Source organism: Nyctereutes procyonoides, unplaced genomic scaffold (assembly GCF_905146905.1).
Source record: "Nyctereutes procyonoides isolate TBG_1078 unplaced genomic scaffold, NYPRO_anot_genome, whole genome shotgun sequence".
In the NCBI taxonomy this organism is placed as follows: domain Eukaryota; kingdom Metazoa; phylum Chordata; class Mammalia; order Carnivora; family Canidae; genus Nyctereutes; species Nyctereutes procyonoides.
Window position 1 is genome coordinate 46,772,189 of NW_026575051.1, and position 144,179 is coordinate 46,916,367.

The window sequence follows — 144,179 nt, forward strand, 5'->3', positions numbered from 1 at the left end:
TCTGTGTCCCTCATGAATAAATAAATAAATCTTAAAAAAAGAGAGAGAGAGAGAAAGAAATGGCAGGCAGAGGTAAAGCTCTGAAAACTGAGTAGAAGTTACTCTGTTGTAAGAGACATTTATATATATGAGGGAAATCTCTGTTTCTAATGGTGTATCCCTCTCTGTGCCAGGAAGGGGGGAATGACTCAATCTCTAAAAACTTTTATCAGTGGAGAATACAAGGACTTAAATCTGAATTACAACCATACCTTGGTTTGCTGTGCTTTTCTTGGTCACCTCCCACAACTGACTCCCCCACAACATTTTCTTTTGTCTTTAGCTAAAGATGATATTTAAGGTGATGGCTTTGGCCAGTTACTCAGTTTTTCAGGGTCTCTTCCACGTATACAGGAAGTATATATCAGGAAGCAAGAATTCTTTTTTATTTTTTAGATTTATTTATTCATTTGAGAGAGAGAGAGTGCACGCTTGCATGTGCACATGCTCATGAGGCAGTGGAAGGGGAGAGGGAGAGAGAGAGGGAGAGGGAGAGACAAGCAGACTCCACGCTGAGTGGGGACCTCACGTGGGGCTCAATACCATGACTCTGAGACCATGACCGGATCAGAAACCAAGAGTCCAAGGATGCTCAACCACTCAACAAACTGAGCCACACAGGCACCCCAGGAAGGAAGAATTCTTGTCTGTAGAGGGCACTTTTAAGCAACATGCTTGAGCAAAGAAAACCTGAGCAAGGTAAAAGGGCCCACAGTGACCATGGGGCTGAATGGAAACAGGCTCATTAGCAACCCACTTTGAAACAGTCATAGGCCCTAGCTGACCAAAGGGCTACTTACAACTGGGAACAGGTACCAAAAAAGGAAAATTTTATATGTTCCCATACCTCCTCACCTTCCCCTTTAACTATAGCCCCTCGCCACTGCCTACTGGCAGACAGTCTCTCCCTTTGCTATCCTGCCTGCTGCTCCTTTGCAGTATATTCAATAAACTGCTGTCTCCTTTGTTCCTCCTTGGGTGCATTCTTTCACCACCGGTGCCACTGGGTTCCATTCAATCAGGTCACCCTACATTGTCCCCTCAAAGGTCCTTCTAATTGGACTAAGATTCAAATTGACATAAGACAGATTAATGGGAGAAAATCAAATTTAATAGGCGTACACACAGGGAATTCACATAGACAAGAAAATTCCAAAGACAGGCAAAATGAGTCAAATATGTCATTCTGAACTAAGTAGAAGGAAGTAGGGGTCTGGGATTTCAGAAGAGAGGAATGCACTTCACAGAGTGATAAGAAGAGCAGATGCTTGGTAATTAGATGTTTGCCCTACCATACAGATGGGATACTCAGATAAAATTTACATCTGCTATTAATTCTTAGTCTAAAAGACCCCCAATTATGATTCTTCTTCTGTGTGGTGAAGGGAGGAACAAAAGTTTCTCTTGAGCCCACAAGGTCTCAAGTGCTTTCAGCTCAAAATAATCCACATGCCAAAGTGGCACATTTGGGAAAGGGCCTGTTCTGAACCACTTCACAAACATGTTATTAAAGTTCACTTTTCTCCTGTTAATTCTGTTTTTTTTTAAAGATTTTATTTATCTATTCATAAGAGACTGAGAGAGAGAGACAGAGAGAGAGAGAGAGAGAGAGAGAGGCAGAGATACAGGCAGAGGGAGAAGCAGGCTCCATGCAGGGAGCCTGACTTGGGACTGGATCCCAGGACTCCAGGATCACGCCCCGGGCCTAAGGCAGGTGCTAAACCGCTGAGCCACCCAGGGATCCCCTCTTTTCTAAATTTATATTAGCAGAGAAAATATTTGTGGAACTAGTTCCTTGGGTGTAGTGACTTTGGTAAAGGTTTGTTTTGAGTACTCTTGGTTTTTATTGATCCTTTTCCTCACAGAGATTGTCAATGTTTTTCTTAGTTTCTGTCTGTTGTGTTGTTTGTCATATAAAGAAAAACCATAAGGTAGAATGTAGGAATAGGCATGCCTCTATACCTGTTGTTGGAGCCCGCCTCAGAACTGGCAGTTCACAGTTCTTACTAGACCAGCATCTGTCTAGACAAACTTGGCTGTAGGTTAATGTGCACATGAGGTAAAGGTTGTTGCTATGGGACATATTGGAAGCCAAAGCCACTATATTGGTGGGCACATAGAGAGCACTTAAGAGCAGTAAGAGTGCTTGGCACCTAGTCCAAAGACCCCCATGTTAGGATAAGTCAGTGACAGAACAGGTTAGATTGATACAAGGTCACCCACCAATGCCAAGACAGTTTCTGTGCAATGAGACACTTTGTAAAACACCACACAGTCCCTCTAAGGTATTATTTTGATTCCAGGAGACCCAAGGCTTAAAGTTGGGTGCATATAAGAAATGTGCAAATAAGAAAAACTGGATGAGGCTTTCCTTTAGTCTTCTATGTCTTGGGAGCATGACTTTGTCACCAGAGAGAATATGGCTTTGTCACTGCCAACTGTAGGACACATGTACCAGTGTACATCTGGCAGACAGCCGAATAGGCTGTGGATCCAAAAAGAGAGGAAGTCATGGGAACCTCTGATTTATAGCCAGTCAGAAGGACTGGTAACAACTTGGACTTGCAACTGGCATCAGCATTCTCTTCATCCAACTGTGCCAGTTCAGGAGAGTTTGTTATAAGGGGTCTCGGTTCATAAGGGACCTTTGTTTTCTCAACCTCTGTTGTTTTGTTAGTGCTGGAAAAGTCCCATTCCAGTAGCGCCTGCCCAGTGTCACAGATTAGTGGGTCTGTAACTGGAGGCATCTCACATTCTTGTGGGAAACTGGATACACTGCACTACACCATTCTTACCACTGTGCCAATGAAGTCTGACTTCTGAGGCTACCTCTGGGAATGAGCTTTCTAAGTCTTGTGATAGCTGCATCTTTTGCACTCTTCCTTGGGGATGTGTCCTATGTCCATGGTTAAACCATAATAAGGCTTGTTGGTCTGAGTCACTGTTGAGATTAAAATAAGTTCTTACTCATCAATGGTCAGATGATGGACCCTTTGAACTAGACAAATTTCTATATCTAATTTTTCCCCAAAGAGCTTTTATCCTAAACAATTGTCTTATTGGTACCTATGGAAAGGCCAAATTGAAAAGTAGATACAAAGGATGATGGCTAGCCTTAGGGACTCTCTTAATAAGATGAAATAACAGAAATCAAGCATAGCACAAAAATTAGAGTCCACATTATAATGTAAATTCCTCTTCTCTACTCTCTCATACAGCCTCTTATGCCCACCTACCTGTACCTGACCCTCCAGGAGATCTTTTATATCTGGGCCCCTCGTTTAACCTCCATTTCAAAATCCAGGCCAGGTAGCCCGGGTGGCCCAGCAGTTTAGTGCTGCCTTCAGCCCAGGGCGTGATCCTGGAGACCCCGGATTGAGTCCCACGTCAGGCTCCCTGCATGGAGCCTGCTTCTCCCTCTGCCTGTGTCTCTGCCTCTCTCTCTCTCTCTCTGTCTCTCATGAATAAATAATAAATAAAATCTTTAAAAAAAATCCAGCCCCATTGCTCCAGCAAATTCCCTTAGATACCAAAACTCCTCCAACTTCATATCTTAAATACCCAGTTGCCTGTTTTGAAACACCTTTCTTTACAAGATTTATAGAGAGCACCCTAGTCTGATTCCTAGCCCCAGGGTATACAGGTTACACAAGTAAATATTAAAAGTAAAGAAGTGAATTTAGCAGAAGTACCAGAGAGTGGTTGTAGAGCTCACTGTGCTATGTTTCTTACAATTCCTCCTACTTTCCAGGGCTCTGTAATCACAGAGTGACAACTTAAAGCCTCCCTATACAAGGTTCTTTGTGAATGTATCCTGGACCTCCACTGCAAAAAAAATCCATATCCCGTGGACAGCAACAGATCTTCTAAACTATAAATCCCTCTTAGAAGACCCTACCAAATTTAGAGAGGAGTTGGAAATTTTAGTGGTCATTCACAAGCCTACTCACAGGGGCTGTTGAGGGGTGTTCTTCCCAACCAAGATTATATTATAACCATCAGACAAGCCAGATGGCTCCCAGGGAGACTCTCCCCCACCCCAAGGGAACAGATGACCAGAAACTCTTTCAGGCCCTCTCTCCTACAAATAACCAGGAAATAGTTCAGCTGTAGATTGATAGGGACTTGATAAGAGAAATATTAGAACTTTTCACCCTAAAATGAAATGGTCTAAGATTGAGTTATGCATTCAGAAAGAAGAGCATCCAAAGGCCTTTTGTTAAATGCTTTATACAGACTTCTTAAAGACATTAAATACATTAAGCCCTGAAGTTCTAGAACAAAGACATTTTCTGAATTCCCATTTTATTTGTAATGGAAGTCTTCCTGATATAAAGAAACAAATTGAAGATAATTTAATTGAATGGGTAGCTCAGCCCCTCGATATTCAGGCTGCAATCCAGTTCTTTAAAGAATTGGAAACAACTGTGTTTGTCTTGCAAATCTCTACAAAGCCAGAAATGTGGTTCTAGAAGCAATTCAAAGCCTACTATTCTCACTAATCTTCAAGCCCCTATTCATCTCAAAATTCTTATAGGTATTGCAAAAGATCAGGAAGTTGGAGACACAAATGTCTTACACTTAAGGAAAGGAAAAATTTAATTAGTAACTAATGTAGGGGTGCCGGCCTGGCTCAGTTGGTAAAGCATGCGACCCTTGACCTTGGAGTCATTAGTTCAACCTCCACATTGGGCAGAGAGCCTACTTAAACAAAACAAAACAACATAGTAATTAACTTAAACCTCTGATAATAGGCAAATATGCCCTCAAAACTCCTACTGTGAGGGCAGGCCAGGTCCAAGGATCTGGGGAGCAGGAGGGGGGAGGTCCCAAAGGACCAGCCAGAAAGGTCCTTGGCTATATGAAGGATAGAAATCAAACCTGAGCCAGCAGGAAGTGAGAATAGTTTTATTATATGAATAGAGAGCAGATACTGATGGAGAGTCTGGGAGACTCAAAAAGGAAAAGGAGAATGACTTTTGTTTTTGCTTGGGGTCTGGAGTTTTTATTGAGGACAGTCATCTGCTCTATGTGTCTTCTTGGGCACAGAGGAACTGGTTGAACAAGGATGAGTGTGCAGATGTCCTCCGTAAGTCACTTACGCCCTAAATCCAGGGGTCTTTGTGTTAAGGGTGTCAGTGGTCTCAGAAAATGTATGTGATAACCTTACCTGGTCACTCCTTAGATGTTATCTATTGTGCTGGAAGTCTCAAAAAAAAAAATTATTACCTCCTTGACCTTTATAAGGAGGACATACATTAAGGCAGGGTTGCAGGTTCTAGCAAGAATAGAAACAGGAAAAGGAGCAAAGAAAAAAAAAACAGCTTTTTTTCTTTGGGTCTCTTCAGTTTCTCTCTCTCATTATCTTGGAGAAAACTTGGATAATTTCTGTGCCTTTGTCATGTAGATTTTCTACTTCCACTTTCTCTTGGAACTAAGAGCCAGTTTTTGAAATGCAAACTTTAGGGAGAGGTTTCTCATTAGAAGAAACACAAAGGGGGCAGGTATTTAGAAAGTGGGCTAATAAAAAATCTTGAATGTATTCTTCACAAATATTAGTAGAAAAAGTTTTAGCCATCTAAGGAGGTAACCTTAATTTATCTCATCTGCCAGAAACAAAGCTTGGATCCAACTTCTCTTTTATAAACCAGTGAGTTTTGGGATGCCTGGGTGGCTCAGTGGTTGAGCAGCTGCCTTTGGCTTAGGGTGTGATCCTAGAGTTCTGGGATCGAGTCCAGCTTCAGGTTTCCTGCAGGGAGCCTGCTTCTCCCTCTAACAATGTCTCTACTTCTCTTTCTGTGTCTCTCATGAATAAATAAAGAAAAATCTTTATATATATATATATATATATATATATATATATATATATACCGATAAGTTTTGCATTATTATGCCCATCTCATAGCTAAAGTTTTATTTTATTTTTTAAAAGATTGTATTTACTTATTTGAGAGAGAGAGAGAGAGAGAGAGAGAGAGAGAATATGGGCAGGGGGAAGGGCAAAGAGACAAAGAGGATCTCAAGAAGACTCCTTGCTGTCTATAAGGTTATGTGTGTCTATGCATGTATACACATGTTATAGATGTGTGTTATTTTTGTTGCTAAAATTAGTTTGTAGGAGAGCTCTATTTAATCAGATTAAAAACAAATTCTTCTAAGCAATTGTTGGGAACAAATTATGTACATAGATATAAGTTGAATAAGAATTATAGATAAATTTTTTAGCAACAATTATATTTTAGGGTATTGTGTACTTACAATGTTCCAAATCTCTTTGGTAGTTTGAAACTTTAGTTTTGCTAAATTAAAATAAATGATGAGATATTTGTTGAATATCTAGATCATTTCCAAATAATATAAAATAGTAATTATAGAAAGAAAAATTATACCTCTATAGAAATTATAACGTGTGGATATCAAATTTTAGTCCTGTTAACTCCGGTCATGCTGATTGTCTTTGAGGTTTTGGTATTTATGCTAAATTCTTCTGGTTTCCTCATAGGGCTACAATCTCTAAATTAACATTTCCAATTTTCTCCCATCTTTTAGTTTGGAATCACTAAGTACTAAAATTGTCCTTCACCCTAAGGTCCTGCAAACCGAAGCTTGACACTTGATATAATTTTCAGAGAAATTGGGGCTCTTTGGTGGCTCAGTCGGTTAAGCATCCAACTCTTGGTTTCAGCTCAGGTCATGATCTCAGGTTTGTGATACCGAGTCCCAAGTCAGGCTCTATGCTCATCTCCGAGTTGGCTTGACTTTCTCTCTCCCTCTCCCTCTGTTCCTCCCATCCCCCATGCTTTCTCTCTCAAATAAATCATTTAGAGAATCTTCTTCACACTTGTTGCTGTATGGTCCTCTCAGAACGTTTACTGGTACACTGATGATATAATCAGAGGCATTCAAACTGCAAACCATGAAAATCTCTCAGATTGTTACTGCCTCCCCTCACTCCATCTGAAAGTGCTTCAACCCTGACATCTAGAAATCTTGACTGGCTGTCCTCTGGGCACAGAAACTGATTTATCATTTTCTCTAATCATTAACCTTTGCTTTTCTTTTATTTCTGCAGAAACAGTTCCTGTTAATTATCTGATTCCTTGCACAACATAGGCCTAACTTTGGGAGCCCACCCTAGACTGCCTTCTGAAATGAGACACAAGTGTTTAACTGAACTGGCCAATTTTCAGAACTAAGAGACAGTTTCAGTAAGATGGAGCAATTCAAGCTTTTTTTTTTTTTTTTTCCAATTCAAGCTTCTTGATCGTGAAACGTATTTAAAGTTTCATAGGTGAGACTGAAGAGCAGCAGAATATGTTACCCCAAAATGTGTCTCTTAGCCTGTGGATTATCCTAAATTGGTTATTTTTTTTTATTTATTTTTATTTTTATTTTATTTATTTTTTTTAAATTGGTTATTATTTTTAAGAAAAAGTTGACACAGGTAAGCTCTGAGAACTCAGTAGAAGTTACTTTTTTGTAAAGGACACTTATATTTATATGGGAAATCTGAGAGTGTGTCTCCTTCGTCCACTGTATCTAGAAGAAGGGGATGATTCAACCTCTAGAAACACTTTATCAGTAGACTAGACCAGGACTTAAATCATCACAAGAGCCATATCCTGGCTTACAGCTTTCCTGGGTCTATTCCATGTATATACAGGAGGTATACATATTACTAAACTTTGTTTTCTCCTGTTAATCTTATAGCAATTTAATCACTGGAACCTAGAAGGGCAAAAGGGAAAGCTTTTTTTGATCCTTCATGCTACAAAAGGATCTACTCTCTGATGGATTTCCAATGAGGCAAATGAGATACAGTGATTAAAACTTGGAAATAGAAAGGCACTTTCTACATCTATCTCTCTTTGCTCCTTTGGAGAGATACTATGAACTGACTCAAGGACTCTCCACATTCATGCTTGCAAGATTTTATTTTGCTTTATTGAGTGATTATTTTCACCTTGGTGAATGTGTAAGCTTGAATACCCGAGGCTGTTTTAAAAGCGTTTCCTTCAAGTGTTGTTTCTGTTCCTGTTCTCATTCACATGTGGCTTTTCCTCCCGTGGAAAGAGAGAGAGAGAGAAAAAAAGATCCAAATAGGCAATAAAAATATCCTTCCTCATTTAATCACCTGTCCATCTTCTTTCTGGGACAACTCAAGGACTAAAATCAACCCTCCTAAACGTGGGCCCTGTGTTCCGGAGCCCCTGGAATCGTTTCAGCACGTGGAGCAGCACCTGCCTGGGGTTCCCAACGTCTTATTTGAGTCCCTCCACCGCTCCTCTCAAGAAAAATGTCTTCCTTGTCAAAACGTGGCATGTCTGTAACCGACGCCAACAGAGCGTCAAAGCCGCGCTCCTTCTTTGTGCCTGTGGGCTCGGCAGGGGTTCGCAGACTGGGGCTCCTTTCGCCTGGACCGGACCCCACGCAGACGGCAGCCCTCACCTCGGAGTTCCGGGAGGCGGCCTGCCTGGGGCCGGCGGCCCAGCTCTTCGGGGAGCGCAGGTTGAGCCGCCGCAGACCAAGCAGCAGTGCCCGCGCCGCGGCCTCGCCAGGACAGCCTGGAGCATCCCCTCCCGGTCGGTGCCGGGGGGCCCGGCGCCCCGCCGCACCCAGCGGAGGCTCCAGCACTTCTGGGCCCGGAGGCCCCCGGCGGCCGCTGCTCCCGGGCCAGGAGACCCAGCGGCTCTGCGGGCTCGATCGGCAGCGCGAGGTGGAAAAGCCGCCTTGGCCACCGCTGGGTCGGCGGCGCGCGGGCGGCGGCAGCGGCCCGGGACGGAGGACGCAAGCACCGCACGGCTGCCGGGCTAGCGAGCCATGGGCCACGGCCGGGGGAGCCCGGGCTGGCCTCCGCCGACGGGGCTAGCGGAGCGGAGCGAGCGAGCCTTAGTCCGGCTCTAGTCCTGCGGACCTGGTCGGCCGCGGGGGGCCGGGGAGACAGCCCGGGAAGCGGGAACAGAGGCTCGAGAGCTGCAAGCTCTCGCCGCCACCTCCTGGCCTGGCGCGCTCTCCTTGCATGTTGGGGTGGGGGTGGGGGTGGGGGCCCGGCTGCCGTGGGTCTCTGCGCCCGGGTCGGAAGGACCTGCCCGGCCTCACCCCCCAGCGATCGGTTCAAGCAAGCGCCGCGCTCGCTGCATCCCTCGCCCGGCCCTCTGGCCAGGTTAGCAGGCATAACCCAGCTCCCTTCCTGCCCCTGGGCCCTGCTATTTCAAGAATTCTAGCGAAACAATGTGCACCGGAGAGATGCAGGCTGGGGCAAGCAGGGCACCTCGCGAGCAGACAGGCACAGGTGGCCTGGATGCAAACACATCTGTCCCCTAAAGGTTTCCCCAGCTTTATTGATCGCGGGAGTGGGTAGGGGTCTATTCCTATCTCTCGGATTTACTCTGAAACCGAGCCTCTTGGGAGTGAAGTCCATATGATTATATCATGTTCATAGTCGCGCTGTGTCCAAAATGGGCACGGGCACTCGCTGCTCAGACACTGAGTTCCCCAGAGAGGAGCATGCTCTTGGCCCTAGGGCTTATTCTTGTTGCTCAGTGGAACAGGCCTCCGAAATCCCCCAGGAACTTCTCAGTAAGTAGGTGTGTGTTTATGTATGTATATATGTATGTATGTGTGTATGTGTGTAATGAGTCCCATGAACTGACAGTTTGGTATTTAGGAAAAATCGGGCTTAGGTACAAATAAGTCATGTACTTGTTGATACACGTCTTCTATGGATAAGAATGAGATTTCTGAGATCTCCAAGACAATGTCGACCTCATAAGGGAGAGTATTTCCAATCCTTCTCATTTAATTAAAAATCTGTACGTTGTTAAGATTCTGTAGACGTTCTAGGTAGCACTTCAGACTTTTGTGTTCTGAGTTGAATCTATACGCATTTTCATAAGAGAACACTCGTCATGTATATAATGCCTTTGCAGGTAACTCATCACACCTGTAAGCTTCTTCAAGCTAAAAATGTTTTTTTTTGTTTTTTTAAAGATTTTATTTATTTATTCATGAGAGACAGAGAGAGAGAGAGGCAGAGACACAGGCAGAGGGAGAAGCAGGCTCCATGCAGGGACCCTGACGTGGGACTCCATCCCGGGGTTCCAGGATCAGGCCCTGGGCTGAAGGCGGCGCTAAACCGCTGAGCCACCCGGGCTGCCCAAAGAATAGCTTTTATGCACCTGTGATTTTCCCAAACCAAGCAGTGCCTGTGCATAGTCAGTAAATGATGATTAATTACACCACTCGTTCCTAGTCCTTCCATTTCCTGTAGGCTCTGAAATACAGAATAGGGAGGTAGAGCTCAAAGATAACAGATAAAAGTGAAGCACTTAGTTGTTCATGGTGGGGGACATTTGCAAGACCTTAATAGTGTTCAGAATCAATTTGCTAATCAAGTCTCCTTGGTTTTAGGGCTATCCTGGGCAGGAGGTGGGAAAGGTGTACATTCTCAGGGTATTTTTTAAATCAGTATTTGGATATATTTCTCTTTTCCTGTATTTTCCTTTTCTCCCTTTTTCTTTCTTTCTGTAGATTAGGTGTGATAGAAGTCCTTATAACTGAAGTGAAAATATACTTTATTAACCTTTTGATATCTTTGGATTTACTGGTACATCTGGCTCTTTTCATATTTCTCACTTTTTAGATTTGCACTGTCATCCTAAAATAACATAAATTGGAGAAACATGGTTTTGGATATCTAAAATACTTCACTTGGGAAAGTGAGCTGCAAATATTAAAATCTATTAGCTGCCTTAATTGTTGCTTTTTTAAAAAAAAAAGATTTTATTTATTTATTCATGAGAGACAGAGAGAGGCAGAGACATAGGCGGCGGGAGAAGCAGGCTCTGTGCAGGGAACCCAATGTGGGACTCCATCCCAGAACTCCGGGATCACGCCCTGAGCGGAAGGCAAACGCTCAGCTGCTGAGCCACCCAGGCGTCCCTAATTGTTGCTTTTTCAGCTATCAGGGATACTTTACTTTTTAAAATATCTTATTTATTTGACACAGAGAGTGAGAGAGAGAGTACAAGCAGGGAGGGTGGCAGTTAGGAGGAGAGGGAGAGGGAGAAGCAGGCTCCCTGTTGAGCAGAGTGGGATCCCAGGAACCCAGGATCATGACCTGAGCCAAAGGCAGCTTCTTAACCAACTGAACCACCCAGGCACCCCATCCGTGATACTTTAAAAAATATCCCCACTCCTTTGAATGTACTCCCCCAGACTCTTCCATAAGTACATATTTGTAGAACTTGTCTTAATATGTAATATCAATACATACATGTTGTACTAATATTTTAGCTGATACTGTTTTTCTTCTATCTTTAAAAAAAAAAAGATTTTACTTCTTCATTTGGCAGATAGTGAGAATACAAGCAGGAGGAACTCCAGGCAGAGAGAGGAAGAAAGCGGACTCCCTGTTGAGCAGGGAGCCGGATGTGGGGCTCGATCCCAGGACCCTGGGATCATGAACTGAGCTGAAGGCAGACAGTTGACCGGCGGAGCCACCCAGGTGGCCCCGGTACTGTTTTTCATGAGGGGTTCAGTTGTGCCCACTCACCTTATAGAATGGCACTCAATAAACATTGCTATCACTGATGCATTTCAAAACATTCATTCTGGACAACATACTATCGAGAACATTTCCTGTAGCGCCTAGAAATCTCTAGCAGCACACAACAGGGATTCTTATTTTAAATTCTTGTACTAGAAGGATACACATCACTTGGAATGACAGTGAAAAGACTAGGTGCCTGATCAGTATCATTGCTTCCGAATTTGTGTAGACCGTTCAGTTTTAAGAAAGATAAGCATCTTGTCTTAATTTTCAGTTACCAACAACATATTCGTTTTATTAATCTGAACATTAGGAGTTGGCTTTTTGTAGTACCCCTTCTACTGTTTTGTTCAAGTGTCACCTATTCCTTCCTTCCAGGTTGTAAATAAACTATGGTTGAGAATACCATCTCTATTTTCAATACCGGGGGGGGGGGCGGGAAATGCTGTCGGATTTATAACAATTCTTGATAACCTTGTTCTTTTATTTTAGCGCCCATTTCCCCTCCTCCGTTGTGATTTTTTAATGGAGTTCTTATTGCTGTTTTTTTTTTTCCTTGACCTACTTTCAAGAGCTTTCATATAGAGTGTGTTTTCAGTGATGGTGATTTCTGTAGCGTGTAGGAGAAAGTCTTAAATCACAGAACCAGATTAGTTGTCTATCGCTTATTCTAGAAATGTCTTCGTGGTTTAAAAAAAAAATCATCTGGTTACGACACCCACAATTTCATAGAGTGAAATCTCTTAAGCTTGCTTTTTCGTGAGTTCGCTCCGTTTTCCCGACTGAGGATTTGAACCTCATTCCGCTCCGATCTAATCGTTATTTTTCTTTGTTGCCTCCGCCCCCTAGAGATTGGGTTTCCAGCGGGGGGGGGGGGGGGGGAGGCGTTCTCGGCCGGGGCTGAGGAGGAGGGAGAGTCTAGTGGGATGAGATCTGGTACCTCGAGCACTAGATCCCTCCCCCCCTCCCCCGCCTGGTGAGAAGCCCGACGATTTTGACAGTTCCTAGACCCGCTTTGGCTCTCACGCTTACGGTCCATGGGTAGGTTTCACCTTCTCCCTTTCCCCGCGTCTCTGCCCTGCCTACAGGCCAACCGCAGATGCAGCCATTGCCCCAGCCCACCCAGGGCTTTCTCTCACCCGTCTTCTTGGGGAACTGGGGCATACGTCCGTAGAAGACTTCGGGGGCTGGGGAAAGCCACGCCGGAATCGGGACGCTGGAGAGGGCTGCCCCTCCCCAGGCTTTCCCCCCACCCCCTCGTCGCGGCGCCCACGTGACCGAGCGCAGGCCTCCAGGGGCCCGCCCCTTTCGGCCGCTGCAGCCCACTTCCCGCTCGGGGTAAGTAAACCGCGGTTTTCCGCGCCGCCCCAACCCCGCCCTCTTCCTTTCCCCTTCCCTTCACCTCCCTGGGGCTCCCTCGCGCCACTCTCCCGGCTCCCCCATCCTCCCCACCGGGCCCTTTGTACGTGCTCGGCGGCGTGCGAGCGCGCCCGGCACGTGACCCCGCCGAACGTGGCATTGTGTTATCACGTGACCCAGGTGCGTACGCGACGGAGCGGGGTGTGAAGATGGCGGACGAAGAGGCCGAGCAGGAGAGGTTGAGTGGCGGCGGAGGCGGCTGCGTCGCGGAGCTGCAGCGCCTGGGCGAGCGGCTCCAGGAGCTGGAGCGACAGCTGCGGGAGAGCCGCGTGCCGGCCGTGGAAGCGGCCACTGAGTACTGTCAGCAGCTGTGCCAGGTGAGGGCGCCCGGGGTCCCCTCCCCCTTTTCCCCAGCTAGAGGGAGAAGAGGGCGAGCGAGCGCCTGGGGGCCGAGCGGTGGTCGTGCCTTCTCTGGCATCGTCGGCGCCGCCGCCCAGGCGGGAGCGGGACTACGAGGAGGGCGCCTTTGTGTGCTGCCTGCCGTTGTGGCGGTTGTTGTCGGCAGCTCCCAACTGGGGGAAGGGAGTTAGTTGTGGTCAGGGCGGAAAATCCCCCTCCCCTTTCCTCCCCTGAACTCGGGACTGCGCGGTCCCCGAGGCCGAGGCGGTGGAGACCGCCGAGCACCGGAGCCCTCTCCGTCGCGGCGAGAGGGTAAGGGAGGAATGGAGGCCGGGTCCTCCTTTTCCTCCTCCTCTTATTGTGCACTGGGGATTACCGCGCCCCCCGCCTCTGCGCCTCTGGTTTCCCACTCCGACGGGCCTCCGCCCCCACTGGTTTGATTCCTTTGCTTCCCCCCGCTTTCATCCGTCCCGCCCCCGGCCCCGTCCTCGCTGTCTCCCGGCCTTTGTTGTTCGAGTTTCGCCCTGGGACTGAAGGGGCCTTTGTTGACGTTCCGGGGAACGGTCCCCGCCGACCCCTTCTGGCTGCCCGAGATGTTCGGGGGTGGGGGGCGCAGAGGTCGTCCCTTCTTGCCTTTGCTGGCTCGGTGCACCGCCTCCCCGGTAAAGGTTGCTCTCCTCGGCAGAGGAGAGGAGCTCTCCCCGTAGCCTGCGGTCGAGTGTTCTTGTGGAGCGGCTTTCCGGAGTCCGCTTCTCTCTCGCTTTCACCCGTCAAGGAGTGCGGTTCCCGGTGTCCTTCCTCCCCATCTCCCCAGCGCCCCTCTCACTTGGAGCCTCCCCTGTTTGGCCTCCTGGTGGAACAGGGAATTGAGGTTCTTGTGGAACCTGTGCACAGGTCAATTTTCAGACCTTTCCTTCCTTTTCCTGCACGAGGACACTCACTGCTTTCCAGTAACTGCGTTCTGACCAGGATTTGGAACGTTACAAACGCTGCTTGATAGAAATCGGAGAGTTTGGGTCTGCATTTAATGGACGTGATCACAAAATCCCCAGCTAACGTTTGAAATTTTAAGGAGTTGCTACTGGATGTGGTGAAGATTTTGGTTGGATTGTGGCCCCGAGGAGGAAAAAGACAATTTATAACAGGTCACATTTAGAGGTAACTTGTGGATGTATCATTCTAGAGAAGTTGTTTGGGAAAGATGCTGAGCTTAAGGCCGAACAATGGGTTCTAACTATTTTAGAATCTCCGAATAGATTACATTTTCCCTTAAGTTTTAGTCTTAAGAAATCTTTCCTATGGAAGATCAGGGGATACTAGAACATATACAGAAATTCTCCGTTAATGTATACAGGTTGTTGTCACTGATTATTTGGTAGTATTTCATTATTTTTTTTTTTAAAAACAAATACACAAAAACTTTGTGAGGTCAAGTGGTGACTTGTCTAGGAGTATATGCAATGTGAAAGCTCCACACTTAAGATAATAAAGGTCTGATGAATACCTGTGGCAAAATTAGAGAACCCTTATTCCAAAGAATAACGAAATTTGCCGTTGAAATTTGCCGTTTTGACCTACCTTGGCAGGGCCAACTCGTTAATTGGTGTTATAAAGATTTTAATTAGAATACTTAAGATACCCATAAAAGGAAGTCTTTCTTTTATAAGTTAAGTCTGCTTTTTAGTCATTGAAAAGCATTAAAGTCTAGTTTTGCTGAAGGATACTTTTCAGATAGCAGTGTCCACTGATGGGTTTAAGGCTAATTATTGTAAATATTCTTGGCCAGCAATGTTTAGAAGTGGGATTAACAATTCTGAGAAAATGGACTCTCCTGCAGGTTGGACTTTTTTGAGCATACGCAAGGTCATCAAGTTATCACTTTAAAAAGTATTTTTAATGGATGAAACAGCATTGTATTTTTATCAATATGAACGGAATTCCCAGTGTTCCTTTTAAGTGATTAGTCTTATAACACGGAAATAGTTTTTATTGACCAGTGCTACAGGAAACAGTAATAAAACAAATACTGCGTTTTTGGATTTCAAGATAAATGAAATATTTCATGCACTAAAATCCCACAATAATTTAAATGCATTTAAAAGTAGTCTCCATCAATTGAACAGTTACAGAGTGTATCTGATATTTGATCCCCTCTAGAAGGTATTCTGTTTTTCTTTTTTACATGTGCTTGTTTTAGTGATCTTGTCAAGTGGACAGTAACTTGAAACATAATTGTCTTTTTAAAATTGTATCCTAGCTATTATTACTTAACATTCTGATCTGAGTTGAGCGAAGCAGTGGTTAACAATTAAAGAATTTATTGGAGCAATTTAAAAACTGCTTGAAATGCTAGGAGCCAGAACTTACGTCTTGTTTCTAACCTTGAGATTAGTTTTTTTTTTTGTTTTTTTTTTTTTTTTTTTGGTAAGCTTTCTCTGGGAAAAACTGGGATATTTATATGCTTCAAAAAGGCAAAGATGAACATACTTGTCAGAGTTGTTGAGCTTCAGACTTAATATTCTGTATGTCTTAACACTTAGTGCTTGTAGTAATTCTTATTGTTGCATTTATTTTAAAAAAATCGGTTTAAGAAATGAACTAGTTTGTATTTTGAATTTTTACCTTAGTAGAAGAGGAATTTCTGGAGAACATAGTGAAACCTACAAAAGTATAAGTTGCTTATGCATCCTAGTTTATAAATTTTCTTTCTTTTTGAATGAAATACAATGTAACAGATTTTTTGAGTTCTAGAAATAAAATAGAAATAAAAGACATTTTTTCTTACTGTTAAGAGTATTGTTTTGTTCTTTATATTGATTGGAAGTATGCCCCACTTTTACTTGTTTACATGAACATTTGCTTAAAGCTTGAGTAGGAGGAGGATGAGTATAAGGGAGTGCCCTGTCAAGAATCTCAAATTTCCTTAAATCTTCACAAGCTAGCTTTAATCTGGGTAATGTAGTTCACTTAATTGATTTTCTTAAAATCGACCTAGAATAGGAATACAAACCAGATAACCAGAAATAATTTCTTGCATTTATTTGTGTCAGGACCATTACTATATATAAAAACTGATTATAGTTGGAATTTCTTGGACTATTTATTGTATTAGACGATGTCCATATTCACTTGCTCAACATTGATATTGAATACGTACACTCTGGGCCAGGCAATCATGATCATGGTCTCTGGCTTCAAGGAGCCTACAGTCTCTGAAGGAAGGTAGACAACTAATTGTAGTAATCTGTGATTTGTATCCTTTGTTTAGGAGATCGGTGCGGTACAGTGGAAGGTTATTTTTTGGGGAGCTTAAACAGAAGCATTTCAATAGAAGAATTGTTCTAAAAGGATTTTAAAATATTTACTCATTTAAAAAGTTAAGCCATTGTACTATTTCAAGGATGGTTTGTCAGGGCGTCATATTTGTTGACAGCATTACATACATGGCTGGATGACTGATTAATACACGAGTTGTGACTGGTTTTGCTCATTTATCTTCTGGTGGCCGATAATTGTTTAAAAATGTTGAATTGCAGTTGGGAAAATATGTTGTATTTTGCCAGTGCGCGTACACACACACACACTTCATACTTTGATTCATATAAGCAGTGTTTCTCAACTGGCTAGTACTTTTTCCCTGGAAATTCTTTCTTCAAGGACATTTGAAAATATGTGGGGTGAGTTTGGTCGTTGCAGCCTCTGAGGATGTGATACTGACATTTAGTGTACATGGGCCACGGATACTAAATTTTCTGAGGTGATTAGGATAGTCCCACCCCATTGAAATGTATCTCTCTGTCTGAATATCATATCCACAGTGTTCTTTTGAGAAACACTAAACAGAAAGAAAAATAACATATTAAGATTTTTTTTATTATGATCTTTTCATGTTAAGATAATACAGTTTTCACGTTAAGAAATGTAGTTAATCTGGAACAGGTCCAGGTAAATGCTGTTCAACCATATTTAAATTCACACTGAGCTTGAGAGGTCAAGAAAATTTCTACTTCCTTAGTAGAAATTACAAGCAATTACTTTAACAATTCACTTTTAGTGGGGTAAGAGGGTAGCAATTTCAGCATACTTAATTTTCCTGATTAAAGCACATATTTGACCTTTTGATATAATTAAAATTCTGTACTTTTAAGAAAGCATTTAATGCAAAGACTAGATTTAGATGTTAGAGGATATAAGATACAGAAGATTCTAGTAGTATATAAAATAGTAAGATTTATTTATATATTTTTAAGATTTTTATTTATTTGACAGCAAGAGAGAGAGAGAGAGTTCACAATCAGGGAAAGCAGCAGGCAGAGGGAGAGGAAGAAGCAGGTTCCCTGTGGAGCAGGGAGCTCCTACAGGGCTCAATTCCAGGACCTTGGGATCATGACCTCAGCCAAAGGCAGACACTTAACCAACTGAGCCACCCAGACACCCCTAAAATAATAAGATATAAATAAAACTTAAGGATGACAGTTGAGGTGTCAGAAGGCAGTGTATTTAAATTAAATACACATTAAATTTATTTTTTATTCTATTTTGTAAATTGAAAATGTAGTGCATCTTTTATTCAGCAAAAAATGTATCTTCCAGATCATTCCATAGCTCCTCATGTAAATCTGTGGCTTTCTGTTTTAAACTGTGTAATAATTCCATGGTATGGCTCTGTTTAATCTGTTAATTATTGATAGCTGTATAGAGAAATAAGTTAATTTTATGTATAGTAATTTCAATCAATTTTTCAAAGTAGGAGGTAAACATTTCTGGCTGGTCAGAGAAAGCTTTACTGAGATAGGATTTGAGCTGGACCTTAGTACTTTTATTAACTGGTGCTTTATTGATAAGAAACAAAAATCAAAGTAAAACTGTTAAGAGCTACTGAGTATTTAAATTATGTAGTTAAAATATTTCAGAGCATATTTTTGTTTCATCTGTTTGATACAAGTTGATTCTTTTGTTTATCTACATATTCTGCTTAGCTTTGTTATAGTGGCAGTTGTTTTGAAAATGATTACTTTCCTCAAAAAACTAGACTTTTTTCCTTTTGATTATTAGGGGATATCTTAAGTTAATTTTTAGGACACTTCAAATCAGAAGAAAGGATGGCTTGCTTATTAATTAGTGATAATTACTTTAGGTATTGAGGGAGTAACAAGTCATTTAAACTTTAAAAGTGTAGGTAATGCTCAAGGGAAATAATTTTTTAAATGTTCATGATTAGTATGATTCCATATTGGAGATAATAAATTCCACTTTCCAGAATATGCTTATACCTGTTTTAGCAAAGGAAAACTTTACCAAATTTTGTTTGCCTCCTTCTTGATACTTCCTGGTCCAAAATTGAAATGGAGGAAGATAAGATGTATTCTGCAATTGCCCTTCATGATATTTTGTATGACTAACCTGCAAAATCAAGGATTTTTTAAAAATATATGTTCTTAACTCTATGAAGCTGCTGCTGTATTTATTTTCCTTGAAATTCTATCAAAGTTGATAAATTATTTTTTTCCAACTCCCACACATAAATCCAGTTCATAAAATTTACCAGTCACTATGGGAGGAACCTAATTTATAAAATTGAAAGTTTGTTTTTTACTATTGTGTTTGTTACATACTCCCTGTAACTTTTTAAGTATGTATTGTTTTCCAGCAGAACCTCTTGATTCATTATTTCTTTTTTTAGCATTGAGAGTTACACAGTGCACCTCAGAAGAAAAATGTTACCTTCCCCCCCTCCCCCTTAACTTTACATTAGGAAAACTTTATGGTCTGTGAGTACATATCTTTAGCCAAGAAGATGTGTTAAAATTCATTAAAGTACATATATATTTTTCTTAACTTATTTTAATTAGGTAATTAAATTCCTAATGTGGGAACACTAAGGGATGTATGGAGAATTATGAAGATCTCTGCCTTCAAAGCCCTTACAAATTTGATGCATATATTAACAGTTAAGCATTAGTATTACAAATTTGATGCATATATTAACAGTTAAGCATTAGTATTAGATAGTAGAGTATCTTGTGATAAATAACATTGTAAGTAGAGTGTGAATTATGAGCATTTTGAAATTAATTTAGTAAAAATTGATCAGGAAAGGAAAAACACTACATTGCATCTTGAATGAAGTTGGATGACTAAATGGAAGTGGGAAGGATGGAAATAAACACTCAGATAAATAGAGCAACTTCAAACTGGCATCTTGGAGGAAAATGTCAGGTGTTGGATTGACAAATAGGATAGAAAAGATAGATTAGAACCAGAGGAAGGGTTTAGGATCCAAAACGAAGGCATTTTAATCTTTTAAGTATAGATAATATACATTGCTTAAAGACTCACCCTTCTAAATTTGGGACATTGAAACAGACAAAAACAAGTTCAGAATGTTACAACATTAGGTATTTGTATTTAAAGTAAGCTCCATGCCCCATGGGATCTTTGAATTCTCTATCCTGAGATTGAGAGTCACATGCTCTGTAGACTGAGCCCACCAGGCACCCCCAACTTTGGTTTTTCTTGAAGTATCCTGTATAAGTTTTATTGCAGTGTAACAAACTACCCAAAAACTTAGTGGCTTTAGAAGAACAGCTGCTTTTTTTGTTTTAAGTAAACTCTACCCCTGATGTGGGTCTGGAACTCAAGACCCTAAGATTAAGAGTCACATGCTCTACCAATGGAGCCAGTAAGGCACCCCAGAAGAATAGCTTTTTTATTACTGTTCTCAAGTCTATGGGTCTGTTGGATGGTCTCTAGTCAGCTCATAAGTTGCCTGGAGCAGAACGGTCCCAGATGGTCTCACTCATTTGTCTTGTCCCATGAGTTGGTCAAGGTTCCTCAGTTGGTTCAGTAGTTTTATTTCAGTTGGCTCATCTCCACGTTTATCATCTAGTAAGGTAATCTGGCATTTCTTTACATGGCCTGAAGAGAACAAGTTCTATTGCACAACTACTGTGTAAGTCTCTGCCTGTGTCTTGTTGGTCAAGGTTATTTTGGGTACAAGTGGTCAAACCTAGCTTCTTTTGGGTGCACGGAGATATGGTTCTTCTTATAACAGTCTACCACATATCCCAGTTCCCTTTATTCCCTGCTGCAGTGTCAGGCACTTTCATGGGTTAAGTTTTTCCTCTCTGTAGCCCTCTGCTTTTTTTCTTGTCATCCATATTCTGTAATCAAAGCACATCTTTTTGCTCCTTTTCTCTTAGTTTGGCTAAAGGCATTTCCAGTCCTCTTTTCTAATCTCAGTCTCTTAAGTAGAAGAAGGGTGTCCCTACTACATCACTCACACTTTGGAAAATTTGTAGAATGTCTTTATTTACAACAATTCTTTGTCTTAATATTAAATCTGGTCTCGTTTGGTGTTTTGAGCTGTCTGTACATTGTGCAGTCCAATAATAGCATCCTAGGTCTTGTCCAAATCTTTGGTCTTCTTTTTTTGTAACTGAACTTGTTTTTGTTTTTGTTTTTAACAGGCACTGTATTTCCTGAGCTTGTTTTTTAACTTTACTTTCAATTTGTGAAAGTCCCCAGTATTCTACTCTTCTTATCTTTCTACCTAATTGGGAGTCCAATTCTTGTAACAGTGTTTCTCAAATTTGAGTTTGCAGAAACCCAAGAGAGTCTTTAGAGCTTAAAGTTTTGACCTTAGCTCATAGTAAGATCTAACTTTTTAAAATTTCACCATTTAGTCACACTGAAACAAAAGTATCACAAAACAGTACTTCTACCTTACTAGGTGTGATGCATTCTATTTTGTTATTTGTTACTTATTATTTTGCAGAGCTGCTCTTGATTTTATAGTCCACTGATAGTCATAACCAACAGTGTGAAAAATACTACTTATGGGAGAATCACTGTACTCAGTTTAGTAGTAAGCACAAAAGTAGGCAGTCCTAAGTTATAAGGTGGCTTTCTAGTTTAGCTGATTCAGAGCATCCTTACATTTTATTTCGGAGAGACATTAAAATACAGTTTTAAATGTCTTACAGTGAATGCTAGAAACTCAGCATTATGGCCGTGGAACCCGATTTGAGAAATACTGGCGCATAGGATAACGTACAGATTTAAGCCTCAGCCCAGGGCTGTGCTTGCTCTGTTAATTTTTTCCATCCTTTCACAAGAACTCTCTGCTCCATCTAAGTTGGTCTCTTAATTCCTCACAAGTACACCTGTTTGTTTTACTTCCTTTGTGATTTTGCTTATGTACTGGAAAGCCAAATGGATTTGATTTCAGATATGAGCTCCTCTCTAATCTGGACAAAATCTTTAGGTTATTTTTTTTTTTTGAAAAAATAAGGCGGATTGAGATGAAGCTTGGAGTTAGAGGCTGGACTAAGCAGATTGAAGAGGAAGAGAATTAATGTTCAGAAAGGCACTGTTAGATGCTTTACTAACAGTGAATTGTTTAATCTGAAGACCTGAGATCATAGGATTAAGCATCATTTAGTTTGTTTAAATGTCTCATTTAATGCAAATTGCTTCCCGAGATCTCATCATTACTATATAATAATTATTGGTACTGAATCATCAGAAAATGTTAAATTTTATGCTTTGAAGATTTTATTTATTTATTCATGAGAGATACAGAGAGAGAGAGAGAGAGGCAGAGACACAGGCAGAGGGAGAAGCAGGGAGCCTGATGTGGGACTCGATCCTGGGTCCCAGGATCATACCCTGGGCCAAAGGCAGGAGCTAAGCCACTGAGCCACCCAGGCATCCCAGAAAATGTTAAATTTTATTAGACATTTGTTTAGGAAGACTGAGATTTGGTTAAATGGCTAAAATGAAGCAGTTAAAATATCTGAACAATGTATCCATGTGTAACATTTGGCATCCTTATTGATGCTTCACATAGATAATGTTACATATTAACCTCAGAACTCTTAGATACAGGTTTTATATTTAAAAAGGTAATCTAGGGATCCCTGGGTGGCGCAGCGGTTTGGCGCCTGCCTTTGGCCCAGGGCGTGATCCTGGAGACCCGGGATCGAATCCCACATCGGGCTCCCGGTGCATGGAGCCTGCTTCTCCCTCTGCCTGTGTCTCTGCCTCTCTCTCTCACTGTGTGCCTATCATAAAAAAAAAAAAAAAAAGTAATCTAAATTTGGGCAGCCCGGGTGGCTCAGGGGTTTAGCACCGCCTCCAGCCCAGGGCATGATCCTAGAGACCCGGGATCCAGTCCCCCTTCAGGCTCCCTGCATGGAGCCTGCTTCTCCCTCTGATGGTGTTTGTGTCCCTCCCTCCCTCCCTCCCTCCCTCCCTCCTCCCTCCCTCCCTCCCTCTCTCTCTCTCTCTCTTTCTGTGTCTCTCATGAATAAATAAAGTCTTAAAAAAATAAAAAAGTAATCTTAAATTTTAAAATGGTAATTAATAATTGACTTGATTCCCATCCCAATCAATTTTATAGGGATATTAGAAAGTTAGTAAATCAAATATTTAACTCCTGTAATAATTTTAGCTTAGCAAAGTTATTTGAAACAGATATCTGTGATTTTTTTTTTTTTAAAGATTTCATTTATTCATGAGACACACAGGCATAAGGAGAAGCAGGCTCTCTGCAGTGCAGGGAGCCTGATGCAGGACTCGATCCCAGGATCACGACCTGAGCCAAAGGCAGATAGATGCTCAACCACTGAGCCACCCAGGTGTCCCTATCTGTAAGTTTTGAGAGAAAATATTTTCATTAAATAGGAATGATTTTACTACATATTTTAAATAAGCTAGAATTTTATTTACTTCAAGTTAATAGCTTGCATTTTATATTTTCTGTGTAAAACTTGTACATGATCTTTCCCTAATTTTTACAAATATAAGTCTGTCAATAAAAAACCTGAAACATTATGTTCAACTCAAAAGCATTATCATTTTGTTAATTTATATTCTGAAAAATACGATTTTTAATTTTGGAACAAAACTTTCACAAGATTATATTTCAAAAGAATAAAACATAGAGCTTAATGAAATATTTACTAAAATTGATAGTTAAATAATTGGAATCTTGTGACTTACCCCAACTTATCCAAACCATATTTGTATAACTTTTTTTTTAAGATTTATTTATTTATTTCAAAGAGAGAGCATGAACATACATGAGGAGTCGTGGTGCAGAGGGAGAGGATGAGAATCTCTTTAAACAGGCTCCATGCTGAGTGCAGAGCCCAACTTGGGGCTTTATCTCATGACTCTGAGATAATAACCTGAGCTGAAACCAAGAGTCCCACACTTACCTGTGTCACCCAGACGCCCCTGTATAACTATTTTAAAGCTGTATTAGGGAAATTTAAAAAAAAAAATGCTGCCTGCCTAAAATGGGATATTGCACTTAACAACAGGTAATATGAATAAAATTTATATCCTCAAACAAATTGATCATGAACTTCATGGTCAGCATGAGATTTTTTTTAAAAAATATTTTATTTATTTATTCATGCGAGACACAGAGAGAGAGGTAGAGAGACACAGGCAGAGGGAGAAGCAGGCTCCATGCAGGGAGCCTGACCTGGGATTCGATCCCAGGTCTCCAGGATCAGGCCCCGGGCCGGAGGCGGCGCTAAACCACTGAGCCACCTGGGCTGCCCGAGAAATTATTTTTAATTCTGAAAAGACCTTTGAGCATTTACTTCTCTTGAATGAAACCATTTATGGTGTTTGATTCCCCCTCTACCCTGAGAATCAGTTTTTATAGATCGGGTTTTACTTGATGAAACAAGCCTACTCTTTACATCTTGTCTTCCATATATACTTTGCTTGACAGCCCATTAGATACTGTGAATTAAAGTCTTAGGATTCTAAGGATCCTGGTTTTAATTTTCACAAAATTGTTTATTGTGACCTTTGGCATGCTACTTACAACTTTTCTTTGCTTCTTTATCCTTGAAATGGAAGTGGTACAGACCTTAGTTGTAAGGATTGATCAAAGGCATAGTTATTTTAAATGATTGTTACAATATAAAGCAACATTTTCATTTACACTTAGAGACTACTTGGAAACACCTTTGATGTTTTATATATGATAATGACCTAGCATAATTTGAAAACAATAATTCTGTCATTTTCAATGTCTTCTGTTATCACCTTGAAAAATAACATTAGATTACTGATCAGTTTTTTTTTGCAGTCTATATTTTAGAAGAGGTAGAATTTTATTTTATAATGATTTATAAAAATTATTTTAAAAAATTCTTTTGATTTTGATGTTGTGAGGTGAAGAGAGATTACTTAATGTATGAAAGTTAGCAGGAGAAGATTATTGGCTTTACAATTGGAACCTTTTCTTTGTCCAGATTTTTAAACCTGAGATTTGAGAGGCTGGGATGAGAGAAGGTAGTATTACATAGTAACCAAAAGTACAGATTTTGAACTATGATTTGAATTACAGCTCCCTTACTTTCTTGTGGACTTCAGGCTTGGTTTTGTGTCTGTGTCCTCATCTATAGACTGGAGGTAATACCTGCCTTTTAAAGCTGTTGTGATTAAGGCATAATGTTTGCCGAGCACTTTGCATATTACTATGCTGGAAATACACAGTAAATGCTAGCTGTTGATACTAATAAAAGGATTAGATCTGAAATTTTCCCTCATAAAAGCACATTAACCGTAGTGTTAGTAAAATATTCTTTATTGTCATCTAGATAGTGGTTTTAAAACTTAAAATATTAAGGGTACTCCTTCCCTTTACCCCAGAGTTTTACTTGATATCTTGATGTATTTAAAACAGAAGTTACATCTGCAGAGAAGAGTGACAAGTACTAATCTAGCATATAACAGTACCGTTGCCAGAAGTTGTAAAGGGAGTTCAAACATACTGCTGACATTATTTTTTTCTTAAACAGGTGTGGGGTTTTGAAAATCCCTTATTTTTTTTTCTTCATTTTACTGTTTTTTTTCCCTCTGTATTCTAGAGAATATTATGAATGTTCTTGTCTCAGAGACAGTATAAAGCCATCACTGAGAACTCTCATGTATATTCTATTTAATTTTTAAGGAATTTTAAGGAGTTTATGGGGTTTAGTACAATTAAAACTAGAATAGTTTTAATAGTTTAGAATACTGCTATTCTATTTAATTTTTAAGGAGTTTTAATTGTGCTGCTTACTTTTGTTTTACATACTAAGGAACAATAAATAAACTTGGGGGGTTTTTTTGTACCTAATATTAAAATACATTTATTTCTCCGGAAGCATGGCACTGACGTGTAGAGTATGAATAGAGAAATTGTACCTTATCAGAGGAACAATAAATGTTAAATAATATTGAAACTTAAAATAGTGAAACTTAATGCACAGCTCCACGAATATACTCAGTGCTAATATTAAATGATTTTTGAAAGTTTATTAAGAAAACCTGTGCCATCTTACACTTTCCCCCCAATCTTCATATCTTTTTCTCTGGATCTTTCATTTTCTTCTTTGGGGTTCCAAAGAAGTGACTGTTCCCTGGAAAGTGGATCTTTTTTTCTGTACAGTTGATTCCCTTTCTCCTCAGAGAACCTTTCTACTTGTATGAGGTCTTCATTTTTCTTTCCGTCACTCCTGTCCTTAAGCCTGTAGATGTCTGTGTGTCTTTTTCATCTTTTTGCTTTGCTTTGTTGGTCATTTATCTTCAGATTTCTTTTTTTTTCCTTGAAGCCCTTCTCTCCCATATGAGACCTTAAAAAGGGGGGGCTTTAAAACTCATTTTCTAATCTTATTGCCATGCTTCTTAGAAAGGTACCCTATATATTGTCTTCATTTCTTAATTTCCATTGCATCATTCTTATGGTGAGGATTCTATCCCTCACCATACTAAAGAAAATGTTCTCTTAAAGGTCTCTTGCTTAGGTGTGTAATACTTTATCTGTAATAATTCTATTAACTGTAGACCCAAGTTGCAGCCTAGTAGCTCAGATTACTTCACGTGCCTGCGTTGTTTTTAAGAAATTGTATTTGTCCACATTTTAAAAATTACAAGCTTTCATGTTGAAATATAATGTTTGGCTTATCTTGAAAAGTCAAAAGATCTGGTGGTATTGGACCCATTCATGGCTACAGGCTGAAGTGGCTGCCTGCTCAGCCCCTCTTGGCATTTTAAAGTGTTTGTGATCCCATCTTAAGCTCATCTTCTTTCAGTTTATTTACATTCACCTTCTAATCTCTTACCTTTGTGACTGCTTTTCAGTCATCTCCACTGACTCTTCCTTTCATCTACTGGAATTGCACAGTAATTATTAGCCATCATTAATATATATATATATCTTTTAAGATTTTATTTATTCATTCATTCATTCATTCATTCATCATTCATTCATTTATGATATATATAGAGAGAGGCAGAGACACAGGAGGAGGGAGAAGCAGGTTCCATGCCGGGAGCCTGACATGGGACTCAATTCCGGGACTCCAGGATCACGCCCTGGGCCAAAGGCAGGTGCTAAACTGCTGAGCTACCCAGGGATCCCACCATTAATATATTTAAGACTAGATCCAAAATTCCAGATTTTATTTTTTTGTGTGGCATTTCCTCAAATGTCCTTTTCTTTCTTGCATTTTTCACAAGTGATCCTCAAGCATTTTTCCCACCTTACCATCATGTCTGAGATTGGATTTTTACCAGTGACTCATGATGCCCTGGTTGATAATCCATGCTTTACATACTAATCTTCAGCAATCATCCACTCTGACAGCATCCCTTGTTACTCAGTCTGGATAGGATTTCTAGCTATCTATCTATTCTTTTAGACCTTACTACTACTTGTAGCTCTTGGCTCCTATTTCCAGCCACCACCGATTGAACTCTTCCTTGTGGAGTTCATAGGCCTTTCTTTCTTTCTCTTTCTCTTCTTTCTTTCTTTCTTTCTTTCTTTCTTTCTTTCTTTCTTTCTTTCTTTCTTTCTTTCTTTCTTTCTTTCTTTCCTTCCTTCCTTCCTTCCTTCCTTCCTTCCTTCCTTCCTTCCTTCCTTCCTTCCTTCGAGTTTTGTTTATTCACGAGTTTTATTTATTCACGAGAGGGAGAGGGGAGAGAGACACAGGCAGAGGGAGAAGCAGACTCCATGCAGGGAGCCTGATGTAGGACTTGATTCTGGGACTCCAGGATCACACCCTGGTCCAAGGGCAGGCGCTAAACCACTGAGCCACCCAGGTGCCCCTCAATAGACATTTCTAATTAAATATTTGAAATCGACCTCATCCACTTTCCCTTACATTCCACTACTGCCTATTGGTTTTGGTGACATAGCCCCCACTCACACTTAAATTTAGGTTTTGAAACCTTGAGTCATTTTTAGTTCCTCCTCTCACCTCCACAACCTAGTCACCAAGCTCTGTTGATTTTATTCATGCACTGCTTCCTATAGCCTTCTCTGGCTAGATGACCTGGCTTCATGACCTTTCGACTTGGCTTCCAGTGCAGCAGCATGGCTTATTGGGAGCCATATTTCTTATTACTCTGTAGCCTTAAGAGCTTTAGGTCCTGTTCTTATATTTCAGTTTCCATATCCTCCTTCACATCTGTGCTTTGCTTTTTAGCTTTTTCCTTTAGTGTTTCCTCCTTTTATCAATCCCATGCCTATACATTTCTTTCCCTTGGTGTATTATAAAATTATTAGGTATTACATTTCTAATGGTGCTTTTCTATACTCCTAAATGGATTTATTTATTTTTAAGATTTTATTTATTCATGAGAGACACAGAAAGAGAGAGGCAGAGAGAGAGAGAGAGACATAGGCAGAGGGAGAAGACATAATGTAGAACTCAGTCTCAGGACCCCGGGTTCATTTCCTGAGCAGACACTTGACTACTGAGCTGCCGAGGTGCCCTCCTAAATGGATTTTTTTTTTAATTATTAAATTTTTTTAATTTTTTTTATTTATTTATGATAGTCACACACAGAGAGAGAGAGAGAGAGAGAGAGAGAGAGAGAGAGGCAGAGACATAGGCAGAGGGAGAAGCAGACTCCATGCACCGGGAGCCCGACATGGGATTCCATCCAGGGTCTCCAGGATCGCGCCCTGGGCCAAAGGCAGGCGCTAAACCGCTGCGCCACCCAGGGATCCCCTAAATGGATTTAATGACATATTTCCCATATTTATATTAGACTGTATGTTTTTCTGGCTTTTATCATAACTTCTCTGTATTATGATTGCATTTATCTCCTCGCCTTATCCTCAGATGGAGCTTCTTAAAAGCAGGAACCATGGTACGCCTGGATGACTCTTGGTTAAGAATCTGATTCTTGGTTTCGGCTTAGGTGGTGATCTCAGGGTCATGAAATGGAGCTCTGCCCTCAGTGTGGAGTCTGCTTGAGATTCTCCCTCTTCCTTTGCCCTTCCCCTCTTTCTCTCAAATAAAACAAATATTTTTTATTATTTATTAGAGAGAGAGAGAAAGAGAGCGAGCACTAACAGGGGAAGGTGCAGAAGCAGAAGCAGACTTCTCACTGAGCAGGAAGCCCGACTCAGGGCTTGATCCTAGGACCCTGAGATCATGACCTGAGCTGAAGGCAGATGCTTAACTGACTGAGCCACCCAAGCACCCCTCAAATAAAATAAATAAAATCTTAAAAAAAAAAAAAGTAGGGGCCATGCCTTATTTTACTGACTCAAAGTTCTGACATTGGGTATCTGTTTTTGGGGAAGAATTGAGTTTGTTCAAATACATAGAGTCCTTACAAAGCAAACATGAGTATATGATCAGATGCTGACTTTGTGCCAGGAACTATTAAAAGTGTGTGTGTACATCTGTGAGGGAGAATGTATGTTGGGGCAGGAAAGGGAAAGAGATTGAGTGAGAGGAGCTCATTTAATCCTCAAAAACCGTCTGAAATAGGTAGAGTTGCTATTCTATTTATATATGAGATTGCTAAAGCACAACGCAGTAAATTGTCTAAGGCAAGTAAACCAGGGTTTAATGTTTAAAAAACAAACAAGGGGCGCCTGGGTGGCTCAGTCAGTTAAGCATTCACCTCTTGGTCTGAGCTCAGGTCTTGATCTCGGGGTTCAGGCCCCACATTGGGCTCCACAGCCCAGTATGGAGCCTTTAGAACAACAACAAAACAGAAACAGGAAAAGCAAAATTCAAACTAAGTAAAACAATTTTTTTCTTTTTCGGAGGAATATGCAGGTGGTGTTGATTATTGAAATTTGTTTTGTACAGAAGGAATTTACAGTAGTTTAATAATTTGAAACAAAATTTATCAGGAAAGCAGAATAAGGAATATAAGCATTTTACTATTATAGTGGAGATAAATTAATAGCTTTATTTAAGGGTATGTTAATTATTTTCTTTCTTCCCCATGAGGAAAAAATAAAACAAGATGAAATCAGGGAGACAAACCATTTAAGAGACTCTTAACTATAGGAAACTGAGGGTTAGTGGGGGGTGGGGAGATGGGAAGATGGGATAACTTGGTGATGGGCATTAACGAAGGCAGGTAATATAATGAGCACTGGGTATTATATAAGATAATAAATCACTGCCCTCTACCTCTGAAATCAGTAGTACATTATGTTAATTGAATTCAAATAAAATTCTAAAAAAATAAGTATTATTACAGTTAGAGAACTTGTAGAACTTGTAATAAGTAAATTTATTACAAGGTCTCTTGCTATCTACGTATTTACATTTCTTTTTATCATTAAAGTTTTTTTTTTTAAGATTTTGTTTATTCATGAAAGACACAGACACACTCCATGCATGGAGCCTGCTTCTCCCTCTGCCTTTGTCTCTGCCTCTGTCTCTCTGTGTCTCTCATGAATAAAATAAAATCTTTAAAAAAGCATATTTAAGTGGAAATATGCTTTCTTTTCTCATTTACTTTTTATTAGAAATAATGTTTAGGCTTCAAGACTATCAATGAGAACACTGAGTGTTGTATGGAATTGTTGAATCACTATATTATATCGCTAAAACTGACATAACACTGTGTGCTAACTGGCACTAAAATGAAAACTTAAAAAAGAATGTGTTAATTAGGGTTCTTTGTTTAGCAATAGTGGGAATTTTATTAGTTTTGCATTTGAGTAATGTGTGAGTCTTTTAAAGGTAATCAGTACATACTTATAAGTTATAATGGGAGCAACTTGTTGAAGAAATTAGTTTCTAATCTCCACATATAACTGAGATAATTTCTCTATTTTACTAGATTAAGTATTTGCAGTGTGTTTTGTCTTTATTTGGCACAGAGAAAAGTATCTAAAGCTCTTGGGGAAAAATAGGGTCATTGTCTACATCAGTGATCTTTAAGCTGCTTTTAATTGGGTATGCTACCAGTAAACATTTGAATATGAAACCTCAATATAGGAATGTCTAACTGTAAATTACATAGATTTATATACACAGTAGTCCCCCTCTTATCTATTCTGCTTCACTTTTTGTGGTTTCAGTTACCCATAGTCATTTGTGGTCCAGATCAGATGATCTTCCTTATAACATATAGTCAGATCAGTCGTAGTCTACTGCTACATCACAGTGCCTACTTCATTTACCTCACTTTGTCTCCTTGGGTAGGCATTTTACAATTTCATCCTAAGAAGAAGGGTAAGTACAGCACCATAAGATATTTTGAGGGCAGTCTGAGTGGCTCAGCGTTTTAGCACTGCCTTCAGCCCATGGCCTGATCCTGGAGACCCGGGATCGAGTCCTGCATCGGGCTCCCTGCATGGAGCCTGCTTCTCCCTCTGTCTGTGTCTCTGCCTCTCTCTCTGTCTCTCTCATGAATAAATAAATAAAATATTAAAAAAAGATATTTTGAGAGAGTGTATACACACTAATGTATTGTTACAGCTTCTATAGTTATTTAAATCTGTATACTAAACTATAATGTTTATGTTTTAGATAAATTCAATAGAAAAATAAGTCCTCCCCGCTATACTTCACTGTATATACTCTTTCTTTGTAAACCGCTGGTTTATAGTGCTGAGTAGCTGAGGTTTCTGAGGTATATTATTAAATAACCTCCTGATTTATTTTTCCCATTTTCAGAGTATACTGGAGAAATGACAACAGTGACAGCAGATTTTTATAATTACTGTCTTTTAGTCAAATTTAATGTAGTGTGTATTTCCAGTGTACTGTTTCTGTCGTGCTTTACCCTTTATAAAGATACGTGGGTATTAAGTGTGCCAGTTATCTGATTCCATCTCAGCTCTAAATCAACTCTATTACTTGCTCTGTGATACTGGAACTTGACCCTTTAAGCATTTCTTCTTTGATTGATGTTCTTTGTCAGTAGAGGATACTTAAGGGACACTGTACAAGAGAAGGGGCTTTTGTTTTTCTTTCTTGTTCCTGCAGCATGGCTGCTAGTGGGACAGCTATGAGGACATCCAGTGGTCCTCTGCCCCAGGTTGAGTGCCCATCCATAGTAGACACACTCTTGGTGAGCTCACAGCCCCAGCCCTAACTTAGTGACCGTCTCACTGTAGTTCTCCTAACGTGTACGTTGCACACCTCAAGCATCATATCTCCTTCCTAGAGAGACAGCATCCAATTCTCCTGTATGTCTTCTTTTACCATAGAGAATTTTTTTCCCCTGGCACTCCCTATTCAGGCACTGCTGGCTGTCAGTTTCTCAAGTGTTTCATCTCCCTGTGTGTGCTCACTAACCAGCCTATTAGACCCAGGCAACCCAACCTGGTGAACTTCTTTGCCATCCAGCAGGCTACAACCACACCACCTCCTTGGCCTAATTTCCCCAGTTTGGGGAAAGGGCCCTCTTCTACATTTGTTTCTGCCTTAGATACTCTCACTCGGCCATCTGGAATTCTTTAAAGTTCTCTACACATTTATATATGTTACTCCCCTGTTACAATTATTTTTTTTAAAGATTTTATTTATTTATTGATGATAGTCACACAGAGAGAGACAGAGAGGCAGAGACACAGACAGAGGGAGAAGCAGGCTCCATGCAGAGAGCCCGACGTGGGATTCGATCCCGGGTCTCCAGGATCGCGCCCCCGGGCCAAAGGCAGGCGCCAAACCGCTGCACCACCCAGAGATCCCTCCCCTGTTATAATTAATAATTTTTTATAATTTTTTTTTAGATTTTATTTATTTATTCATGAGAGACACACACACAGAGAGAGGCAGAGACATAGGCAGAGAGAGAAGCAGGCTCCATGCAGGGAGCCTGATGTGGGACTCGATCCCAGGACTCCAGGATCACACCCTGAGCCAAAGGCAGATGCTCAACCACTGAGCCACTCAGGTATCCCTAATTAATACTTTTTTAAGTGAAACTTTCCCTTTTCAAATTACTGTGTGGTTCCTATTTCTTAGTTGGACACTATCTGATGAAGTAGGCTAAAATAAATACTATACTTATGCATAAAACCTGTAGATGGGTACTAATACTTTTTCCCTCCTATACATTCATTATTTGGGCCGTCACCTAATCCATGGAAACTTAGTTGAGTATTAAAAAATGGTAACATGTTGGTACAATTCAGTTATTCGTTCTAGCGGGATTATAAGTATGCAGGAATTATCCTTAAAAGTTACTGGTCATTGGGTGCCTGGATGGTTCAGATGGTGGTTGAGCGTCCACCTTAGGTTTGACCTTAGGTCATGACCTCAGGGTCCTGGGATCCAGCCCTCAGTTGGGCTCTGGGCTCAGTAGGGATTCTGCTTCCACTCTTCTGTCCCTTTCCCCTGCTTGCTCATGCATGCTCACTCTTTCCCTTTCTCTCTCTCTCTGAAATGAATAAATCTTAGAAAAATAAAATCACTGGCCTTAAATTTGTTAAGATAAGGGAATGGAATAATTGTGTGTGTTTTCATAGTTAAATGTGTCTAATTTAAACAATCAAGAAACATCAAGTGAGAAACTTTCAATCCTCTTAGGTTATTAGCATATTTGATAGCTCAAAAAATTTCCACCTGGTCGTTTCTTTTTGAATAAATTAGCAAACGACAGTCATGTGAATTATCTTTTAAAAATTTGCCCTAATAGGAGGTTGGATTAAAAGAAAAGCATACCCACACTCCCAGAGGATGTGGGACTAGTAGGTCAATAGGACACAGCAGTGCTATTGTGACTAATTTATTAGTATTGCTAACTTGTTAAATGTTTTATTTGTAGACAAGTAAACTTGATTGTTCATCATTTTCGTATTTGAATATTCTTGTGGGTATTTAAAATCAGTACGTTTGCTAATTTTAAGAGCCCCTCATATCTTTCAGAACATTTACCACATATCTACAGTTATTTCTATGTAGTTGATTAAAATGTTCTGTTACTACTTCCTTCATTCCCAGGAATTTTTCTTGATTCAGTGGATACTGGATTTCTGACATATATGGGCTTTTGTGCACGCTAGTCCTAGCTTTTGTTTTGAAGCTGTGATATATATTTAAAATGGATGATGATGGTGTCTCCAGAAATTGAAGGAGGAAAGAATAAAATTAATGACAGATTATTGATTCTATAGCAAAATTTGTTAAATCTTCTATATCTAATAGCCTTTATACTGGTACAGAAGTAATAAATCTGCATATTGTATTAAATAAGTTACTTAAAGTAAAATCAATAAAATAGGAACTAGAATCTTCTTCCCTACCTCCTAGTCCTAGTACTTTAACTTCACTGTTAGTTACAGCTTTGGGTAGAGAAATTATTGAAGATAAAACTGATGCCACTGTTTGTATAGCTGATGATCTTCCCAATGGAACATTTATCTAGTTAGTATTTTAAGTAAATTTTTAGCAGCAAATGATATTTTCTGTAGAGGAGCCCATATTATTTTTTAAAAACTTAGGACATAATTACTATGCATAAAGTGAATGTTCTGGACTAGAGAAAGATAATTACAAGAAATGAAACTAATCATCATAACAGAAAATAAGAGTAAGAGTAATAGGGAAGAAAATATATGTTGCTATCAAGTACATTTTTTTCTTTCACGCTGCCCCTGCAAGAAAATAAAACATGAAATTCATATGGTATATATTGCATCTTACTTAAGAGCTACTTTTTTTGGCGACGCCTGGGTGTCTCAGTGGTTAAGCCCCTGCCTTCGGCCCTGGAGTCCCGGGATCGAGTCCCACATCAGGCTCCCTGCATGGAGCCTGCTTCTCTCTCTTCCTGTGTCTCTGCGTCTCTCTGTGTCTCTCAATGAATAAATGGATAAAAATATTTTTTTAAAAAGTTACTTTTTTTTTAAAAGGCTCTTTCAGTAACACAGTATGGCAGTTTAATTAATAATAGTTTTAATTTTGTTGGTGTACATTTGTGTTCTTTTAGAACAGCACACATACTTTTCTGTGTTTATTAGGAGAGGTAAAATTCACAGGCTAATCACAAAAGTCTTTTTTTTATTAACAGTATATGCTTTATTTTTTTTTTAAGATTTATTTTTTATTTGAGAGAGAGAGCATGTGCACATGGAGGGGGAACAAAGGGAGAATAGAAGCAGACTCCTTGCTGAGCTGAGTCTGACTTGGAGCTGATCCCACTACCCTTGAGATCATGACCTGAGCCAGAATCAAGAGTCGCACACTCACTGAGCCCACTTAGGCACCCCTACAGTGTATGCTTTAATGTTATTTTGTATTCTAGGAACATGATGCCATGCAAGAAAGAAGGGTGTGTTTTCCTGTTAAGGAACATCTAGAACAATTTATGGGGATGTGTGAATGTGTCTTAAATAGATAAGATTTCAAGTAGATAATAGTGGGAAAATATGAGTGATTTGGGAAGGATAATTTGAAATAGAAGAGTCTTCAAGGAGACAAGCCACCTTGTTACTGCGTAGTGCAGTCTTTTTTGTTTGTTTTAAGAGTTCCTGTACTTCTGAACCCATAGTTTCTCTGAAAACTTGAACTCAAGACTTTTTCCTAACTACTTCCATTACATTAGCAGCAAGGCTTCATGGAATAGATGAATAGGGCAAGACTGTGTGTGCTTTTATAAATTCAGGATTCCTATTATGCCGTCATCACTCTGGTCTTGACCAGTTTTGTGCATGAATGAAATACCCGTTTTTCTCTCAGGTGACCTTGTGTTGAATTTTTCATCCTAATAAAAATAGTGATCCAAATTTTTAGGTAAAAAGTTGCTTACATATGACAGTTTTATCAATTCTTCTTGTCCTAAATACTTAAAAAGTATTGTAAATTATGGATACAGATCAGTCATGATAAGTATCAGTGAACTTTAAAAAAAAAATGATCTTGTCTAGTAACTCACTTAACTCAGTCTCTGGATTCCAGCGCCTGGCCACTTAGTACTGGAAAGTACGTATTTCCATATAGGCAGATCTTCAGCTGAAGGGCTATTGAATGAACCTGTTTTGTGGACAAATGTTTGATATTTACTGATGACTTAAGGTAGTTTGGTGTTTCTGTATTAAAAACTACTGTCATTACTTTTAACTGCCTGTCTCTGCCAGCACTGACAACACTAAATGTCTGTAAACCCCAGGAATGTAAAGTAAATGAATGACTTAGGTAGGAAAGAACAGTGAGGAACCAAAGAGTTCCCACCGAGATTCACTAACTGCTGACTGCCTGCTTATTACTCCTCTGTGGGAATTCTGGCCTAGTGTTTCTGGATCTTCTGATTTCTCAAGAAGAACTAGAAATCCAGATTCTTAGTATAACATCACAATTTTGAAATATTGGCAACTAAATAGATCTGGAGGGAAACACCCCAAACATTGTGTGAGCCAAACAAAGCATGTCTGGGAAATTTTGAGCAATCTATTTTTTGCCAGATACAGGACATGAGAAACAACTCCTCCCCCAGAGTGAATTTTGGTTCTTTATGATTCCATTACAGTCTGTGTATTTCCATTTTTCATTTGCATCCCTGGAAATTGTAGTCTCCTGAATGCATCTAGAAAGAGAGGTGTACAAATAGCCAATAAGGGAAGGGAAGGGAAACAACCTAGGTTGCTTTGGTACCTAATTTGAAATAGATCTCCAAGGTAAAGATTTCTATTGGCAGATAGATAGAAATCTTTTACCACCTTTCCAGTCGTCTTTTCTTGCTTTGTTTAATTTATCCTGAGGCCTGACAGATTTTTACCCAGTATTTTAAATTTCTAGAACTATTTAAACATTGTATATATCCAAGGGTGATTTTTTTTTTTTTAAAGATTTTATTTATTCATGAGAGACACAGAGAGAGAGAGGCAGAGACATAGGAAGACAGAGGAGAAGCAGGCTCCATGCAGAAAGTCCGATGCGGGACTTGGTCCAGGGACTCCGGCATCACGCCCTGAGCCAAAAGCAAGACACTCAACCCCTGAGCCATCCAGGCGTCCCTCTAAGGGTGATTTTACAAATATTTCAGTGGGAGGATGGAAGAGCGCCAGTCAGATAATACTAGCTCGCAAGCATGTTGACTTACAACTTACATGATTCAAGTTTTAAAAATACACATATAGGGATCCCTGGGTGGCACAGCGGTTTAGCGCCTGCCTTTGGCCCAGGGCACAATCCTGGAGACCCGGGATCGAATCCCACGTCGGGCTCCCGGTGCATGGAGCCTGCTTCTCCCTCTGCCTATGTCTCTGCCTCTCTCTCTCTCTCTCTCTCTGTGTGTGACTATCATACATAAATAAAAATTAAAAAAAAAAATAAAAATAAAAATACACATATAAAAATATGTTAAAATTAGTTTGTAGAAAAAAATTAGTTTGTAGAATGTTATGTTAGCATTGCTTAATTTTTTGCGGTATCTGAGAAAATTCTCAAGTTTAGATTAATAATGGCCAGCTGTATTAGCTTCTGATTATTTTTACAACTTTCGTTCACGGTGTTGAAAGATAGCCAATAACAAGTTTGATAACCAAGTAAAAATAGCCAAAAATAGTATGGAAATAAATATAGTAATGAAGGATTTTTAAAAGTACAAATCTTAGGGGAACCTGGATTGGCTCAGTGGGTTAAACATCTGCCTTCGGCTCAGTTCATGATCCCAGGATCTTGGGATTGAGCTCTTCATTGGGCTCTCTGCTCAGTGGGGAGTCTGCTTCTCCCTCTTGCTCTTTCCCTCTTGTGTTCTCTCTCTTTCTCAATTAAATAAAGAAAACTTTTTAAAAGTACAAATGTTGGGATCCCTGGGTGGCGCAGCGGTTTGGCCCCTGCCTTTGGCCCAGGGCGCGATCCTGGAGATCCGGAATTGAATAATTGAATCCCACTTCCGGCTCCTGGTGCGTGGAGCCTGCTTCTCCCTCTGCCTGTGTCTCTGCCTCTCTCTCTCTCTCTCTCTCTCTCTCTCTCTCTCTCTCTGTGACTATCATAAATAAATAAATAAAAGTTAAAATAAAAGTACAAATGTTAAAAATAAATAAATGCACATGCTTTTTTGTTTTTGTTTTTGAGTAGGCTCCACATGAAGCCCAACTTAAGGATTGAAATCATGATCTTGAGATCAAGATCTGGACAGATATCAAGAGTTGGACACTTAACCGACTCAGCCATCCAGGCACCCGACAAATATTTTTTTGAATAAATTTTTGTTAGAATGGTTTTAAATTTACAGAAACATTGTGAAGACAGTACAATGAATTCCGAAATACTCTACAGCTAGTTTCCCACATTAGTCACATCTTGCATCAGTATGGTACATTTGTCATAATTAATGAACCAATATTGATATAGTATTAAAGTCTATACTTCATTCAGATTTAGTTTTTATCTTAAGGCTTTGTTTTGTTTTTTCTGTCAGGATCCCATCCAGGATACCGCATTATATTTAGTTGTCATCTCCTCTGAGCTGTGATGATTTCTCAGACTTTTCTTATTTTTGATAACTATGTTTTGAGGAGTACTGATCAGATATTATATAGAATGTCCCTCAACTGGAATTTGTCTAATGTTTTTCTCTCGAGTAGGCTGGAGTTAAAGTATTCTCACAGGAAGACCACACAGGTAAAGTGCCATTGTTATCACAGTCCTTTTAAGAGTGCATATTATCAACATGATCTAACACTGTTGAAGCTAACCTGGCTTAGCAGTGTTTGTCAGATTTCTCCACAAGTCATTCTTTTTTTAGTCCTTTTCATACTATACTCTTAAGGAAGTCACTATGTACAGCCCACAATTAAGAGATAGGAAGTTATACTCTACTTCCTTGAGAGTGGAGTCTAGATAAATTACTGGGAATTTTTTTCTATGGAGGTTTGTCTCTTCTGCATTTATTTATTCAGTCACATATTTACATCAGTATGGATTCATGGATATTTATTGTATACTTTGGGTTATAATCCAGTACTATACTTTCTTATTCAAATTGTTCTAGCTTTGGCCCTTGGGAGCTCTTTCAGTTGATTCATACGTTCCTTAAACATAGCTCTTCCTCACCCCAATCTGTGTTATGTGTGTGTTTTGCGTGTGGGTACATTTTAGCACAAGTCTTTCGATCTAGAAGAAAAATTTTAAAATAGAGGTTAAGTTTTATATACTAATTATCACTCCATTTTTACACCTTTGCTAACCCTAAAACCCTGTAATTAACAAAATTCAATTACTGTGGTTATGACTTGCTATCAGCATTCTTCGTTCAAGTACTTTCAGAAGCATTGAACACTATCTTGGAAGTGAACATTGTCAGATAGAAGATCCTGGAAGATTTTGAAGTTCTCTCCTTTTATTTATTTATTTATTTTTTTATTTTGAAGTTCTCAAAGTAGTGAAGAATGCCCATGCTTGCTACAGGGAAATTTACTAGGAAATGGAGTTTTTAGGCAAATGGCTATATTTTTTTAAGAGGACTGGAGAAAAAAATTCCTCAAAGGAGTATTTAAGTAGCTAAAAACATCTTTGAACCATAAGTTTGTCTTACTTTTGTTCAACTTTAATATTTTCTGATGATATAAAACTCATTTCCAGTGATTGGACTTTCATATATAATCTGCCTATATTGTTTGACTTAATAGGACCCAGTGAAGTCATTGGTTGGAGTGGGGTCACTGGTGTTAATACATTTATAGAAATGTAATTCAGTCATCAGCATCCTTTGAAAGTCCATTCTAACAGTTTTCTAGGTAGTAGAAGCATCTTTTAATGTTTAATGTTTTAACAGATATAATATTTTTGTGTGATTAGTTTTACTTAACTCTGTAGTACAGTAACTTCTTTCTAGTTTTCTTCACTAATTTCTTTTTTAAGTTATAAAGGTAACATTCTTATTATTTAAAAATCCAGACACTACAAAGATTATTATCCACTCCATTCTCTCATTACTCCTGAAGTAACTAGTTATGAAATTGAATATCTTTCTAGATGTTTTCCTATATATTCGCATAAGTATAATTCATCATATTTATATGTTCAAGCTTAAAAAGTGGGATCATATATATATATATATATATATATATATATCCTGATCATTCCATGTCCATAAATTCAAAACTGCTTCATTCTTTTTATTTACTTATTTTTAATTTTTAAAAAATATTTTATTTATTTAAGTAATCTCTACATCCAACATGGGGCTCTAACTCACAACCCCAAGATCAAGAGTCACATGCTTTTCCACCTGAGCCAGCCAGGCTCCCTGACTTCATTCTTCTTAAATAAAACAGTTTGTAGTACGGACATACCATAACTTATTAAACAGACCTCCATTTGTGACATTTATATTATTTTCAATATTTTGGATCACAGGAAGTATCAAAATACTCATATCTATTTCTTTTTTTTTTTTTAATTTTTTTAAAAGACTTTATTCATGAGAGACACAGAGAGAGAAAGGCAGAGAGAGACACCAGCAGAGAGAAGCAGGCTCCATACAGGGAGCCCGATGTGGGACTCGATCCCTAGACCCCAGGATCATGCCCTGAGTCAAAGGCAGACACTCAGCCGCTGAGCCACCCAGGGGTCCCTCTATCTCTGTTTTTGAACGTATGTGGCAATATTTGTTTAGGATTGTTTTATGGAACAAGAATTTTTAGTGTAATGGTTGTGCCTGTGTAAAATGTTTGTATTGCCCACTTGACCTCAGAAAGACTGTACTGGTAAATATTCTACAGCACTGGTCATTTTTAAAGTTTTATAATTTTTGCCATTTTGCGGAGTGAAACAGTATTTCTTTGTAATCTTTTTATTTCTGACAACTGTGGAGGTTTAGTTTCTTTTTCTTAGACATGCTTTGCAATGAAGAAGTCTTTCAAAAGTTTTCATTTTCCATCTGAATCTGGGTATTGAGAGTGCTATAGTAAAAATAGTTTTCAGATAATTTATATTTTGGGAGTATTTTTTAAGTACCTCTGAATCAGAGTTAATGTTTTTTGAAAAAAGTAATATGATTGTGAACCACTAATGTTTTAAGCAATGTTTAATATATGTTGATTGGTATTTTCCTTTTCATTAGGTTCAAATTATTCTTATGAACTTGATTAGTTATATCGGAAAATTCAGACAGGGATCTAAGCCTTAAGTGACACTAATTTGTTTAAAATTTAATTCTAAAGTAACAAAGTCACTGTTACATAATGCATATAACTATGTGCTGTATGTTTAGTCATTTTAAAAATATTAAAACCAGGACTAATTTGTAGTTGGGAAATGGATGATGCTTCCTATATAGGTTATTGAAGATATGTTAGATTGGCTTGGGAAAGTTATTAATTCTCTGTGAATTTCATAATCCTTATCAGAAACTATTGAGGCTAGATATGATTCAGAATTTGGAATTTTATGGCTTTCAGAAAAGTAGGAGTGCCTGGGAAGCCTAGTTGTTTAAGCGTCTCTTAATTTTGGCTCAGCTCATGATCTGAGTTGTGAGATTGAGGCCTGCTTTGGGCTCTGTCCTAGGCATGGACCTTGCCTGATTATTTTTCCAGAGTGGCTGTGTGTACCATTTTACATTCCTTCTAGCAGTGCATCAGTTCTACTTTCTCTGTATCCTCACCAAAACTTGATATTGTCTGTCTTTTTAATTAAAGCCATTCGTTGGATATGTAGTGGTTTCTTGTGGTTTAATTTGCATTTCCCTAATGACCAATAATATTGAGCATCTTTTCATGTACTTTTTTAGCCATTTGTTTCCTTTTTTTTTTTTTATAGATTTTATTTATTTGAGATACAGATAAAGAGTGAGAGAGAGAGCAGGGATCAGAGGGAGAAGCATACTCCCTGCTGAGCAGGGAACCCAATATGAGCCTTGATCCCAGGACTCTGAGATCATGACCTGAGCTCAGCCTAACCGACGGAGCCACCTAAGTGCCCCTACCCACTTGTTTTCTTTGGCAAACTGTCCATTTAAAACCTTTCCCATTTTTGAGGGTCATTTATCTTTAATAGTTATTTATGCATTCTATATACAGGAGCCTTTATCAGATATATCACTTAAAAGAGCATTCTCTTTCTAGCCTGTGCCTCTTTTCATTTTGTAAATTTTTTTTTAATGAGAAAGCTTTTACTCCCCCATTTTTTGAGGTATAATTATATGAAGTTGTGCAAGATGATGATGTAATATATACATTATGAAATGATTACAGTCAAATTAATTAAAACATTCATCACCTCACAGGTGCCAGTTTTGTGTGTGTGGTGTGTTGAGAAAACTTAAGATCTATTTTCATACCAAATTTGGAGTATACAATACAGTATTAATATCAACTCTAGTCACCATGCTAAATATTATCTCCCCAAAATCTCTTCATCTTATAGCTGAAAGTTTGTAGTCTTTGAACAACATTTCTCAGTTTTCCTCACCATCACTTCCAGTCATTAGCAACCACCATTCTGTATTCTGTTTCTTTGAGTTTGACTTTTTCTTAAAAATTCCATGTATGATTGCCATCATACAGTATTTAACTGTGTTTGGCTTATTTCACTTAGCGTAATGCTCTTTAGGTTCATACATATTCTAGCAAATAACAGAATTTTCCTTTTTTTATGGCCGAATAATATTCTGTTGTGAATATATACATTTTCTTTATTCCTTCCTCAATAGGTTATTTCCATATATTGGCTATTGTGAGTAATGCTGCAGTGAACATGGAAGTGTAGATACTTCTTTGAGATACTGATTTCATTTCCTTTAGGTATATACCCAGAGGTGGGATTACTAGGTCATATGGTAACCCCATTTTTAATTTTCTGAGGAACCTCTGTACTGTTTTCCATAATGGCTCTACCAATTTGCATTCCCACCAGTAGTGTATGAGAGTTCCTTTTTCTCCACAGCATCGTCAACACTTATCTCTTATCTTTCTGATATTAGGTATGAGGTGGTATCTCATTGTGTGTGTGTGTGTTTTTAAGATTTGTTTGTTTGTTTATGAGAGACATAGAGGCAGAGACCTAGGCAGAGGGAGAAGCAGGCAGCTTCCCCCTCCACTCCCCCAAGGAGCCTGATGTGGGACTCAATCCTGGATCCCTGGGATCACGCCCTGAGCCGAAGGCAGATGCTCGACCACTGAACCACCCAAGCATCTCATCATTGTGATTTTGAGTTGCATTTCCCTGATGGTGTTGAGCACCTTTTCATATGCCTGTTGGCCATTTCTCTCTCTCTCCTTTGGAAAAATGTGTCCAGGTCCTTTGCCCATTTTTTAATTGGATTTTTTTTGTTATCATTATTAAATTATATGAGTTCTTATATATATATCAGATATCAACCCCTTTATCAGTTAGTTTGCAAATATTTTCTCTCATTTCATGTTTCCTCTTAATTTTGTTGACTGTTTCCTTTGCTGTACAGAAACTTTTTAGTTCGATGTAGTTCCACTTGTCTCTTTTTGCTTTTGTTGCCTGTGCTTTTGGTGCCATATCCAAAAACATTGTTAAGACCAGTGTAAAGAAGCTTTTTTCCTATGTTTTCTTTTAGGAATTTTATGGTTTCATTTTTTACATTTATGTCTTCAATAAATTTCAAGTTGGTTTCTGTGAGTGGTTTGAGATAGTCTAGTTTCATACTTTTGTATGTGAATATTCAGTTTTGTCAAGACCATTTATTGGAAAGAGATGGTCTTTCCCCATTTGAGTTCTTGGCACCCTTGACAAAAGATTATTTGATCATATATGTATGGGTTTATTTCCAGGCTCTCTAGTACATTCCATTGATCTGTATGCCTGTTTTTATGCCAGTGCCTTACTGTTTTGATTACTCTGGCTTCATAATATAGTTTGGAAACCAGGAAGTGTTGATGCCTCCATCTTTGTTCTTTCTCAAGATTGCTTTAGTAATTTGGGGTCCTTTGTGGTTCAATACAAATTTTAAGATTGTTCTTTCTCTGTAGCAGATGTCATTGGAATTTTGATAGAATTGTATTAAATATTTGGATTGCTTTGGATATTTGCAAACATTTTAACAATATTCTTCTAATCCATGAGCATGGACTATCTTTCCATTTACAGATTTCTCCTACTAAGAGTAGAGCATTCCTATGAAACTTTTCATAAGTAAAAATTGTGTAAAGTGAAGAAGCAATTATCATTTCATAAAAGCGAAAATCCTCTTCAGATTTCTTTCATTTAGTGAAAATGTATTAATATAGGTTTTTAGTAAAAGCATACATAGCATAAAGCGAACTTCCAGATACAGGAAGGAAAACTATCTTCTGCAGTTTCTTTCATTGATGTCTTTTTTTCGAGATTTTATTTATTTATTCATGAGAGACACACAGCACACAGAGAAGCAGACATAGGCAGAGTGAGAAGCAGGCTCTCCGATATTGGGCTCGATCCCCAGACCCTGAGATCACGCCCCAAGGTGAAGGCAGACACTCAACCACTGAGCCACCCAGCCATCCCATTTTGCATTGATGTCTTCCAGTTTTCAGGGTACAGGTCACAGGTCACCTCCTTGGTTAAATTTATTCCTAAATATTTTACTGGTTTTGATGCTATTGTCGGTGGGACTGTTTTCTTAATTTCTTTTTTCAAATAATGTTATTAGTATATAAATGCATCGGATTTTTGTGTTTTGGTTTCATACCTTGTAATTTTACTGAATTTGTGTCTTTTTATTTTTTTTAATGGAGTTTTTTGAAGTGTAAAATATCTAATTTTGAAGAAATCCAATTCAACTGTTTCTTTTTATAGATCATGCTTTTAGTGTTAGGAACTCTTTTCCTAACTCATTGTCATGAAGATTTCATCCTACATTTTTTTTTCTAGAAGTTTAATAGGTTTAGCTCTTCATTTAAATATGGTCAATTTTGAGTTAATTTTTATATGTGATGTAAAGATCTCATTTCCTTTTTATGCATGTGAATATCCAATTGTCCCAGTACCATTTGTTATGTTGAGAATGGATCACATCCGTCATAGTTCAGCTTATGTTGATTAACATTTTTCCTAAGAAAAAGAAGTAACTTTAAATTGTTTTTAATCAAAGCTCTTTGTGGATCAGTGAGTATAAGTGACTGGGAGAAAACTGGTTTCTAATGAGTTACCACCCAGGATAGTTATTAAAAGTTATAGAAATGAAAGAAATTGAGCATCTTTTAAGCTGAGTTTCCTGCAGTTGTGTTTCATGATCTAAGGTAAGTGTACCAGTCCATTCAGGCTGCTGTAACAAAAATAGCATAAACTGGGCGGCTTAAAAACAACAGAAATTCATTTCTCGTAGCTCTGGAGGCTGGAGAGTCCAGGATCAAGACACTGGCAGATTCATTGTCTGTTGAGAGCCTGCTTTGCAGTTCATAGGCAGTGCCTTCTTGCTGTGTCTCACATGGTGGAAAGGGCAAAGGAGCTTTCTTAAACCTCTTTTATAAGGGCACACTCACATTCATCAGGGCTTTACCTTCGAGAGACCTAATCAATTCTCAGAGGCCCCACCTCCTAATACTCATCTTGGAGGTTAGTATTTCAGCATATAAATTTTGAGGGGACACATGTATTCAGTCCATAGCAGTGGGGATGTTATATATGTGGCAATTGGCCCATGATAGACATACCCAGTAGATTCTGATACCTTTTCTGGCTAAGCCCAAGTCAGTTCAGATTGAAACTCATGTTATTATTTATGGCTTCTTAACTCTGCTTCTTTGAATATGGTTATGTGCATAAATGGGTTTGCAGGTTCCTGGACATATTAAGGTTAAATTTTGTGTACAGGGGTTTTTTTCCCCTCCCTGTAGGATTTTGGACCTTCCATATGGCATTTAGCTGTATGTTGGAATAAAGTCAGCCCTCTAGACTTGAGCCATGTTTTTTCCCTTTACTGAGTGTTTGACTATTAGAGTCATGATATAAATAAAGGTACAGGTCCACCAGACATACTCTGTCATGGTTCTTGGGATATAAATACAAAATTAGAAATGTTGTGGAGGGATCCCTGGGTGGCGCAGCGGTTTAGCGCCTGCCTTTGGCCCAGGGTGCGATCCTGGAGACCCGGGATCGAATCCCACATCGGGCTCCCGGTGCATGGAGCCTGCTTCTCCCTCTGCCTGTGTCTCTGCCTCTCTCTCTCTCTCTCTGTGTGACTATCATAAATAAATAAATAAAAAGAAAAAAAGAAATGTTGTGGAGATTAAACTCCATGGTCAGAAAGGGCACTTTCTCCAGTGTCCTTTGTACAGAAATATTTATATAGCATTATGAGAATTAGTTCATTGGGTGGGATCTAAAAACATTCTTTTTCTAGGTTATGTAGTAGGCACTTTTTTAAAGATTTTATTTATTTATTCATGAGAGACATGGAGAGAGAGGCAGAGACACAGGCAGAAGGAGAAGTAGGTTCCTTGCAAGGAGCCCAGTGTGGGACTCGATCCCAGGACCTGGGATCACGCCCTGAGCCAAAGGCAGACGCTTAACTGCTGAGCCACCCAGGTGTCCCATGTAGTAGGCATTTTTTTTTATCACTATTTCCATTATATTGAGTTTCAAGCATTATGAATAGTTTAGTGTTAAACATTTTCATATTGATGCAGTATTTGCACCTTCTACACCAAGAAACTGATCTAGTTGGATGTGTGTAAGCCTTGCTTATAGCGAAGGATATACTCTACAAGAACTGGACCATGTCAGGGTAGAGAATAGGAAATTGGGGATCATGATGTTCATGCCACCAAAGTGCTGTGAAGAAAGTAGGCCTTAGAGTCTGAGAAACTCTGGAGAATGAGTGTTTATAGCATCTGTATTGGAGGTTTTTAGGATTCAAAGCTATCAGAAGTTCAGTTTCTGAATGATTACCTCACTCCCTAGAATGAGTATATGGGAGTGTGAATTATGTCATTCATATTTTATTTTCTTTGTCATAGTAAACATTTATTTATTAAAGTGGTGTAGGTTATTTAAGATACCACAGTCTTAAATCATGGATCACGGTGTGACGTGGATTGACACAGAACTCAATGCCAGTGTAGGCTTTTTTCTTTATTACTTTGAAAAAAATACTTGTAGGCTAGAAGAAAAAAAATGTTTTGACTTTAAAAGGTGATAAACCATGGTCTAATGTAGCCAATTCTGTTGGCATGAGACTTCTGCTTTGGTTCTTGTGGACTGTTTCCTCAGGACACCAGTTCAACAATTAGTCTTTGCGAATTGAAACATTTTTGACCTTTATCCAGTAAAAATATCAGTGGCAACTTTTTTTCAAGAGAGTGAGAGGAATTGTGCTATTCAGATTAATTTCAGCCTTTCTGGAGCCGTAACTAGTCGGCATTTATGCCTGGTTGCTGCAGAAGATGGACAGGGTAAAAGTATCTCCAAAGCTGATTCTGAGGATGGTGTTAACAAGAAAGGGTTCTCAGCTACTATGTATCTTCCTAACACCCGAATGATTATAGGAACTTAGATTACTGGTTTATTATGAAAGACTGACCCAGGAACAGGCAGGTGGAAAAGATGCACAGGGCAAGGTAGGTGGAAACGGCACAAAGTTTCTGTGACCTCTCCAGGGATGCCACTCTCCTAGCACCTCCTTGTGTTTATCCTGGAAGCTCCTGTAATTGATTTTCTTTGAAAATGCTAAAGTGTTACTGAAATAGCTATGACAGTGGCCATTTGCCAAGAACAGTAGACTAAGATGTGGGGCAACAAATATCAGGACCAGAACCATATAGAAGTAAGATGATAAAATGGATCTTGGATTTCATTGTAAGTAAGAAACTCTCCTGAATTCTTACTGTTTAAGGAGAAAGGTATATAAAAGTAGCACCCCCAGAAGAAAATATGGTGATGGAAAACTCAAACCTGAGATACAGAGACAGACTTGAGGGTTGGAGTGCTGTAAATGAACATTGGTTCTTTAAATTAGACTTCTGACAAGCTTGGTAGTTGGAATTCTCTTGGACTTACATATGCATTGTCTACCATAATGACATTTTTATTTTTCCTTTCCAGTCCTTATTACCTTCATTTCTTTTTCTAATTGCACTGATTGGCCCTATGGTGTTGAATAGAAACACTGGTAGTAGGCATTTTTGTTTTGTTTCTGACCTTAAAGGGAAATGATTTTAACATTTCACCTTTTACCAGTTCTAGTCAGAGGTATCTTTTACCCCAAAGTTTACCTGAGATTTTAGTTGATCACAATTTTATCTTTACAGTGGATTAGCCATTTAGCTAATTGTTTCTTTTTTTTTAACTTTATTTATTTATTTATTTATGATAGTCACAGAGAGAGAGAGAGAGAGAGAGGCAGAGACACAGGCATAGGGAGAAGCAGGCTCCATGCACCGGGAGCCCGATGTGGGACTCGATCCCGGGTCTCCAGGATCGCGCCCTGGGCCAAAGGCAGGCGCTAAACCGCTGCGCCACCCAGGGATCCCTAGCTAATTGTTTCTATCTTTGGCCCATTTTAGTTGGATTGTGTGTATTTTTTTTTTTTTACTAATTTGTAAAAGTTATTTTTATATTATGAATATATTAAATAAGTATTTTTTGGAATATGGGTTGCAAATATTTTTTCCCAGTTTGTGGCTTTTCATTTGATTTTTTTTTTTTTTTTGTGAGGTTTTGATGAATGGAAGTTTTAAATTCTAATGTTGCTGCAGCTGTCATTGTCTTCCTTTATGGTTTTGTGTCTTTTTTTTTCTTTTTAATTTAAAGACTATGTGAAAGGGAGAGAGAGTGCGTGCGCACGCACTAGGGGGGCATGGGGTGGAGCAACAAGCAGAGAGAGAGGAAGGAGCAGACTCCCCACTGAGCAAAGAGCCCATCATCGGGCTTGATCCTAGGACCCCGGGATCATGACCTGAGGTGAAGGCAGATGCTTAACTGAATGAGCCACCTAGGTGCCCCGTGTTATGTGTCTTGTTTAAGAAGTCCTTCATTTTCCCTTGAGATATTCTCTTATGTTTTCTTCTTAAAGTTTTAGAATATTGCTTTTCACATTTTTGTATTCAAACCATATGGGGTATAATTTGCTCTGGCTGGGAATAGTTGTCATTTTTCCCCCTGATAACTGGTTATTTCTATAAGGAATAGTCTGGGGATGCTTGGGTGGCTCAGTGGTTGAACATCTGTGTTTGGCTCTGGTTATGATCCTGGGGTCCTGGGATCAAGTTCCACATCAGGCTTCCATAAGGAGTCTGCTTCTCCCTCTACCTATGTCTCTGCCTCTGTCTCTGTGTGTCTCTCACAAATAAATTTAAAAATCTTAAAAATGAAAGAAAGGGGAATAGTCTGTACTTTACTCACTGATTTCCAATGGCACATCTTTCATTTACCAAGTTCCTATTTATACTTAGTGCTGTTTTAAAGCTCTAATTCTCTTCTATCATCTGTACCTGTACCAGTATCACATTCTTAATTTTTCTTTAGGATAAGTTTTGTGATATATCTAATTAGGGCAAATACTGCCACCTGCCTCTTCAAAATTGGTTTGTCCTTTTGTATGAATTTTACAATCACTTACCAAGTTATATGAAAAATTGTATGGGGAATTTCATGACATTGCTTTGGTTTTATAGATTAAATTTGGGTCACATTGCCATCTTTAAACTTTATCTTACTACATCCGTGAATATGGTATTTCCATTTATGCAGGCTTTCCTTTATGTCTTTATGTGAAGTTTCATAATTTTTTTCTGACTAGATCTTAAAAATATTTTGTTAAATTTATTTCTAGGTATATCACAGGTTTAGTTTTATGAGTGGTATTTTTTGACAATTATATTTTCCACTTGTGACAATTATATTATTTACTTGTGAACAGAATTAATTTTTTGCCTTGGTTTTACAACCCTACAGCTATACTGAATTCAACTTCTTATGTATGCATTGTCTGCAGTAATGAGTTTTTTTAAAAAAAAGATTTTATTTATTAGAGAGCGTGGACGGAATCAGAAGGGAAGGGCAGAAGGAGAGGGGGAGAGAGAATCTTAAGGGGGTTCCATATCCAATGCAGAGCCCATAGCGGGGCTCCTTCTCAGGATGCTAAGATGGTGACCCGAGTAGAAACCAAGAGTCAGAGGCTTAACCAAATGAGCTACTCAGGTGCCCCAATAATGACATTCTTATTTTTCCTATCCAGCCTTTATTAGTTTCACTTTTTTCCTAAATACACTGATTAGTCCTATAGTGTTGGATAGAAGTAGTGACTGCAGGCATTTTTATTTGATTTCTGACTTTAAAGGGAAATCTCTTAAACATTTTACCCATAAGCATGAGATTTGCTGTGGGTTTTATTGAGTACCCTCCCTCAATCATGTTGAGGAGCTTTCCTTTTTTCATGGTTGCAAAGAATATTTTGTTTTTTTCATCACCTTGAATGGGTTGCATTTTTCTATGTACTTGTTTGAGCAGTTATTGAAATAATCATATAATGTCCCCTTTAAATCTATTATTATGGTAAATTAGCAAATAGATTTTTCTCATTTTATTTTTTTTAAGATTTTTATTTATTTATTTATTAAAGACACACAGAGAGACAGAGAAAGAGAGAGAGACAGGCAGAGGGAGAAGTAGGCTCTATGCAGGGAGCCTGATGCGGGACTCGATCCCAGGTCTCCAGGATCACACCCTGGGCTGAAGGCGGTGCTAAACCGTTAAGCCACCGGGGCTGCCCTGATTTTTCTCATTTTAAACTGTCCTTGTATTGCTAGGGTAAATCCTACTGGGTCCAGAATACATTTTAAAAATACATTGTAGTCATTCTTCCCAATTTCTTTTGTTAATTATGGGACTCCAGCACTGTTCTCCAAATTTTCTTATCTTTTCTCTCCTATCCCTTTTATTTTACTTGCTGGGGAAATTTCCTCAGCTTATCTTCTTGGCCTTGAGGATTTCATTTCCATTACTTTAATTAAAATTTTTAAAAATATATTTCTTGGTGATGTGTTTTTGTTCATAGGTCTAATATATTCTTTCACCTCTGAGACATTAATGATAGTTTTTTGGATTTTTGTCTTCTCCCCTAGTCTCATAGTCTCTGCTCACTCCAGGTTTCTTTCTTTTTGTTTTTGGGGTTTTTTGGTGTGTTTTTGTTTTTTTTTGTTGTTGTTCTACTGTTTGTTTTGATTTCTCTTAGATGCTATCCTCAGGTGTCTAGTTGGTCTTTGGCTGTGCATATTTAAAGGTATACTGCTGAAAAAATCATTCAGAGCTCCAAGCTCCTAACTATGGTTTGTTGTAGTCTTCATAAGGGAACCAAGCTGAGTTTGCTTGTTTGTTTTTTCTGGGAAAGGCCTGGGAGAATCTTTGGGTCCTTTCTCTTTAGTTCCCAGAGAAGGACTCCACTAAAGCCTCTGGAGGTTCTGACAGTGATTTTGGGAAAAGGCCTGAGAAAGGGAGCTGCCTCTATAGCCAGTGTGTAAAGTTGATTCGATACCTTATTATAAAATTAAGATACCTCCCCTCAATTGTATAGAGACACTGTGGGGTTTCTTTTCCCCTTTTTTAAAGAAAACTCTACAGAATAAGCTTCTATTGGCAATAGAGAGGAATAGTTCATAGACTGGGTCACCTCGCTTTGGAAAGGAACTAGGAAATCAAAGATTTAAGCTTAACCACTTAAATAGGCTTTCAACTGGTCCTCTTCCTAGACCTCCATTTCTAGAGGCACCTAGTGCTCCCAATTCTTGAGCCTTTGGTGATCCTGCAGTTAGTGTCTTTATGTAGTCTCCTTAGGAGTCACTTTTCTTAGAGTGCCACTCTTCTGTATGCTCCTTAGTGTTTAAAATTTTCTCAGGGGCGCCTGGGTGACTCAGTGGTTGAGCATCTGCCTTTGGCTCAGGTCGTGATGCCAAGGTCCTGGGATTGAGTCCCGCATCAGGCTCCCATAGGGAGTCTGCTTCTCCTGCCTGTGTCTCTGCCTCTCTCTATCTTTATCTCTCCTCTCTCTCTCTTTATCTCTCATGAATAAATAAATAAAATCTTAAAAAAGTAAAATAAAATTTTGTTTCTCTTTTCTCCATTTCTGTTTTCTTAGTTTATGTGGGTTTATGCCACTTCTAAAATATTGTTGTTTTAGTGAAGTTTGGAGAGAGCAGGGTGCAAAAATGTGTGTATCCGATCCACCATTTTTACACAAAACCTTAAAATAAATTTTAATAACTTTGAAATTTAAAGAGCATTACACACCAAAAGCTCTGGGGGTCCAAAAGGTCAAAACTATAAGATGTTATTTGCTTTCTTTCATTTGTGTACAGTGGAGTCTTCCAGAGGTTATGTGATGTGTGATGTTGCAGCACGTTAAATGCAGAAATAGGCAAATCCTGCTTTTTTCTAAGTCAAACATTGAAGAAAGTTTTTACTAACTTTTTACTAATTTTTTGAACAGTTTTTTCCACTAAAAATATCTTATTTATAGTAACATGATAGTTTTATTATTGTTTTTTAAAATCCATTCAAAAATATATAGTTTAAAATCTTAGTTTTCATTTCTAGTATGATGAATATCAATAGTTATAACCTACATAAAAAAAACTTTGGAATCCTCAGTAATTTTTAAGAGAGTAAAGAATCATGAGGTCAAAACTTTTGAGGGCTTCTACTCTAGACAATCCTAGATATAAATTGGAACTGAACATGAGTATAACAGTGTAAACATATCTAATGCTCCACTAGTCTCACCGTTACATAGGATGATAATGGGATTTACTCCTCATGTTCATTAAATTCAACACTCCTGTGGTTTTATTCAAAATTTTTTTGTTTTCTCTCCTAATAATCTTTAGAGGAACAAGAGGAAGCTGCTGGAGGAAGTTAATCTATACTATCTTTCTCCCTAGAGTATATATATTCCAGTCTCTGCTGACTTAGATAATGAGAAATAGGTACAAGAGCCAAAATGTTAAAGTGTGCATTTTTTTTCCCAGTGGTAAACATTGGCTCTTCAAGAGGAAAAAAAAAAAACTTAGATATTATAATAGTTTGTGTCCCATAAACAGGTACACAGTACATCTGGGTATTAAAATTTCATTGGAGATAGGGGTTCATTAGGAAGAAAAATAAAAAATTTCCTTAGGAAGGGATGGTAAGGAAAAAGGTTGCAAAACACTGTGTTAGAGATCCTGTTAGAGCACAGTCTTTTAGTCTTTCTTTTACTTATATTTCTTTCTCTCTCTAGGCTTGCTCTATAGGGCCACAGAGTAGAGGCTATGACCACAAATACCTTGTAGGAGTCCAATAGGTCGCTTAAAGAGGGAGACATCTAGGTGAGGCTTTTAGCAATCAGCAAGTTTATGCCCGAGGTCTCTGACTCATCAGTCAGCTCCAGCTGCTTATTGTCATGGTGGAATATGGGCCCAAAGTTGCCAGGATTTCTGTATTTTTTAAAAAGAAAAGCCAGAAATCCAAATTTTATGGAAAACTTATTTTTAGGGTGCCTGGGTGGCTCAGTCAGTTATGCATCAGACTCTTGATTTTGGCTGGGGTCATGATCTCACTGTTGTGTGTTGGAGCCCCAAGTCGGATTCTTTCTCTCCCTCTCCATCCTCCCCTTCTTTAAAAAAACTTATTTTTAAAAATCAGAAACTAATTCAAATAATTTAAAAATAATACAGCAATCAAAACTTCCAGGAACTACTGGTTTAGGATACCCCTCTCCCTACACTACAGTAAGTGTAGTCTTTTCCACTATGATAGAATTTGTCTCCAAAATATGACTCTTTGACAGCAGCCTGAACTCAGAGTCCTCTTGCTCCTACATGAATAACTGTGGTAGATTCTCTTGTCCCAGGAGGCTAACCTGTCCTATTTTGGTTAACTCTAATTGTTTGATGGCTCTGCCTCAGAGGAAGCAGGAATATAACTCCTTCAAACTTTAGCCTAGTGGTCCCGGTTTGTTCTAGGAGACCACATAGAATAAAATTTACTCTTCTCTAACATGACAGGTCTTCAAATTTGTTAATTTAGCTGTGAATCAAAAATTTCTCCAAACTTAAACTCTAAATTCAAACTATTAGGGTTTGAATCTCTTCTCTGCCTCTTAACTAGTCTTGGGACTTGTTACTTTAACCTTTTTGTACTCCAGTGTGTCTTTTTTTAATATATTACTCTAATTTATCTAATTGCTGATAGATACTACATGTAAAGCTCTGAGAACAGTGCCTAGCCTATAGTAAATATTCAGTAAATGTTATCCAGATTAGCATCCTTATTCTTCATATAACACAGTTTTAAATTTCCTTACAGTTTACTCATTAATGGAAGCAATATGGTGCCTTATAGGAAAACTTTTAAGTTTCTTTCCCTAGCTCTTATCTTCTATATTATCCTCCCCCCCTCTCAAAACCAGGTTACAATGACTCTTAACTCTGTTGTTGTTGTTGTTGTTTTTTTAAAGATTTATTTATTTATTTATTTATGAGAGAGAGAGAGAGAGAGGCAGAGACACAGGCAGAGGGAGAAGCAGGCTCCATGCCTGGAGCCCGATGCAGGACTTGATCCCAGGACTCCAGGATCACGCCCTGGGCCAAAGGCAGGCGCCAAACCGCTGAGCCACCCAGGGATCCCCCTCTGTCTCTGTTTATATGTATATAAAAATATAAATACAGACATATATACACATAAACATTCACTTCTTCATTCTTGAGGGCATATGGACATAAAAACCATTAGTGAGACAACCGAAGTGTAAGACTGGCCTCTCCTTCACTGTCCTCATAGAACCCTGATTTTATTCACAGTTTCCTTCCTCATGGCTTTATGCTTCAGAGAACCAGGCCCAATCTATAGTGTTGGAGAGTGGGTTCTGAGTGGTTTAAAAGTCAACCATCGGGTTCCATGATGGCTAGGTGATTTTTGACATAGGTATGTGATGTGATTCTGGCCCGTAAGACCTGAGGAGAAATCTGATGGGAATTGGGTTTTGGGTTTCTGAGAAATGTTTTTTTGTTCCTAAATGAAATGCACACGAAGAGATGGTCTCATCTTTCAGGTTATTGCTGAGTCTGGGTAAGAAACCTGTTACACTATTTTCAAGCCTGGGATTGGGTGGGGGCACCACCTGAGGATGGCAGAGTGCAGACATAAGTGGGTTCTTGAAGACATTGTTTATATTTGTTTGTGTTTTTCTTTCAAGTTTTTATTTAAATTCCAATTATTTAATATACAGTGTAATATTTGTTTCAGGTGTAGCCTTTAGTGATTCATTACTTAACATACAACACCCAATGTGCATCACAGTCTTGAAGACATTGTTGAGTTTCTTACTACACTAACCAATTCTGGAAACTGCCCTTCCTCTTAATTCCCTATTATGTAAAAAAACCTTTCTTATGTATGCTGCTTTGAGTCAGAATTTCTGACTTCCAACTAAAATAAGTTTGATTGGTAGAGTTTCTTTAATTCCAGTATGGCTGGCAAATTGGGTAAAAGGTACTTTGTAGTTATAAAGTAATACCACAAATTTATAGTTCTCATACATTACCACAAACAGTAGTTGTTTGTAGTGGACAGAATGTTTCACAGAGAGTAAGAGTTCAAAGCCAATTGGTAATGGGCTTTGCTAATTACCAATTCTATTAATAGTATGCAGGTTGCTGGATCGTTTAATTACTCTGTAAAAGACAATTAAATGATCTTAAGGTCTCTTCTAATTCTGTGAAAAGAATAGGAGTCTTGACCATTCTGAGATTTCCACCTAAAAGACTTTGAATAGAGTAAGGCGATAGATATGACTAAGTAACTTTTTTTTTTAATTGAAGAAAGGATAATTTATTAACTGATGTGTTGGGGATACTTCAGTCTCACAGTGGTTCTATTGATCTTAGTGTCTTGAGAAGCAAGGGAAGCTCTACTATTAATATACTTGCTGGCTATAAATACCAACTCTCAAAGTTTTATACATCTAGATAATACATCTAAATCTTCTTTTAAAAAAGATTGATTTACTTATTTATTCATGAGAAACACAGAGAGAGAGGGAAAGGGAGAGAGAGAGAGAGAGAGAGAGAGAGAGAGACAGGCAGAGGGAGAAGCAGGCTCCATGCAGGGAGCCTGATGTGGGACTTAATCCCCGGTCTCCAGGATCACACCCTGGGCTGCAAGCGGCGCTAAACCGCTGTGCCACCGGGGCTGCCCCCTAGATAATTGCTTTTTAACTTATTCTCTTCTATGTAATCACTATGAGTATATCATCACTTTTTTCATTCTGTCTCAATCTGCTGTCATCTTTCTGCCCTCTCCTAGTTATGTTATTCCCAGACTATTAAATAGCCACCTGAGTGGTCTCTTTTTCACCAGAATCTGCTTCCTCTTCCTCTTTCCTCATTTATAAAGTGAGGTGATAAAGTATTTAAAAGGTACTTTCTGATTCCAACATTTTTTTTTGAGATTTTATTTATTCATGAGAGACACAGGGGGGTGCAGAGGGAGAAGCAAGCTCCATTCAGGGAGCCTGACATGGGACTTGATCCCAGATCTCCAGGATCAGGCCCTGGGCTAAAGGCGGTGCTAAACCACTGAGCCACCCGGTCTGCCCAACATTCTATGTTTCTCATCATTTCAGACTCTATTAAATCCATAAGGACTCATCTTTTTTTTTTTCCAATTAGAATTAAGTTTAAAAACTTCTTTCATCTGAGGACAGTAGAACTCAATTCATAAAGGAAAGAAGTAAGGTATGAGTACTCTTTGCAGAGCTAGACATATCAAGAAATGTAGGTCTTGGGGAAAGTGTAGGTATAAGCATACTTTGGAGATATTGCAGGTTCAATTCCAAACTACTTCAGTAAAGCAAATATCACAATAACATGAGTTAAATGAATTTTTTGGTTTCCCAGTACACATAAAATAACACTACACTGTATTCTATTGAGTGTGCAATAGCATTGTGCCTAAAAAAAATATGTACTTAATTTTTTAAAAGATTTTATTTTTAATAATCTCCACCAAATGGGGGCTTGAACATACAACCCCAAAATCAAGAGTTGCATGCTTCACTGACTGAGCCAGCCAGGCACCCTTGTACTTACTTTAATTTAAAAATACTTTATTGATAAAATGTGTTAACCATCATCTGCTTTTAGTGAGTATTAATCTTTTTACAAGTGGAGGGTCTTGCTTTCGTGATAGCTGCTGACTGGTCAGGATGGTAGCTGCTGAATATTGGGGTGGTTTTGATATTTTCTTAAAATAAGACAACACTGAAGTTTGTTTTGATTGATTCTTCCTTTCACCAGCAATTTCTTTGTAGCATGAGATGCTGTGTGATAGCACTTTGCCCACAGTAGAACTTAATTCAAAGTTGGAATTAGTCCTCTCAAATCGTGCTGCTGCTTAATCAACTTAAGTTTATGTAACTTAAATTTATGTAATATTCTAAATGTTTTGTTGTCATTTGAACAGTCTTCATAGCATCTTCACCTGGAGTAGATTCCATCTCAAGAAACCACTTTCTTTGCTCATCCATAAGATGCAAACTCCTTATGTGTTCAAGTTTTATCATGAGGTTGCAGATAGAGTTACATCTTCAGGCTCCACTTTTTTAAAGCTTTTTTATTTAACCTCTACCCTCATGTAGGACTTGAACTCATAACCTCGAGATCAAGAGTCACATGCTCTTCTCACTGAGCTAGCCAGGCACTCCTTTAGGTTCACTTGTAGTTCTCTTGCTGTCCACCATATCTGCAGTTACTTCCTCCACCGAAGTTTTGAACCATTCAGAGTCATCCATGAGCATTGGAATCAGCTTCTTTCAAACTCCTTTTAATAATACTTATTTTGATCTCTTCCCATGAATCACGAATGTCCTTAATGGCATCTAGAATGGTGAATTCTTTCCAGAATGTTTTCAACTTAACTTTGCTCAGATCCATCAGAAGAATCACTGTTTAGGGCACTTCTAGCCTTATGAAATGTATTTCTTAAATAATAAGATTTGAAAGTTTAAATAACTCTTTGGTTATTTAAACCAGATGTTTAAACTGGGCTGCAGAACAGATGTTAACAGGTATGAAAAGAACATGAATCTTATACATCTCCATCATAGCTCTTGGATGACCAGGTGGACTGTCTGTGAGTGGTAATATTTGAAAGGAATCTTTTTCTCAACAGTGGGCTTAACATGTTCAATAAACCATGTTGTCAACAGATGTGCTATCAAGTTTTGTTTCATTTATAGAGCTCAGGCAGAGTAGATTTAGCATAATTCTTAAGGGCCCTAGGATCTTCAGCATGTGCTTCAACTTAAGGCCACCAGCTGCATTAGCCCTTCATGGGAGAGTGCGCTTTTTCTTTGAACCTTTGAAACCAGGCATAGATTTGTCCTTTCTAACTAAGGAAGCCCTAAGGTGGCATCTTCTTGAGATAGAAGGCTGTGTTGTCTGCACTGAAAATCTGTTGTTTACTATAGCCACTTTTGATTAATGATCTTCGCTAGATCTTCTGGATGACTTGCTGCTTCACCTTATACTTTTATGTTAGAGTTGGCTTCTTTTCTTAAACTTTAAACCTTTCTTTGAACCAACCTCTGCTGGCTTCAGACTTTTCTTCTGCCACTTAACTCTCTACCTTCACAGTTTGAAGAGAGTTAGGATCTTGCTCTGGATTAGGCTTTGGTTTAAGGGAATGTTGCCACTGGTGATTTTTTTATTCAGACCACTAAAACATTCTCCCTATCGGCAATAAAGCTGTTTGACTTTACGAACATCTGTGTGTTTGTGGGAGTAGCACTCTTCATTTCCTTCAAGAACTTTAACTTTGCATTCATAAATTGGCTGTTGGGTACAGGAGGCCTACCTTTCAGCTTGTCTTAGCTGTTGACTGCCTTCCTCTTTAAGTCTAGTCATTTCTAGACTTAAAGACTTCTAGTCTTCACTTTTGATTTAAAGTGAAGGATATGTGACTCTTCTTCCTCTTGAATACTTAGACGGCCATTATGGGGTTATTTGTGCAACTTTCAATATTGTTATGTCTCTGGGAATAGGGGAGGCCTAGGAGAGCAAGGTCAGTGGAGCATTCAGAACAAATGCAACATTTACAGATTAAGCTCACTGTCTTATATGGATGCGGTTTGTGGTGCCCTAAACAATTACCATAGTAACACCAAAGATCAGTGATCACAGATCACCACAGCAAATATAATAATAATGAAAATGTTTGAAATATTGCAAGAATTATGAAAATGTGACAGACACAAAGTGAGCAAATGCTGTTGAAAAAATTGTGCTGATAGACTTGCTCAATGCAGGGTTGCCAAAAACCTTCAATTTTTTAAAAAAACCGCAATACTTCTGAAGCACAATAAAATGAAATGCAATAAAATGAAGCATGCCTAGATATGTACATATATAGAGAAATGTAGGACCTTTGAAATGTATGACCTCTTTAGGGTTTCTTTCAGTTAGGAGATAGGAAAAGGAAGAAGCTTATAATTTCAAAGCTGTTGGGAAATTGGTATGATATATTTGCTTTTCCAATGAAAAATTAAATCTATTATGGAAATTGATTCATTATTGCAAGAGGACTAATAAGGGAGACTTAAGCATTGAATCAAATCCGTGTTAGATTAGGAACATTTGCCAGGCATGAAATTCTCTAGACATCTAAACATGTTTTTCCAGAAAAAGGAAAATAATATTTAGTAATTTTGTGTAGAAAGGTGCTAACTAAAGTAAGAATTGTATGCATAGTTGGTGTTAATTCTGAAATTCTTAAAGATGTGAGGTCATCCTCTGCCATATCACCATAAAATGCCCAAGGAAAACATTAAAACCAACCTTAAGGGGATCCCTGGGTGGCGCAGCGGTTTAGTGCCTGCCTTTGGCCCAGGGCGTGATCCTGGGGACCCAGGATCGAGTCCCACGTCGGGCTCCTGGTGCATGGAGCCTGCTTCTCCCTCTGCCTGTGTCTCTGCCTCTCTCTCTCTCTCTCTGTGTGACTATCATAAATAAATAAAAATTAAAAAAAAAATAAAACCAACCTTAAAAACAGAACATTATACTCTATTTCATTCCTAGAAATAAATGGATGATTACAAAACAATCCCAAAATGCTGATCTTTCCACTCAGTTGGTAGGTTTGGTTTGGATTTTTATTAAGTTCTTTTTTTAAGATTTTATTTTTATTTGAGAAGGAGCATGAGTGAGTGTGTGCATGAACGAGCAAGGGGGGAGGGTCAAAAGGAGAGGGAGAAGCAGGCTTCTTGCTGAGCAGGGAGCCCCACATGGGCAATATAGATATTTATAAGTTCTGTTGAGGAATTTTTTTTTTCTTTTTTACTGCTAACATGAAATACGTGTTCTTTCCCATTACCATTTCTCTAACTCTCCAACACCAAATAGGTGTCCTACAATTAAATTCTGACACTCACTACTTGAACTTAGCGGGAGACCCCACAGGTTTAAAGGGCTTAGTCACACAAGACTGCTCTCACTTCAGATGTTAGTAGCAAGCAAGTGCTTGGGTCTCCAGGTCACCTGCACTTTCTATCCAATTTGGAGAGGATGGCGGTTTATGAGTATATGACTGCTCAGGAAGTGAGTTGTTACTGTGTTGCTCTTTAATTTACCAGATTACCCTTCCTTCCTTCCTGTTCTTTCTGATCACTTACTACTGTTAAAGGTAATAAAGAGGACAAGCAGTGTTTTGAGTGTTTGATAGTAGAATGTAACTTCTTCCTTCCTAACTTTTTAACTTCCTTCCCACCTTCCTACCTTTCTACATATTTTTTAAAAGCTCCTTCTGTATGTCAGTTGATACAAGTCCTCATGGAGTTTTCATGTAAGATACCCTGATAACCTTTTTTTCTTGGAAAAGGACACCCAAATTTCCACGTGATGAGAGGAGTCTTAAATCTTGAAGTGTGAAAAGGACCAACTATGGCAACTTTCTATATTATAGAAACAAGTAATCCTTTATTTAGCATAATCATAGAACTTTTTAGATAATACTTTTTAGTAACACACAATTTGAATAGTTCTAGAGATTTAAGAATATGGGTGTCTTTTAAAATGCTGCTGCCAGGGACGCCTGGGTGGCTCAGTAGTTGAGTATCTGCCTTTGGCTCAGGTCATGATCCCGGGATCTGGGCTCCAGTCCTGCATCAGGCTCTTTGGATGAAGCCTGCTTCTCCCTCTGCCTCTCTCTCTCTTTCTGTGTCTCATGAATAAATAAATAAAATATTTTTTAAAATAAAATGCTGCTGCCAGTTTCTTCCACCTTCTCCTTCTATAGGATAATTTTTTTTTTTGGTGTTTTTGTTTTGTTTACTTTTAGTTAATTCTGATAAGGCATATCTGAAAGATTTACTTCCTTAAAGGATAAAGAGTTTTTTATTTTAAAAAATAAACACTTTATTACAAAAGTTACTTAACCATATCATTCTTTAGTATCTTTAATACTGATTTTATGTATGTTAAAGTACTTTAGATGAATTTTTAAATGATTAAGTTTGTTATAAAACTAATAATATGTTATACTGGTTTTTTTATTAACTGAAAAATTACCTGTCTCTTCTGACCATATGCAATTTATTTATTTTAGGCATTGAATTTTATGTTCCTTATATGAAAAATAGAAATGTAAATATTTGAAATTCTTTACTGCATGCCTTCTGGTCAAGCTGGTCTAGGTATCTTCTTTTTAAAATAACTTTTACTTGGAAGTTTTGGGGTGAAGGTGGCATTTGCTAGGGAAGAAAAGATAATGCTTGTACTACTTATCCTTCATGAAATTACGCTATTATTGGATGAATTAACACTAATCTTTTCTCCAACAGAGAGCTGCTGGAAATAAGACTGTGGCTTTATTTTAATATTTTAATCAGTGTAAGCTATTTTTTGTTTTTATAAATAAAAAATGTTATTTTTCAAAATTTCTCAGGCAAGAAAGAAAAACAGTTGATTAGCCAGTGTGTATTTTGATTTACATTGAATACCTTTTACTGTTCCTTCCAAAACAGACACTCCTTGAATATGCAGAGAAATGGAAAACTTCAGAAGATCCTTTACCTTTATTGGAGGTATACACAGTGGCTATCCAAAGTTATGTTAAAGCGCGACCTTATCTTACCTCGGAATGTGAAAATGTAGCATTGGTTCTGGAACGCTTGGCATTGTGAGTAGACCTTTGAAAATAAAAAAGTTAAATTTAGCTTTTTGTTTTAATTCTGTTTCTCAGTCTTATGATGGTTTAATTTTAAATAGAATAGTTATTGGGTATTTATGATACTGGGATTGTTTTGTTTTACTTTGAATTTTAATAAATATTTGTATCCTTACCAATTTTTTGTTTTTTAGAAGCTGTGTTGAACTTTTACTGTGTCTGCCTGTCGAGTTATCAGATAAACAGTGGGAACAATTTCAGACACTGGTGCAGGTGAGAATATTTACCTATTAGATTTCATATAGGCATACCTTATATCCATTTTCTTTATCCTTCATAAACTATTTTTTTACACTTTAAAACTCTTTAGTAACAAGCATTAATTGCAGCTCTTGTTAACAATAATGTTATGCATATAGTAGATGTTAGATAAATGTGTGTTAAATGAAGATGTACATTTAGATAGATGGTTGAATATTGCACTGTTTTTTAAGATCAGTTAATTAGGACTTTGCCAGACTAGTAAGGGAAAACAAAATGCCCTAATTTGTATTTAGAAACAATTTAATTGCTGAACATCTGCAATATGCCTTATTAGAATTTAACATATCATTTAATCCTTATGAAAACTTTGTGGGGGTAGGTATATTTTTTCCCATTTTAAAGGTGAGGAAACTGAGGCTCATACTTTTTATTTACCCAAATTTATACAGCTAATATTACAGAGTAGTTATTTAAATCAAGATTCTTTATTCCAAAGTCCATGCTTTTCTCCTATAACTAAAAACACATGCTTTGTCTCTCTTACTTAGTGCTGTTATTCTACCTTATAGAAGTACACAATTTAGTTCTTAGTTGTCTTGGACTATTTTCAAGAATGTTAAATTTTGTTTCAAGCACTAGACTGTGCTGCATATACTATAGCTTCAAGTAGGTTTTGATTAATTGATTAATAAAAAATAATGTTTTTTACTAGCTAGCTTCAGAAAGTATAGTTGTCTCTTTCTCTACCCAGAGTTCATAAAATATGTTTTGGCTTGATGTTTTTTTCTGTAGGAGATATATTAAAGAGAATTAGTCTCAAACTTCAGAAGCATGTGAAATAAATTATAGTTAGAGAAGTCAGCTTTCATATTTTAATATTAACCATTAAAATCTTCATCAACTGTAAAATTCTTGAAGGTAGGCTTTATATCTTAATATCATAGGATCCCACATAGTGTCTTACACATAATAACTGTTTGTTGAAATAAAGGTGTCCTGTCTTGTTTGTCACGTTGCAACTATTTGATTGCTCAGTTTCTACTTCAGCATATCAGTAACTCATGTCTTAGGTTGTTTTGACAGCAAGTATTTATTTTTAAATAATTATCTTAGAACTTTTCATTGTTTGGCACTCTACCCCAGAATTAAGTTGTTTTTATATACAAATACAATACTGAATTCCTCATGCTATTTATTTTGTCAGCATATAATAAACTTTAAAATTTTTCTTTTTGAAACAGTAGCACTAGTTGATACTTTTTCATAGGGGTTAATGAAAAGGAAATAACTCTTTAAATCCTTATATGGTAGCTTTCAACAATTGTTTCAAAGAAACTTTCTTAAAGCACTGGAACTTGTTGCGTGGGAAGACTTTATGGTTTTGAGGAATAGACTTTTCGTATAAACATTACATGTAGCTTCAAGAGTTTCCATGACACTTAGCTCACATTTCAGAGCTTCCTTGGGGTTATTTTATACCTGTTTAACAGCATTTGTTTGATTTTGCCTGTGTTTTACCTTTTTAACCTTTCTTTACCACATTAGAGGATACACCCCATAAATGCAGGGACCAGTTGCTCTCTTCCCTAGTCCTTTGCCCGTGAAATTCCCAATAAACGTTTTCTGAATTGAATAAAAACCATTGGTCTTTTGTCTTGAAGAATATGCTAATTGCATGAACACTTGAGAATAACTAGTAAGCAGGTTTTAATGTCAGCTTTAAATAGAATATTGCCAAGGCTATGTAATGTATAAATGAAAAATCATGCATTTAGTTGTTTTCATAAAAGTCCCTTTTATTGGAATTTGTGTACATTGTCACTTAGGCCTTGATGCAAATCTGTCCTTTATTAATGGTAGAAGTGTTTTTGGAAAAAGTTTTTTACTAACACAAAGGATATATAAAATGTGTAAGGTCTTTTATGCTGTGGATATTCTGATAGCTTCCTTGAGAAATAACTTTGCTCTTGGTTTAGATTTTGGGGGAAAATAATTTTGACTTAATTCTAGAAATACATTGTATTTATTTAAAATTTATAATTGATACAGTTCTTGAGATTCATCTTTAAAAATTAGAAATAAAAGAATTCAGCACTTTGTAATGTGATGTGAAATTTTTAAGATAAAACTCTTATTTTTCAAAAGTTTAGTATTATTTTTAGAGCCTGATAAGCTTGCTTTTAAAAATCTGTTGTAATTCTTTGGATGTTTATTTAATATTTATAGGTAGCTCATGAAAAGCTGATGGAGAATGGCAGCTGTGAATTGCATTTTTTAGCTACTCTAGCTCAAGAGACTGGGGTGTGGAAAAACCCGGTACTGTGCACTATTCTTTCCCAGGAACCATTGGATAAGGATAAAGGTAAATTTTCTAGAGAGAGAGAAAAAAAGAATCATTAGACTAGAAAAAATAAGTACTTAAAATTGTTTTGATAAATATAATTCATCTCTAGATTTCCCAAAGAAGGACCATTTAATAAATTTTAGCTGAGGTGCTTCAGGCCCTTCACCTTTATTTTATTTGGGGGAATATGTATTTGTAGGATATTACACAGTCGTAGAGTAACAGCAAAGCTAAAATTTTTCCCAACATCTTTTCAGTAGAGGAATTCCCTCTGCGACATCCTGACAGGTGGCAATCTCGCTTATATTTGGTAACTTACTTGACAGATGGGGAAGCAGAAGTAGCGTAGTTAAATCATTTTCCTCCAAATAGAGAAAGAAAATAAACCTGGAACTCTTCAAGTCTTCTCACTCTAAGATTAGTACTCTTTCTCAAACAACTTATTGCTCCATCTTATTTTATCCCGTTTTGTTGTAAACTGACAGATGTCCTGTTGGAAGTAGATGGCTAAATCACTAATAATATGTATAACACTTAATGTTCAGAGCTGAAAAATTGTACATACGATGAGGAAGAGCACAGTTATTGTCTTTGGTACTTTCTTGAAATTATTTTTCAAGAACCTTTCTCAAGGTATTTAACTGAAGAAGTAAATAAACTTCTTCTGTTGTTTATTGCTGCTTTGCTTGTTGATTAATGGCAAACTTTAGGTACTTTGCTATGTAATAGCAAATTATGAAGGCTCTGAGAAAGGAGTGTTAGTTAGGTCCATTGCTTGTGAACTCTTCTGGTACATTGATATTTACCAAAAGGCTTCCCAGCCAATCTCCAAACTTCTTTTCAAGCTGGTTTTTCCTACCTGGCTCCCCCTTACCATTTCTCCATGCTTTCCTGATAGTTCTAGAAATGTTATCTGTTCCTTAATTTTCATAAGCAAACTATTTTTAGTACCTCCTCACATCGTGGATATCCACAGATTAGGTGCAGTATTCCCATGACCTTGGAGAAATGAGTGGACTCTCATTATTTAAATTAGTAATAAGAACAACATTTAAAAGTTGAAAATCTTAGAATTTTTTGCCTTTGGCCTATTAGTTACATTCCCAGTATACTAATACCACTATGATTTTGTTCTTATAATCAAATTATACTTTCTAATCTATTCAGCTTTTGGAAATACTGGATGTAATATATTCATAATATCAGATTACATTGTATAATTCCTAACAGTGTGAAATGTGCTTTTATATTCATGATTTCATTTAACCTTCACAATGATCCTATGAAAAAGGTAGGATCTTTATTATCCCTGTTTTACAGATGAGAAAATGGAGGCTCAGGAAGATTGGTTGTCTTTTCTATATCACATTGCCAGTGATATGAGGCAGAGCCAGGAATTGAAGTCAAGACCTCTCTCCTTTTTATATCATGCCTTGTTGCACCTCACCTAATAAAATCATACCTAGCTTAAATAATTAACTCCTTTTTTCTGTTGTCAATTTCTGAAGAGCATTTTTGCCAAACTCACACATTACATTAAAACAGGAAAATGGAACCTTTACCTTAGCAGGATTTAAAATTTATTTTAAAAGAATATGTGCTCAGTTTCCTTACTTACTTAAATGTGCCTAATAACATCATTTCTATTAACACTCTCTGCCCATCTCTGTGCTGCTTTATTTCTCATTCTTTGCCTGACATAGCTACTGGAGTAATTTGGACTATTCAGTCAAGACAAGTTTCTTACAATAGCAGTGGATTATAGGTAGCTAGACTTTAATAAAACTCAACGAAGCAATCAGATGTTAAATGACAGAGATTTTGCAGCCATAATGACTACTTGGTCCTCTGTTACTTAGAATGTGTCTTTGATGAGAGCCATTTTATGAATAATCACATAACCTAGAAGTGTATGTTTGTTACCTCTTTTGAAAAAGCTGAAGGAATTAACATTTTACACAAATGTTAATTTATTAATTTATTTACATTTTCAAACTTGATGGTTCAAAAGGATAGGGAATTTTTAGCTTTAAATATCCCGCTTCTTAGTTTAACTTATCTATAACAAGTATGAAGAGAAGAATTAGGTCTTAGAGAATAATGAGTATATCTCAGTAGGCTATGCTTATTAGTTTGTTTATAGTGAAACCTTTGGAGGTTTGATGTAATAATTGAAAGTAATCTACTTAATCCTGAATATTTTTTTTGATTGACTTAAGTTTGGACCCACTAAAACTCAGGTAAACCAAAAAATGCTCTTTGATTTGGGGGATTAAGGGTGGGTGGAAATGCTGATTTGACTTCAAGGTTTTAGCATCCTAGAATAAAGTAACTAGTAACTAAATCAACATAATTCAAGTAGGTGACCTTTGAATATCACAGGACCTTTAAGCTTACATGTTACTTGTACCTTTCTTTGGTCATAATCTCAGGATTGGAAAGACAATGTTTATTCTTTTACTCAATTTTAATGCCCTTCTAAAATATCACTGATAAATTGGCCTTTGCTTAAACACCAATTTATTTGCTAGAGAGTGCTTTGCTGTGTAGTTCAGTCTATTCTTAACCTGTGATTAGAAAATCTTGACTATGAAAATTGTGAAAAGTACATTCCTAGAATTCCATGTTTTGGATCTAGTGCTACTGCTAGAGCTATGCCAAACAAAGTATAAATCCCTCTTTCATGCCATAGCAATTGAGATTTTTAAATATTTTATTTTATTTTTTGAGATTTTAAAAGATTTTAAATCTACAATCATGATTCTGGTTTTTTAGTGCATTTTGTTCTCTTTAATATCTAATTCTCAGAACTTAACGTGTACCCTAAATATGATCTAACAAGCTTTGAGGTCATTGGTACTCTTGTATTTTTCATTCTAACAATTTATACTTGTAGTGTGACTTAAGATGACATTAAACTTTTCGGGTAGCCACATCATTCTCACAACTTGGTGTGATTACCATAACCACACAAACATTTTAAGAAATAAGTGCTACCCTTAAATTATCAACTACATTTTTATGCTTTGTCTTTTGGCACACGAAGCATTGCTTTTTTTTTTTTTCCTGCTTAATTTCACTGTTAGATTCATTCTGTGTTTTGCAACTTTTCAATATCTTTGCAGTCTTGATTTTGTTATTCAAGGTTTTTGTCCTTATCAGTTTCCTCTTATTAACATATATTCTGTTGGCATCCAGGTCCTTGAAAAATAACCATAAAATGGTCATGTCCAGAAGTCTAGCCCCAGGATACTTACAGAAACCTTCCTTCTTGCCTTCAGTCCTTTAATCCATACTCTTTGATTATGGATGATAAAATACACCTGTTTTTCCTTATGTCTTCTGCTCCATCATTCTCCTTTTTTGTATATAAGGATTTGATAAAAGACCATAACACCATAACAAGTGTTTGGCTAGAATTCTCTTAAGTCATAGTGTTTAATATAATATGACCTAATTTATTATTTTTAAAAATGAACTTTTAATTTTAGAATAGTTTTAGATTTACAAAAAAATTGTGAAGAGTTCCAATATACCCCACTACCAGTTCTCCTTACTCTTCATATCTTACCTTATTATGATACATTTGTCACAGTTAATAAACCAATATTAATATAGTGTTATTAACTAACTTCCATACTTTATTCAGATTTCCTTAGTTTTTATCTAATGTCCTTTTTCTGTTCCAGGATTCCATCCAGGATACCACATTACATTTAGTCGTCATGTCTTCTTAGGCTCCTCTTGGCTGTGACAATTTTTCAGACTTTCCTTGTTTTTGATGACCTTGACAGTTTTGAGGAATACTGGTCAGGTATTTTGTAGAATGTCCCTTAATTGGGAGTTGTCTGATGTTGCTCTCATGATTAGAATTGGGCTTACGGATTTGGGGAGGAAGATAACAGAGGTAAAATGCCATTTTTACCACATCATATCAGGGGTACATACTGTCCACATGACTTCGCACTATTGATGTTAACTTTGATGACCTGGCAGAGGTAGTATGTCAGGTTTCTCCATCTTAAAGTTACTCTTTTTCTCCTTTTCCATATGGTATTCTTTGGAAGGAAGTTGCTTCATGCAGCCCACACTTAAGAGGTGGAAATTTAAGCCCTACTTCCTGAGGGGGGAATGTCTACACAGATTATTAGAGATTTGTCTTTTCCCCATTTATTCAGTCATTTACTTATATCAATATGGACTAATGGAAATTCATTTTATACTTTGGTCATAATCCAAAACTACTTTATTTACTTTGTTGCTCAAATTGTCCCAGCTTTGGCCATTGGGAACTCTCTGATTTCACTTATGTATCCCTTTATACCCGTCATTATGGGTTGTTTTTTATTTGGGTACTTTCTTGATTTTTGGCATTATAAAGTACTCTAGCTTATTTTACATATTTCCTGCCCTACTTCTAGAATCGAGCCTTTGTTCTTTTTTCTTGGAGACCAGTGTTAGAAACCAAGACCTGGTAATTGGGTGTGTTTATTGCTACTAAAGTGACATTGTTTCTAGGGTATCATTGCTTCTAGGAACACTCAACGGATAAAGCAAGAAAATATATGTAGGTATACTAATCTATGTATAGATACATCTATACATATTTCCATATATAACGAACTGTATTTATATAAAACTAAATATGAGAGTTCGTACTAATGTCTTCTAGTCTAATCCATACTGAAAGAATCATTCAAGTCTTCTCTTCTGGCTTATCTATAACCTCTCACTTCAACAGAGTGTTATATAATTAGAATCATGCAATAATATAGCCTGTTCAGACTGACCTAGTATCACTGGCCATCAGTCTTAGTATACATGTATAATGGTTTCAGTCTACTCATCCAGAGTTGGTTAGGTGAGCACTTTATTTCCCTGCCTCTTTCAGTGAAGTTCTTTCATAATATTTGTAATACAGTGGGGTTTTTATTTTTTGGGGGGGTTTTGGGTTTTTTTTGTGTTTTTTTGCCACATTCTTCATTTCATCCTGGGCTTCCCCAACCTCCTAAATAAAATTTGCATACTTTAAGATTCCTTCTTTGTGCTGTAAGGTTCTAGAGGTTTTGACAAATGCATAGTACCATGTATCCACCATTATAGTATCATACAGAATAGATTCACTGCCATAAAAAAATCAACATCTTCACCTGTTGAACCCTTTCCTGAACACCTGATAACTACTGATTTATTTACCATCTCTATAGTTTTGCCTTTTCGAGACTGTCATATAATGATACAGCCTTTTAGTCTAGTTTCTTTTACTTGGCAGTATGCATTTAACATTTACCTATGTCTTGAATACTTTAACAACTCATTTCTTTTTATTGCTGAATAGTATTCCATGATAATATATGTGGCATGAATGTACCAGTTTCTGTATCCATTTGCCTATTAAAAGACATCTTGGTTGCTACCAATTCTGTTTATGAATAAAACTACTATAAACATTTGTGTGCAAGTTTTTGGGAGGACATAAGTTTCACAGGAGTTGAGTAAATACTAGGGGTAAGATTGTTAGATCATATGTAAGACTATGTTTTGCTTTGTAAGAAACTGCCAAACTGTTCTCTAAAGTGGCTATACCATTCTTCATTCTCACAGCGATGAATGAGAATTCATGTTGCTCTAGACCCTCATTGGTAATTGGGATTACCTATTTTGGGAATTGTAGCCATTATAATAGGTGTGTAGTAATATCACATTTTTGTTTTAATTAGCATTTCTGTAATGATATAAGATACTGAACATTCTTTTCATATGCATATTTGCCATCTGTATATATTTGGTGAGGCATCCCTTTAGATTTTTGTTCCCTGTTTTTAAAATAAGGTTGTTTTCTTATTGTTAAATTTTAACAGTTCTTTGTATATTTTGGATATGAATCCTTTATCAGATACAAATTTTGCAAATACATTCTTCTAGTCTGTGGTTCATCCTTTTCCTTAACAGTGTCTTTCACAGAGCAGAAAAATAAAATTTTAATGAAGTCCAACTTAGGAATTTTTTCTTTTCTGGGTCATGCCTTTGGTGTTTTATCTAAAAACTCATTACCACTATGTGAACTATACTGAAAAATATAAAATAAAATAAAATTAAATTAAATTAAATTAAATTAAAATAGCAATACATACATATTCATTCATTACATAACCTAGAGTTCCATAGATTTCTTTCATAATTTCATTTCTCTCTTATAGTTCCACATTTCACATTTGGGTCTCTGATATATATTGAGATAATTTTTGTGACAACTGTAACCTAATTTATGTTTATTGAATCTGTCTTGGCTCTGAATGCTCACATAGCCTCTGAATGATCATAAGCCATGTTTTTAATGTAATTAATTTTGAGACTTTTATTCAGGATTACATCTATTGCTCAGCCCCATTTTGAAAATTAGGTTTTCCCATCTATTTCCATTTGCTTCATTGTTCGTTCTGCCCCTTTAAATCTAAAGCTTATTAACAAAACCACCATTAGAGGAATTCTCCTTTTTCTCTGTCAGGAGACAGAGATTATTTATTTGATTATTTATATCAAACCCAAGGAACCGTCTTTTCTCCAGAAGATACCCACCTTTGCTGATTTGATTGTCCTCAATATTTTTGGTGAGCTCTAGGGTTCTAGCTTTAATAACATTTTGTATAGGTTAGAACCTAACACTCATGATGCATGCATGCATCCTTGGTCCTCAGCCTGCTTTCTGGTTTGTACATGATGTCATCTTACAATATAAACTTTGTGAGACCTTTCTATTATAATCACACTGAATTTCTTCACCCCTTTCCTTATACTTCTATATTGGGTAATTTGCAGTTGTACAATTCACATTTTTGTTAGCTTACCCATCCTTTCTTGGATCTTAAGCCCTGCTGTCCTCCCCCCCCCCCCCCCGGAACCCTTTTTTTTTTTTTCAAAGGAAATTTCTGAAGCTTAAGCTTTCCCACAGTACTTATAAATCTTTAAGAATCTTGTGAGAAAATAAATCTATATTTCAGTAATAAACTTTGCATTTAAAAGTGAAGGTGGATAAGTTCTCTGGTTTATCACGTTAGTATACATAAGATGTAATATTTTGAAGGGAGGGGAGGTAGAAGGTGAGAGCAGGTGATAACTCATTCTTTCCAGGTAAATAGGATGAGGTCAGATCTGATTGCATGCAGCTGCATTTACTTTCAGATGGTAAATCTCTAGTTACTATACTGATACTTTTTTGATACTTTTGGTATATTTTTTGTGTATGTATATGTAGCTTTACGTGTCTATACAGAGAATGCCTGCTACTCCCCACCCCCCCACTCCTTACCTCCCCCACCCCCACTTGTGCCCTTGCTCACTTTCTCTCTCAATCTGTGTCAAATAAATAAATCTTAAAAAAAAAAATCACTTCTAAATTAGACTTTACTTACGTATAACCCTTAAATTATCGGGATAGTGACTGGATAAAATTAAGCTGATAGAATTTAACTGTAGTAAGCCTGTGAAAGTGCTCCCATTTTACGCTGATGACATATTTGTATTTAACATTAATTATACTCTATTATATAATTAAATAAAAATGTAGTGACCCCAAATTTTCATTTTTACTAAAAATGATTTTAAAATAAAATACACTCAATCGTTTCTTAAAACATCTTGAAGCATTCTGTTTTAATGAGTCTGTTTTATAATAATTTATATATATATATATACATATGTCAACTTAATTTTTTTTTTTTAGATTTTATTTATTTATTCATGAGAGACACAGAGAGAGGCACAGACCTAGGCAGAAGGAGAAGCAGCAGGCTCCTCATGGAGAGCCTGATGTGGGGACTCAATCCCAGGACTCCAGGACCATGCCCCGAACCAAAGGCAGACGCTCAACCACTGAGCCATCCAGGCACCCCATGTCAACTTAATTAATGCAAAACTCATAATGAAATTTTAATTCGCACAAAAATTTTAGGTTCACCTATGGTATGGATTTTTTTTTTTTGTCTTTTAAAAATTCTGTTTCACAGCAGTCAAGTCAGAAAATCTGTTATCATAAAGTTTTACCATAATCAGGTAATGACCATAAAGTTTCAGATTAAACGAAAAAGGAAGCAACATGATTTAAGACATTCTGAAATCTTTTAAGTAAAAGATTCTGTTTGTTATAAATGTAATGTATTCCCTCAAGAAAGGGTGAGGGATAGGGCAAAGATTAAGACTATCTCTAATTGGGGGGATCCCTGGGTGGCGCAGCGGTTTGGCGCCTGCCTTTGGCCCAGGGCGGGATCCTGGAGACCCGGGATCGAATCCCACGTCAGGCTCCCAATGCATGGAGCCTGCTTCTCCCTCTGCCTGTGTCTCTGCCTCTCTGTCTCTGTGACTATCATAAATTAAAATAAAAATAAAAATTTAAAAAAAAATAAAATAAAATAAAAAAAGACTATCTCTAATTGGTAATTTGGACACGAAATATAGAACACTCCTAGAGGAGTGGTTCTCAATCCTGGCTATGCTTAAATCACCTATAGAGTTTTTAGGCATTTCAAGGCTGGAGGTCTACCTCAGACCAGAGTCTCTCGGTCTCAGCCCCAGGCATTAGTACTTTTAAGAAGATCAACCTAATTGTACAACCATAGTTAAGAACCGCTTATCTACAGCTTGAAGTATTCTATTTTTATTAAATTTCTAAATATGAAATTTTTGTGTTTAACAGTGCTGCAGTGATTTTTGATTGTGGTAAAAAACATACCATTTTTTTTTTAAGATTTTATTTATTTATTCATGAGAGACAGAGAGAGAGAGAGGCAGAGACACAGGCAGAGGGAGAAGCAGGCTCCATGCAGGAAGACTGACATGGGACTCGATCCCAGGACTCCAGGATCACACCCTGGACTGAAGGCGGCGCTAAACCATTGAGAGCCACCCGGGCTGCCCAACACATACCATTTTTAAGTGTAAAAGTTCAGTAGTGTTAAATATATTCATATTGTTGTAAAATGTATCTCCAGAACTTTTCATGTTGCAAAATTAAAATTCTGTAACAGTTTTTTTTTTTGAATTTTATTTATTTGAGAGAGAGTGCACACACAAACAGTGGAAAGGGCAGAGGGAGAGGGACCAGCAGACGTCCTGCTGAACATGGAGCCTGACACAGTGCTCAGTCCCAAGACCCTGAGATTATGACGTGAGCTGAATTTAGATGCTTGACTAAGCTGCCTAGTCTCTCCAACATTTTTTAAAATTCTGTAACAATTTAGTTATAACTCCTTCTACCACAAGTCTCTCAGCCCCTGGTTAACCACCATTTTACTTTTGGTTTCTATGACTTTGATTAGTTACTTTTATAAGTAGGATTATATTGTATTTACTTTTTGTGACTGGCTTATTTCACTTAGCATAATGTTTCTTATTGTCAAGAATCATCCATATTATAGCATATTCCAGGATTTCCTTTTTGAGAGTGAATAATATTCCATTGCATGGATATACCACATTTATTTTATGTATTTATCTGTTGGCGGACGTTGGGATTGCTTCTACTTCTTGGCTCTTGTAGGTAGTACTGTCATGAACCTGAGGGTGCATATGTGTATCACTTGAGGGCCCTCCTTTCAGTTCTTTTATGTACATAACCCGGACGTGGATGAATCATATGGTAGATAGTTCTATTTTTCACTTTTTGAAGAGCTTCAAGATTGTTTTCCATAGAAATTGTACCATTTTACAGTCCCATCAACTGTGCACAAAGCTTCCAGTTTCTCCACATCCTCACCAGCACTTATTTTCTGGGTTTGTTAGCATTTGTTTTGTTTGTTTATAATAACTATTCTAATGGATATGAAGTAATATCTCATTGTTTTGATTTCATTTCTATGATGATTGGTTTGTGTCTTTTCATGTGTTGAATGTATATCATCTTTGGAGAAATGTCTGTTAAAATCCTTTGTCCGACTTTTTAATAGGACTATTTGATTTCTTATTGTTGAGCTGTAAGTATTCTTTTTTTTTTGTAAGTATTCTTTATATAGATATTAACCCCTCATCAGGTATATGATTTGCACATATTTTCTCCCATTATGTAGGTTGCCTTTTCACTCTGTTGGTTCTGTCGTTTGATGCATAAAAAATAGGTTTGATGTAGTTCCAGTTGTCTGTTTTTGTTTTTATTGTCTATCTTGGTGTCATCCAATAAATTCTTGCCAATTCCAGCGTCTTCAAGCTTATCCCCTTTGTTTTCTTCTAGGAGTTTTATAGTTTTGGGTCTTAAATTTAGATCTTTAATCCATTTTGAGTTGAATTTTATATGGTATACGGTGAATGTCCAACTTCATTCTTTTGCATGTGAACGTGAGTTTTTCAAGCACCATTTGTTGAAGAGACTGTCCATTTCTCATTGAGTGATTTTTGGCATTCTTGTCGAAGATCATATGACCATATACGCGAAGATTTATTTCTGGCCTTTTTGCTCTGTTGCATTGCCTGTGCCTGTCTATATGCTAGTACCACTATGTTTTGATTACTGTAGCTTTATATATATTATTTTGAAGTAAGGAAGTGGGACACCTCAAACTTTGTTCTTTTTCAAAATTGTTTTGCCTATCAGGAGTTCCTTGAGATATAATATGAATTTTAGGATAAATTTTTCTTCTTAGTTTCCTTTTCAGGTTGTTCATTGTTAGTGTATAAAAATTGACCTTATTTTTTTATATTTTGATTATTGTATCCTGTAACTTTGCTAAAGTCATTTATTCTAATAGTTTTTTTTGTGGAATTTTTAGGGTTTCCTACAAATAAGGTCATGTCATTTGCAGTCAGATTATTTGACTACTTCTTTTCCAATTTGGATGCATTTTCTTTCTTGCCCAAATGCTGAATTGTTTTTAAGAGGAAATACAAATTGTATTTTTAAAAAAGGAATAGTTGATGGAGATTCAGATAGGCCATGGTAAAAATTTTAGAATTTACTCTTTGAAGGCAAAGGGAAAGCATTGGAGGATTTTAACTTAGGAGAAGACAATCAAGTCTGTTGTACTTTAAGAAAAAAAAAAGAAAGAAAGAAATTGGGTCTTAGTAGAAATGTGATGGTATAAGAGTGGATGCAGATGACTAGCAGAATGCTACAAAGTGGAGGAGTGGGTGAATGAATGGCAGGAGTAGAGACGGAAAAAAGTGAATGGGATGGAGTATTTAGGCAATAAGCAGTGACAAAATTAGGTGGTGGGTTGAATGTGTATGTGAGAAGGAAGCACGAGAGGGCATTTTTAAGGAAACTGTTAGGTTCTTTGCTTGAGCACAACTAAGTGAATTGAGATAACATACTGTGGGATAGAGATTTCTGTATGCAATTTCAGATGCTTGTTAGAGATGTTGTCTATACCTTGCCCAGTAAATAAGTTGGCTCCACTTTGAGGGAAATCTAGGACCTAGTTAACCTAAGCTTTGGTATATATAGGATGCTCATTTAATATTTGTGTAATGATTTACCACAAAAATTCAACTTATATATTGTAAATATTTAATTATCTTTAATGTGGAAACTAGTATTTTTTAATATTATGTGTCATTCTATGAAGAGAAGCCATTCTTTCTGGCTTGAACTGACTACATATTGATTTACATTGTGATATTATGTCATCCAGCTCTCTTGTTAGGCTCGAAGGTAGTAAAAGCTGCTTTTCTGTTCAAGTCCATAAATATAGAGAGAATAGATTAAAAAGCTACACACAAGTAAAATTCAAGATATTTTTATTTTTCTGGGATGGGAGTGGGAAAAGCAAGGTGTAGAGCATGAGATGTGATGTGACTAGCTACTCAAGGATATTATAATGCTATAAGAAAAAACATGTTCTAGATAGGAGAGCAGTAAAAAGATAAAGGGATGGGAAGTGGAAGGCAATGCAGGAGAAATGGGAAAAGCTAGGGGAGAGGTTCAGCAGGTTCTGAATTGAATATTAAAATATAATCTACTTTTGATCCATGTGAATCCTGAGCTTCAGAATGCATGATTATTTTCCTTTAAAATAATGCTACTTCATAGCTCGTTACTGCTATAAAGTGCCAATCTAATTAGAAGTAGTCACATTTACTGTGAATTTGGTTTTCTTATCCCACCACTATATGAAGCTGGAAGTCAAAAGACACATTATTCTGGTCCTGTTTCTGTCATTAACTGGCTTTATGATCCTAGGAAGTTACTTACTTTCTGTGAGCCTCAGTTTACTCATCTGCCAAATGATGGAGCTGGACAAAATTATCTGTAAAGTCCCTTCTGCTCTAATAGTCTATATTTCTTTGGAATCAATTTTGCACTAAGTGTAGCAGTGGTTTCCCATCATTAAAAAAGAAAAAATATCTATGTTTTTGAAATCTTATGTTAACATATATTCTGTATATTGAATTAGCTCAAAAATTATTTTGCACAATTTGTCATTCTAATTTATGTGCTGCTATTTAAGATTTTTAGGTACTATTTCATGTTCTATTCAGTGTCATCAGTTTTACTAAATACTTTTGCCACCTTTAAATAATATCTTTGCCACAATCCTCAGAATTTGTTGATTACAAGTTTTAGTGGGAGTATTTTAAATAATTCTCAGACTTTGTATTGCTGGATTTTTCCTTTATTTTTATTTTTTTTTATTTTTTATTTTTTTGGATTTTTCCTTTAAAGAGAATTATTGTATTAGGAAACTAAAGGTGTTTTTTAAGTCTATGAGCTATTTATAGCCAGAACTTTTAACTTTTTTTTTTTGTTTTACGTTTATTTAGAATCTTTACTGATTTTTGGTTTGGCAGTAAACTAAATGGTGAAAAGATATTTGCAATATAATTTTCCCAGTGGGATCATGTGATATTAAAAACAATCATAAAAGTAATGTCCTGTATATGTAAGATTAGAGGCAACACAGAGTTATGCATTTAATTTTATTTATCTGTGTTCAATCTTTATACTTTTTGATTTAGTTTAATATGGCAGAGGGTAGAATAGAATGAAGAGTGGCAGGTACAAAGGTCTAGAAAAGGATGGAATTTGGGATCCTGTGTCAAATTATACGCTCATGGTTTTAATACTGAGGAGCCATGGTTATACTGTCTCATAGAAGAATCTCTTCACCATGGAATACAGTGCAGTTAGATCCAAAAAATAAAAGTACAAGAGGGTAGTAAAGGCTATTTAAAGAAGGAAGAACATCTCTCATTCTCCATCTTTTAATCCACAAATTACTTACTAGACATGTTTTCCAGTTTGTTCATAAGTTGACAAATTCTGTGTTTTATTTAGAGTATTTAAAAATTATATTACTAAAAGCCTTCCAAAGGTTTCAGGCTAGCCATCAACAAGTAAATTTTTAAACATTTCTCATTCTGGTACAGAAAACAGAAGTTTAAATTTGCACTTGTTAAAACTTAAACTCCTTCACAAATACAAAAAATAAAAATTCTTATTTGTAGTTGATCAAACAAGTAGTAGGAAATTCAAAGAGCTGAACAGACTAGACATGTATTATGTGTAAGTGGGTCTTAAGCAAATGTTGAGGTTTATCAGTTCCTGTTTTAAAAATTTCAAACCTGCAGAAGTTTCATCAGACTTTCTTGAACCGCTTATTTATTTTCTGTAGATAATTAATTTGTTCTAAAACACCTATTAAAGCAAAATAGACTTCACTTGTAACATGAAAAATACATCATCAGTATTGAACACAATATTAGTTGAGTCTCATCTTCTAAAATACCCAGACATTCTTTTGTGATTAACCATGTAAGTGTGTAATGCCCCAGTACAGCAGATTTGCAAGGATACTAACTTCTGATATTCAAGAATAAATGCTGTAGGGAAAAGAATTAGTGTAATTTTAGTAGCATGGGCTATTAGAAATCAATGCAAAATTATTTTTATCATATAAAAGTTAATTCACCTCAATCTAAGTGGGTAAAAATATTTAATGCACCTTTTAAAAGTTAGCAGTATAAACTCCTTTTGCTTTATAAAGTCAAGTATTTTATAATAGCATGACAGTAATAGAAAATCACAAAGAAAAAAGAGTATTATTAGTTCCTGTGCTTTAAAAAAGATATTCCTTTTAAGTATTTGTATTGCAAATGAATTATTACCAAATGTTAATAATCTATTATGTCTTGTTTTTTAAAGTGAATGAATTTTTAGCTTTTGAGGGTCCCATCTTGTTGGATATGAGAATTAAACATCTAATCAAAACCAATCAGTTAAGTCAAGCAACTGCTCTAGCAAAGCTGTGTTCTGACCATCCAGAGATTGGTACAAAAGGTAGTTTTAAGCAAACTTACCTTGTTTGTCTTTGTACATCATCACCAAATGAAAAGTTAATCGAAGAGGTGAGTATGTTTTCTTTTGTTAGTAATTATTTTTAAAAGTGAAGAAATTAATTTTCGATTAGATTAGAATGTCTTTGACGACTCTTTCTCTTAGATAGCGAGGGACTGTTGTCAATCTTAAATTTTAGTATGCTCTTGGGTAGTGATTCTAAGAAGTTTTCAAAGTTATATGTAAACTGATTTCACCTACCTTCTGTTTTAAATTGAATCTTTTTCCTGTTGTGGTTAAATTATGGGAAGATGGGAGTAGCTTAACAATTAGTAGGGTGTTTTCATTTGTTAGCAATTGGGCCTTACCTTTCATTTTACCTGACTTCAAGATACTTGTAGATCTTTCTAACTGGCTAATTTAAGTAACTAGAATTTATGTGACTTCCTCCTAAAAATATGTTCTCTGTTTTATACACATGCATAATGTACTCAAAAACATATATTCCTAGGGAGCAGTCATATATATAGATAAGTATATATATTAAGATCAAAATTTTATTTGCATATTTAATATAAAACTTTATTTCCTCTGTGAGACATAATTTTTTTTTTAACTTTTAGTTTGGCATAAAGCATAGTATTTATGTATTTGTTTTATACTACAGAATTCTGAGATAGAATCATGGTCCAAATGGGAATTTGCATTTTGAAGGACTCATAATTCCAAAATGAAGTTGGAGACAGGGTAGGAAAATTAAAAGTTGTTGATCAAGAAACAGGGAATATGCATTTAAATAATTTAGGTAAAACTGTAATGTGTTGAACAGCATTGATTGAGCATTTAATGTGTACAAGTGTCTTGTATCTCTAATTTAACTATCTTTCAACTCCAGAGCAATAGAGAGAGGAGAAGAAAATGACTATAGATACACTTAAAGATGTGTCACGGGAAGAGTTGAGATACAAAGCTCTGACAATTAACAGAGCTTGCAGTCAGCTGCTGAGTAGACAGATACAGACAGCTGAATGCCCACATGAGGTAGAGGTTGTAATTATAGTATTAATTGTGTGATTTTTAAAATTTATTTATTTATTTATTTATTTATTTATTTATTTATTTGAGAATAGAAAAAGAGGAAGATGGTAGGTAGGCTTGGACCAGGATTAGAAATAAGGTTGTTGTGGATGGTGAAGATAATGAGGGTTCTGGGAAGAGTGATGTCTGGGAATTTTTAGGCTAGGTAGAATAGAGCCCAAGACTGTAGCCTAAGAAATTATATCATTAGATTGGACATTGGCTGAATCAGGGGGTGGTTTTTTTTCCTTTATTTCCCTTTTATCTCAGATAATTGGCAATTTAGTCTTTGTATATCAGAGCAAAACATGAGATTGAAGTTTTCTTATTCAGAATAGCTATGTAGACAGTTAAATTGGCAGACATAGTTTCTTGAGATAGCTTTTGAAATGTTTTTAACAATTTTTCTAAAATTCCTAAATTATTGTGTTACTCCCACATCTTAGATATTTTTCAGCTCCTTAATAAAGCTTTAATCATCAGTTCATTCCTTTCCCTTATGTCAATCTGTCCGTCCATCCTCCCTTTGGCAGTTTTTTATTAAGTGAATGATGTGTGCTATCTGAGCACTAGGGGGGTTAAATGTGAGTTAAGGCATAAGTCTTGGCCTAAAGAAGCCTGACTTCTAATAGGAAACTATCTTAACGTTGGATCACTAGATTAGCTCTGAAGTCCCTGTTTGAAGTTTGGAGACTGTGAATTTGTAGTAGTATCTAGGAAAACGAAGTGAGCAGTGTCCTAGTATCTTAGAGATCCAGTATTTTATTGGTTGTGTCATTAAAGTAAACATAGAATTTAAAAAGTAAAATCCTCTTACTCTGTAACCATTACTTATCCATTTAATACTCCCCCAAGTAATCATTCAGTTTGAAATTTGATATATAACCTTTCTGATATTTTTCTATGCACATATATTTTTCTATGCTTCAAACATACATATATACACCCTGACTGCTGGTCACTTTTCTCCCATTTATTATGAACATCTTTTCATATCATTCCATATAAATCAACTCATTCTTTCTCATGGCTGCATAATTCCATAGTATGGATTTGTAATATCTTTAATCAGACTAGGGGACATTTAAATGGTTTCCTTATATATACATCCTTTCATTCTTGTCAGGGATACACTGCTAATAGGGCAAATTTCTGGAAGCAGAATTGCTGGATCAAGGAGTCTACACATTTTAAATTAATAGATAGGGCCATACTACTATCCAAAAAAGATAGATTATGCCAATTTATACTCCCATAAACAATATATGAAATTTCTTCTTTCCTAATACTGGAGATTATTTGTCTTAAATTTTTGATAGCCTGAGAGTTAAAAAAAAGTAGCTCATGATTTGATTTTATGTTTCCTTAGTATGAGAAGTTTACCACTTAAGTTCTTTTTTATTTTTTTTTAAGATTTTAAAGATTTTACTTCTTTATGTGAGAGAGAAAGGGCATGAGCAGGGGGAGGGGCAGAGGAAGAAGCAGGTTCCCCTCTGAGCAGGGAGCCTGATGCAGGACTCAGTCCCAGGACCTGGGATCATGACCCAAGCTGAAGGCAGATGCTTAACTTGCTGAGCTACCCACGCACCCCAAGATTTATTTATTTATTTATGAGAGAGAGAGCATGCCTGCCCATGAGAGAGCTAGTGGGGAGGGGGGAGCAGAAGGAGAGATTCTTTCAAGCAGACTCCCTGCTGAGCACAGAGCCCACAGGGGAAGTCCAGGGGGGCTGGATCCCAGGACCCATGAGATTATAACCTGAGTCAAAACTCAGAGTTGGGCAAACAACTGAGCCACACAGGATCCTCTAAGTTCCTTTTTAGATGGAACTCAATTTTATGTGATTAGAGCCAATACATTTTATTTTTTAAAAGATTTTATTTGTTTATTTGAGAGAGAAAGAGCATGAATGGAGGGGATGGGACAGAGGAGAAGCAGCCTTCTCCCTGAACAGGGACCTTGACGCAGGGCTCAGTCCCAGGACCCATAGATCATGACCTGAGCCAAAGGCAGATGCTTAACCAACTGAGCCACCCAGGCAGCCCCCCCCCAATACATTTTAAAAGTATACTTGGCAGTCATACATAAAATCCTGATGAAGTGCTTTATATTTTTTGAACACCTGGCGCATAAAAAGCCATTTTATTTTTTTATTATTTATTATTTTTTTGGAATTTTTTTTTAAGGTTTTATTTATTTACTCATGAGAGATACACAGAGAAAGAGAGACACACAGGCAGAGGGAGAAGCAGGCTCCACGCAAAGAGCCCGATGTGGGACTCAATCCCCGGACTCCAGGATCACGCCCTGGACTGAAGGCAGTGCTAAACCGCTGAGCCACCCGGACTGCCCTAAAAAGCCATTTTAAAACTTAAAATGATTTTTCTGCTTTACAGAGGGAGTTAGCATAATATGCTTTAACAGATCATTCTGATTTTAAAAATTTATTCACAGTTCTAAATTTTCTGGTATTTAAATTTTTGCTGGTTTTTCAAAGCAATAGAGAAAAGATGTTTACGATAGTGGTCACTATTTAGGTAAATACTGGTAATTCCTACTTTATGCTGCCTTGGATTTAAAAAAAATAATTATTGTTTATTGATACTTATATTTGACTTGTATTTCACTTTTATGGTTTAAATTCAGCCATCCATTAGTTTAATTATGTTTTTATTTTCCCTGCCATTCTTTTTAGTGTCCTATTTTTTTCCAGAGGACCATCTAGTGGCAAACCAGGGAAATGAAGGCTATGAAATACACACTAAAAAGTATTTTCCTAGTATACCTATAATAAAAAGTGAGATTTTCTGTATTATTGAATATGACAAATGTTTCAGTTGATATGTTGTATATATGTGAAATATGGAGAGGTTATTTTACACACAAATCTATATTTCCAGTTACTAAGTGTAAGCTAATAATGTAGGTAATGTCATTGGGAAAATAAATTTCCTCATAGGTAACGTATGCATTTTACATCATTTGAGCATTCAAGAAGAGTGGCTTAGGTTTTAGAAGAACAAACGACCAGATTCAAAACAAACCAGACTTTCAGGATATAAGATTTTTTATTGGGGATCCCTGGGTGGCTCAGCGGTTTCGCACCTGCCTTTGGCCCAGGACATGTTCCTGGAGTCCCGGGATCGAGTTCCGCGTTGGGCTCCCGGCATGGAGCCTGCTTCTCCCTCTGCCTGTGTCTCTGCCTCTCTCTCTCTCTCTCTCTATGTCTATTATGAATACATTTTTTAAAAAATCTTTAAAAAATATTTTTTTTAAAGCTGAACATGTAAACAATCAATATTTAGCAGTAAAGGGCCTCATTCTAGAAAGAGCACAGACTTGGAAGCTCCACTTGGGTTGAAATCTTAACCGCCACTAATTAAGCATGTGACTTTGATCAAGAACTTAACCTCTCTGAACCTTATGTCTAAAAAGTTAATAATATCTACCAGGCCAGCCATTTTGCTGGTTAGCAATGCTATTTCTGAAGAAGCTGGGACTAATAAATAAGTAGTAGCTGCTATGACAGTTATCATCAACATGAAAAAATAAAACTTAATGGGTTGACTTCTAAAAAGATTTGCGTGTGTGTACCAGGGTATCTGTTTAAAGTTAACACAGCTTGCATTAAAGATAATACGATGAAATGGAAAGCATGAGCGTTTAATGTCAATTAGACAAAATTTGATTTGTAGCTCTACCACTTAATTAACTATTGCAACTTGGGCAAATCACATAATTTCTTTGAGCCCCATATTCATAGTATATAAAATGTTAATGATTATACCTACCTAGGAGAAAATTTATGATTAAATAATAAAATATATCTGATAAAGTAATATAGATATTTGAAAATATTTATTGTAATTATATATTGTTTAGCCCTTTTTTTGTTTGTTTAAGTGGGGTCGCTTATAGATAAAGATTTGTTAGAAAGAGTCAGATGGAGTAGTAGTGGAAAGAGCACTGCACCAGGGAGTTCCAGGACTCAGATTTCAGTCTTAACTCTGCCACTAACTTCATCATTCCCGTGAGGAATCATTGTTAAACGCACAGACTCAGAGTTGGGTCTTTTCTTGTTTTAGAGTTTTCTGGCTCAACTTAATGTATACAATGAAACCTCTGAATCTATCCTCATGCAGCCTTTATCCTCCTCAAAGATCAACCTTAAGATTATCTCATTTAAACACTTTTTTAATATTTTATTTATTTATCCATGAGAGACACTGAGAGTCGGAGAAACAGGCAGAGGGAGAAGCAGGGTCCCTGCCAGGAGCCCCATGTGGGACTTGATCCCGGGACCCAGGATAACCACCTGAGCTGAAGGCAGATGCCCAACCACTGAGCCACCCAAGTGCCCCTCATTTAGACACTTGTTCAGTCCTAAACACATTACTTTTTAAACATACACTTTTCATGTACTCAAAAGTTGATCAGGCGAGACAGAAGATCAACAAGGAGGAGGGGTATGGTTATCTCTTTAGTACTTGGGTGCCAATGGTCTGTATTGGTCTTCAATTTTTTTTGTCATTTGTCAGTTATACCATGTTGGAATTAATCTTTTTATTTTGTGGAACACCAGTGATTTGTGATCCTATGTTGTTTGCCATATCTTTGTATTAAAGCAAATGCTTGTAGAGATCTGTTTACGTAGTAAATCATTGTATTGTGGTAGTAAATTTTAATTTTTCAAAAAATAAGCAATAGATGTAAGTGTGTAATTAAATGAAGAAGTTGCCTTCATCTAGGTTATACTTATGCATGCATGACTGTTGACAGGCTTTGAGATGGAATGAATTTGTATGAAAAGAAAAATAATGGAGATTTATAGAACACTGAGGTGAGCTTAATTTAAAGGTGGTATAAACTGCATAAAATGTTGCATAGTATACTTTTTTCCCTCAGATGAATAGACACTTTATTAGTCTATATTCAATAGACTTGTCTGTGTCCTTCTGCTGATTCTAATGCTTTTTAAATTACCAGTTAAAAGGGGGAAAAGTACAACTTTTCTTTTTCAGTATCATAGACCTGATTAATGGGTAGAGGGTGCTTATAATTAACCTTAGCTATTTCATATAAATATTTGTAAAGTTCATGAAAATGGTTCTCTGACTTGAAGAAAGATTACTTCTTCACTGTAGCCAGTAATGACAAAGTATGAATTGATAGTATGAGTTAATGAGGTTTTACTGATAAAAATGATCTGTAAATATCCAGTGAAGATTTTAAAGTATATTATTATATATCTTAATAATAAAACCATCTTATGGCATTTTCTATATCCTTTTTTCTGTAGATTTCAGAAGTTGATTGCAAAGATGCACTAGAAATGATCTGTAACTTAGAATCTGAGGGTGATGAAAAAAGTGCTCTTGTCTTATGTACTGCATTTTTATCACGTCAGCTCCAACAAGGAGATATGTACTGTGCTTGGTGAGTTGGTTTTCTTTTGTAAAGAAAAGCTTGTTAAATAAGAATACCAGCAAGGTTGTGAGAATTCAGAGAGCTTAAGAACATATTTTTTAATCTTTCAAAGTCTTAAAACAAAAAGCTTATTTTCAGTTATTAAACACTGTGCAAACTGATTATCGTTCATGTTATAACTTTAATTTTTTTTATATTAAGGACCACACAACTCCTTAGTATAACAGTAATCACTGTGTGATTAATAATTATCAGGAAATTTTTAGATGTTAGAAGATGAAAGAAAGGTTTATTTTGTCTAATGCCATAATTTTTTCAGATGTGTTTCAGTCTGTGATTGAATGTGTATATATTTTACTCTGCATATTACACACTTTTAACTGTATAATTAGCTGCTAGTGATTTATGTATGGAAATATAGTTCATTTTATGTCTGTGAGATATTCTACTTCACTAACTTCTTGAGTACACGTTTCTTTATATGGTACATTTTCAAGTGTGCAAAGCCTGTTATATATGTATAATCTTTGGAGCATACAACTAATAGAGATATTGTCCTCAACTGACTCAAAAAATCTTAAGATTAGTTGTAAATCAATGTGTTAGCTAAAACTGACCTTTTATCTGGTCATTGAACAGCATTATTAGTCTTCAGTGTTGTGTTAGTGATACTGGAAACAAAATTTAGTTTACAATTTTCTGACACTTAAGGATTTCTTTGAAATGACACATGACATACAAATGCCATGAATATAGGACAGGCAAGCTAAATAAATGTGCAATTAAAGAAGAATAAAGTTCATAATTATAAAGGTTTTCTGAGCAGTTGAGTGTTTTGTTACGAAGAGAAAATCGTATCTGCAGTACAGAGAGGATGTAAAAGGTGGGTAGAAGGATTCTGAAGGGAGAATAAGAAACATGCATTTGTCAAAAAAAAAAAAAAAGAAACATGCATTTACTGAGGAAAAGTAGATTTTCCATGTAATATAAATATTAGAAGTGACTAAAAATTAACTCTTATATTGCTTTTTTAAAAAAACAAAGTCTGGATTTCATATCAACAAAGGCAATCTATTATAAGCCTTTAAATAGGACAAAATAGAAATTTATCTTTAAGAAATGCTGTTTAATACAAGAAACTTGAGAACGGATTGGGGTCTGAACAGTGAGACAGTTGGGGGAAAAAGTGGTAGGACAGAGTTGAGCTAGGAAAGTCAAGTAGAAAACCAATTAACAGTCCAACTGGGAAGTTATGAAGGTTTCCTTATGGATATGGGATAGGGTGAAAAAAATATTAAAGATAACAGTCTTCAGGATAGTAGAAAGCAGAGTTCGATAGGGTCAATGATAATGATACATTAAATTACAAAGATGGTGAACTGGAAAGGATGTTAGTAATCTTTTTCATATATTAAGTTTCAGGTTTGTTTCAGGTTTCAAAAGAGATCAAAGTGGAGAAGTCTTATAAAGAACTAGAGAGGTGAAAGTGGTCAAGACTGGAGAGAGAGACTTTGAATATATAGGTTAAAATCCAGTAAATGAACAAGTTATTCAAGTGGGTGGTCAAGGGGCAGAGTTCCTAGGAGTACAAACTAAGGAATAATAATAGGAAAGGCTTGTATTGAGGAGAATACTTGGTGAAAAAAGTTGAAGCAAGAAAGATGATTTTTGCAGGACAGAAGAGAAATAGGATGATAGGTAAAAGGGAGGAAAAGTCATCACTTGAGTAGGATTATTTTTCTGTGAAAAATCTATTCTAGTTGCATTTGAAATAAATTTTAAAATTCATTTTTCAAAGTTTCTTTTATTCACTAATTTGACAGAAATTAGTTAAATTTCTTTTGAGTTCTGTGTTATTGTTAACATTTATCTAATAAATTTAATCGACCAATTGGTCAATTTTCAATTTAAGGTAGAAGGTAAAATTAAATGCTTTTACCTGTATTTTATATAAATACACCATTATCTATATATGCATTTTATACATACACACACACATTTTGTAATTTATTACATAAAGTTCAGATGTGGCTCAGTTACTGTTTATATTAACTTGTTTAAATGAGAGGTGCTTTACTAATAATTGGCAGTACTCGCTGACATTGAAAAATATTAATAAAATGATAAATAATTTCTTGATTTCATTTAGTCTCTAAAAGTTGATATATATTTTATATTTAATAATCTAATTTAAACTTAATTTCCACATGTAGAATTAGAATCTAAAACTAGTTTTAAATTCAAATATAATGACTGGACCAACATAGTCCATGATTATTACATTACTGCTCCAATTTATTTTTTATATATATTTTTTTAGGGAACTCACTCTCTTTTGGAGTAAATTACAGCAAAGAGTAGAACCATCTATACAAGTGTACCTAGAAAGATGTCGGCAACTTTCTCTGTTAACCAAGACGGTATATCACATTTTCTTCCTGATTAAAGTTATTAATTCAGAGGTAAGAATAATTGAGCTATTTTTTCTTAATTTAAGATATATTCATTATCTTTAATAAAAAACTATTATTTTGGCACCTCTTCCAGTGATTTTTGTTATTTCATTTAGAGTTTTGAACATTGCTTTTTTTTTTTATTAGTCTTAATAGGTATTTGATACAGAAAAACTTACAAATGCAAATGGGGGCTTACTCTTGACCTGAAGAAAAGTAATACACATACTCTAGTATTTTATCATTCTACAATTTTTACTCCTAGGTGTTACGCTATTTTGATAATTTGTAGAAATTTAGAAAGTATAAAGAAAAATATAGAGATAGCTTCCGTTGCTAGCTGTCTGGCAAATTACATTATCTAAAAATCCTTCTTCCATAAAATGCCCCAAAATAATTGATGAAATAAACATTTTGATGTGTCTGATATTGTAAGAATGTTAGGGGAAATCCATAGGCTCAAAATGAGGAGGAACTTAAAAACTGGAGCAGAAAGCTTGAGCTGTTGCTGGGTCTCTCCTGGTAGATACTGGGATATGTTACTAATTAGAGTAACTGAGGAGTTTGCACATGGGGATGGGAGGTAGCTTTATGGGGATAAGAGATAAGATCTTAGGACCTCTCAAGTTGGGGAATTGGAGCTGAGCTTTCTGTCCGCCTGCCCTACCTATAATTTCATTGAAAAACTAGACTAGAAAATACTACTTTAAATACAGATAGATGGGCAGCCCAGGTGGCTCAGTGGTTTAGCACCGCCTTCAGCCCAGGGCGTGATCCTGGAGACCTGGGATCGAGTCCCACATCGGGCTCCCTGCATGGAGCCTGCTTCTCCCTCTGCCTGTGTCTCTGTCTCTCTCTTTCTCTCTCGCTCTCTCTGTGTATTTCATGAATAAATAAATATTTTTAAAAAAAATACAGATAGATGATAGGGAACCCTGTGCATGTCCTACTGGGCTGTGGGTCAGACAAGGAAAAATGTTTCCCTTAAGAAGTTGTAACCACAGGTCTACCCTGACACAGATTTGGGATCTAAATTTACCCTATCTATATAGTCCAGAAATCCCCATGCCGAGTAACATTTAAGAAGGTAAGGGTGGAGTACTGGGCAGGTAACACCTGGCAGAAGCAAATGCAGAACTTCCTTAGAGGGATATAGCCTCAATGCAGCATTCTCAGGTAAAGCTCTGCTTAAGATGAGTTCATGATCAGGGTTTACAGAACATGAAGCAGCTTGTCATGAGGGAATTTTGGCAGAGAAAAATAACAATAGTATTAAACATGCGAGGATAGACACTATAAATTACATATATTTGAAGACATAAATAAATTCAACCAAGATTTATAAAGCAGGCGCGCCTGGGTGGCTCAGTTAAGCATCTGCCTTCGGCTCAGGTCATGATCACAGGGTGCTTAGATCAAGCCCCATGTTGGACTCCCTGCCCAGCAGGGAACTTGCTCTCTCTCTCTGCCCTCTGTCTGCTTATGCTCTTTCTCTTGCTCTCTTTCTCTCAAATAAATAAAATCTTAAAAAAAAAAAAGTTTTATAAAGCATATGAAACAAAGTGACACAAATGAATGTCAGTAGACAAAAAGAATAGAATTATTTGCCTAACACTTTAAATAACACAATTGTGGAAAATTCTATAAAATACATATATTTAAAGAGCAGGTGTGTGGCTCAGTTGGTTAGGCATCTGACTCTTGATTTCAGCTCCAGTTGTGATCTCAGTAAGAAAGAGCCATGCATTGGGCTCTGAGCACAGCTGGAAGTCTGCTTGAGATTCTTTCCCTCTGTCTCTAGTCCTGCTGGTGTGTGTGTATTCACAGCCTCTCTCAAATAAATATTTAAAACAACAACCCTAAAATCATAGATTTTTTTGTTTGTTTTAGGACTTAAAGAGACCTGAAAGTTAATGCTGTAATGACTAGGTTCTAGTATAACTCCTTATCTTTCACGTCATATAATTTAGTCTCAATGTTAGTGGTTTGGGTTAACTGGTGGCCCTTTTTTCAAAATTCCAGGAGCTGTTGAAGACTATTAATTGGCCATTTTATTCTGCATTTTCCTAGACTCTTGACATTAAAAGGTTGAAAAGTATTGCTCTGCCCTAAGGCTTTCATAGTCTATTAATGGGGAGACACACACAGAGTTGCAATATGGTATGGGTCTTTCTGTTTTGGTGGAGTGCTAAGACTCCTGTGGGAGCACAGTGCCTAGTACAGTGCCTAGTATAAAGTAGGTGCTGAATGAATAAGAGAGGTGGGCCATCTAACCCTCTTGTCTGTTTTGACTCTGAGTAATAGCCAGAGTGAGAGGGTAAAAAGTGTTCCTATTACTAGAAAAAGCATGGGAAGTGGTATAAAGAAAAAACTTTTTCTCCTCTATTCTCTTCTCTGGTCATCAAATATGTGGAGAATTTTCTCCACATCGAGGAGATATCTGATTCTGTGGACACCAGCTGGGTATCCTACAGCTTAACTCAAGTCTAACACTATTTACCTGAAGATAGCACAGTTGCACAAGAGTGCCACATACACACCCCTTCAGATACCACTCACAAGTCCAGTTTGTCTTCATCTGTAATTCTGACCAACTGGCTAAAATCAGAAGTTCCCACAACCTCCTCTTCAGATTTGATTAATTTCCTAGAGTGACTCACAGAATTCAGGAAGACAGTTTACCTACTAGATTACTGGTTTTATGAAAGGATACAACTCTGGAAGAACTAGATGGGAGATATGCATAGGACAATGGGCAAGCTGCTGTCCCAGATCTCCACCTGTTCACCAGTGCAGAATGTCCCTGAACCCCGTTCTTTTTGGGTTTTTATGGAGGCTTCCCATTACATGGGCATAGTTGATTAAATCTTCAGCCACCATTGACGATTGATTCACACCCCAGCTTTTCTCCCTTCCTTGGGGATGGGGATGGGGCTGGGGATGGGGGCAAGAGCTGAAAGTTCCAACCCTGTAATCACAGGTTTGTTCCCCTATCAGCCCCCATCCGGTGGTTATCTAGGGGCTTTCCAAAAATTGCCTCATTAACATAAACTCCTTTGTGGTTAAAAGGGCCATATTAATAACAACACCTGTTTCACAGTTTAAGGCTCTAGCTATTTCAGGAGCTGGCAACAAAAGATGCCCTTATAGCTCTTAACACTTAGGAAATTACAAAGGTTTTAGGAGCTCTGTGCTGGAAACCCTGGATGAAAACCAAAATATGTATGTATTTCTTATTATATCACAAAATCACAAGTGATACCAAGACAAATGAGAGAATGGGATATTTGAGGAATTACAGTTAGTTCAGTTTACCTGGCATATACTTGGGTAGGGCAAAAGATAAAAGATGGGTCTAGACCAGATGATGCATAGGTAAAGACTGTGAAGCCCTGTTTATATTCCCCATTAAGAGTATATTTAACTCTAAAGTAGAAAAGCAGCCATTTAATAATTTTAAAGCAGATTAATAAGACATGATGCTATGTGTGGATAGAGGAGGGCTGAATAGGATGTACATGGTGGAACTAATCAGTCTGTAAACCTCAGGTAGCTTTCGGTCAAGGGCATTAGGCAGTCAGAGGAAAGGAACAGAAAAATGGGGGGGTACCAAAGATAAAAACCTTGTATTTTTCAGAAGGTTGCCTCATATTGGATCATTGTCATTGGGGGGTGAGTCTCTATTCCTCCTCTGAATTTTTAGCAATTAGCTTTCTTCTCCTATCACTCTTAAATTCAAGCTGGTCTTGTCAATACTTTTACTTTAATTTATGAATGAAGTAGATTTTTATAGGCTAATTGTTTAATCACATATTTATGGGAAATTATGAATTCAAACTCATCTTTTAAAATACTTTATATAACTAATTTATGATTTGAATTATCACCTATAAACAATTTTTAATCATGCACAAAGATGAAAAACTTACAAGAATAAAACTTTGTCATTTTATTGGCATTACTTAAGATTTCACATTTAATTACAACAGTAAGATGTTTTTAAAGCAATTTATTCAAATTAATTTGTCCTTAATGAGTTGAGATGCACTCTTGAATCTAGTGGCCAGCTGTATTAGAATAGAACTATTTATTGAGTTTCTCTCCGAAATAATTTTAGTTGCATTTTCTAAGCAATAAGTAGAATTTTTGAATCTGCTTTTGTTCTTTATAAAGGGATCAACATTCACTTGACAAAGAATAGTTACAGTCATCTTCCTCAAGGCAGATGTCTTTCGTCCACAAAATCTGTTTCCTGGATCCTTTAAGTCATTTCTTTCTCTGTCATTTCCTGAATTTTCTAAATAAATGTAGCCTTTTTCAGAATTCTTATCCTATACATTTTTACTAGTCCTTCTGATATGTGTCTTCATTATCACTTCAGATCATCTTTATGGTTGACTTGACTTTTGATTTCTCCAAGACCTCCTCTCTCTAATATGAATCTTTCCTCACCACGTGTCTTTTTTGTTTCCTTCATGTTCTAACATACAAGTGGCCTGATTATCATTTATTAGTGGTAGCCCCTAAGGCATGTAACAGAGGTGCAGATGTTTTATTGTAAAAGTTTTCTGGCTCCCATTTATCTCAAAATAGTATAAAATAACTATACAGGTTTGACGTAAAATCTAGAGACAACCGTATGGTTCTACCTCTTTCCCTGTTGTCCTTTCTTGTCATTTTTAAAAATAGGTCTCATATCTATTCTTGTCCATTTCCTTCTTGGTCTTTGTGCCCTTGCTTCTCCTAAAGTTAAAGCCAATTTAGTATTCCCCCCTCACTTTCCTATTGGCCTACAAATCTAAGTTGCTTTTTCAGTAAATATTTTAATTCCTTCTTAGCCTATGGAAATACAGACCCTATCAGCTTTTTTTTTTTTTTTTTGCTTATTTCTTTCCTGCTTTTTGTTCTGTATAACACTCCATTTCAATGAATATGGCCACATCTTATAGCTGCCTTATTTCTTATATTTATGTTCTCTTAGTCCTTTTAAAACCCATTTTTATCTCTTCACTACATAGATCTTCAAAATTACTCTTACTTTCATTATTGGTATCTTATAATAAATAACAGTTCAAGATGCTAATTCAAAAGGAAAAACACTGTGTCTCCTTCTTCTAGTTTTTTTTTTTTTTTTTTTTTTTACTTCTAGTTTTTAAGATGGTTCAACAATGTGGTAGGTGATTGGGCATTCAGCCAACGTATGATAGAACTAGAATCTCCCTTATAAAGGATCAAATAACTTTATTCTGTTAAAAGTGAAAATCTCCTTTCATTACTAGCCTTAGGAAATATGGGGACGTTCTCAGTTCTGTAATTGAGTGAAGAAGGTTTTTATTTCATAAGGATTGTAAATACAAACTTAGGAAATAAGATTTATGATAAGGTTGACATGTATTAATCAATTCCTATGTACCAGACATCATACTAAACTGTATCAAATACTTATGTTTTATGAAATTTAAATGCTATTTTGATCTTTATTTTGTAAGTGGGCTGCTATGAATGGTTAGAGAAGTTAATAACTTCTAAGTTTGCCTAGCTGTAGTTAATGACTTTATACCCAGGTCTTATCTTAGTTCCCAGTGCTTTTCTTTCTTTCTTTTTTTTTTTCCTATTTTTTATAGTTCATTTTACACACACATACACACACACAAGGCTAAGCTGTTGTGCCTTAGAAGAGACAGCATTTCATATGTTGCTGCTGCAAAATTTGAGAATAGCAAACATCAGTTTTTAAAATTAATAAATTCACAAATCTGTATTGGTTAGTATAGATTAAATTAACATTTCCTATTGCTCTTCCACAGACTGAAGGGGCTGGACTTGCCACCTGTATAGAACTATGTGTAAAAGCTCTTCGTTTGGAATCTACAGAAAATACTGAAGTGAAAATATCTATTTGCAAGACCATTTCATGCTTGTTGCCTGATGATTTGGAAGTTAAACGTGCTTGTCAACTGAGTGAATTTCTTATTGAGCCTACAGTAGATGCATATTATGCTGTGGAAATGTTGTATAATCAACCAGACCAGAAATATGATGAAGAGAATCTTCCAATACCAAATTCTCTGCGCTGTGAGCTCTTACTTGTATTGAAAACTCAGTGGCCCTTTGATCCAGAATTCTGGGATTGGAAAACATTAAAACGACAATGTCTTGCATTAATGGGGGAAGAAGCATCTATTGTGTCTTCAATAGATGAACTAAATGACAGTGAAGTTTATGAGAAAGTAGTGGACTACCAAGAAGAGAGTAAAGAAACTTCTATGAATGGACTTTCTGGTGGAATTGGTGCTAATTCTGGCCTTCTTAAAGACATCTGTGATGAAAAGCAGAAGAAGAGAGAAATAAAACAATTAAGAGAGAGGGGATTTATTTCTGCTAGGTTTAGGAATTGGCAAGCCTACATGCAGTATTGTGTGCTATGTGACAAAGAATTCCTTGGTCATAGAATAGTACGACATGCTCAAAAACATTATAAAGATGGGATTTACAGTTGCCCTATATGTGCAAAGAACTTTAATTCTAAAGAAACTTTTGTCCCTCATGTCACATTGCATGTTAAACAATCTAGTAAAGAGAGACTAGCAGCTATGAAACCATTAAGAAGATTGGGGAGGCCACCTAAAATCACAACTACCAATGAGAATCAGAAGACTAATGCTGTGGCTAAGCAGGAACAGCGACCTATAAAAAAGAATAGTCTCTATTCAACAGATTTCATAGTATTTAATGACAATGATGGTTCAGATGATGAAAATGATGACAAAGATAAATCTTATGAACCAGAAGTGATCCCAGTCCAGAAACCAGTACCCGTTAATGAATTTAATTGCCCTGTAACTTTTTGTAAGAAGGGCTTTAAGTACTTTAAAAATTTAATTGCTCATGTAAAGGGGCATAAGGATAATGAAGATGCCAAGCGCTTTCTTGAAATGCAAAGCAAAAAAGTTATTTGCCAGTACTGTAGACGGCATTTTGTAAGTGTTACTCATCTTAATGATCACCTACAAATGCATTGTGGTAGTAAACCATATATCTGTATACAGATGAAATGTAAGGCTGGTTTTAATAGTTATGCAGAGCTCTTAACACACCGAAAGGAACATCAAGTCTTTAGAGCAAAGTGTATGTTTCCTAAGTGTGGCAGAATTTTTTCAGAAGCTTATTTACTGTATGATCATGAAGCACAGCATTATAATACCTATACTTGTAAGTTCACAGGTTGTGGTAAGGTTTATCGTTCTCAGAGTGAGCTAGAAAAACATCTGGATGATCACAGTACTCCCGAAAAAGTGTTGCCTCCTGAAGACCAACTTAATTCATCTGGAGATTGTGTTCAGCCTTCTAAAGTGAATCAGAACACAGAAGTGAGCGTCGAGAAAGAGAGATCTGTGCTTCCTTCAGAAAATAATATTGAAAATACCTTACCAGCAGATAAAAGTGATGCTTGGGATAAAAGCAAAACAGAATCAGCTGTGACCAAACAAGACCAGATTTCTGCATCAGAGCTCAGGCAAGCTGATGGACCATTGTCAAATGGTTTGGAAAACCCTGTGACTACTCCTCTGCTTCAGGCCAGTGAAGTAGCTGTGTCCATTAAAGTGTCCCTCAATCAGGGGATTGAGGATAACTTTGGAAAGCAAGAAAACTCAACTGTGGAAGGCACTGGTGAATCACTGGTCACAAACTTACATACACCAGTTGGAGATACCTGTAATGATTTGTGTCGTCCAGGTTTTCAAGAAAGAAAAGAACAGGATTGCTTTAATGAAGCCCAGATTACTCAGAATTCTTTAGTAAATTCAGAAACCCTCAAAATAGGTGACCTTACCCCACAAAACTTAGAAAGACAAGTGAATAACCTGATGACCTTTTCTGTGCAAAATCAGGCAGGATTTCAAAACAGTTTACCAGCTTCCAAGTTTGAGTGTGGAGGTAATGTTAAAACATCATCCAGTCTTTATAATTTACCTCTTAAGACATTGGAAAGTATCACATTTGTTCCACCACAGCCCAACCCAAGTAGTTCTTTAGGAACTCCATCAGTGCCTCCAAAAGCGCCAGTTCAGAAATTCAGTTGCCAGGTCGAGGGATGTACTCGAACCTATAATTCTTCACAGAGTATTGGGAAACACATGAAGACTGCACACCCTGACCAGTATGCTGCATTTAAAATGCAGCGGAAAAGTAAAAAAGGTCAGAAATCTAACAACTTAAATACACCAAATAATGGAAAGTTTGTTTATTTTTTGCCATCACAGGTGAGCAGCTCTAACAGTGCATTTTTTACATCACAGACCAAAGCCAACGGGAATCCTACTTGTTCAAATCAGTTGCAGCATGTCTCGCCTTCCATTTTTCCAGCTCATTTAACAAGTGTGTCAACTCCACTGTTGCCCTCAGTGGAAAGTGTCATAAATCCAAATATACCTTCTCAGGATAAAAATGAACAAGGTGGTGGTATTATATGTTCCCAAATGGAAAATTTATCTACTACTACCTTGCCAGCACAAATGGAAGATCTAACCAAAACAGTTTTGCCTTTGAATATTGACAGTGGCTCAGATCCTTTCCTTCCTTTGCCTGCAGAAAGTAGTTCAATGTCTCTCTTCCCTTCACCAGCAGATAGTGGGGCTAATTCTGTTTTTTCCCAACTGGAAAATAATACAAATCATTTTTCCTCACAGATTGAAGGAAACACTAATTCCTCCTTTCTGAAGGGAGGTAATGGTGAAAATGCAGTTTTTCCTTCACAAGTCAATGTTGCAAATGATTTTAATAGCACCAGTGCCCAACAGTCTGCACCTGAAAAAGTTAAAAAAGACCGTGGGCGGGGCCCAAATGGAAAGGAAAGAAAACCCAAGCACAACAAAAGGGCTAAATGGCCTGCAATTATCAGAGATGGAAAATTTATCTGTAGCAGGTGTTACAGGGCTTTTACTAATCCCAGGTCTCTGGGTGGACACTTGTCTAAGCGATCTTACTGTAAACCACTGGATGGAGCAGAAATTGCTCAAGAACTTCTACAGAATAATGGACAGCCTTCTCTTCTTGCCAGCATGATTCTCTCCACAAATGCAGTAAATTTGCAGCAGCCACAACAGTCTACCTTCAATCCAGAAGCATGTTTTAAAGATCCATCATTCCTGCAACTTCTTGCTGCTGAAAATCGCTCATCAACATTTTTACCAAATACATTTCCTCGGACTGGTGTGACTAGCTTTAGTACCAATGTCAGTCAAGAAGGAAGTGAGATTATTAAACAGGCTTTGGAAACTGCTGGCATCCCCAGTACATTTGAGGGTGCCGAAATGCTTTCTCATGTTCCAACAGGTTGTGTTTCAGATGCAGCACAAGTAAATGCAACAGTGATGCCAAATCCAGCTGTGCCACCTCTGTTGCAGACTGTATGCCACCCAAACCCCCTGCTGACAAACCAGAATAGGACACCAAACTCCAAAACTCCCTCCATTGAGGAATGCAGCAGTTTGCCTGTTTTCCCAACAAATGACTTACTGCTGAAGACTGTTGAAAATGGTTTGTGTTCTAGTTCATTCCCTAATTCTAGTGGACCATCACAAACTTTTACCAGTAATAGTTCACGTGTTTCAGTTATAAGTGGTCCTCAGAGCACGAGATCTAGTCATTTAAATAAAAAGGGAAACAGTGCTTCAAAGAGAAGAAAGAAAGTTGTTCCTCCCCTAATTGCACCTAATGCTTCCCAAAACTTGGTAACAAGTGACTTAACAGCAATGGGACTTATAGCAAAGAGTATTGAGATACCAACTAGTAACCTCCATTCAAATGTAATTCCAAATTGTGAGCCTCAGGGTTTGGTGGAAAACCTAACACAGAAATTAAATAATGTTGACAATCAGTTGTTTATTACTGATGTGAAAGAAAACTTTAAAACCAATCTTGAGTCCCATACGGTGTTAGCTCCTTTAACATTAAAAACTGAAAATGGTGATTCCCAAATGATGGCTTTGAATTCATGCACAACTTCAATAAATTCCGATTTGCAGATTTCTGAAGATAATGTTATACAAAACTTTGAAAAGACTCTTGAAATTATTAAAAGTGCTATGAATTCTCAAATACTTGAGGTAAAAAGTGGATCTCACGGTGTTGGTGAAACATCACAGAATGCTCAAATAAATTATAACATTCAGCTTCCTTCAGTAAACACTGTGCAAAATAACAAGTTACCTGATTCTTCTCAGTTTTCCTCCTTTATAGGTGTAATGCCAGCAAAAAATAACATTCCTCCATCTGAAGTATTACATAAGGAGGATCAAATACAGGAAATTTTAGAAGGCTTGCAGAAATTAAAATTAGAAAATGACCTGTCCACTCCAGCACCCCAGTGTGTACTAATAAATACATCAGTGACACTGACTCCCACTCCTGTTAAACCAAATCCAAATGTCACAGTTGTTCAGCCAGTTTCTGAAATTATAAGCAACATTCAGTTTAGTGACAAAGTTAATAAACCCTTTGTGTGTCAAAACCAAGGCTGTAATTACAGTGCAATGACAAAAGATGCTTTATTTAAGCACTATGGTAAGATTCATCAGTACACTCCAGAGATGATTCTTGAAATTAAGAAGAATCAGTTGAAATTTGCCCCATTTAAATGTGTAGTACCTACCTGTACAAAAACATTTACAAGGAACTCTAATCTCCGGGCACACTGCCAGTTGGTCCATCATTTTACAACGGAAGAAATGGTAAAGTTAAAAATAAAAAGGCCTTATGGAAGAAAAACTCAGAGTGAAAATTTGTCAACCCCACGAATTACACAAGTAAAAAGACAGCTAACTATGACAGAGGAAAATAAAAGGGAATTCCAACCAACTTTAGACTTGGGAGCAATAAAGGAAAATTCCCTCAGTAATGTAGCAGTGATCCCAGAAAAACAACTTCTTGAAAAAAAAAGTCCTGAAAAAACAGAAAGCTCCTTGCAAGTGATCACAGTTACTTCAGAACAATGTAATACAAATTCTCTCACAAACATACAAACCAAAGGACGGAAAATTAGAAGACATAAAAAGGAAAAGGAGGAGAAAAAACGCAAGAAGCCAGTTTCTGACTCCCTTGAGTTTCCAACAAGATACAGTCCCTACAGACCTTACCGATGTGTTCACCAGGGTTGCTTTGCCGCTTTTACTATACAGCAAAACTTAATTCTGCATTACCAGGCTGTACACAAATCAGATCTACCTGCATTTTCTGCAGAGGTTGAAGAAGAAAGTGAAGCTGGTAAAGAAAGTGAAGAAATTGAAACTAAACAGACTGTGAAAGAATTTCGATGTCAGGTGAGTGACTGTTCCCGAATTTTCCAAGCAATTACTGGCCTGATACAACACTACATGAAACTTCATGAAATGACTCCTGAGGAAATTGAAAGTATGACTGCTTCTGTGGATGTTGGGAAATTTCCATGTGACCAGTTAGAGTGTAAATCTTCATTTACCACATATTTGAACTATGTTGTTCATCTTGAGGCAGATCATGGAATTGGGATAAGGGGAGGTAAAACTGAAGAAGATGGCATATACAAGTGTGACTGTGAAGGCTGTGACCGTATATATGCAACTCGGTCAAATCTCCTCCGACACATTTTTAATAAGCATAATGACAAGCATAAAGCTCATTTGATTCGGCCAAGAAGATTAACACCTGGTCAGGAAAATATGTCAAGCAAGGCAAACCAAGAAAAGACAAAGTCTAAATATCGGGGAACAAAACACAGATCTGGAAAGGAAGGAATCAAAATGCCTAAAACAAAACGAAAGAAAAAAAATAATTTAGAAAACAAGACTGCAAAAATTGTGCAAATTGAAGAAAATAAGCCTTATTCTCTGAAACGTGGAAAGCACGTATATTCCATAAAGGCTAGAAATGATGCCTTATCTGAGTGTACAAGCAGATTTGTAACCCAGTATCCATGTATGATAAAGGGGTGTACATCAGTTGTTACAAGTGAAAGCAATATAATTAGACATTATAAATGCCATAAATTATCAAAGGCATTTACATCACAACACCGAAATCTTCTCATTGTCTTCAAACGGTGTTGCAACTCACAATTAAAGGACACTTCTGAGCAAGAAAGTGATAAGAGTGATGTGAAAAATTCTGATGCATGTGTATCAGAGAGCAATGATAACTCTAGAACAGCTACAGTTCCACAGGAGGAAATTGAAAAAAAAGAAAAAGATGAAATGGATGAGCTAACAGAATTATTTATTACAAAATTAATAAATGAAGACAATGCAAGTGTGGAGACCCAAGCTCATACCTCTTCAAATGTAAGTAATGATTTTCAGGAAAATAACCCATGCCAGTTAGAAAAACAAAAAACAAGTAATTTGAAGAGAGTTAATAAAGAAAAAAATGTCTCCCTAAATAAAAAGAGAAAAGTTGAAAAAGCAGAACCAGCATCAACAGTTGAGTTAAGTAGTACACATAAAGAAGAAGAAACTGCTGTTGCAATTCAAACAACAGAGGAGCATCCTGCATCTTTTGACTGGAGCTCATTTAAACCAATGGGATTTGAAGTATCGTTTCTGAAGTTTCTTGAGGAGTCTGCAGTGAAGCAGAAGAAAAATTCTGACAAAGACCATCCAAATAGTGGAAACAAGAAAGGATCCCATTCAAATTCAAGAAAAAATATTGATAAGACTGCTGTGACTAGTGGAAATCATGTGTGTGCTTGTAAAGAAAGTGAAACCTTTGTACAGTTTGCCAATCCATCACAGCTTCAGTGCAGTGATAACGTAAAAATTGTTTTAGACAAGACTCTTAAAGATTGCACTGAACTTGTGTTAAAGCAACTTCAGGAAATGAAACCTACCGTCAGTCTGAAAAAACTTGAAGTACATTCAAATGATCCAGATGTGTCTGTTATGAAAGAAATTAGTATGGGTAAAGCCACAGGGAGAGGGCAGTACTGATAACTAATGTACTATAAATACATTATTTACCATTTTATTTTAAATAGGAGGCCATCAAGCATGCTAGAATTGTGAAACTTTTCATTAATTTTTGTTGTTGACATGAATTAACCTGGCCAAAAAAAAAAAAAAAAAAAGAAAAAAAAAAAACACATGACATTTGTCATGTAAAACTTTTTTTTTTATCCCTATGGGACTTGAACAGAATCAATATTTCAGTTATTGTAAATAATTGAGCTACACCTCAAATTTCTATCAGCCAGTTACCCCTTCCATGAACTAAACTGAATTATCTGTGTGATTGATATGTTTCACCAAGTCACTGCTCATGTAGAACAGTACTCTTTGTTTGTAGATCTTTTTTGTATATATTTATTATTGTAAATCATTTGCTGCCACCAGCAGTATGTAAGTCTAAACTATTAAATGACACATTTATATTTGGAATTTTAATTTTTAACTAAGTGATCAAGTTTTTAAAACTGTTCTTTTATTGTTTTAAATTAAGAATTTTTTGAACTAAAAGTAGAAACTCTGCCATAGTTCATTGATTTTTACATAAAACATTTATTTACAAGATGATCTCAAAATTACTCTTCACAAAGTAGGCACATTATATCAACACCTTGCTCTGCTTTGTAAATTTATCCTCCAGGATTTTGGGATGGTATTCATGTGAAATTATAGATTCTTTAGCAGTTTCCTATAGCTACAGGTTTTTTTTTTTTCAGTGCTTCTAATTGGATATAGTTACTATGATTCCATGAAATATAATGGAAATGTGAATAAAGAATTTACTACATCAAAGATTTTAAACATTTGGTATTAAAAAAAATATCCTTTGTGAATGTGATAGAAACTAGTAGTGTGGAGCAGTGTAAATATTTGAGGTGGTGATTTGTGAAGTAGCCCAGTATTGCCTTAAATAAAATCACATTTCATTTCTTGTTTTATACATGTGATCTTATAAAGTTTTTTTTTCCATTTTCTGAGATTTATAGATTGGTGTATAGCTTTAAACTGTATAAACTTTTGTGGAAAGATTTTTTTAAACATTTTTATAAATCTTAAAATTGGTATCATCAAAGTGAGCCCATCTTGTGTTTATAAAATGCAAGAGTCCTTAACATTTATAATTACATAGATGAAACACTTTCTATAAGGAAGTTGGATGTTTTGATTTTACTGTTTATAGATGTTAGATTGTACAGATTTGTATTTTCCCACCACATCTAATGATACTTTTTTCATTAGGTGGGTCTTCCAGAGCAGTATTAGTTGTTATAATTGATTATTTTGGTTATTCAGTATATAGTTAGCTCTTATAGTTTAGCTTTATTCACCATATTTATACTGTGGATTCACGGCAGAGATAGAGGTTATTTCAGGAGAGTTTATTACCTTCATTTGAAGTCCAACTAAAGTCAGTACGGGAAACAAAAGAAGACATCTTTTAAGTTTACTTTTGTTTCTATTCGCCATAGATAGCATTGATTTTTGACTTTGTGTTTGTTATAAACCAGTTGCATCCACAATATTATTAGCCTGAGATATTGACATGTTGTAATAATATGAAAATGTGTATATTCCCTTGTGCAACATCAGATTTGCAGGAAAAATGAAGCACTTAACTGAAATTGCTGGTACTCTGAATAAATAAGCATGGTCAAGGAGTGAATTATTTTCTTTTGGAAAATATTTTTTTAAGTTTTATTAAAGTATTATAGTTTTATTTTTAGGACCTAATGGGTTATATTGAATAGTTGGTTTCACCTCCTTAAGGTTTATTACCAATATGCATAAAACTTGACACATTAAAATCCCTTCCCTTTGGTAAGCCCACTGTTATTTATTAAAATAAAAGTTGTTCTTATGGGTGATTAATACATGTTTTTTTTTCTAAATTAACAATAACTTAACTGAATAATTTTAATATTAAATTTTTGTTAACAACTGAATGTTTCTGTACAGTTTTCTTGGAAGTTGACCTAGCTCTTAAAGATAGGCATTTGGCAAACCTGCGCTAAATAGTGCAGTAGCAAGTAGATTTATTTCTGCTTAATATAGTGATGAGCCACTGTTAAGTGAAATACCATTGTATTGGGGCTTTTCTTTTGCTCTTAGCTGAAGAAAATTAACCCCTAGACATTTTTTTAATTGTTCTTCTACATGTCAGGAGAAAGTTTGCCAACACTGAGTTAATCTTTTTTATATTCCAGGTACTGTTTGCTAAAAGTAATTATGGCAGAGTGGGCTTTTAGCATGAAACAGAAAATATGAATTTATAGAACAGCATGTTGGTAAAATTTGATATGGAATGTAATGCCTAAGTATTAAAAAAGGAATCATAAAGTATATATTTTTCATGGTATACTTTCCTTCAATCTATTGTCTTGAGATTTTTTTTTCTTCCTACAGCCTCAATTTGCTTAAGGTTTTATCATTTAAAATGGATTTTTCTCCCTCTTCTAAACCCAAAGAATTTGGATCTACAGATCAGAACATGTTGTTCAAAATATATCATGTGAAGTGAAATGGTAATAGTTTGGGAAATCTTCATCAATGTTAAATTGAGCATAAATTATTCTAAAGGGCTAGACAGAGTTTGGCAAGGCAATTTTTTGATCATTGGGTAATAAGCAAGCAGTTGCTATAGCTATTAAGACTACATAAATACTATAGAAAGAACAAAGGGAATGCTCTATTGCAGGGTGGGTATTTATGAATGTCTTTATAGAAAAGAAGAGTCTTGAAAGATGAATGAATAATCTTTGGATGGCTTTAGGGGAAAGGTGAATTCTAGGTATGGAGGTATGAGGAAGCAGCATGTGCATTTGCAGTATTGCAAGTGGTCTATGTGGAAAGATAGGGAGTTGGAGAAGCTGAAGAGGCAAATGGGCCAGATCACAAAGGGTCTTGTATGCCTTATAGTTTTCAGTTTTGATTTATTAAGTGGTTACTGAATACATTTAAGTTCAACAGTTTGCCCAGGTACCAATTTTAGAAAGATAATTGGTATTGTATAGAGGATAGATTGGATAAGTCGGAAATTAAAAGCAGAGAGACTCAAGACAAAAAATGGTGGTTGTCAGAAGAAAAGATGTTAACAGAGTTGAGAAAAAGTATAAGCAGTAAGGCAAACATTTTCAAAATATTTATTGTAGTAAGATACGACCAGGTTGGAACATCTGTGAGTGATCAGTTTTCTAAACAGCATGTTCTAGTTGGCTGTTGAAGAATCCAGTGCACATTAGTATGTTAAAGACAAAATTATGTGCAGAGAACATGTTAACTGTTAAATGAGAATTTTTCAGACTTAACTGACAGTGAATATATGTTTTAATGTTAATGCTTAGGTATGTCCTACTTAGTATTCTAAGGAGCACATTTTAGGAAACACTCCTCTAAAATGGCATTCCTTGAACCGGGGCTGATAATCAGCAGATATGTGCACCAATGCAGCTTGTATCAGCTGTTTACAAATGGTGATTTTTCGGATTCTTAATTAGAATGGATAAATTGGCACAGTTTCACACATCCTTCTATAACAGGGTTTCTGATTTTATATTATTATCTGCCTCCCAACACTACCTACCTCTCAGTGTACAAAATGATAGTATCTGCTTTATTTTCCAGTGGTTTTGCTCATTAGAGGTGCTTCATTTCAGTGATTGCTCCTCATAAATGGGAGCCCTACATGTATCACTTCCATTTTTGGAATTCAGATTCCTTTTGGCCAGCCACAAACGTGGAATATCACCACTAAAAAATACTTCTACCTCATCACAGCTAATCAATTAATCCTACGACCTGCTCACTATTCATCAGCTCACCCTGTCCTCAAATTGTCCTACTTAGAAACTAGATCCCACTGTTAATGCACTCCTTTGTATGTATACTAAGACTATGCCCCTCTCTCTGTGTCGTGATCTAGAACAATTTCAAAACCTGTCTGCTCTTGAGCAGTTGAATGGGAGGAAATTATTACAACAGGCAAGTTTATAATCTCAGAGACTCAAAACCACCTGGCAGTTTTTCTGCAGTTTTATTGTAGTAACTTCCACAAAATTAAATGACTTGCATGCATTTTATTTTTTTTATTTTTTATTTATTTTTTTTTTACTCAGTGCTCTTTTACTCAAATTTTGCTGAGAAAATAGAAAAGTTTGATAGAAATTTTCTCCAATGGGAATTTATAAACCCATCTACAGATCTGCACTCTTATCAAAAATCAATACTTCTCACCTCAAAAACTTTCTATTAACTACTCTGTTATTACTTTGAACTATGCTATTTTCATTACACTTTTTCCTACTAGATTCTTTTCAATGGTTCATATACGTGCCCTAGTAGCTACTATTCTTAAAACAACGGGGTGGGGAGGGTGATTCCGTCTAACTATAATCCCTTCTATTTGGTTTCCATCATAGCTAATCTGAGTTATCAAACATTCCATTTTGCCTCATTTACTCCCACTTTAAATATCCCCACAACTGTTCTGAAATTGTTCATATCAGGATCACCATTCTTTTCCATGCTGCCATATCTTCATTTTTCTGCTCATTCACTGCCTTAGGGTTAATGATTTGCTCTTGGGAAATATTCTCTTAGTTATTTCTTTATCTTTTCTGGCTGCTCCATCACTGAGTCCAACCCTAGTACCTCTCCCAATACCTGACCTCAGCTTATTGTTTGTGTGTCTGCACTCTCTCTTGGGTGATTTAGTCCATTCCCTGGAGTTCAGTATGAATGTACCTGTCACACCCAAATGTATACCTCTAAGACAAAATTTTAATAGTTCACGCTTGTAATTTCAGCTGCCTACCTCAAAGTTAAACATAACACCTCCAAGTGATCATTTCTTTCCCCACCCTACCTTCAATCTGTTCCAGTATTCCTTATCTGGATAAGTGAAATCACTACTTAGGTTTCTCAGTCTAGGTTCTTCAACATCATCATAGTAACAAATTCACACCTTTTCCCTGTGGTCACAATTATAGAGATTTTTACATTAAGCAAAACGGAACCCACTTCTCATCCAAATCTTCATCATTTCTTGCCTAGACCACCATAACATTCTCCTTATGAGCTTTCTTCCAGAATATTCCCCACTAAACAGGTTGATCTTTTTTAAAAAATACTTTCAGTGGGTCTGAGGGGAGTGGAAGGAGAAGGGAAATTTTTTCTTCACATTGCCCTCTGAATAAAATAAGGTGTGTATTTTAGTGTTTAGATGCCTGTCTATCTAATTGCATCTTGTTACTCTCCTTGCCTAGTGTGTTCTAGCCACATTGATTTCTTTTGAGTTCCTCAAACCATTTGTCAAGTTGTAATTGCTTTTTATTCTGTGCCAGGAACTAATCTGGTACCTTGAACATAGAATGTATTCAGTGGTAGTAAAAATTTATTGAATGCTTGAATGGGAAATGAAGAGAACTTGATTCTGACTCCTGGAGCTCAGAGTCTACACAATTATACTATAACTGTTAGTGCTAAGGGCATTATAAGAAAATGTAAAAGGATGAGAATTTGGTACTATGTAGTCTGTGGTAAGGGAAAGCAGTTAATAAAAGACTTCTCTAAAGAAGGAGATAAGGTGAGGGAAGTAAGAGAAAACTCCAGGCTGATTTTAAAAGTTCATTCTGATAAGTGTGCCAGTGGAAAATTCAAGGAGACCAGTTAAGGAGGCTTTTGAAGTTGTCCAGGGATAGCTAAAGGAGAAAAGTGGACAGACAAGATATCTAGAGTATTTAACAAAACTTGATCATTTATGGATTATGGGAAAGAGGAAGAGGATAGAAATTGAGAAAATGTACAGGTTTTTGGTTTGAATAAATGGTTGAAGAAATATTATTTAGGATAAGGATAAAAGAGCAGTTTTGTGAGTTGTTGATTGCCTAAGGGAAGAGTATAGAAAAGGTCCAGGGCATAACTCAAACAGTATATCAAAGTAGATTAAAAGAGAAATGGGAAAAATCCTGAGACTAGTATGATGGAACTATTTCAAGGTGTGTACAAATCTGCCACATTCTGCTGAGGCAAGGGAATTATAAAGTGTTCTTTGATTTAGTGGTAAAAGTAATCCATGGCCTTTGCAGTTACTTAGTCTGAGAGTTTGAGAAGTGTGGAGAGCAAGTGTAAACACTTATTTTTGGAAAGTTTGGTTGTAAAAGAGGAATGATAAAGTGGTAGCTGAAGAGTATCTTGGAGTCCATCCAGTTTTCCACAATATAGACAAATTGAGTATATTCAAGTTCCAGTGAAAAGGATTTGGTAGAGAGGGGTTACGTTTGAATGAGAAGGATTTGGTGGAGAGGGGTTAAGATGTAAAAATAGCATATGTTACAAAATTCTTAAGTTTCTGGCTTTGGTAATTGTGAGTGGTGCTCCTGTTTATCAAGATAATATAGAAGGAATAGAGTTGGAAGAAAGGTTAATAATACTGAGTTTGAGGTTCTTATACATCATTAAGGCAGAGAATAGTGATCAATTCTTTATAGGGGTCTGAAACTAGAGTTGTGGAATTTAATCCCTTGAATACAAGTATCTTGGGTTTGTCTCATGAGCATTTTACTCAGAATCTGAGATATAGTGAGCACTTACTACATTTTGCTGAAATTGAAAGAAGTAGCAAGCATGTAGGAAAAGATCAGCAAGGAGAGAACTCGGAGGAACACTAACATTTAGTAGACAGAAAAACAGGAACTAGCAAAGATGACTTGGAAAGGAAAGTTTAGGTTAGGTGAGGACCAGGAATGGAGGTAAAGGTATGGGGCATTATGGAAGCTTGAGGAAGGATGAAGGGTACAGTTGGTTCTGCCATGTGGCACTGGGAGATCATTAAGAATAAAGAGGCTACTAGAATTAACCTTTGGTGGTCATTGATCTTTAGAAAAGTTTTAGTGGATACAAGCAATGAATGTTTATCTAATTATATTCAACTGAATGTTGAATAAGCTAAGAAAGTGAAAGCAATGAATTATTTAAGTATCTTACATGAAAGAAAAGGAAATTGGTCAGTGCTTGCCCTTATTTGAAGGATTTTAAGATGAGTCTTGAATATTTGTGGACTCTGAGGAGGTACCTGTTAAAGAGGTAGACGTTTAAGTAGAGTAATAGAACCTGGTCCTAAGAATGCAGTTTAGAAGTATTAGCTTTACAAAATTAGAAAGGACATCTCTTAGACTATTGTTAAGTAGAAATATTGAGCTTGTCACAAAGAAAGGAAACAAATGTACAGAATAGCAAGCCCTGGAAAAGTAGGAAACCAAGGTTTAAATGGTGAAGGTTTGAGTTGAAGAATGGGAGAAGGAGCTAAATAGCAGATATAAAAAGATTACTGAACAGGGATGCCTGGGTGGCTCAGAGGTTGAGCGTCTGTCTTTGGCTCAGGGCATGATCCTGGGGTTCTGGGATCAAGTCTTGCATCAGGCTCTCTGTGAGGAGCCTGCTTCTCTCTGTATCTCTGCCTCTCTCTCTCTGTCTCTCATAAATAAATGAAGTCTTAAAAAAAAATAAGGATTACTGATCAGCATTCAAGGCACAGCTGAGTTGAGAGCATGATGTTGTAGTGACAACATCTGCATAATTATGTAATATTTCCAGTACTGTTCCTCAGCTTGAATGGAGGAGAAAGAGGGAAGAGGTGTGATAGTCCTGGCAGGAGTAAATTGAGCTCAGTTAGAGTAGGAAACAAAGCCAAAAGGACTGAAGAGAGAATGGTCAAGGGACTGGAGGTCTTTATGGCACAAAGGCAGAGTATAGTGGGAATAAAGCCAAGAATTAGGTATGAAAGACCAGGGCATTGAAATTTAAGATTTTAGGAACAATGCAGCTTGCAGTGTCTGGAAATGGCTGTAGTAGATTGCTGTGAATTAGAATGTAGATGAAAGTTGTTGGGAGTTGAGAAATTTAAAGAATATTTGTCTGATTTATTGAATGGACTGCACAGAAGATATCCCTAGTAGGAACTAGGTGTAAGGAGATAGTCAAGTGCTGAAGTCCTTAATTAAGCCATTTGTCAGGGAGAATCCTTCCAGGCTATATGGGACATGTAAGGAGTTTGGAAATGTAGCTTCTCGTATCCTCTTGGCCCAGAAGTCTTAGGAGATCCAGATTGTTAAGATTGCAGAATACAAGTTTGTGAAGTAGTAAACTGCAGTTCCAGAGTTAACTCTTTAAAGAGCATCATTAATAGAATTGAAAGGCTTACGCAGAAGTCAAGGAGAGGAATTACAATAATAAGAATGGAGGTGGAGGTAGTAGGGAGAGGAGAGGGCATCTTTAGTGACCAAGAGAGAAGCTTTGAATATTCAAGACCAAGGCTACAGTCTAATGAGAATTATGTATCAGATCTCCTAATGATAGTAACAGCTAATATTTATTGGCCCCTACTATGTGCTAGACTGCTTAAGAACTTTCCTTGTATTTCCATTCTTTTTTCATTTATTCTTACCTCAATTCTTAGATGCTTTTATTCTCATTTTAAGATAAAATTGAGTAAGATGAGGAAAAACTAAGTATCTTGCCTAAGGTGTATGTGGCAGAGCCAAGAGTTGAAACCAGGTTCATTGACTCCAGAGCTTATCTGTACCTTTATTTGGAAAACAGGCAGCCAAATGAAATAAGTGTCTTTATTTGGAGTGATGGAAAAATTGGGTAGCTGAAGAGAATCCCCACCCAGGCAATTAGATAATTTGTAAATGATATGTTATATATATTGTTGTTTTGTTGTTTGTGGTTAATATTGATTCCAAAGGGGGAAAAAAGAACTTCTGGAATCAAGTCTCGTGCCACAAAGAGAGGGTAGCTGTGTTGATGAAGGTAGGGAACAAAGGGCTCACTACAAGGGATCTTCACTGCATCTGTGTACTCTTAAACCAAAGAAGCTAAGAGAAAAAGAAATAAGCAGTTGTGGAGGGGTTGAATGGATTCTGACTAGCTCTCTTCTCACTCCATAGCTGGTGTGTAATGGGAGCCCTATAACTGAAACTAGTAGTCAGAGGTTTCGTTTGCTACCATTTCAGCTTCCAGGTTCTTGTGTTTCCCCAAAATAACTATGAGTATGTCAGAAGAATGTTCACTATGCAAGCTGCACTTAAAACAACCTTTAGTACTACCATCCCAAATGGCCTAAATACCCCTGTCACCCAGGGTAGGTTGGAGAAAAGGAATGGGGTATCTGGGTGATAATGATAGCCCTCCTATGCTGTATTCCCTCTGTAACAGTCAAATGTTTAAGTCACTGGGCTTTTGAGGACATGGTACCTTTCAGACTATTAAGGAGCATATCACACCAGGAAATTCTTCATGGAAACAGGTACCTAGGAGTCACCCCTACAAGGAGAGTGCCCCCTTTCTCACCAAGCCAAAGTAACCCCTTTTAATGTGGAGGCTTTAAGATGTTAACCAACACCTAAACACTTATGGGTGGGAAGGGGGATGGGACATACAGTGAAATCAGTCTCTTACATATTTGGGAAAAGATTTCTGTAATCAATATAGTCAAGTCATTTTGATAATTCTTGTCTGTTACCTCTAACCCTAAAGCCTGGTAAGCACATTATTATATTATTTGAAAATTTCAAAACAATCATTGAAAGAATTTACTAAGCCTACTTAACAGCTGGAGCATTACAAAGTTCATCTCAAGTGCGTATGCCTTCAATGGGAATGTTCTCATCCCATGATGGCAATTGGGTGCTGGTCAAACCTTATTTACGCAATTTCAAATGGAATTCTCAAGCTCTGCCCCATGGGAGGAAGAGAAAAAGTAGCAACACCGTTTTATAGATGAGGATAATGACATGGGGAAATGTAATGACTTGTAATAGCAAACCTACAAAACAGGTCAGACTCCTTCCTTAGAATGCTTTCTCTACTGTCCTACTGGCTGAAAGTATTGCCACTTCAAAACAGAATGATATGATACATAAGGAGAGTATCATGATTATATGGTGAAAATTATCATTGCAAATATGGAAGGCAGTACAACATACTTATGAGTAAAACAAGTTCTGTCACATGTAATGGCATATGTTGATGTCTTACACTTTAAAAATAGGGTTTGTTTTAATGCAGTCTACATGTTACCAGTATAAAATGTGAAACTAAAGCAATTCTAGTTTTTTCCAGTAAAATCTTGATCCTACACCAGCTCCCCAGCTACAGTTGATGAGCCAGAAGTATGAAAGACAACAGCTGTTCTCCTAGAAGACCAGAAACATCCAGAATGTTCTATATAATGATGTGACCCTTCTACCACAAAATGGTGGGTTGTGTGTAATCACTGAGATTTTAGCTGTGCTGTTGCTCTTTCTAAGCCAGTATTCCTGACAATGAGAGAAAAATTGAATTTTGATTTTAAAACTGTCAGTAGGAACCCAGTCCTATAAGATGGGTACATTTTTTTTCTTTTCATTGACCAAGCTGTAACATCCATGTAGACAGCTTTTCTCAGAAATGCAATACTGAAGCAAAGGGCAGTCATGCTCCATGTGTCAGGGCCTTTGGTACATTGATTTTTGGGCAGTCAGGGGAGCAGTAGTTACAATGCTGACCTCAAAGGTCCTGGAAGGGGGCCTTGAGAAGCCAAAGACTGAAATCTGGCATTATCTATTATAAGGACAGTAGGGAATATTTAATAAACAATTGTGTCAGACCTCTGAGTTCATTATATGTCAACTCATTTACTCACAGCCATAGAAAGGAAGTAACTGGTATTGGAGGTAATTGTCACAGTTTTTATTCATATGTTACCATCTGACTCATCTATTCTGAGAGACCCATGTGTTCTTACTGAGGTTAAACCTAGAATACTTTCTAAAGGAAAATTTAAATTGTAGTCACAGTGGTGTATATGTGTGTGTATACACACATGTATACCTTCAGTAGAGAAAGCAAACATTGTAGTAGATTTTGTAATTGTGTCAGAATGGGAAGAAAGATCATGTCACCATTTTGATTTGGTAAAATCTACATCTAAAACCTGTTACTACCTTGCTTCTCCATCTTTATCAGAGGCCATGTTCATATTGACTTCACCAAAAAAAAAAAAAAATGACGCACACTCCTATTCAGCAAACATGCATGTTCTATTCAATAAATATTCAGATGTTTTTTAAGTACTTGTCTCTCAGAGCATATTTTTTTAATTAGGTTATTCATTTGTAGCTGTCAGCATTTGTATTTCACTACAGGTTTGTCAACCTTTGCTGAAATGAAGTTGGTCTGGGAGTGAAATTGGATGTGCACCTAACTTACATGCTGCATATAAAACAAATTAAAAAGTGGATGTGTGAGTGTGTGGTGGTCAGATGAGTTGCACAGGAGTAACAGACCACAAGATGGCAAGCTAACATAGGAGATGTGGTGTAGAGCTAAGGGCTAGAAATTGAACCAGAAATTACTTTTCCATTTTTTATTTATGTGTTATAGAGAACATGGGCTTTGGTGGTCATTTATATTTTTGAATATTTACGAATAAACAGCAATTGAAGTACAGTTTTGAAAATTGGGAAATGACTGATGGATATTTAATACACCACCATTTACAAGAAGGTAGTCATACTGCTATCTCTATATGCAAGGAGACTTGAAAACATGCATTTTTTTTTTTACCTGGGTGCATTGTCACTCCCAATAAAATCAGGATTTAGTCGACCACTAAGATAAGCAACAATAACAAAAATAACAGAGTGCAATGCAGTTGGTTATTATGGGATACCAATATTCCAAAGATCTTTTAAACAATTTTCACCAGAAAACTTGTGAAAGACTAGATTTGGAGTTTTAAAAAGTCCTGTGTTCTTATTTCATAGCTTCATGTAATATCAGGCAAGTCACTTTGATCATTCTGAGTTGTAGTCTAATAAACATTTTAAAGGTTTCTTCCATTCCAGAATACCATGATTCTTTTAGTTCCTGCAACATAGACTGTAAGATTCATGGATATGTAATCATTGCCAAGCAACTACTGTGGGTAAAGCCTTGAGGGTACATGGTAAAGGACATGGCTCTTGCCTAAACTCAGTATGCTCATAATTTAGAAGGGTATACAAATGCAAAGCAAATTATATAGGGATACGTGATATAATAAAGTCATGTATTGTTAATTACAATATCTAACATTTAAAAAAATAACCTCCACTTACCAATGTTTTGCATGGATCATCTTTAGTCTGGTTAACGATCTATGACATAGGTATTATTCATTCCCATTTTACATTGTTAGAAAATGCTCTCTGGTAGAAATATTTAATCCAAGCCTTGAAATAAATTTAGATTTATCAAGAAGAGGATGAAATTATAGAAAATATTAAGTATCTTACATATATTACAATGCCATGATTAAAAAGAAGATAAATCTTATTATCATCAGTTCTATGAAACCGCATAAATTATTTAAATAGGTTGTCTTATTGTACATGAAATTTTTGTATTTATTTTTTTGTACATGAAATTTTTTTAAAGGTAATTAGATGTTTCTATGGTATCAGGTTTATATAGTGAGATAACCAATAAAAGTCTTATTTTGCCATTACTCCAGTATATGTTCTAGTATGAGAACCATAGAATCTTGGAGAGTTAAAAGGAAATTTGGACGTCATTTAGCTATACCTGCCATACAGTTCAGAAATATTCTTGATCATCTCCCTCAGTGTTAGGATTCTCACTATTTTATCAGGCAGTCATTTCATTTTGAGGTAGTCCAAATTAATAGAATATTTCTATATTAGGTAAAAATCTTTTTCTTTGATGTTAACCAGTTAGTCTTGGTTCTGAAACATTGGTACATAAACTATTTCTCTTTCAAGATTGGGAAAATCATTCCCTATAGTTGGGACACAAGCATCTAACACAAGATTAACTTTTTTCAGTAGTCTTATACTCATTTCGAAGGTGTAAGCTTAAACTCCAAAGACTTTATGTCATGAGAACAAAATTCTGTGATTTTTAACCATGTTTTACATCTGGCATTCAACATACTGATGATCGTTTGTTTTGTCCTCAGTAGATAAAAGCATACCATCTGTGTCTTCATCCTAATCACCAACATAAATATAGTCAGGAACTATTTTTGGCTATAAGTAAAAGAGCCTAACAAGGCAATGGCTTACATCAGGTAGGAGTTACCTCTCACACAACAATAAAAACAAAAGCATGGAGATAGGCTGTTCAGAGTTGATACAGCAGTTTCATGACAGCAGCAAATGTCCCAGGAACTGTCTTTCTACTTCTTCACACATGAGGTCATGCTTCCATTTTCAAAGTCACCTCATGGTAGAAAGATGTTTACTGCATGTCTACTGATGATGTCTCAGGCAGAAAGTGGTTGGAGAGTGAAAAAATGCATTCAAGCTAGGTCAGCCCTACTTTTTAACTTTCCCCAAATCATCCATCAAAAAAATCTTATTTTGATAAGATTTCACACTGCTACCTTTACATGCAAAGGAGACCTGGAAATGTGACTTTTTAACTGGGGACATTGCCACCTCCAAAAAATCAGAATTCTCTTAGGTGAAGAAGAATAAATGTTGGGTAGACAAAAGAAGGAAGAAGCAAGAGGATCAGAATTTTCCCAAGAAACCTTGAACTCTTAAGTACCAGGGACCTAAGCTGTAAGGTACAGGTTATGAAAAGAGTTAAGACAATCCTTCACCTTAGCCACAGTGAGTAGTTTTTAATGTCATCATCAAATTAATGTAGTTAGAAGCCATTTTCTCTGTGAAAATTGGTTCATCACATTTGCTAATCTGTAGAAAGTCAAATCTCAAGTTACTGCACTCTTTTAAATAAATGCTATATAAATGGAAGTACTTAACCTAATGACTAATACTTCTTTTAGTTACGAGGGATTGATGATCATCAGTTTAGTTAATAAAATTTTTGTAACAAAAAAGTAAAAATGGGATTGCTTAATATTTATCTTCTCTGGATCCAATCTACTCCACAGAGTTCAACAGTGACCTTTTTCTAAAAGATAGAAAACGAGTCCATTTCTTCAATTTCTTATTATTCTGTACAGACAATTCTATACCACAGCCATCTGTCCATCTCTACTCTGACAGCATTAATAGCTGAAAAAATATTTCAAGACCAAAAAAAATTAACAGAAGTTAAATATATTTTCTCTAAACAACATTATTCCTTTTCCTTTTTAATAGAAAATTACATCTCCATAGTAGGTGAAGGATCAGACACTTCACCTTTAAGTAGATGGGAATGTTGACCTATTTGGGTAACATCCAGAACTTATTTTACTTTCAAACAGAATATATGGGTACATTACAGCCTTTTAAAAAATAATCCTCATCATCTTAGAATAGGAAAATTGTTCAGGAATGGATGCTGTATTTTGTCAAATGCTTTCTCTGCATCTATTGAGAGGATCATAGGGTTTTTGTTTTTTCTCTTGTTGATGTGGTCTCACGTTGTTTTACGAGTGTTGAACCAACCTTGCATCCTGGGGATAAATCCCACTTGGTCATGGTGAATAGTCTTAATGTACTGTTGGATTCTATTGGCTAATATCTTGTTGAGAATTTTTGCATCTGTGTTCATCGGGATATTGGTCTATAATTCTCCTTTTTGGTGGGATCTTTGGTTTTGGAATTACGGTGATGCTGGCCTCATAAAATGAGTTTGGAAGTATTCTGTCCCTTTCTTCAGAGTGTAGAGATGGAACATTCCTCAGCATCTTAAAAGCCATCTAGGAAAAGCCCACAGCAAATATCATTCTCAATGGGGAAACACTGGGAGCCTCTCCTCTAAGATCAGGAACACGACAGGGATGTCCACTCTCACCACTGCTATTCAACGCAGTACTAGAAGTCCTAGCCTCAGCAATCAGGCAACAAGAAGAAATAAAAGGCATTCAAATTGGCAAAGAAGAAGTCAAACTCTCCCCCTTTGCAGATGACATGATACTGTACGTAGAAAACACAAAAGACTCCACCCCAAGATTGCTAGAACTCGTACAGCAATTCGGCAGTGTGTCAGGATACAAAATCAATGCCCAGAAATCAGTGGCATTTCTATACACTAATAATGAGACTGAAGAAAGAGAAATTAAGGAGTCAATCCCATTTACAGTTGCACCCAAAAGCATAAGATACCTAGGAATAAACCTAACCAAAGAGGTAAAGGATCTCTACCCTAAAAACTACAGAACACTTCTGAAAGAAATTGAGGAAGACACAAAGAGATGGAAAAATATTCCATGCTCATGGATTGGAAGAATTAATATTGTGAAAATGTCAATGTTACCCAGGACCATTTACACGTTTAATGCAATCCCTATCAAAATACCATGGACTTTCTACACAGAGATGGAACAAATCATAAGATATGTATGGAATCAGAAAAGGCCCCAAATAGCCAGGGGAATATTGAAAAAGAAAACCAGAGCCAGGGGCATCACAATGCCAGATTTCAAGCTGTATTATAAAGCTGTAATCAAGACAGTATGGTACTGGCACAAAAACAGACACCTAGATCAATGGAACAGAATAGAGAACTCAGAAATGGACCCTCCACTCTATGGTCAACTAATATTTGTCAAAGGAAAGACTGACTATCCACTGGAAAAAGGACAGTCTTCAATAAATGGTGCTGAGAAAATTGGACATCCACATGCAGAAGAATGAAACTGGACCATTCTCACACCATACACAAAGATAAACTCAAAATGGATGAAAGATCTAAATGTGAGACAAGACCCCATCAAAATCCTAGAGGAGAATAGGCAATACCCTTTTTTTTTTTTTAGATTTTATTTATTCATGAGAAACAGAGGCAGAGACACAGGCAGAGGAAGAAGAAGGCTCCATGCAGGGAGCCCGACGCGGGACTGGATCCTGGGTCTCCAGGATCATGCGCTGGGCCGAAGATGGCACCAAACCATTGAGCCACCCGGGCTGCCCAGCAACACCCTTTTTTAACTTGGTCACAGCAACTTCTTGCAAGATACATCTATGAAGGCAAGGGAAACAAAAGCAAAAATGAACTATTGGGACTTAAAAAGCTTCTGCACAGCAAAAGAAACCGTCAACAAAACTAAAAGACACCCTAAAGAATGGGAGAAGATATTTATTTGCAAATGATAAATCAGATAAAGGGCTAGTATCCAAGATCTACAAAGAACTTACTTAAAAAAAAAATTATTGGGGATCCTTGGGTGGCGCAGCGGTTTGGCGCCTGCCTTTGGCCCGGGGCGCGACCCTGGAGACCCGGGATCGAATCCCACGTCGGGCTTCCGGTGCCTGGAGCCTGCTTCTCCCTCTGCCTGTGTCTCTGCCTCTCTCTCTCTGTGACTATCATAAACAAATAAAAAAAAGTTTAAAAAAAAAAAAACCTTATTAAACTCAACACCCAAGAAAGAAACAATCCAATCATGAAATGGGAAAAAAACATGAACAGAAATTTCACCAAAGAAGACATACACAAGGCCAAGAAGCATATGAGAAAATGCTCCACATCACTTGCCATCAGGGAAATACAAATCAAAACCACCATGAGATACCACCTCATACCAGTGAGAATGGGGAAAATTAACAAGGCAGGAAACAACAAATGGAGAGGATGTGGAGAAAGGGGAACACACTTGCACTGTTGGTGGGAATGCAAACTGGTACAGCCACTCTGGAAAACTGTGTGGAGGTTCCTCAAAGAGTTAAAAATAGAGCTACCCTACACCCAGCGATTGCACTACTGGGGATTTACCCCAAAGATACAGATGCAGTGAAAGACCGGGATACCTGCACCCCAATGTTTATAGCAGCAATGTCCACGGTAGCCAAACTGTGGAAGGAGCCTCAGTGTCCATCAAAAAAAGGAATGGATAAAGAAGAAGTGATACACACACACACACAATGGAATATTACTCAGCCATTAGAAATGACAAATACCCACCATTTGCTTCAACATGGATGGAACTGGAAGGTATTATGCTGAGTGAAGTAAGCCAATCGAAGAACAATCATATGGTTTCACTCATACGGGGAATATAAAAAATAGTGAAAGGGATCATAGGGGAACGGAGAGAAAATAAATGGGAAAAATCGGGGTGACAAAACATTGAAGACCCTAACCGGTAAACAAACTTCCCTAGTGGAAGGGGAGGTGGGCGGGGGGACAGGGTGCCTGGGTGATGGGCACTGAGGGGGGCACTTGATGGGATGAGCACTGGATGTGATACTATATGTTGGCAAACCAAACTCCAATAAAAACCCCCAAAAAATGCTTAAAAATGTGCTTAATAGACTCCTTGACACAGTGGAAACAGGATATGTCTGTGGAATATTATGAGAACTCTCCATAATCACCGTTGTCCTTTACAACTGAAGGAAGATTTGCTCTGTGAGAAAAGACTCGATTTTATAGCTTCTGGTAGGTTTCTCCCAGAACACCTCCCTCCGGATTTTGTCATAAAATTCAAAGGAATGCTGACATTTTTGCCTTCAAATGCTCCATCACTGGTTCTTTCCTTACAATTTTTTTTTTAATTTTACGGATGTGGGTTATACCTTCTTTTTCATGGTCTGTGCAGTACTAAATATACAATATAATATAAACTAGGAATAAGTTGACATCAATATTTGAGAAAGATGTTCTATGCATGTGATGGGATAGGGCACTTTGGGCTTTTAATTGTTTTATTAAAATTTTAAGAACAAAAATAATATGTTAAAAGATTTATCAAGAAAAATTCACTTCTCCTTTTATAACCAATGGGATCCTTCCACATCTCTTCCCCTTATTCATACAAACATTCTATATGTACACACGTGTAGAAGTCAGGATGCTCAGTGCCTAAAAAAGGAAGAATAAGTACAAGAGAAGTGTTCTGCCTCCAGCACCTTTTTATTTGTACAGGAAAGAAATGTATGAAGATCGTGGTTTTATTAGAATTCTTCCAGTTCTGAGATACAGGAACCCTATTTAAGCCAGTTTAAACAAAAATGGGGAATTTACTTTTCATGTAACTAAACTGCAGAAAGCAGAGGTGGAGGGGGTAATGGGGAGCCTGTGTCAGGGACAGCAGGATTGAAAAGTTCAATCATCCTCAGGTCTTTGCCTTTTTCTCCTCTTTGTAGTCTTTTTGTCTTAAGGAAAATGGTTTAATTTCCTTGGGAAGAACCATAGGTACTTGCAACCCTAGGCACTGTTTCATATAAGCACTTGAAAAAAATTCCCTCCAGCTCCAATGAGAAGAATCCCTGTAGCCACAGACAAAATCTGTAACCAGAAAGATTTGGGGAATGAGTGCTAGAGAGCCGAAATAACTGCAGGTCAGGAATGACTTGAATGAAGTTAAGACGACACTTGTTCAATGATCTGGGAAGGCTGACAAGGTGAGAAAGTGGTTTAAGGAAGAACTATAGTTGTTAACTCTGCTTTTACTAGATGTATGGTCCCTGAAAAGTGAATTTTTGAGTCTCACTTTCTTCATCTCTAAGGTTATTGTCTGCCTTCTGAGCACCAAGGTGGTAGGGTAGAGGAGGTCAAGTGAGGTGGCCATGTCAATACAGGACACAAGTGTCAGATACTTACACCCATCTTCACCTCCGTGCTCCTCCATGAAAGTGGAGATTTTCTTGAGGCAGGTATTATACACCTCTGAAAGTATAATAGTGTCTTATTTCTATTGTAACTCAATAAATATTAATTTATTGGTAAGAGAAACAAAAAACATACCAAAATTTAAACACTAGTTTCAATCAAATGCTTTGGGTCTTCGCTGACACCAAGAAAACTTCCAGAGTATTTTTTTAGAAAACTCATTTTGTAAACGAATTAAGCTCATTGGAGAAAAAATTCATTCCCCCTCCTGTCTAAACTTCATTCACAGTCCTTGCTCCCATTACCTTTTCATCTCTCCTCCATGCGAACTGGGAAAGCAAGCAATGCACATGTCCCACCAATCTGTTTCCCTAGAGCAGAGCTTGTTATCATAACTGATATTAAGAGCCTGAGCTCTTCAAACTTTTCCTCAGACTGAAAAATAGTCTTTTCTCCATTCTAGTTCTGTGCACTAAAACCCTATTTTCTAGATTCTATGCCATGATCGGGGACTCAGAAACAATTCTTTAACCCCCATCACTGTAAGAAAAAATATATATGTATTCACATAAATCCTTCAGTGGCTACCTGCCACTTGTGAAGATGAGGTGTTTTCATGTCAAATGGATATAAGCTTATGAGTGCAGCAATGAATAATTGGCATAAACTGAAAGGAGAAAACCACAAAGTTCACCTGTCTCTGTGTTGTCCAGGGTACAGTCTTTAAGACAGATTATGATCACTGTTGGTGACACAGTTTGTAGGTAATGACGGAATTAGCCTTCATTATGCATGAATCACAGTGGCTTTCTGCTGAAGAAGGCAGTGCCATGGAAGACATGACATAATCAGTTTAAGTTAAAATTACATTTATATGCACTGACTTCTCATTACAAAAATTCCAAGTGGAGAAGAATGATTTCTGAGCTATCCTCACCAAGGAGGATTGCTAGTCATGTTCGGAAACTGTCAGAAAAGGTTTATTTCACAGAATGATAATACTCAGTGCAGTCAAGTAACAATAACAATGACAGACAACACAACAAAAACACTTCATTTTTATTCTGGAGAATTACACATCAATTAGAATATTAAATCCAAAGATAATATATCTGTGATTAAAAAAAAATAAAGTAAGAGATGCCTGGGTGGTTCAGTCAGTTGAGCCTCTGACTCCTGATTTCAGCTCAGGTCATGATGTTAGGGTGGTAAGAGCCAGCCCCATGTCCAGCTCTGTGATGGGCGTGGAGCCTGCTTAAGATTCTCTCTCCCTAAAAAAAAAAAAAGATTCTCTCTCCCTTTCTGGCTCTCCCTCTGCCTTCCCACCCACTCCTCATGCTCATGTGCTGTCTCTCTCTCTCTCTCAAATAATAAGAGCTAGGCTCTAAATCAAGTAATAATAAACATCTTTATTTTTTTTTACATTTTTCACAACGTAACAGCATTGTACAGATTTTACTATCTATTCTAAAGAGAGACGTACTAGTAAATTTTGAGAAAATTATGATATATTATACGTTCTGATTTCCTGACTCTAAAAAGGCCCAACAAATAGAGAAATTTATGAAGTATTTCAAAGTTCCATGGCTAAAGAGAAGTGTTAATTATCAAATGGGTAAGTTCTCTTTCTGGGTTCTACCCTGCTCCCTGTGTATGTACTCAGTGGGACCTGCCTTCCTGTGTGACTCCAGAGTGACCCTTTCAGGGGTCTCCTAGTTCAGGCTTAAGCAGGATATCTCCCAGTAATATTTGTATCAACTTGGAGACCACAAATAATGGCTTTGTTCCCTCTCCCCTAGTCCATATATATCCAGGGAGACCTAAACTGCAGAGTCTTGGACTCTGTGGTCATTTCCCCAGGCCAAGCCTTCTCACTGAGTATCATTGTGTGTACTTCTGTGTACCCTTGGTTAGCTGCTGCCCACCCTCACCATACTCTTTCTCTGCAACTATTAAGTAGGGCTGAGTGAGGGAGCCTTGGCTGACACTTCGGAAAGATTGCCAGTGCTTCAACTACAGCTTGGAGCCATCACATCTGTCATAAATGTCACTTTTTATATTTTCCAGTTGACAGATCTAAGCATTTAAAAGAATGCTGCTTGTTGAATTTCTCCAGACTAATTTGCAATTAACTATTCAAATACAACTTACATACCCACTTGAACCCTACAACAATGACATCTTTGTCTAGTATATACAACTGAGCACATACTGAAAATTAAAATTTTTCTCAAATGACAGTAAGGCTGACACCCTTTGTTTTCCAATGCAGCCCAGGTCTTGCTTAGAAAGGATGCAGTTTCTAACCCTCTTCTGTGTCAAAAAAGTGGCTTTGTTTCACCTCGCTGAGATGCGCCTATGGCCAAATCTGAACGGCAATTCTGGAGTAGGGGAGGAGCCGCTATCACACCACATTCAACATATCTGAGATCGTGGCACTCACATGCTGAGGACTTGAGTCTTTTAGAGTATTTTTGGAGGCAGCACGTAATAAGGCACTTGAGAACCAAAAAGCTCAGTTCAATGAAATTCAACACAATGCACAGGCATGAGGTAATAACCAAGAAAAGTATAAAGATTGTTTTCTCGGTGGGTTTGGAGATGAAGCAGTCTACAGTGTTGGGACAAGGCTTCAAAGCACATTTCATAAGGTAGGGAACACTAAAGCCATTATACAGCTTGTAAAATAAAACCAGGAAGCCAATTTCAAAACCAGTTTTAACAATGAGGCTGATAAGATAAGTGTACCACAAGCCCCCATCCATCATAGCTGGGCTGACATACAGTTTCTTTCTGTGCCTTTTCTCTCTGCCCTCACGATAGGCTACGTGTAGAACCACCAGAAGCGAAGGTGTGGAGACCATGATCAGTTGTAAGGCCCAGAGTCTGACTTGGGAGATGGGGAAGAAGTGATCAAAACAGACATTTTCACAACCAGGCTGTTTAACGTTGCACTCAAACTCTTTCTGCTCATCTTTCCATACATGCTCTGCTGCCACTATGTAAACCAGCAAACGGAAGATGAACACAACAGCCAGCCAAATCCGCCCAATCCCAGTTGAATATTTGTTTACTCCAGTTAGGAGGTCTCTGAGGAATATCCAACTCATGACTTAGGCTCAAAAGGAGGTCAGATTCTGCAAAAGAAAACAATTGCATCATGATTCATTTATTTTTATTTCATTGATCATTTCTACTGTCTTACTTGATTATGGGATTATGGAAGATAAACTCAAATTTCAATGTTGGATATTGAGGACTCACTTTCAAACAATGGAATGACACTATTGGTCTACAGATGTAATTAATCCCATGACCAGTTTAATTTGGAATTTAGTTGGTGATCCCACACATACTACCCTATTTTCAAACAAATTATTTGGCTAATTGCTTCTAAGGATGGATGAGTTCTGTTACTGATCTAGAAAAAATTAGATATGAATCCTAAAGTGACCTTGGTATCTTGAGATAGCCCTCACATACCTACTTCTTGAAGTTGTAATCTCTACTCACTTTTTCTACTTTGTCAATGCCCTTCCCCAATCACTAAAGATTATTCCCCGCAACTACCTCCTGTAGTGTCCAGTATCCCATCCCAACAACTGAGCTCACTTCCAGTCTGATAGTGGAAAGTGAGGCTCTCCAGTATGAACGTTTTCAAAGTTATGTTTCCTTACTCCTCCAGACTCACATCCATGCCTAACTTAACCTGCTCCACTCAGTTTAGAGAGAGAGGTCAGTCTCATCTTGCCTCAGAATGATCATTCCAGCTCTACATCCCATTTTTTATCAAGTTTCCCTGGTTCTGTACTCTGTATCTCCAATTTCCATTGTTTCCTTCATCTCAGCATATAAATGTTCTTAAGTGTTACCCATTTTAACGGGGGAAATCTGCAAACCTTATCTCGCTGACAACTATCTTCCTTTATCCCTTATTTCTATTTCCTCAACTATTATTTACTCTTCAACTCATTGAGTCTAGTTTTTCTGCTCATCAATGCACACTAAAATTTCCACAACCACTCAACTACCAAGTCTTCTAGATGTTCTGGATCTCATTTAGTTTTTCTGATACTGTTGCCTGCTCTTGTGTTCTTTAAACTTTTTCAGCCTTGACTTCCATATTACTCTATCTTGTCTTTCTATTGTTCTGATCCTCTTGATTGTGTCATCTTGTTTTCTTTAACTAGTTCTTAAAAGCTCTGTCTTCTGCCCTTTTTGCACTCCATATGCTCTCCCTAGAAAATCTCATTCATTCCCATGATTCAACTACTCCTTTCAGATCCTAACTCTCAAATCTTCAGCTCCTCCCCAGATATCCACATCTCTCTGCCTCTTGGTTATCATTTAAATATGCCACAGTCATCTCAAACTCGATATATCTACAGCTGAATTTATTATCTGTCCTGCCCTTTGATTTTTTTTTTCTTAATGGCATCACCAATATCTAAGCACCCAAGTTGTATATCTCATGTTCATTCTGGACTCCTCACCATGATCCCTTTTTTTTTCATGATCCTTTTTAATTGCTCACCAAATTCTTCTGATTCCTCCTATCTCTCAAATTTCCCCCTCCAAGTTACTACTGAAATCTCTCTACCTATACATCCTTCCATGGCTTTCTATTTCCAATTCATCTTCACTTCCTCTCTCCTCCTCATATGTCCTTGATGCTGTTTAATTATCTTGCACTTCTGTCCATCTCTTTTGCTGTTTTCCATATAAAAGCTGATAGGACAAAAAATCCAGTCAAGAAATGGGCAGAAAACAGGAACAGACATTTCTCCAAAGAAGACATACAAATGGCCAACAGACACGTGAAAAAAATGCTCAACATCACTTGGCATCAGGGAAATATAGATCAAAACCACAATGAAAGACTACCTCACATGGGTCAGAGTGGCTAAAATTAACAAATCAGGAAACAACAGATGTCGGTGATGATGCAAAGAGGAACATTTTTACTCTGTAGGTAGGAATGCAAACTGTTGCAGCCATTCTGGAAAACAGTATGAAAGTTCCTCTAAAAGTTCAAAATAGGGGATCCCTGGGTGGCGCAGTGGTTTGGCGCCTGCCTTTGGCCCAGGGCGCGATCCTGGAGACCCGGGATCGAATCCCACGTCAGGCTCCCAGTGCATGGAGCCTGCTTCTCCCTCTGCCTATGTCTCTGCCTCTCTCTCTCTCTGTGTGACTATCATAAATAAATAAAAAATTTAAAAAAAATAAATAAAAGTTCAAAATAGAACTACCCTATGACCCAGCAATTGCACTACAAGGTATTTATCCAAAGGATACAAAAATAGTCACTGGAAGGGGCACATGCTCCCCAATGTTTATAGCAACAATGTCCACAATAGCCAAAATATGGAATGAGCCCAGATTCCATAGGCAGATAAATGGATAAAGAATATGTGGTATATAAAATAGAATATTACTCAGCCATCAAAAAGAATGGAATCTTGCCATTTGCAATGACATGGATGGAACTAGAGGATATTATGCTAAGTGAAATAAGTCAGTCAGAGAAAGGCAAATACCATATGCTTTCACTCATGTGGAATTTAAGAAACAAAAAGATGAACATGAGGAAGGTAAGATAAAAACAGAGAGGGGAAAAAAACATAGAGGGAGGCAACCCATAAGAAACTCTTAACTATAGGAAACAAACTGAAGGTTGGTGAAGGGGAGGTAGTTGGTGGTTGTTAACTAAATTGAATTTAAATTAAAAATAGTTTTTAAAAGTGGATAGGATGCTAGGGAGCCTTCTTTTTCATTTTAGTGATGTCTTTCTGGCTTCCATTTTGTCTTATAATTGAATTCTGTGGTGTGGCCCACAACTTTTGTTTGTTGGGCCCATTACATACTCAGCATTCTCTGTTCAGTGCTTTTGAGTTGGTCACACAACTACCCTGGAAAGTGGAGATTCTGTTTGCTTTTCAGTTTGGTTTGTTTGTTTATAGTGGTGGATGTTTTGTTCTCTCAGATGAGAAAGCTACTTCCCAAGTATACAATGTAAGATACAGAGCAGGGTTTAAATCCAATTTACATCATTCTAAAATAGAGCTTCTCAACAGTGACACCATTTATATTTGGGGCTAGATAATTCTTTGTTGGATCAGCTGCCCTGTGCATTGTAGGTTGTTTAACAGTATCCCTGGCCTCTATCAGCTAGATCCAGTAGTACCAGCTCCTGCCTCTATTTCAACCAAAAATGAACAACCAAAAATGTCTCCAGATATGTCCAAATGCATGGTAACATGCAGAGATGAGACAAAATCTCTCCAAGTGAAAATCACTTCTCTTAACTTTCTAAAGTCAACAGAAGATGTGGGCCAGAGCTCCAGTTCTGCCACTAATATACTTTGTGATTTCTCAGGTGAAATCCTTGCCATTTCAGGTCTTGTTTTCTGTTACAAAAATTACTTACCTTTTGCTTTTTATATTACTCAGTTAAAAGAGTATCATGGAAATTATGGTGTGAGGAGAATGAGGAGGTTAAGAAAATTGGGATATTGTTATAGCAGCACACCTGTTGGAGCATGTCACATTATCTCTTACAGAGGGAACAATATGTAGTGAGCCCACACACTAGAGCCCTAAGGAAATATATGAGAGTTAAGAGATGTTTTCAGAGAAAACAAAGATACATGTACACAGTGCTCTATTCAGCAGGGAATAAATACTTCAATGTCCTTGGGTTCAGAACACAAACAAAATTATATTAAATAAAAAGGATTCTGAAATCCACCTGAAAGGTTAGTGTCTCCATGAATTATTAAAACAAAGTCCCAAAGATTAAAAAAGGGAAAACAAAAGGTATTATGTTTTCCTATAACATGTGTCATTGGGCATTTGTCCATATTATTCAAAAAGATATTTACGTAATGTTACAAAACATTTGGAAGTGCCCTGTTGGGCATTTTAGAGAAGGGAAGAGGGCAAGAGAGTAGATTCAGGCTTTTTTGCTAAAAGAAAAGCAGTAAGAAGATTTTGAATAGAATTGGAAGACTGACGCCATTAAATATGTCAGGATTATGAATTTCACTTGACTGATAAATGTCTATCCTATTTTGAAGTTCTCTGCTGATGGAAAGTCAATGGCTTTTCTCAGAGAGGGAGGTGTTCTAATTTTAACAAAGGTGATTTAGCTTAGCGCATAAGAGCCTAGGCACAGTGTTGGACTCCTTGGGTTCAAGTCTTAAGTTCAGCTGTGATTTTAGAAATACCAACCATGTGGAGCTCAAAACAGAGTGTGATACATGGTAGGTGATCCATAAGCATTATCATCATCACCATTACTTTGCCAGTAAAAGTCTTTTCTTGGTGTCAAATTGGAAGCCTTTCCAATTGCAAGTTAAGTATATTTTTTTCTCTAGCTTTTTTCCTATGAAGATGGATAAGTTAGGAGTCTCCATATAATAGCCTTTTAAGCATTTGAAAGCAGTCATTGTTAGTTTGAAATCATTAGCTCATCATTCTTATGTCTTAACAATAATTCAGATTGTCTCTTTAATTTATCCCTTAAACCACTAAGGATAACTACTGATTTTTTGAAGAGTTTCTACTTGTCAATTCTAATGTACCAATTCTCCTATGACCTTCTCTCTTAAGAACTAGCAGTTAATTGCACAGGAATTTAGTTTGGAAAATTCAATTAATAAAATATTTTCAGAAAGTAAAATATTCAACATTGCCAATATCAGGAATAATTTTGGGAAGTTGTGAATTCTCCCCAAACATTTTATCTAAATTAAAATTGGAAGTGAGAAGAAGGTGCTGGATCAATCAGATTTCCATGTCAAAAAAATTAAGTTGGATCCCTACTTTATGCAATTTAAAATATTAACTCAAAATGGATCAAAGAACTAAATATAAGAGCCAAAAAAAACCCATAAAACTCTTAGAAGGACACAAAGGGATAAATCTTTATGACCTTGAGTTTGACAATGGATTCTTAGATATGACACTGAAAGCATGAACAACAAAAAAGAATAAATAAATTGGACTTCATCAAAATTATTATTTAAAGATTTTATTTATTTATTCATGAGAGATACAGAGAGAGAGAGAGAGAGGCAGAGACACAGGCAGAGGGAGAAGCAGGCCCTGTGCAGGGACCCCGAAGTGGGACTCAATCTTGGGACTCCAGGATCACACCCTGGGCCAAAGGCAGGCACCAAACCGCTGAGCCACCCAGGCATCCCAAGACTTCATCAAAATTAAAAACCATTGTTCATCGAAGGACATTATTAGGAAGGCAAGAAGAACCAAAAGTGGGGAAAAATACTTGTAAGTCATGTATCTGGTAAGGTTTTAATATTCAGGATACATAATGAACTACTAAAACTCAACAACAAAATATAATTCAAAAATGAGCAGAAGATTTGAATAAACATATCTCCAAAGAAGACATACAAATAGCCAGGACATACGTGAAAAGATGCTTAACATCACTAGTCGTTAGAGAAATGCAAATCAAAGCTACGAGATACTGCTTCACATTTACTAGTATGAGTACAGTTTTTAAAATATAAAAAAGAGGGCAACTGGGTGGCTCTGTTGGCTAAGTGTCCAACTCCTGATCTCAGGGTTGTGAGGTGAAGCCTCAAGTCATGCTCTGCACTGGGCATGGAGCCTACTTAAGATTCTCACTCTCCCTCTGCCCCTCACTGCCTGTGCTTTCTCTCTTAAAAAAAAAAAAAAAACGAATTGTGACAAGTATATGCTCTAGCTGCTGGGATACAAGAGTGAGTTAGATAGAGAATAGAGATAGCTCCTTGCTCTCATGGAGCTTATATTCTAGAGAGGGAGAAAAATAATAAACAAGAAACAAGTAAATGCATAATATTAGATAATGATGAAGGCTGTGAAGAGGCATAAGCAGAATGATGTAATTATGATGGGGCCAGGAGAGCCTCTTTGGACTGAGGGGCCGTGGGACACCTCTCTACTGAGGTAGTGTTTGGATTGAGCCCTGAAAGGCAAGAAGTCAGCTACATGAAGCTATGAGGAAGAACATTTTAGGAAATGGAATACCTAGTAAGAATGAATTTATGTGTTTGAGGAACAGAAGGAAGGTCCTCATGACTGACCTCAGTGAATGAGGGGTGGATGGTCTGAGATGAGTTTGGAAAAGGAGATCCAGCCAATTTGTATAGAGCCTAGGTGGTCACACTAGGCTGTTCTGTGCTGTCACTATAGACAAGAAGTTCACTCTTTTGAGACTTCAGTTTCCCTGTCTATAAAATGGGGTTATTAATATTCCACAAGCTGACTTCATGAAGTTTGTTGTGGTCATAAATCAAAATGAAATATAAGAATTTCATAAAACACACAGGAAAGAAAAGAGATAGCAAAGTGGACTATTGAATTCTTAGGTGAAATATTCAGTCTCAAATTTCTTTGCTCTTTGCTGTAGAATAAATCACTTATGCAGTCTTCAAAGGCCTTAATTCTTCCCACTGACCACATTAAGAAAATTGAACTAAAAGATGAGAAATTAATTTTCATATCACTTTGCTGTCATATTTAATATTAATATTAATAGGAAATATCCATTCAGTCCTATTTACTCAAATAATTCCAATGTCAAACCTATTGCACGGGGATCCCTGGGTGGCGCAGCAGTTTAGCGCCTGCCTTTGGCCCAGGGCGCGATCCTGGAGACCCGGGATCGAATCCCACGTCGGGCTCCTGGTGCATGGAGCCTGCTTCTCCCTCTGCCTATGTCTCTGCCTCTCTCTCTCTCTGTGTGTGTGACTATCATAAATAAATTAAAAATTTAAAAAAAACCTATTGCACGGATTTTTTTCATTATTGGCATCAATGTTGATTCAAGTATTTCATAATTCTATTAAAAATCCCAAATGAAGTGTATCTGGGAAGCGCAGACAGTGGGTATGTGGGTACACAAATACACATGTTCTATGGGAATGAGAAGTTAGAATGCTCAAATAATGACTGACAAATTGTTTTAACCCTTCTCTTAACAGCAGAGATTTAATCCTCAAAATGGAGACCTTGGAGAAGAATTGTGTAAATGTAAAATTTTAGATAACTATCCCCTGTGCGTTGCATATCCAAAAGTTACAACCAAATGAATAGGTAGAGGAAATAAATTTATACATGTCAGAGTCTACTCTCTTAGAAGGAACTTGCATTAGTATAGCTCTGAGTAAATAGATACAAATGAATAAGTTCATTTGAAGCAATTAGGATATCATTTGATGCCTGACAAATATCAATTTAAATATCATCATCATTATCAAACCAATGAAAATTGAAAGACCCTCCCCCCCAGAAAAAAACTCAACTAAAAATCCTCCACCGGCTATACTAAGGTTCTACTAACTGATTTTTTTTAAGATTTTATTTATTTATTTTGAGAGAGAGAGAGTGAGCAAGCACAAGCAGGGGGAGCAACAGAGGGAGAGGGAGAAGCAGACCTCCCCCTCCCCCTCTGAGGAGGAAGCCCAATGTGGGGCTCAACGCCAGGACCTTGGGATGATGACTTGAGCTGAAGGCAGATGTTTAAACAACTGAGCCACCCAGGTGCCCTACTAACTGATTTTTTTTAAAAAAACAAAGACTACAACCACAACCTCCATATAACATGACATCCTGAAGGGAAAGCATAATCAGACCAAATTAAGTAACTCAGAATTTGGAGACATATACCTCCTTTGAGTATGAAATGACTAAAAACCAACATGGGAAATGATTAGTAATTTGTAGAAGAAAACTATCCCAAAGAGATAATCTGTCCTATATTCCTGGGATAACCAGAAAAATACTAGAATGTTAGTAGATATAAGTATGTAAAATTATGTAAGACCTTAAACATACATCAAGGTGAGAATTAGAAACTTATTTTCCCATCATAGCAACCAGAGGGTACCTAAGTAAAGTAGATAGTAAACGAAGAAACAAGCGAATCAACCATGTGGTCCCACGACCAGCATAATAACATGGTAGCAGAGGTTAACAGAAGAGTAGAGCTCTGCATGAATGCTAGGTGAACAGAAACTATGTAGACCTTCTCAATGTCTGCATATTTCCACATACAGGGAAAAGTTTATAATGTACATATATAAAATACTCCATCACTCTCTTCTGCAACCAAGGATTCTGGATTTTTCTGGGACAACCTTATTGCAAACATGCTGATGTCTACTGAAAACTAATGAGAACATGTATGAGTTTTGGGTTGAGAAAATGAGTTACAATAACCATACAGTAGAGGCAAGGATAGTTAATGCATCTGATTTTTCTACATCGTGGATTAAATATCCATTACAGTCATTTGATTCTCATTCCTCCAATTTACCAAGCAAACTCTGAGTAATAATTTTCTTGACAAGGAGATTCCCTAAACTGTGTGAAGATATTCCCCTGAAATTACATACGAGAGTTCCAGTCCCTGGAGAGGCACCTGTTAAATCAGGCTCCTCTGGGTTTGGTTAATGAGTCCCTTAGAGCTGACTCACCTCATGGTGAATCATACACCTGAGCTTCTGAGCCTTTGGGACTGAGCACCAGTCCACCCATCCTTCACTTATTCCAAGATGAGCCTTTGCTATGCCAGCAACTTCCTCCACACTGAAGCTTCACTTCTTGTGTGGTTCAGCCATCCACAAGTAAGTGCCTTCTTTGTGTTCTTGAGTGGGCACAAAACCACTGAGAAGCCCTGGCTCTGCCAGAAGGCAGAGTCCCGCACTGAAATGATCAAAAACTGCTATTTTGAAACTTGTGTTTGAGGGGCACTGGATTTCCAATTTCCTTGCAGAACACCAGTGACAAGCCTTGAAAAAGGCATCAGCTTCTATATCCAGTTCCTTTCGTGTCCCAGTAATAACAGTGCCTGTCTGTGGGTAGTGCTTGAGCATTTCCAAAATGTCTCACAGCATCTCATGTAATCCTCACCTCCACCCTCTGAAAGAGGTGAGGTCTGTGGTATGACCCCCAACGTAGTGACGAAGAAAGGGAAATTCAGAGAAGGAAGGGGCTTGTGCAAGACTCCCCCTAATCAGTTGGAAACCTGGCAGCAGAATGCCCATCCTGAATGATTGGTTTCTAGTTCCCCTTAGCATGCTGGGTCTTCTGGTTCATTAACAACTCTGTGCTACATTGTACACAAATTATTTGACCCCTAAAGAATAGAGTTTCCTCTCAAGAGTCTCTTTCCACTACCTGCTGACACTTGCAAATTCCATAAAACCCCCATTTGTATACAAGGCATTTTCATTTTTAGCAATAGCCTATTTGGAAAATCCGTAAAGCAAGGTGTTTCTCAGCCCAGGATCTATGACCCCTGACGGTCTATCATTATATTCTCAAGGGCTTCTGAGAAGTTTATGCCTGTGTATTTTGTTTTTACAATCTTAAAAAAAAAGAAAAAGAAAAAGAAAAAGAAACAATGCTGCTGGATGACTAGCTCATAACCAAGGACTGCCACAGGATTTCAGTACTCATAGTCACCAGCATTTGGTAAACTACACAGCCTTCAGGCCAAATCCAGTTGACTACCTGTTTTGTAAATAAAGTTTTGTTGAGGCACAACCGTGCCCATTCACTTATTGTTGTCTATTGCTGTTTCCATGCTAAAATAGCAGAGTTGACTGGTTGCAACAGAGATAGTATGGCCCTCAAAGCTAAAACTACTATCTGGCTTTTGCAGAGGCCATTTGCCCACCTCTGATATTTACATTGTATTTGAAATCATATTGGAACCAAGTTACAGAACTTTAATTTTTCTGGGCTTCCGAGAAACAACACATAATGGATTCTGCTCAGCAGAAAGCTACATGAAGGCATATGGACAGCGCAGCCTGAATGAAGCCTGCTGGCAGTTTGAATGGAGACATGCTGTGAAAGAACAAGCCGTAACCCAACCCACAGTGAGGTAGGTAGGACCAACTTTAAAGAATCTGGGCTTCTGCAGTCAGTACCTTATTCTCTTAATGAGTGGTAATTTAATTTCAGCCAAATCATACCTTTTGTCCACTAAACTTTAATTAATTTTATTGGTTTTGTGATGTTTGATTTTTCTTTTGTAAATATAGTTGCATAAGAGCTATAAGTCTAAAGATTGGCCTGTGGATATAAAATTATTTCACATCTAATTTTAGGTTTTATACATATAAATAACAGTATACTAAAAAAATAAATTGTTAACCCTGAGGATCCATGGACAATGCTGAGTAGAAGAGTAACCACACAAGCTGACACATATACATATACACCTCTTGCCTAGTATTTTACTTTCCTGTATGAATAAAGGCATTGCCATTTTTACTTTTTTTATTTTTTAAATATTTATAAAGATTATTTATTTGGGAGAGAAACTGTGTGCATGAGTGAGGCGGGGGTAAAAGGAGAGGGAAAGAGAATCCCAAGCAGACTCCTCAAAGAGCACAGAGCCCAATGCAGGGCTTGATCCCCTGACCCTGAGATCATGATCTGAGCCAAAATCAAGAGTCAGACGCTTAACTGACTGAGACACCCAGGTGCCCCAAGGCATTATCATTTTTAGAGGATCCCCTCTTAGGAACAGTTCAAAGGTTGTCCTTAAGGCACACAGAAGGGGCCACTGAGAGGTCTTGGGCTGTTTTTCTATGACCCCCAAGTCCCATTCATTCACATTCTGTGCTCAGGCCAAGCGTTTTTGACGTGGCCACAGCTGCCAAAGCCCTCAAGTCCATCACACGTTCCAAATGGCAACTTAGAGGCAGCTTATCCAGAAAGGGCATCTGTGATGCAGCGCAAAACTGGATAGCAGTACATCTAGTTTGTAATAATTAGGATTACTTCTCTCATCAAAACTTTTTGGAAGAAGGTAATGGCTAACTACCCAATTACAAGAAATGCCATCTTCCCATTAAATAAATAAATCCTATCATAAGAGAAATAAGCTTAACTTACCTCTTGACACAGATGTGGAGATTAAGAAGAGAGCCAGTCAGTTGCTCATTTGATTAAAATAAAATCATGAGCTGATTATATTATTTCCCTGAGAGGAAACTAGTGCGTTAAGCTCAGGCAAATGGAGTCTAGTGGTTTCCAAGGTAGCATAAGCCAAACAGGTGTAACCTGATCATTTGTTTTGCCTCATAACTTAGATGAGAACTTTTGTGTCTCTGCTGTTTATAACATATGTTAAAAGGGAATTGAAACTGGAAAAACTAATTCAAAGCCATTCACATACACACAGTTCATTGAATATCTCTTTTTATAAAGAGATCATCATCTACACAAAGAAGCTGGAACAATGAAAGAGAGTGTTTCATCTCTTTAAAGGATTTTTCCAAGATTATTTATCAGAACCTATCTACCAAAAACAATAGGCAAAAGAACAATTTAAGTGAATCTATCTTTGATGAACTTATTTTAACTTCAAATCCTACACACTATTCTTAGAAATTCAGAAAGTAAGAAGACATAGTAAAAGTCACTCTCACAAAACCAGGAAGCATCAACAGACATTTTGTATGTACATAGCAAACAGATGAGAAAGAGAGGGAGAGAAAAGTAGGGAAGGGGAGAGAGTACTTTATCTTTTTATTTCAGAATGAATTCAGCTAAAATTAAAGATATGTGGAATAAAAATGAAGCCATTTTTCTCATAGAATAAGAAAAGCTTACAAATAGAATCTCATAGTTGGAAATAATACTAGATGTCATGAAATTTGATGCCTTCATTTTAAAGATGAGAAAAAAGAACCACAGAGTGCAGCCTGCCTCAGGTCCCAGAGCTAGGAGAAAAAGTCTTCGTACTGAGACACCTTCTCCCAGGAGCAGTTGGAGTGAGGCCATACTGAATCCATTAATGATTCAGAGAATACGAACCTTCCAATAATGTTAGCACTAACCCAAACAAAGGTAGGATTTGACAGTTTTCTAAACAAAGGTCTCTGTCCTAAAGAATCTTGCAGCACCTTACATAGAAGCCAGGGGAGGGAGAAATTACCAGAGGCAAAGGGCAATCATTAAAGGCTCTATAGAAGAGGTGGGTTATGATTTGGATCTTTATGGGACGAGAGACAGAACATAGGTGTGCTCTGGACAAAGTGTCTCTGTTGAATCCTACACCTTCTCAATTACACTCATGACTCTTGCTATGTTTTTGACAAAGAGATTTAATTCTTCTGCCACCATTTTTCATTTGGAAGAAACAAACATAATAAAAACTGCAAAAACAATGCTGCATTGTAGTAGAAATAATAGCATCTTCAAGCCAGAAAGCTAAGGGTGGTAAGAAATAAGAGAGGGCAGAACTGGTAAAAAAAAAAAAAATGGAATGAATACTATAAATCTTGTTCTCCTCTGCTTCTTTAAGATTTGGATTTTGATAGCTTTCTCTTCAGTGTGAGAATCTGCCCCTGTGAAATGTCAGCAAGAGCAGAGCCCAGAGCAGAGGCTATATATGCCAGAGCCTTCAAATGTCCAGTGTGTCCCCTTGGACGAACTGAATAAAGATGGGGGCTTAAGATCTTAATAAAGATCTTAACACTGTTAAGAAAGACCACAAAGTTGTGTTGAGCGCAGAAACCATATGAGAAGAACACGATCAAGGTTCTGAGAGTTACCATCACAGCTGGCTGCAGTGATAGCAATATAAATGCTACTATACATTGGGGACTATCACACACAGACCACTGTGCTCTGAATTTGACTTTTATTGTTTCTCAGCATGTCTCTTCCAAAAGACATGGAAGTGTTTTCTACTCAGTTTGATATAGTTGGAGCACTTGTTTTTTTTCTGGTGTCAGTTGGACCTTGGACAAACTCAACTGGGTCTAGAAGACTGACCAGGGTGGAGAGAGTGTCTCTAAACAGGCCATAAAAATAATTAGAGCAATTGAGCTGTTTATCCTGGAGAGGCAAGGTCCAAGGGAGTTACTTATCAGAATTTGATGCGAATTTGGCCAATTTCAAGATTTTTTGGAATAGTAGATATCCCATAGATTCTGAGTTCAAACAAACCAGGGTTGGACTCTTAAACCTATTTCTTACTTAAGTTTGTGGCGTTGCCCAAGATGCTTGAGTTCCTTGAGCTCATCTACCAAATAGAAAGGCATTCCCTATGTTAGCATTCTTACGATAGTTAAATGAAATAATAACTGTTCGATAAATGGTATCCAACATTATCCTTGTCTACTGAAAGCAGCACTGACCTGGGATTGCGAAATTTCCTATCAAAAGAAAAAAAATGGCACCAGAAACAAGAGACATATGCATGGACTTGACAAACCACAAAAGTTACTTTTTGTGTTGGCAGGAACTTGACTAACACAGAACAATTGCTTTTTAGTACCATTTGTGAACACAAGACACCTACATGAAAGAAAAAGTAATTCTCAGTTACACAGGAGATTTGTAGCATCTGGGACAACTCCAGAGACACACTAAATATTACTTAATAATGCTTGATGTTTGTGATATCACATGCTTCTGAGGTTCCACATTCTGGTAAGAGGATTTGAGGGGCTCTTTGCCTTCTGCTGCTGTGTCTTCTTATGCCATACATGATTCATTCCTTTCTGACTGATGTAGGAAAGGATCAAGGAAAATGCTCCATGAGTACAGAATACCTGACGGATGTAGGGAAGGTCACATATTAGCACCATTTTTAAAAACATTTTTAGAATGAAAATGTCAGCATTGTATCTTTGATTTTAACATCTCTTTAATTAGCCCTTTCTGGACCTAATGGCATGAATAGCTTGCCCCAGTGGCAGGCCCCATTCAGATGGTCCCAGGCCCCATTCAGATGGTCCCAGGCCCCATTCAGATACCATATCTCCTCCCAGGCCCCATTCAGATACCACATCTCCTCCCAGGTCATTGGAAGGGCTCACATTTTCAGTATTGGACTTAAAGCATCATATACTTTCTACACATTTTCCGTGTCCAAGAAATGTTTGTGTTATTGTTTTGCTAAGAATAAGAAACATGTGTTACCTATCATGAGTGTGACCACCACTCTTTCAAAACTTTCAGGGCTCAAAGTTGATAGATGCATGTGCCTCTAACCCTAGTTAATTTTTTTGTTGTTGTTACGTCAACAAATATAAGGCCATATTTTACTTATGAGTGTTTTGTGCACCTTTACCTAAGAAAACAGGTGCGCAGTATTGGAAAACATTTAGATCCAACTGGTATGTTCACAGTATATAGAATATAATAGTTATTACACTTGTGTGACAGATAAGTCTAAATTTTTATCTCTCTTCCCTTATTATTTGAATCTGCTTTAAAAGAAATAATGGAGATGGTTTTGTGAGTGTATATAGATGTTATTGCAGATATTAGAAATTAAACAACACATTTTGTCTCTTCTCCACCAACTTTTGCCAAATAAACAGGTCTTAATTTAATCACTTGCATGCCCCCCCAAGAATATTACTTTAATAGTTAAATTTTAGATGGAGACATAAATATAGGCAACAAAAATCCCATTTTGTATAGAAAATATATATAAATCTGTATATGTAACCTGGAGATTAATAATGTGAAACATACATACATACGTGAGCAAGGATCTCCTATTCCAGGATGAGTGGAATACATTGGACTCATTGCAACTTCATTATGTGCATCGGAATTGTTGGCTCTAATTATCTAGCAATAATGTGAAAGTATTAGGTAACAGTGCTCAACATATAATAGGCATTTGATAAATGTTACTGCAATTTAAAGTTGAAAAGACAAAGTAGGGGTGCCTAGGTGGCTCAGTCAATTAAGTCGTCTGCCTTTGGCTCAGGTCAGGATCTCATGTTCCTGGGACTGGGTCCACATCAGGCTTCCTGCTCAGCGCAGTGTCTACTTCTCCCTCTCTGTCTGTCCCGCCTCCCTGCTCATGCTTCCTCTCCCTCACTCTCTCCCTCAAATAAATGAATAAAGTCTTAAAAAAAAAAAGAAAAGGGAAAGTAATGAATAATAGTTAATAAAGTAATTCAAGATTCATATTTGAAAAAGTATCATGGTATGTTAAAAATACCATATTTCTTCAGGCCATTGGTTAGTCCATTGGGATAGAAGGGTAAAAGTATTAACACGTACAAGAATAATTATAGAAGATGGAATAATTGGGTCAAATGCTTCTCCAGTACTTGACTAAACTGAAAAAACATACAAACCATAAAAAAGTACCTTAGACATCTCTTTTTGTAATTCAGATGAAAAGCACACACTTCATATCCCACTCAGGGTTTAAGGTCTATGGATTGCGCCACTCTGCTGTTGCCATATCAGCTCAGCAGATGGTGTTCTGTAAACATGGACACAGCATAGCCATCCGTTCTTCTAAGTTCTAATGCCCAAGTATGCTTATATTTTGCTTCTTGTGGTGTAATAAACATAGCTAGCTTTGCACACAGCCTTCAGATGGAAGAAGGCATAGAGTTAAGACAATGGCACCCAGAGCCAACACATTGTAGTCACACTCTGAATCCCAGAGACTTCAATATCTTTAGCCTATTTGAAAAGTGGAGAAGTAAACCCAGTATATACAATGGTCTTCTATCAGGCATTTGAGAGAAAGAAGGATTAAAGACTATTCCAGTGGGTTTGGGGGGAAATGGGGAGTAAAAGAGGGAGGTAAGGTTTTATTCACTCCAGTCTTCTGTAAGGACAATGTATTTCAGAATACTCTTATCAGTCTTTGTCCTCTGAAAACTCTGAGAATGAGAAAGAAGAGAGGTGGGGGCAGTATATTTGACTGGACATTTAGAGAGAGAGAAGGGATTTGGAGAACAGTTACTGTTCTTACTTCTTTCCTCAGACAGCCCTACTGAAATGAGACAGGGGACATGGTTTGATGTGGTACTGAATCTCCCAAAGACCAAATGTATGAATTTATATAAAGGGCAAAGACTCAGATCTCCTTTCTTTGAACTGTTTTCTTTTTTTTTTAATTGAAGTATAATTAGCATACATTGTTACATTAGTTTCAGGTGCACAATAAAAGATTCAACAACTCTATACATTACTCAGTCTCATCATGATAAGTGTATTCTTAATTTCCTTCACCTATTTCACCCATCCTCCTACCCACCTCCCCTCTGGAAATATAGTTTGTTCTCTATATTTAGGAGTCTAGGTTTTTGTTTGTCTCTTTTCTTTGTTCATTTGTTTTGTTTCTTAAGTTCCACATATGAGTGAAATCATATAGTATTTGTCTTTCTCTGATTAACTTATTTCATTTAGAACTATGCCCTCTAGGTCTACCCATATTGTTGCAAATGACAAGATTCCATTTTTTAAAAGATTTTATTTATTTATTCATGAGAGATACAGAGACAGAGGCAGAGACAGAGGCAGAGGGAGAAGTAGGATCTCTATGGGGAGCCCAGTGCGGGACTTGATCCCAGGACCTCGGGATCACGACCTGAACCAAAGGCAGATGCTCAACCCCTGAGCCACCCAGACATCACAGACAAGATTTCATTCTTTTTTTACGGCTTAGTAATATTCCATATTTCATATATATATGCAATTTATATATATATATACTCATATATATAATCTCTTTATCCATCTATCTATTGATGGACACTTGGGTTCCTTCCATGTCTTGGCTATTGTAAATAATGTTGCAATAAACATAGAGGTACATATATCTTTTCAAATTAGTATTTTCATTTTCTTTGGATAAATAGCTAGTAATGGAATTACTGGATCATATTGTAATTCTTTTTTAATTTTTTGAGGAACACCATACTATTTTCTAAGTAGCTATATCAGTTTGCATTCCCAGCAACAGTGCACTAAGTTTCCTTTCTCCCAGAGTCTACATTCTAAATGAGCTCCCCTGTGGGGAGTAATTAAATAAATAATATTTAGATACAGAGTAGATTTATTCTGAAGCTAACAAAGCCTCTCCTCACCAGCACAGCCTCCTCCAAGGCCCTGGAAATGGCCCCAGTAGTGTGTTTTCATAGGCATGTGTTTCTATAAAATTTGCAAAATTAAGATTTTTTTTAAAGATTTTATTTATTTGACAGAGAGAGAGAGAGAAAGAGAAAGAGAGCAAGCAGGGGAGGGGGCACAAGGGAAAGGGAGAAGCAAGCTCCCCACTGAGCAGGGAGCTGGATACAGGGCTCAATCCCAGGACCCTGGGATCATGATCTGAGCCGAAAACGACACTTAACCAACTGAGCCACCCAGGCATCCCCAAATTTAAGGTATTTTAACTTATAAGATAATCAGGTGAGACTGCTGTCTCCTTCTTCTACAATTTCCCTTTGTTGTGCTTCCCCTCCAATCAGAGTTTTGGAGTGATTGTGGACCCAACTAAGGAAAGTTGTTTAGGCTTAGTTTTGGTTTAGTGAAATATATTTGTTTAGTTCATGTTCACTTTTGTTTACAGTTATTACAAAGTATTCTGGTGTAAGGACAGCTTTCAAGAATCATCCTATTGTCCAGTGAGCCCACTCACCCATTACTATAACCAAAGGTACAGAGATTATGATCTCATTGCAATTTGAATATGTCTAGTGAAACCTATTACCAGAAGGATTTGGGTTATGGAGGAGAAATGAACTTTGAAATATATCAAGGCAGTTTTTGGTCTGGAAGATTCTTCTAAATATGAAGAAACCTCATGGAGGCTTTCCTTCAAATTGGCAATAATCTCTACTTTATATGCTATTAGTAGAAAGTAACCAGAAAAATATTTTTCTAAATTATCAATAATAAAAAGCAAATTTTGAACAACTCTGCTAGAGAAATGATTGTATTGTCTCTGTATATTCTCTGGAGAAAATTTAACAGTTATTGTCATAAGGAGAGTAAACAGAAGAGTATGCAGACAATAAAGTTGCCTTAAGGAACTCAGTCTAGTGGAAGACAGACATTTCCAGGCTTACACATATGATTACAGTGTAATGAGACGAGTGTCAAATGGGATAAGCACTGAGTCAATGATGTTCCTTACTCCTACTGGACAGGCATAATGAAGGGCTTAAGAATTTTGTGGAGACATTCAACGAACTCTTGAATGCAGGGCCATTTTTTCTGTTTATTTCATTTTCTTATAAAGATTCTCCAGAAAATAGGTACCATGGATAAGGGGAGGAGATAACAGATGTCTGTACAACTTCGTCACCAGAATTAAAGGTTCTGATCAGTTCAAGGAAAGGGAATGCAGGGACTGAGAGTCAAAGACAATATCAAAAGGAATGGAAGAGGACTCCTTCTTTCAACTAAGGCAGATTAATTTGTAGCAAATCATTTATCTAGTTGATAACAACTAGAAAGCTGAATACAATACAAAAACAAAACAGACAAAATTGTTTGAAGGCATCAGAAAGCCACCAACATAAACACGACTTAAGTAGCCAAGGTCCCTGAAGGAAAAGGAAGTTCTCTGGGGTAAGTTATTATTCAATTTATCTGTTCCCTTGATATGGAAACAGCACAGACCAGGAGAAAGAGAACTGCAAGGAAAGTATTATGAAACTGAGAACCTAAACAGAGTTATTAGCATCTCATAGTTCTAGGGAGTTAAAATTGGTCTTCAGGGTTTGCCAAAATATAGAGGTCCTGGTACGGATTCCCAAACTTTGAGTAAGGAAGTAAGAGAGACAAGGCTTTTAAAAGGCTAAGGCTCAACTCTGAATCAGATCAATTCCTTATTAGATGAAGATAATGTACTCCTATTTTAACTGAGTCTCACAAGCTTGAAAAAAAGCCCTCTCTGGAGGAAAATAGCTGTATCTAGAACTTCTACAGTATTAAATACACAATTTCAGGGATGCCTGGGTGGTTCAATGTTTGAGTGTCTGCCTTTGGCACAGGGCGTGATTCTGGAGTCCCAAGATGGAGTCCCACATCGGGCTTCCTGCATGGAGCCTGCTTCTCCCTCTGCCTGTGTCCCTGCCTCTCTCTCTCTCTGTGTGTGTGTGTCTCTCATGAATAAATAAATAAAATCTTTAAAAATAAATAAGTAAATAAATATACAATTCCAGGTATTTAATAAAAAATTACCAGGTGTACTAAAAGATTTATGTGAGAAAAACAAGAACACAAAGCAGACCCATAGGTATTAAGATATTGATGTTAATAGACACAGACTTTAAAATAGCTATAATTAATATGTTCAAGAAAGTAGATAGGATGAATTTCAACAGAGAACTAAATTATATCAAAAAATCAATTAGAATTTCTATTTAATATTCAATATCTAAAATTAAGAATGGACAGATGGATTTAGTAACAAAGTAGCTGTTTGAAGAAAAACTTCAATTTTTCTTCCTGTGTGTTTCCTTTACTAACACACATTTCTGATGCCAGATATGGGGTTTTCCCCCAAAAGCAGTTTCAGAGGCAACAACAGCTGAATGTCTTACAGTTCAACTAAATGCTGACACTTTGTACCTGGAAATAGTGTCAGATCCCACAGGTTAAGGACTCAGTCCCACAAGACTGCTCTCACTTGGTCTCAGATGCCATTCTAAAAGTTATCACTTATGCTTCTGACTGAATAGCTATAAATCTGAGGTTCCCACAAACTCCTCCTTGAATTTGATTAATTTGTTAGAGTGGCTCACAGAACTCAGGGAATCACTTACTCATGTCTACCAGTTTATCAAAGGATGTGGTAAAGGATACAGATGAACAACCAGATAAAGAGATACATAGGGCAAGATCTAAGAGGGTCCCAAGTACAAGAGCTACTGTTCCTGTGGATGTGGAGTATGTCTGTCACCCTCCTAGTATGTGGATGTGTTCACCAACCGGAAGTCTCCCAAACTCTGTACTAGGGATTTTTATGGAGGCTTCCTTATATGAGCATGATTAATTACTAATTTCATGTCTCAGCCTTTTCCCCTCTCTGGAGAATGGGAAGGTAGCGCTAAAACTTTCAAGCTTCTAATCATGGCTTGATCGCTGTGGTGACCAGCCCACATTCAGGAGCTCACCTAGCATCACCTCATTAGAATAAAAAGTTGTCCTTAGTGCTCTTATTACTTAGGAATTTACAAGGGTTTCAGGTGCTCTATGCTAGGAACTATATATATATATATATATATATATATATATATATATATATAATCTCACATTAGCTGAAGAGAGACTTAGCAACCTGAAAAACAAGTCAGTAAAAAATATCCATATTGAAGATTGAAGCAAAGAAACAAAAAAGGATGAAAAATACCCCCCTCCCCAAAAAAAAAAAAAGAGAGAGTGAGAGGGACATTTGGAACCCAAAGAAAAGTTTCTAACATATGAGTTTTAGAGTCCCAAGGGAAGAAGAGGGATAAAATGGGAAGAAATAATATTTAATTATTGACCAAGAATCTCCTAAACCATATGAAAGTTATCAAGATACAAATTCAAGAAACTTTATGAATCCCAAGCAGGATTAAATATAAAGAAAAACATACTTAGTCCTATCATAGTAAGACTACTAAAACCAAAGACAAAGAGAAGATCTTAAGAGCAACCAGATAAAAAGATGCATTCCTTTCAAAGAAAAAGTAAGACAGATTGCTGATCAATTAACATTAATAATGGGCATCAGAAAACAATACAATAACATGCAGAAGTGCTGAAAGAAGTGACAATGTATTACTCTAAACCCAGTGGAAATAATCTTATAAGAAACATGTCTCCATCTCTTTTCTCAAAGAAAAAAACAAAGACATTTGAATAACTCCATGATGGCTTTGAAATGTCTCTGGCTAGGCTAACCTACATTTCCCAGAATTCTCTTTCTTGTACATTTCTGATTAAGATGCACTGCTAAGGAGATACTTGGGAGATTTGGAAAGTAAAAGGGAAGCAGCAGCTACTATAGCTGATGCATTTTGTTGCTGATATGCTGATTCACCTTGCTGTTGTGAAACAGCAGCTGGATCCACAATCACTTCATGTTCTCCAGGATCCTCTTTGAACCTCCCTGACTCCTCGGCCAGGTATGCATCTAGCTCTGTGACTGAGGGCTGAAGCTTCTGCAGGGTGCCCCTGTTACCAAGGTCAGAGGCAACAAGAACAAAGGTTTCAGTACTCCTTGTGAGTTTCCAACTCATGCTTATAAGTTCTAGCCTGCTTCATGATATTCCCTTCCTGACTGCCTGCCCTGTGGACTTCAAACTCCAACATCAGACAAAGAGATAACAGCTTAACTGGCTCCCACAATTATGTAAGCCAATTCCCTGAAAGTCCACACAAACTCAACATATACACTCCTTAGTTTTTTACAGTGATATTATTGTAGCACAATGGGGGGAAATAATGCCCTTTTTAATAAACAATGCTGGTCAATTGGAAATCCATATTAAAAATGCATCTTGGGGGATCCCTGGGTGGCTCAGCGGTTTAGTGCCTGCCTTTGGCCCAGGGCGCGATCCTGGAGTCCCAGGATTGAATCCCACATCGGGGTCCCGGCATGGAGCCTGCTTCTCCCTCCTCCTGTGTCTCTGCCTCTCTCTCTCTCATCAATCAATCAATCAATCAATCAATCAATCTTAAAAAATTCATCTTAATTTCTACCTCACACAATACACAAAATATAACTGTAGAAGAATTGTAGATCTAAAAAAGAAAGAGAAAACTAAAGATTCTAGGATTCTAGAAGGTAATAAAGAAGAATATTTTCATGGCTTTGATGTAGGAAAAAAATTCTTAAACATGATATAAAAACACTAATCAGAAGGATTAGTGATGTAAACTTCAATTTTTCAAGAAATTGATAAATTTAATTTCATTAAAATTAAGAACTTCTATTCATCAGAAGATACCATAATGAGAGTGAAAAGGCAATCACAGGTTGGGAGAAGATTTTTGCAATACATCTGAAAAGAAACTCATATCCTGTATCTTTATAGAAGTCTATAATCTATAGACTTGCATCTATTTAATCATGCAAATTAATAAATACAAACTAGAAAGCTCAGTAGAAAATGAGGCAAAAGAACAGCATTTTTGCAAGAGGATGCCTAAATGAAAAACAAGCATATAAATGGGAAGCAATAGGCAACAAGCAAATAAAAACAACCTAAACCTTGTAGTTTACCCAAAAATTGTCTTAAAATGGATTATAGAGCTAAATATGAAACATATTACTATAAAACTTTTAGAAGGGAACACAGGAGAAACTCATAACAATCCAGGGATAGGCAAAGAGATCTTAGAAATGATACCAAGAGTTTTGGCCAAAAAAAAAGGGGGGGGGA

At 37.1% G+C, this 144,179-nt stretch overlaps 2 protein-coding genes across 3 annotated transcripts; one reads left to right on the plus strand and one right to left on the minus strand.

Moving 5' to 3' along the window:
* Nucleotides 1–12,607: 12,607 nt before the first annotated feature.
* On the plus strand, nucleotides 12,608–102,118 carry ZNF292 (zinc finger protein 292). Of its 2 annotated transcripts, XM_055329920.1 has the most exons (9): nucleotides 12,608–12,928; nucleotides 13,130–13,326; nucleotides 61,511–61,665; nucleotides 61,848–61,926; nucleotides 64,144–64,279; nucleotides 78,390–78,592; nucleotides 84,898–85,034; nucleotides 87,346–87,487; nucleotides 93,286–102,118. In XM_055329920.1, exons 2-9 carry the CDS (start codon nucleotides 13,159–13,161, stop codon nucleotides 100,438–100,440), a joined length of 8,175 nt encoding a protein of 2,724 aa, XP_055185895.1. In that variant the 5' UTR covers nucleotides 12,608–12,928; nucleotides 13,130–13,158; the 3' UTR covers nucleotides 100,441–102,118. The 2 variants fall into 2 exon arrangements, with proteins under 2 accessions (XP_055185895.1, XP_055185897.1); XM_055329922.1 differs by lacking the exons at nucleotides 12,608–12,928; nucleotides 13,130–13,326; nucleotides 61,511–61,665; ... (1 more) ...; nucleotides 64,144–64,279; nucleotides 78,390–78,592 and adding an exon at nucleotides 79,032–79,268.
* A 19,188-nt stretch (nucleotides 102,119–121,306) lies between these two features.
* Nucleotides 121,307–132,997, minus strand: GJB7 (gap junction protein beta 7). The gene is made up of 2 exons (XM_055330604.1): nucleotides 132,922–132,997; nucleotides 121,307–122,138 (listed from the first exon to the last, which is right to left on the minus strand). The coding sequence occupies exon 2, from the start codon at nucleotides 122,109–122,111 to the stop codon at nucleotides 121,320–121,322; it is 792 nt and encodes a 263-aa protein (XP_055186579.1). The 5' UTR covers nucleotides 122,112–122,138; nucleotides 132,922–132,997; the 3' UTR covers nucleotides 121,307–121,319.
* Nucleotides 132,998–144,179: the final 11,182 nt, after the last annotated feature.

What these genes read in the sequence shown, in the direction of transcription:
- GJB7 (XM_055330604.1), bottom strand. Translation starts at nt 122,111, where the DNA reads ATGAGTTGGATATTCCTCAGAGACCTCCTAACTGGAGTAAACAAATAT.
- ZNF292 (XM_055329920.1), top strand. Translation starts at nt 13,159, where the DNA reads ATGGCGGACGAAGAGGCCGAGCAGGAGAGGTTGAGTGGCGGCGGAGGC. An exon ending in ATGAAAAGTTAATCGAAGAG is followed by an intron (nt 78,593 to 84,897) that starts GTGAGTATGTTT and finishes TTTTTTCTGTAG; the next exon opens with ATTTCAGAAGTTGATTGCAA. An exon ending in TTAAAGTTATTAATTCAGAG is followed by an intron (nt 87,488 to 93,285) that starts GTAAGAATAATT and finishes GCTCTTCCACAG; the next exon opens with ACTGAAGGGGCTGGACTTGC.